The 144,179-nt window shown below is 32.4% G+C and overlaps 9 protein-coding genes across 19 annotated transcripts; 3 read left to right on the forward strand and 6 right to left on the reverse strand.

Annotated features, from left to right (window-relative positions):
* Positions 1-4,627: 4,627 nt before the first annotated feature.
* LOC109789008 (putative cyclic nucleotide-gated ion channel 20, chloroplastic) lies at positions 4,628-24,108 on the reverse strand. Of its 4 annotated transcripts, none has more exons than XM_083074562.1 (14): positions 23,956-24,101; positions 23,794-23,846; positions 23,048-23,437; positions 17,006-17,197; positions 16,566-16,664; positions 11,626-11,763; positions 11,185-11,427; positions 10,366-10,611; positions 8,667-8,824; positions 8,188-8,265; positions 6,915-7,044; positions 6,332-6,578; positions 5,439-5,601; positions 4,628-4,910 (listed from the first exon to the last, which is right to left on the reverse strand). In XM_083074562.1, exons 3-14 carry the CDS (start codon positions 23,408-23,410, stop codon positions 4,817-4,819), a joined length of 2,151 nt encoding a protein of 716 aa, XP_082930688.1. In that variant the 5' UTR covers positions 23,411-23,437; positions 23,794-23,846; positions 23,956-24,101; the 3' UTR covers positions 4,628-4,816. The 4 variants fall into 4 exon arrangements, with proteins under 4 accessions (XP_082930688.1, XP_020203454.1, XP_082930693.1 ...); XM_020347865.3 differs by having other exon boundaries at positions 8,667-8,812; positions 23,956-24,100; XM_083074567.1 differs by having other exon boundaries at positions 23,794-23,813; positions 23,956-24,081.
* Positions 24,109-26,443: 2,335 nt separating this feature from the next.
* Positions 26,444-37,144, reverse strand: LOC109789009 (putative cyclic nucleotide-gated ion channel 20, chloroplastic). The gene is made up of 13 exons (XM_020347867.3): positions 36,821-37,144; positions 36,134-36,622; positions 35,400-35,588; positions 35,197-35,295; positions 34,733-34,870; positions 31,557-31,799; positions 30,660-30,926; positions 30,227-30,372; positions 30,044-30,121; positions 29,327-29,456; positions 27,652-27,898; positions 27,367-27,529; positions 26,444-26,881 (listed from the first exon to the last, which is right to left on the reverse strand). Exons 2-13 carry the CDS (start codon positions 36,449-36,451, stop codon positions 26,779-26,781), a joined length of 2,121 nt encoding a protein of 706 aa, XP_020203456.1. The 5' UTR covers positions 36,452-36,622; positions 36,821-37,144; the 3' UTR covers positions 26,444-26,778.
* A 3,250-nt stretch (positions 37,145-40,394) lies between these two features.
* On the reverse strand, positions 40,395-50,759 carry LOC109789007 (putative cyclic nucleotide-gated ion channel 20, chloroplastic). 2 transcript variants are annotated; one of them, XM_083074588.1, is made up of 13 exons: positions 50,450-50,759; positions 49,036-49,557; positions 48,647-48,838; positions 48,435-48,533; positions 47,566-47,703; positions 45,695-45,937; positions 44,656-44,913; positions 44,342-44,487; positions 44,156-44,233; positions 42,657-42,786; positions 42,036-42,282; positions 41,738-41,900; positions 40,395-40,951 (listed from the first exon to the last, which is right to left on the reverse strand). In XM_083074588.1, exons 2-13 carry the CDS (start codon positions 49,540-49,542, stop codon positions 40,846-40,848), a joined length of 2,307 nt encoding a protein of 768 aa, XP_082930714.1. In that variant the 5' UTR covers positions 49,543-49,557; positions 50,450-50,759; the 3' UTR covers positions 40,395-40,845. The 2 variants fall into 2 exon arrangements, with proteins under 2 accessions (XP_082930714.1, XP_082930711.1); XM_083074585.1 differs by having other exon boundaries at positions 50,439-50,759.
* Positions 50,760-53,114: 2,355 nt separating this feature from the next.
* Positions 53,115-63,693, reverse strand: LOC145958107 (putative cyclic nucleotide-gated ion channel 20, chloroplastic). Of its 2 annotated transcripts, none has more exons than XM_083074581.1 (13): positions 63,567-63,693; positions 62,179-62,692; positions 61,305-61,496; positions 59,273-59,371; positions 58,839-58,976; positions 58,103-58,351; positions 57,585-57,842; positions 57,090-57,235; positions 56,849-56,926; positions 56,059-56,188; positions 55,477-55,723; positions 54,714-54,876; positions 53,115-53,357 (listed from the first exon to the last, which is right to left on the reverse strand). In XM_083074581.1, exons 2-13 carry the CDS (start codon positions 62,680-62,682, stop codon positions 53,252-53,254), a joined length of 2,310 nt encoding a protein of 769 aa, XP_082930707.1. In that variant the 5' UTR covers positions 62,683-62,692; positions 63,567-63,693; the 3' UTR covers positions 53,115-53,251. The 2 variants fall into 2 exon arrangements, with proteins under 2 accessions (XP_082930707.1, XP_082930705.1); XM_083074579.1 differs by lacking the exon at positions 53,115-53,357 and adding an exon at positions 53,372-53,930.
* A 17,331-nt stretch (positions 63,694-81,024) lies between these two features.
* Positions 81,025-84,707, reverse strand: LOC109812134 (Pentatricopeptide repeat (PPR) superfamily protein). The gene has a single exon (XM_020376023.3). The coding sequence runs from the start codon at positions 84,217-84,219 to the stop codon at positions 81,967-81,969; it is 2,253 nt and encodes a 750-aa protein (XP_020231612.2). The 5' UTR covers positions 84,220-84,707; the 3' UTR covers positions 81,025-81,966.
* Positions 84,708-95,720: 11,013 nt separating this feature from the next.
* Positions 95,721-100,401, forward strand: LOC109812109 (glutamate decarboxylase). The gene is made up of 6 exons (XM_020375985.3): positions 95,721-95,926; positions 96,053-96,257; positions 96,949-97,149; positions 97,534-98,002; positions 98,946-98,998; positions 99,683-100,401. Exons 1-6 carry the CDS (start codon positions 95,832-95,834, stop codon positions 100,157-100,159), a joined length of 1,500 nt encoding a protein of 499 aa, XP_020231574.2. The 5' UTR covers positions 95,721-95,831; the 3' UTR covers positions 100,160-100,401.
* A 21,874-nt stretch (positions 100,402-122,275) lies between these two features.
* LOC109812136 (uncharacterized) lies at positions 122,276-129,308 on the forward strand. Of its 3 annotated transcripts, XM_083074608.1 has the most exons (6): positions 124,192-124,374; positions 124,478-124,554; positions 125,999-126,589; positions 126,695-128,112; positions 128,244-128,643; positions 128,755-129,308. In XM_083074608.1, the coding sequence occupies exons 4-6, from the start codon at positions 126,695-126,697 to the stop codon at positions 129,157-129,159; spliced, it is 2,223 nt and encodes a 740-aa protein (XP_082930734.1). In that variant the 5' UTR covers positions 124,192-124,374; positions 124,478-124,554; positions 125,999-126,589; the 3' UTR covers positions 129,160-129,308. The 3 variants fall into 3 exon arrangements, 2 of the variants coding, with proteins under 2 accessions (XP_082930734.1, XP_082930731.1); XM_083074605.1 differs by having other exon boundaries at positions 125,999-128,112; XR_014433801.1 differs by lacking the exons at positions 125,999-126,589; positions 126,695-128,112; positions 128,244-128,643; positions 128,755-129,308 and adding an exon at positions 122,276-122,557 and having other exon boundaries at positions 122,681-124,374; positions 124,478-125,117.
* Positions 129,309-133,193: 3,885 nt separating this feature from the next.
* Positions 133,194-138,437, forward strand: DPB2 (DNA polymerase epsilon subunit B2). Of its 2 annotated transcripts, XM_020376008.3 has the most exons (13): positions 133,196-133,524; positions 133,600-133,759; positions 134,693-134,846; positions 134,975-135,106; positions 135,317-135,394; positions 135,633-135,737; positions 135,867-135,947; positions 136,040-136,170; positions 136,386-136,480; positions 136,565-136,664; positions 136,786-136,900; positions 136,993-137,103; positions 137,901-138,437. In XM_020376008.3, exons 1-13 carry the CDS (start codon positions 133,356-133,358, stop codon positions 138,039-138,041), a joined length of 1,572 nt encoding a protein of 523 aa, XP_020231597.2. In that variant the 5' UTR covers positions 133,196-133,355; the 3' UTR covers positions 138,042-138,437. The 2 variants fall into 2 exon arrangements, with proteins under 2 accessions (XP_082930738.1, XP_020231597.2); XM_083074612.1 differs by having other exon boundaries at positions 133,194-133,759.
* Positions 138,438-141,327: 2,890 nt separating this feature from the next.
* Positions 141,328-143,709, reverse strand: LOC109812098 (protein-S-isoprenylcysteine O-methyltransferase A). Of its 3 annotated transcripts, none has more exons than XM_020375968.3 (2): positions 143,541-143,709; positions 141,328-142,587 (listed from the first exon to the last, which is right to left on the reverse strand). In XM_020375968.3, exon 2 carries the CDS (start codon positions 142,486-142,488, stop codon positions 141,895-141,897), a length of 594 nt encoding a protein of 197 aa, XP_020231557.1. In that variant the 5' UTR covers positions 142,489-142,587; positions 143,541-143,709; the 3' UTR covers positions 141,328-141,894. The 3 variants fall into 3 exon arrangements, with proteins under 3 accessions (XP_020231557.1, XP_020231558.1, XP_029129978.1); XM_020375969.3 differs by having other exon boundaries at positions 141,328-142,599; XM_029274145.2 differs by having other exon boundaries at positions 141,328-142,666.
* Positions 143,710-144,179: the final 470 nt, after the last annotated feature.

Genomic DNA, 144,179 nt, shown 5'->3' on the forward strand with positions numbered 1-144,179 from the left:
TATGATGATAAAAAAATCTGTAATTATTTAGTGTTTTTTTATTTTAAAATGAAAAAATATATATAGTATAATTTAACAAAAAATATTAGTAACAATATTCCTTCTATATTTGAAAGCAAGGTTTTGATTCATTCATAAAATTAGTTGGTATATAAAGTGATTATTACCAAATATATATGTATATGGGGTTAAAAAAATAAGAATTTATGTTTGAAATTCCGTGATTTTAATTTTTAATATTAAATTATGTAGTTTTAGTATATAAAGAAGAACATATCCATACTGGGTGGTCGTTGGCAGGCCTGCAAAGTGATAACAATATCTTAATTCAATGCGTCATCGTCACTTCTTAATTCAATGTGTTGGGCCAGTGACGTAAAAAATAAAACTAAAAATAAAATAAAGAATAAAACTGGTCAAACACATGCTACATTACATTGGTATAAGATCATCACTTTTATGTTGTACGAATAATGGTACAATCATACTTAAACAAGGTTTTATTTTTTTTCTTCAAAAAGTTTACACAAGTTTATTCTATTTTTTGGTGCACAAGTTTATTCTATTGATTGATCGCATTCTAAAAATTTAAATAAAAAAAAAAAATTCCCCCTCACCTCAATCTTCGAGTTGATCAAATGACAGTTCGACAATTGGAAGCTGCAACCAAAAGAACATTTATAATATTTTTTTTTTGGCAATTAAAAAAGAACACGTATAATATACTTCCAGTAGCAATTAACAGAACCATTATTATTAAATTTTGTAATAGGATAAAAGAAGTGGTGGTGATGGTGTGGTTTTTCCCTTTTTGTTGTTATAATTTTGCACCATTTATGCAAAGAGGTGTAATTTTAGAAGTAGAGGCATGAACCATGATTCTAAAGAAAGTGTAGACATGTTTGGTTCATTCAGCTGCGACATGAGGGCAGTGTGTATGTACGATTGGCCTCATTCGGCTTAGTGCTAAAAAGTTTGATTAATATCTACTTTTGTACAGTTCTTTCAAATTAAAAAAACTGTTGGGGGGAGTTTTTAACATCAGCACTTCACATACAATGGTTAGTGAATAAGTCACACAAGTAAATTTGACATCATAATATATCTTTGAAGAATTTAAATGGAAAAATTCATTTATTTGAAGAATTTCAAATTTTTTAAGGTGAAATACCTTGTTTAGATGAGAAATTTATAAAGAATTTGAAATTCAAACATTTGTAAAATTCCTTGAAATAGTAGAATTTCAAATTCTTTCAAAAGAGTAAGAATTTGAAATTCCTCATACTTTTTTCTTCTTATTCCACTTATATATTTTATCTTATCTCTTATCTCTTAATATTTTTAATTATTGAATATTTAAAAATATATTTAAAATTATTAAATATTATATAATATTAATTTTTTAAATTATTAAATATTTAAAAATTAGCTAATATTTATTTTTTAAAAATTTAATTTAAAAATCTTAACATATAAATATATTTTTAAAATCAATTTTATCATGGTGGAATCAAATTATCATATCCAACCTAACAATTTAAAATTTGATAAATTTGAATTGACTTATCCAAACAAAATATTTTAAGAATGATAGAAATTGAAATCAAAGTAATTTAAGTACTAAGAATTTAAAATTCCTTGAATTTGTAAAATTTCTCATCCAAACACATTGCAATAGGTAGGTGGGTCTTTCTCACTTATATATTACTCATGTCAAACTCTAACTAATGTGGGACTTCACTTCACACTTGAACTCCAACACTCCCCCTCAAGTGTGAATCCGTTCCACATGGTCACGCACTCACGCTCCCCCTCAAGGGATGATCCTACAAGGGAGAATTTCAGTACAACTACAAGGGAGAATTTCAGTACAAGGGATGATCCTACTCTTGAATCTCAAGCCAATTCCATTTAAGATCCAATTCTCAGATTCAGCCAATACTCGTATGAGTCGATCACCAATCAATCATCGACTCTGATACCAGAGTTAGGGAGTTTTTAACATCGGAGAGTACTTCACATACAATGGGTAGTGAGTAAGTCACACAAGTAAGTTTGACACCACAACATATCCTAAAACTTTAAGGCAATAGGTTGGTGGGTCTTTCTCACTTATATATTACTCAACATGTCAAACTCTAACCAATGTGGGACTTCACTTCACACTTAAACTCTAACAAAAGGAAAAATAACGATTGGACTCATAAAACTCATTTACAATTTTCAATTTTCAATTCTTATTTTTGCTATTTTATTTACTAGTTTTATAAAATTTGTAAGTTTGGTCTACCAATTAAATATTTATTTGTGGGTATTAAAATTGGTACATTTATTATGATAATGTGACATTTAAGTAAATGATGTTATAATTAATATTTGAAAATACTTAGGCCAAATTGTATTTTTTTTTATTCTCATTTTTACTCCATAAGTTTGGTAAAATAACATGGAAATAGAATAAAAGATTAAATGGTCAAATTAGTCTCTAAAATTATATATCACTCTCAATTTAGGCCTTGATTCTAATAAACTCAAAAAAGAAAGTTTTCAAAAATATAATGTGTCACTTATTTAAATCATTCAATTAAATAAACTCTTTTCTATTTTTTTAACAAAAGTATATACATAACACTACAGTCTTATGTAACATACATGTGGTACATATGTGGAGTAACACGTTGGGACGTCACGTGATATATATATACCACATGACATAAGCCTATCCTTTTTAATTTCTAAAACTATAATCTCCAAAACATTATTAAGTAATTATGACTAGAATATTTATAAAATAAATAAAATAATTAAGTTAATATTGTAAATATAATGATAAATATATTCATCATTCAATTGTCAAAAATTTATTCTTTTTATTCATATATTTTATAATACATAAATAAAAAAATTTATAATATATAATTAAAAAATAAAAATTAAAAAAGCTATCAAAGACATAAAAAATGTAACTTTTGGACAATGGAAGTACTAGATATTTTTTACAATAAAAAAAATAATTTATGTAAGAGAATTAATTATGAAAATAAAATATAAATATAAAAAATTTAGAAAATTATTTTCATTTATGTATTTTAAAAAATAAAATAGATTAATAGAGGAGGGAAATTTGACCATTATAAAAAGAGATATAGCATATTTAAAATTAAAAAAAATCTAGTATTTTAATGTGTAATGCACATGTTAAATATTTATCATATATAACTAAATTTTAAAATAAATTATGCATATAAGTAGATATTATGTTTGAACATATAAATTATATACAAAATTTGAATAAAAAAATTATTTTTAAATATATAAACTATATTTTAGATTTATGATAAATAATTTATATTGTAGTACAAGATTATTATTATTTAATGATAATTTATTTTTAAAATATTATTATTTAATTTATAAATATTTATGATAAATAAAAACTAAATTAAATTTAAAATTAAAAGAATTCCTAAAAACTCTCTTATCGAAGAAAAGTTTCTAAAAGTATTATTGAGTAATATAGTTGATCATATACAATGTTAAATACCAAACTTTTAATATGATTTGAATATATATATATATATATATATATATATATATATATATATATATATATCATTCTATTAACAATATTAATTTAATTATCTATTTTTATTGTAAAAATATTCAAGTCACAATTACTCAATTAAAATAAATATATGATATCATTTGAGGACTAAAGTGACATCAAATTAAAATTTTAGAAACTAAAATGACATTGAAATATAATTTGCGGGACTAAAGTGACACAATGTTACAATTCATGTATTAAAATTATATTGTATTATAATCGTATATCCTGTAGAACATATACACCATGTGGCATACTCACATAGCATATGTCACTCCACATAAATACCACGTGTATATCACATGACATTAGACACTTTTATTTTAAAAAAATGAAGTTTATTTAACAGAATGACTTAAATAAGTGATAAATTACATTTTGGAAATTTTTTTGAGTTTCATTAGACTGAGAAACTAAATTGAGCGTGGTGTAGAATTTTAGGGACTAATTTGATAATTTACTTTAGAACAAAATGATAATTTGACCATTAAAATTGTAACTTTGATTATACATGATTCAGTATTAAATATATAATGTGATAATTAATATTTGATAATATTATGTTAAATTACATTTTTAATCTCTTATTTTGACTGATAAATCTTGTAAAATAAGATAAAAATGAAATAAAATGATTATAAAAATATATTTTATTCTCAATATTATTAAATATTTATTTTTGAAAGATTAGTATTATTAAATATTAATTATTTTTCTTATCTATTTAATATCAATCAATGATATAATTTTAAATATTAGATATCATAAATATGAATTTTATAAAAAGAATACTAAAATTTGAAATTTAAAAATTAAAAATTTAGAAATTAAAATTGTAGATTAGATATTATTATAGGACTACAATTTTATCTAAATTTAAAAATTAAACGATCATAGTATGTTTGGATCTGCAATTACAGCGTGAGCCCAAATCGTGAGCCCTATAGGCTATACTGAAATAAAGTTTAAAAAAAGTCACAATGCATATCTCTAGACTCTTGTCCTTTCTCTGGGCCGAAGTGACAAAGAAAAATGGGCTTTATTGTGAGAGAATAGCTTAGTTTCTGAAATTGTAATGACAATTAAACTGATTCTTAAAACTATTAATAAAATAATGAAATCTTTAAAGTTATAAATCGTCAATCGATTTAATTATATTCTAACTTTGTTGACCTTATTACACACAAAAGTATCACAGGACTTGAATGTTTAATTTGATTCTGAGGTACGACGCTTCTTCCTGTTTCTCCATGCAACTTGAATTCGTTTTGCTACAAGGGGTCTCCAATAAAGTGATCCATACCTAACATAATAGGATTATCAAATCAGCTGACATAAATATCATACATGTAATATATGTATCAATTAATAGGCCACCCCCATAAGGATAAAAGAAGGATGAATTTGAATATGCTCAACGTTGACAAGTCAAGAACATAATGGAAGTAGCAGAAAGCACCCTTCACAAAAAGATATAAGTAAAATTCATATATATTTTTTTTTATAGATATGATCTACGCATATAAAAACCGATAATTAAAGATTAATAAGTACTTATAAAATAAGACTATTACTAATTAAATATTATTTTAACAATGATAGGAATCAATCCTGAGAATACTTTATGCAATGTTTTAAAGTTAATTAATAAATATTAATTTACACTCACGGCACATGAGTATCACTGTTTAAGTATTATTTAATTTAATACTGACAGGAATTGATCCCTAGAGTATCCCATGTTCATATTCATTTCTGTATGTCATAAAAGGTTAAGATTAGATTGAAAGATAAACCCTAATACTAGAGGGATAAGGAATGGAAGATCGACCTCATTGCTCCTTGAACACGAGGGTTATGCATGGATCCTGCGAAAAGAATTGTGAGATCCTCAAGGTCTGCAAGACGCAGAGAAAAAACCTCCACATTTGTTAAGCACTTTACTGTCCGATTGCTAACCAATCTTTGTCTTGGAAGCCTTACTTTTTTACCATCTGCAAGATAAAATAAACCATGTTTCACATTTCACTATGCATATCTGTCTATAATTTTGATCAAAATTCACAAAACATATAAATAAATAATTATAATTTCTCAAATCCAAATTAAGAACATATATCTTATACAACAACAAAAAATTATAATCACCATTATCATAAATTATATTACTTTATATTATTTACAAATATAAATAATATTATCCATCTTATCCATTTTTTGAAATTGTTTCTTTTTTATATATATACATATTTATATGTCTCATTCAAGTGTATTGAATTTTCATAACATATTAAAGGTTCCACCAATACATATTAGTTTAAGAATATTGGTGAAATATCAAATAATATTAATATCAGATAAACTTTTGTTATATAGATACTTTGTTGATACATATCAATAAAATACCTAAGAATATCAATATATCAAATATATATCATATAGGTGAAGTCAATTGGAGTACTCATGTGCTTCATAACTTTGTAGTGTGTCCAAATTGCTACTATTGTAACTTTTACGACCACAGTCATATTATCATTGTTTTAAGGAAAAATACTTAAGAACATATACTTTTTAATATATTTTTTTAATTAGTTGAAATTTATTAAAAATTATAAAATTTAATAAGTCTGACATCATATCTAATGAATCTATCTTATAAATTCTAATTAATGAGAAAAACTATATTAAAAAGAGTGAAAGTGTTACTAATAATTATTGTTATACCTGTGCTTATAGAAACACGTTCAATATACCATGTCAGAAGTTCTTCACCACAAACATCGCCGTCAGATAAGGTAACTCTAGTTCCATCTGCTCCAAAGCTCTCTAATTTTCCACGCACAACAAAGACCATCTTCTCTACAAACCCACCTTGAGTCAAAATTCTACTTCCTTTCATGTACGCCTTTGGTTTTAGTCTATCACAAATAGCATCTAAGATAGGTTCATCCATCAAGGAAAACACTCGAACCTGCAGATACATTAGAATTAGATCCTTAGAAAATTAAATCACCAAAACAAAACTTTTAGGTTTAATTGATATGCTTTTTGCTTTAGATTAGTCACGATTTTTGTTTCACGATGAATGTGGGTGTATAAAGCTTATTCTCCATGGTTTTCAATTTTTCATATTCAAAGTCTAGTCAATTCTAGCAAGTGACACAGCCTTACATGTGAGTAACACCTAAAGAAAAACATAATTTTATAAGAAATGTCATGCCAAACATCTACATCACATAATGATTAATCATAACAAGCTCTTTAATTATTGTATTATTCATTTTAAGCCACAAAATTTAGGGCATACTTTCTTCACAAATTTGAAGAGATGACGTCTTATGTCTGTCTGGAGATCTTCTGGCAAATTCTCCATAAGCATTTCTTCATTCACACCCCTTGTTGCTGCCCAATTATACCTTTCAGCCATTCGTACTCTCCTACATGGCGGACACAATTTTCACAATAACGTGTGATGTGACACAATACCTAAATATCAAATATATATGCTTATAACATGCTTACATCAAACCCAATGAAGACATGTAGATGTAGAATATATATCCTTAGAATTCAGACGTATTTCTATTATATTTTATAACCAATAACTCAAAATTGACAAATTGATAAATTGAATCACAAGAGAAATTAATAAATTGACAAATAACGTAAAAAAAATTAATTAATCATATTCATAACTACTATAAGAATAAATATTAATTCAATTAGATACATTTTTACATTTTGAGAGAGAATAAAAATCACTTTAAGTTAATTCACCTTTAATGAAAATCAAATAAGATATTACACAAGACAATTAATTAAGTAGGAAATCATTGTGCTATTCCTCCATCTTGGGAACTTCTTCCTTAATTAACATTAATCTTATCTCTTAAAATTATCTTCGTAATATTTAATTGAATATTTATTTCTAAATCGATCTCAAACAAAATTCAATCTTCTTAATTTTGCTTAAATTAAATCAATTAGAGGTAATTGTGAAACCAACCCACATATATTCTGTGATTACAATCTTTGAAAATTATTACTCAGACAACAACACTACACAAAGTGGAAAAGCACATGATAAGATGAGTCCAAAAAAGACTAAAAAGAAAGAAAATTAAGCACATGATAGAATGATCTTGAAATATTATATTTATTAATTAAATAGGATGATCTTAAAATATTTATTTATTTATTAATATTAATTTTATTTTAATTTCCTAAAATACTAGATGATGGCATATTGAGTGTTGTTATTCATTAGGTTTGTTATTTAAGGCAAAGTTTGTATTGTATTGAGCATCAATAAAAAAATCTGATAATGTTATTTTATCTATCTTATGGCTTCTTTAATGGCAGTTTTCATAATTTTACAGTAATAGCTATCTAGGTTTCTAACACAGTAACTATGTCTCATTGTGACAGAAAATTGCTCCTGTACTTTTTCAGGAAAATTAAGGATTAGGAAGTGTTGGGGCAGTTAACATGCAATTACTTGAATCAATCACCAAATGATAGATACCATTTTGAAAATATGGACGTAATTTGTGAAAAGAATGAAATTAAACATTTCATACCTTCTTAGATCTTCTGGTATGCGGCGATGGCTCAACCATTGCTCAACATCACGACCTCTAAGTTCCATTTCTAGCCTCCTGTAAATGTAATGGAAGGAAATATATATGTCATGACCCATTATAGAAAAGAAGAATAAATGAATGCTATTACACGTTTATATGTATGGCTTATAAGCTTTAAATATCTTTTTTAGTTTCTTTAGTTCTAATAAAATTATTTTAGTTACTTTTATCCCTAATATATATATATATATATATATATATATATATATATATATATATCCTTTCAACAAGTTTTGTTAAATAATGAGATACCAAATAAAGTGTCATGTTACCATATTATATATCCTCAACTTAAATATACATATATTTCTCTTTTAGAAGTGTTTTTTTATATTATTTATAGAAATTTATCTAAACAAATTGTATATATGTATTCCATTCCAAACAGTAAGTAAGAGCAATAAGTTGTAGTGAACCTGTGTCTAAGAGTGTGAAGATAGCTCTGTATGTTTCCGATGAAAAGAGCAAAAAAGCATAGTCCCAAAACCATGATGGCCATTGCAAATAGGACTTCCCACACAAAATAGCTTGGGGATAGGTTATCAGCCAAAGTGATGACTTGCTGTATCAAAGGCTATATAATTATCAATCCTTTCATGTGCCTTTCATAACGTGCATTAAAATTCAATAATATTCAAAATGTTTCCAAAAAAATACGAATCAGACTATTTTATAAAAACGGTTTGGATAACTAAATCATTTTTTTAATTGTTTTGGTTCGATTTAGTTCTGTCATAAATTTCAACTATCAATGATTGCGAAAAAAAAAAAACTAAAAAAATTAAAAATGATCTTATTCAAGATGAAAAATTAGATTTATAATATAGCTAGGAGTAAATTTATTATATATTTAAAAGATAATTTATATGTTGAAAAATATTTATTTTTATAAATTTATAATTTATATATTTAGAATTATTTATTTATTATAAATTTCAATTATATAAAATAAATATTTATCATATACAAAGCAAAAACTAAATTACTAATAATTTATACTATAATATAATATTATTTTTAATAATTTATTAATTATTTAAAATATTTAAATTTAATTTAAAATTAAAATAATAGATTAAAAGAGATAAGTTGTTAAGAAAATCATGCATATAAATAAAAAAAATGTGTCTTTTATTTATAGAGAGATTATAACTACAAATATCTTAAAATGCACACAGTATAACATGCTATTATACTCCAACTATCAAGTGGGTGTACGTTTACAAATATTGAGAGGTTTGCTAGTGTACATTGCAATATATAATACGTATATTTTATAATCTTATTTGAATCTTCATATTTGTAGACAAGTGCCACTAATTGGGGAAAAAAATTAAACCATCAATTTGGTCCATCAAATTTTATTTTCTTCTTATTTAATACCTAAACTAATAGAACTATATTAGAATTTTCTCAAGTATTTAGTTAATAAGAGAGAATAATACTTGAAGGACAAAATTAGTATACTTTAAACCTTTGAATGAGTATATTTTACTAACATTTACACTTGAGAAATAAAATATATATTCTAAAAATAATAATTCTTTTTAAAAAGTATTTTTAAAGAAACATGTAGGAGTTTTTCTTACAAAAAACCATAAAACTGATTTTTTTTCTTAAAAAATAATTTAGAAACACATAAAAAATTACTTATTTTATTAAAAAAATATTATTTAGAAAAATTAAACAAAATAATTTTAATGGAGGAAAGGGGAAAAATTACAATTTTTTTTTAGTTTAAAAGAGAAGATAAGAGATAATTCTTTTCTTATTTGATTCATAAGAAGAGAGAGAATTTTTAAAATTAATTTACTTTTATATTTTTATAAATTTAAATTTAAGAACATATATACATAAAAATATTTTTGAACATTCTAAATTTTTTAAAAATCCATCTCCAACCTTCCAAATTCATCTAATATATAAGGGAGTTAAATTTGGCTAAAGACATTCTCCTTCTCTTCCTTTTTAAAAGTTAAACTAAATAAAAATATATATATAAAAGTCCATCATCTTTCCCGCCTCTCCAACTACACACTACTAAATCCTAAATAAAATTTTAATCAGAAAAAAAAAAAAAGAGAGAGAGAGAGAGAGAATGAAACATGTACGTACCTGGTAGCCCCAAAACAGTGCAAATACATATTTTCTGATCACCCCAACTTCTACAGTTAGGGGTACAGCCACTTCATAAATTCCATATGAAAAGGCACCAGAACTGGCATCCAAACAAGCAGCAGCATTTGTATTATTTTTCCACATATCTAACTTCTCACCAAATGCATGGCCACAATCAATTAATACTGAGCAGTCATTAATATCAGAATTATAGCAGGCATCTCGCAAGCATTGATTAACCCTCTGGAAAAAATGAATATTGTTAATTATTTAATACACAAAATAGTGTATGCATTACATCATGTAAATATTATTATCTGTCAAAATTCGTAATCTTTGACAGATAGTTTTTTTTTATAATTCATTTCAACTAGTATTTATATATAGTTAAATTTATAATAAATTATATAAAAAATAAATATTAAGTTTAAATATATAAATTATATTTAAAATTAGTATACATAAATATTTTTAAATATATAAATTGTATTTTAGATTTATGATAAATAATTTGTATTATATGTAAACTTAAATATAATATTTAAATATATAAATTATATTTAGATTTAATATACATAAATATTTTTAAATATATATATATTATATTTTATATTTATAATAAATAATTTGTATTGTAACAATTTTTTTATGTATTGATAATTTATTTTAAAATATATTTAATTTATAAATAATTATGATAAATAAAAATTAAATTAGATAAAAAATTATTGAAAAAAAAATTCTAAAAATACTTTTGCATTATACCGGAGTTTAATTAATAGAATCAAATTTGTTTCAGATATCATTTTGACTGACCTGTAGACCAAAGCGGTACCAGCAAGAACCAACAAAATGGCCACAGAGCATAAAAATGAGTAGATTTTTAATGTCTTTCGCTAATGCTTGCTCAAGTATGAATGCCGTTGTAGACCGTACAATTTGTAAAAACCTGAATAATCTGGGAAATTGTTGCAAAAATATCATTGCACGCACAAGATATGTAGCATAATTTGCTCCTGATGATCCCATAAACTTTGGTAGGACAAATAATATGATTATCTGCAAATATTTTGCTATACATGTCATGACCAGGAATTTGAACTTTGAAGAGTTACATAACAAACCATTAGTCTTTTTTCACGTATCTGCTGCCTAGTTGATCTCAAAATACCAAGTTATTAGAATGAGCAAACTCGGCCAAAGAAATTAAATTAAAAATTTCCATTGAGAAAGAAAGGGAGATTGGGATAAATTTACCTGAGGAAGAGGAAGTACAATAAATAAGTCAACAAGAAAATAACTCTTCAGATAATTAAGAGCAATTTTCTTGGGATGGTCAACTAAATCATCAGCACCCAATACCCTTGACCCAGGAAAAACATAAGCCAACCTAAACTGTAAAGAAACAATTTATTTAAGCTTTAAATTATGTAAAGGCAGCAAAGTAGACTTAAAAACTCTACAAACTTATTTAAGATTCAGGATATATACATGCATTTTTCTTTTCCTTTTGACATGTTTTACAATTGTTTGAGTGAATTTTTTATGGGGAAATCAACAAGATTTAGACATACTATGTAACATTGTATGAAATTTTTAGAATAAATTAATAAAGAATTTTTGAAATAGTTAATTGAGTTATTTTTTTAGTGAGAGTTATTGATAAAAAGAAATATTTTCTAATTTAATTATAATAGATAATTATTTCAATTTCAAATGAGGAGTAACTTATAGTGGATTAATGGACTTTTACCAACAAGTTATGGGCAAGCTAGGATTTATTATTCTCTCTATATGTAAATTAGTAAGACTAGGGTTGCCTCACATACACATTAACGCGTGCTCTTATAATCTGAAGAAAAGGGAGAATCGAAGGTAGCCAAAAAATATGGCCTCGAAGATTCACATATGAAGTTTGGCATTCGTTGAGGTAAGAGAAAGTGAGAACCTCACCCTTAAGTGTGGGTTATCTGTGAGTTAGCAAAATTGGTCCTCAATCTTGATTGTTTGTGTATGATGGCATGAGGGAGAAATCCCAGTCTTTTTTTAGATTATAATTTGTACTATATGTGATCTCATGTGTTCTGCTTGTGTTAATAAATCATGTTATCATTTTTTATTTGTGTAATTACCTTTTGTTTGTGAATTTATAAGTGTCTGGGTTCTCGGAAAAACCCTTAATATTAAGACAAAGTAAATTATTGGAGAGACATATGTGATTAAGAAACTTATAGAGTAGAACAAATTAATTAATTGTTATATACACCCCTTATTGCTAAAATGAATTCGTGAAAACTTGTGGGAATCATTATGTGTATAACTCGCATTTTCTACGTAAGAGATCATTTTGATACCGTGCCATGCTCTAGATGAGGCTACTGGGCTTCGCATGACCTTCCAATGATACATTGTTACTTAGGGGTGGGTAGATGGACCCGGGTCCGCGGACCGGTCCGTAAGCCCGCGGATTTCGCGGATAACGGACCCGTTTTTTTCAAATCCGTATGATTATGTCTAATTTTTGAGCCCGGCCCGTTAAGTCCGCGGACTTGGCGGATTTAATCCGCGGGCTCGCGGGCTAGTCCGCGGACTTCACATTTAATATTTTTAAATATTATGATTTTAATATTAAGTTGTGTATTTATTTTTTTAAAATTATTATGACATTAAAATTATGTTTAGTTGGTATATATTTGTCATTTGAATGATTTTTATGACATTTTGATGTTTTTATTATTGAAAATTTGCTACTATTATTTAAGTATTTGTAATTATTTTTATTTTAATATTTTAATATTTAGTATTTTAAACCATTTTAACTATTGATAAATTTTAGTATGATAAAATTTAGCTTATAAATAAAAAATATTTTTTCTTCTAATTTTATGTATTTTTATTTTTAAAAAATTTATTTTTTTGAACCATTATTTAGGCCCGCGGACCGGTCCGTTATCCGCGGATTTTGGCGGGCCGGATACGGACTTAAAAAATAAGTCCATTTATTTTACGGACCGGACTTATCCGGCCCGTATAAAACGCGGGTTTTACGGACCGGGCCTTAAACGGGCCGGACCGGTCCGTATACCCACCCCTAATGTTACTATTTGTTTGAACTACACCAGGCACAAGGTATTTAATGTCAGCTATCACCTTGTTCCCGCGCCTGATGAAATGCATACAATTGTTTGATGAATTAAAATAACTATTGGATATATGAATTGTGTAAACTAATTGATTACATTAAGTGACATACGTGTAATTAAGGATATATGTGTGGAATTTTGATGATATAAATGTGTTTTGGCTAAAGTGATTCTTGATATTATGAGTTGTGTTCTATGCAAGAAATGTGTGATGAATATGTGATAAGTCTAAGTTTAATTTAACACGATAAAAATCTAGGTGAAATAGCCTATAGCAGGGATATGATTATCATGACCTTAAGTTGTGTATGTAATAATGAATAACTTGATATGAACATGCATTGAGTCTCATGTGACACGTATCATGTGTATAATACATTTTTGTAATGCGTACATGACCTTGAGAATAACTAGGTTTGGGAGTCTCAATCTTATCCTTTATGTGCATGGGATGAAACTTGCACACACTAGTGGAAAAAGGAGCTACTACGTCTCTTCATTTACGTCGAAAACTAGCACACCCGACGTTGTAAAAATGCGGTGGCAGTTCCATAAATAAGAGGAGGAAATTTACGTCGGACATCGATGGGTCCGACGTAAATAACTCCTTAAATCAAGAGCGCGCACTACAGATTTCAAATCATGGCATTCTTCTTCATCTTCACGTTCTCCCGCGCGTTGTGGATTCTTCCTCATCCCTCCGCCTCCTCCTCAAATCGTGGTTGTCTTCCTCATCTTCACGTTTTTCTGTTTTTCTTCTTCGGAGTTGCGTTGTTTCTTCTTCGCGTGTTGATGGAAATGGCTTAACCATACATCCATCTGTTTTTCTATGAGGTAGTGACCACTCCTTAACCGATGTTTGTGTTTTCTGGGATGTATTTTTCGTAATAATGTTTGTGTTGCATTTCGTGTTTGTGAAGCTGCAGAAGGAAGTGACCACTGCCTGGGTCTATCAAGCAGAACGGACCGTTCTGCTTGGAGAACAGACCGTTCTCCAAGCAGAACGGGCGTTCTCCAAGGAGAATGGGCCGTTCTGCTTGCACTCGTTTTTTTTTAAAAAAAATTTCATGACTTTTTTACGTCGGACCTTGGCATGTCCGACGTAAATTTACGTCAGTTTTTGACCCCCGACGTAAATTTTACATCTCCCGTATTGACGTTTGATACTTTTCCGACGTAAAAGGCTTCAAATACCCGACGTAAAAGGGGTCTTTTGTACTAGTGACAACAAAGTTATATCGACGTGCCACTGGTGTGTACTGTATATCCTCCTAGTGTATAATGTTGTAATGACTATGACTCGACATGTTTTCCTAGGTTACTTAGCCTTTGGGCTGGGTTAAGTGATTTTACTTATATCACATGCATATAATTTAGAGTCTTATCAATTGCATTATCATAACATCCTCATTGACCGTGAATTATGAATTTAATGAATGATGAGATGTGTGATATAAACATTGTCGTATCTTTAGGATTAATTGTAAACATATGTATGTTGTGTAATTATATCTTGGTTAATTGCGAACAACAAATGCCAATAATGTTGAATATATGAAATTATTATTATTATTATTATTATTATTATTATTATTATTATTATGTAATTGTTGTTATTTGTGTGTGTGGTTACCTGGTCATAACTTACAACGGTAATCGGAATGAGATGTTTTCACTTTCCTTTGATGTATGGTTGCAAATGAGTTTAATTATGATAAAAATGAAGGAGAGGTTTAAATCTTATACTAAGAATGTTTTGATAGGATGTGACATCAAGACAATAGATAATAATTTGTTTTCTACTATTATTTGCATTAGGAATCTAAATTCTATTAGTTGAATTTGATTTTAACCAAGTTTGATTTTCTTGTAATTAATTTCAAATTTGGTCTTGTTTCTTGCTAAGTTTTAGTTTAATGTGACACTTCTACCTAGAGATTTTTAATTTATTTAGTAAGATTATTCATAAAATTCCTGTTGTATTTATTGATATGATACATTGGGGGTAGAGGGTGTCACACTTATAGAATAAGGTAGTGAAATTTTATTACTTGAATATATAGAATCAACTTCCTTTGTATGAAATGGAAGGCAATCAATAATTGAAGCTTAATACCCAAGCACTAAAATAAATGTATCTTTAGCAACATTAGAAAAATGTTACTAAATTATAGTAAATGTTACTAATATATGATTTTGCAACATTTTATCAAATGTAAGATAAATTTTATGTTATTAAAGACTTTTAACAACATTTTGCATATCAATAATTATTTTTAAAAATGTTATCAAAGTGATATTTTGTAACATCTATAACAATATATAAAAGGTGATACAATGTTTTTGTGTACACATTTTTAAGATATTTTTAACCTTCATTTATTTTGGTAACCGCACATCCTCTTCTTTTAGTGTAGAATAATTCAGTAATTTTATTTATCTAAAATAATTTTTTCTTTAATAAATTGCAACTTTCCTACCATTGCTAGTTTTAATAATGTTAAGTTTTTGTAAATTTTATAATTAGACTATAGCATCACTTATACTTTAAGATTCTTGTTAGCAAGTTCTTTAAGATTTAAGATATCGTAATTTTTTTTTTTTTAACAAGAGAAGATATCATAATCCTAAGTTAGTCATTCTTACATATATATATATGTCATATATCAAAATTCATTTATCTTAAGTTTTATTCTATCATTATATGTATTCTTTATATGTCATTCTTTTATTTAATGTGGACTTCAATTTAAAAAAAATAATTAAAAATAAGAGAAATATAATTTTTATATATCATTCTTTTATTTTGTGTGAGACTTAATTTTAAAAAATAATAAAAAATAATATTAAAATAAAAAATTATTTTATCTATAGTAACAAAAAATATTACAATAACTTATTAACTTAATTTATAATAATATTTTAATAAATATAAATACACAAAATGCTGGAGATAAGTAACTTACATTATGTCCGGAATTGCAGCAATATATGAATGAAATTAAGCAAAAAAGAATAGGGGACTTTCTGAAAAGGTAGTTACTGAGAAATTACCTGGAGAAGAATGTTTGACAAATATATCAAATCATTAATACTTCTAACTAAAACAAGTGGAGTTCGCATTGTCCGGTTTATTGCAATACATTTGTCATCCTGCATGTAAGAAATGGTAAAAATGTAAAATTGTAGCAGGGAGAGATATTAGCTTTTACACCTGGGTATTTAATTAAATAAAGATTAAATTACTTTTTTTTTTCCTTCCCATTTATTCAATGAAGTAATAAAAGTTAAACTTAGTCTCTTAATTTTTTAAAATATATAATATAACTTTTTTCATTCAATTGAAACTAACATTATAATCACGTGACATTATTTTAGAAAATTAAGAGATCAAATTAGATTTTTTAATAAGCAAGAGATCAAATTCAATAAATTAAATAAATTTAGAGATCAAATGAGTAATTTAACCTTAAATAAAAGACAAAGAATCACACCTTCTTCACATAGATTAAGAAAAGAAATAATGGATCAACGAAAATTGCCACCAAGCAAAAGAGGGCCAAAATCTTGTTCCATTGTTGTACAACTTTAGCATGAGGATTCATAACTCCAGGAACATATGAAGAGACGAAATAAATTAGTTTTCGTCCAAAACCCTTGTCATCCCCACAATGATTATTGTTGAACTGCAAACATTCAAAACATGAACAAAAGTGGTGTTTATGTGAAAGTGACAGCAGATAAATGTTTCAAAAAGGAAATAGAAAAGGTCACAATAACTTAAGTATAAGGATACCAAAAAGTTTGGGATAGTTACCTTTAGAATGTAAAGTTTTGTATAAATAATAAATAAATAAAAAACTGGAGGAGTACTATAATCGAATTAGTGATAGAAAGTTAAATTAGCATGTACAAATTTTAACTTCCAACTTTAATGTGATTATTGTATTTTTGATAGATAAAAAAAGGCTTAAATATGTTTTTTAGTCTCTCAATTTTAGAGTAAATTTATCTTTGGTTCCTCAAATTTAAAAATGATGTTTTTAGTCCTTATAATTTTTTTAAAAAAAAATTTTATTTTAGTTATCATATTCAAATTTTGTTAAAAAATTTATCAAATATTATTGCATAAAATTTACTTAATGGTGTTCTTGTAAAATATCATATTAAATCTAATTAATATTGCATAACCGTCTTAATTGGTTACTTTAAGATATATTATTATTAATATAAGAAATTAAACTAAGATTTTTGAAAATTAGACAGACTATAAAATGACAATTTTAAGTATTTTGTAACAATACATTCAAACACTGTAAAAGTTTTACCAAAAAAAAAAACACTGTAAAAGTGCGCAATATTAATATGCATATTCAAACGCAAAAAATTAAATTATTTTAAACACTTATACCATAAATTCTTATATAATAAAAATTTATTAAATAAGGTTTTAATCAATTAGGTATAAAAGTCTAATTCTTAATAATATTTTACATACCATATACATTTCTCATTATTCATCCTGGTAAAAGGTTTCCAAGTTATTTATTTATTTATTTATTTATTTTATGTAAAAACCTATGCATATTGCTCTATTTCCAATTAGATCGTATAACATAGTTATCTTTAAGGACAATAAGTGTAGACTTATCACTATATCTATATATATATATATATATATATATATATATATATATATAACTTTGAGTCTAGGTGAATTCTCTAATGGAACACTTATATAAGTGTTGTATGGGTGCACTATGAAAAATTACCATTAGATGCATCTAAGTGTACTAGTTATCATGCACCCTATCATACAAGATCTAAATTTCTAAATTTTTTATCAAATTAATTTTTTTTAAAAAAAAATTACCCAAAAATTCAAACTGTCACACGTCAGTGTTCACCATCAGAACGGGCCGTTCTAAAATCAGAACGGCCCGTTCCCGATGAAAAAAATAACACATACAAATACACCAGAACGACCGGTTCCAGATTCAAAAAAAAGACATGAGAAGTTGAATCAGAACGGGTCGTTCTACATTAGGAACGAGTCGTTCCAGGTGAAAAAATAACACATAACGAATAAACCAGAATGGTCCGTTCTAGTTTCAAAAATAACAAATCACTAGATAAACCAGAACAGGCCGTTCTGAATTCGGAACGGGCTGTTCCAACAACATATTTGTCATACAAACTTTTTTTTTAGCAAAATAATATTTTTTTCATTCTACTAAATTACATTTAAAATTTAAGTATAGTATTTCAATTGATAATTTCTTTTATTAGAATTAGAGGTTTATATTAATTATATGCGTAAATTTCTAATTATAATTAGAAAATAACACTAAACAAAATTTTCTACTATAAATATAATATTTTCTCATTTAAATCATTGCAAAAATTTGTTAGTTTTAGTTTTCCATCTCGACATTTTCTCTTAAAAAAATTATGTTAACAAATATTATTGGGCCTAATTTTGGGCTTCAAGGACCTTTGAGCTTTTGACAACTTCTGAGCTTAGTGAGCCCAATGGGTTTAGTAGGCCTAGGGTTCTCTTTACTTGGGCTTTACATGGATGACCACCTTTCTCATATATTTGGTAGTATATGAGTTTATATTGTTTGGTCTTGTATTGTGGGCCTTAGTATAAAACTTTTTGGGTTTAAAGCTTATTGGGCCTAGTTTTGGGCTTCATGGGCCTTTGGGCTTTTGATTGCTTTTGAGCTCAGTGAGCCCAATGGTTTTGGTGGGACTAGGGTTCTCTTTACTTGGGCTTTACATGAATGACCACCTTTCTCATATTTTTGGTAGTATAGGAGTTTATATTGTTAATTTGGTCTTGTATTATGGGTCTTAGTATAAGACTTTTTGGGTTTTAAGCTTATTAGGCCTAGTTTTGGGCTTCATGGGCCTTTGGGCTTTTGATTGCTTTTGAGCTCAGTGAGCCCAATGGGTTTGGTGGGCCTAGGGTTCTCTTTATTTGGGTTTTACATGGATGACCACCTTTCTCATATTTTTGGTAGTATAGGAGTTTATATTGTTTGGTCTCGTATTATGGGCCTTAGTATAAGACTTTTTGGATTTTAAGCTTATTGGGCCTAATTTTGGGCTTCATGGGCCTTTGGGCTTTTGACTGCTTTTGAGCTCAGTGAGCCCAATGGGTTTTGTGGACCTAGGGTTCTCTTTACTTGGATTTTACATGGATGACCACCTTTCTCATATATTTGGTAGTATAGGAGTTTATATTGTTTGGTCTTGTATTATGGGCCTTAGTATAAGACTTTTTGGGTTTTAAAGCTTATTGGGCCTAATTTTGGGCTTCTTGGGCCTTTGGGCTTTTGACTGCTTTTGAGCTCAGTGAGCCGAATGGGTTTGGTGGGCCTAGGATTCTCTTTACTTGGGCTTTACATGGATGACCACCTTTCTCATATATTTGGTAGTATAGGAGTTTATATTGTTTGGTCTTGTATTATGGGCCTTAGTATAAGACTTTTTGGGTTTTAAAGCTTATTGGGCCTAATTTTGGGCTTCTTGGGCCTTTGGGTTTTTGACTACTTCTGAGCTTAGTGAGCCCAATGGGTTTGGTGGGCCTAGGGTTCTCTTTATTTGGGCTTTACATGGATGACCACCTTTCTCATATTTTTGGTAGTATAGGAGTTTATATTGTTTGGTCTTGTATTGTGGGCCTTAGTATAAGACTGTTTGGGTTTTAAGCTTATTGGGCCTAGTTTTGGGCTTTATGGGCCTTTGGGCTTTTGACTGCTTTTGAGCTCAGTGAGCCCAATAGGTTTGGTGGGCCGAGGGTTCTCTTTACTTGAGCTTTACCTAAATGACCACCTTTCTCATATATTTGGTAGTATAGGAGTTTATATTGTTTGGTCTTGTATTATGGGCCTTAGTATAAGACTTTTGGGTTTTAAGCTTATTGGGCCTAGTTTTGGGCTTCATGGGCCTTTGGGCTTTTGATTGCTTTTGAGCTCAGTGAGCCCTATGGGTTTGGTGGGCCTAGGGTTCTCTTTACTTGAGCTTTACATGGATAACCACCTTTCTCATATTTTTGGTAGTATAGGAGTTTATATTGTTTGGTCGTGTATTATGGGCCTTAGTATAAGACTTTTTGGGTTTTAAGCTTATTGGGCCTAATTTTGGGCTTCATGGGCCTTTGGGCTTTTGATTGCTTTTGAGCTCAATAAGCCCAATGAGTTTGGTGGGCCTAGGGTTCTCTTTACTTGGGCCTTACATGGATGACCACCTTTCTCATATATTTGGTAGTATAGGATTTTATATTGTTTGGTCTTGTATTATGGGCCTTAGTATAAGATTTTTTGGGTTTTAAGCTTATTGAGCCTAGTTTTGGACTTCATGTGCCTTTGGCTTTTGACTGCTTCTGAGCTCAGTGAGCGCAATGGGTTTGGTGGGCCTAGGGTTCTCTTTACTTGGGCTTTACATGGATGACCACCTTTCTCATATTTTTGGTAGTATAGGAGTTTATATTATTTGGTCTTGTATTATGGGCCTCACTATAAGACTTTTTGGGTTTTAAGCTTATTAGGCTAAGTTTTGGGCTTCATTCATAGGATGCTTGATGTCATTGAGGAAGGGACTTCATATCTCACTCACGCTTAGCACCAAACTATCTGTACCTAATGTCACTGAGGCAAAGAGTCTCCTATTCTCTTGTGTCTAGTATGACAAAACTCACGCCCGACCCTAATTAGGCAGAGGGCCTTTGTGTAACTTATGTTTAACGCCACATACAATAGCACCCAATGCAAATCCAAACAAAAAATGAGTATCTCTCCTCACACTAGGTGACATTTAATCAACGCCTAATGTTTGTGACATTGACAACAAAACCACAAAAGTCTATGCACCTTAAAAGCAATTAAATTAATACAAATCAAATTTAAAAATATTTGGTAACATCATTTTTTTAAGAGGAAAATGTCGAGATATAAAACTAAAACTGACAAATTTTTGCAATGATTTAAATGAGAGAAAATTATATTTATAAAAGAAAATTTTGTTTGTTGTTATTTTCTAATTAGAATTAGAAATTTACGCATATAATTAATGTAAACCTCTAATTCTAATAGAAAAACATTATCAATTGAAAAACTATACTTAAATTTTAAATGTAATTTAGTAGAATGAAAAAAAAATTATTTTGCTAAAAAAATTCTTATGACAAATGTAGTTAGAACGACCATTTCCGAATTCAGAACAGGTCGTTCTGGTTTAACTAGTCATGTGTTATTTTTGAATCTGGAACGGACCGTTCTGATTTCGGAACGGGCCGTGTTGATTTTGGAACAGGTCATTCTGATCCATTCGTCATGTATTTTTTTTTATCTGGAACGGTCCGTTCTGATCCGTTATTCATGTGTTATTGTTTCATCTGGAACAGCTCGTTCTGAAATCAGAACGGCCCGTTCCGAACATGAATAGCAGTTGCGTCGATGCATCGTAACACGTGTTTTTTTTTTTGGTAATTTTAAAAAAAATAATTTCAGTAAAAAAATTCAAAAATTTTGATCTTGTATATGAAGATGTATAATATACTATTACTCATTAAATGATAATCTCAATCGTTCATTATTTTTATATTATATCTATGGTGATTATTGATGTAGCATCTGTGCACCACTTGTAAAGTGAACTATCAAATACATCACCTTGAGTCTAAGCACAAAAGCTTATCCGATCGATGTTGTATGTTATATATACAACATCAGTTACAAAATAATCAATTTAACAATTATTACATTGATGTCATTGCCTCGTATTATATCTTATTTTTCACTAATAAAGTACTTGTAAAAAAAGAAAATAATAAAAAAATGGTTTTTCCATAACCAATTAAACTCTATAAATTATTAGATTAATAAAATCATTTATGCTAAACTACTTTGCTCAGAATAAAGCTGATTGTATAGTGTAAAATCTCGTTGATGTAATATTCCCTCTTTATTACTTTTTAAAAGATCTAAATCTAAAATATTGTTTAATTCTTTTATATATATAAAACTCAATTTAAAATATCTCTTACATTAATTATTTTTTAAAATAAGTACTCTTCATTAATACATGTTTATTGATTCAGTAAATACGTGATAAAGTAAGAATCTCGTTAATGTAAGAAATAATTTTGGAATAAGTATAAATTTAATATTATCAACAAAATTAACTAATTTTTAAAAAAAAATAAAACTTAGGTATTATTCCTTATATATGTAGATGATATTGTTTTTCAATAAGTTTTACCTTAATAATATGTACTCATATTTAATATATATTCTATTAATATAAATTTATATATATTACTAAGATAAAATTCTAATTCTGATTAGAAAACAACATTAGCAATACTTATTAAAGAATTGTACCTATGTTTTATTTCTTATTAAATCATACATCATAGTAAATTAAATAATTGAGTCTCATATGTAATCAAAGTTAAATTCAAAATATAGAAATCAGTGTTTTCGTAAATCCAAGAAGAAACAGAAAGTGTATTTTAGGAAGAAAGGTACCTTGGGATGAACTTTAGTTGAAGGTTTTCGAGAAGCCTTGATATAAGTAGGGCAAGTAGAACAATAAGGATCGTTGCACATTACTAGTTTCTCAGACCTACTTAAGTATTTATGCTTTATATCAAAGTCGTTATTCCAATCATTTTCATGTGCACCATCCAAAGTATGAAATATGTTTGTGCTCTCTGCTATGTTTCCTATCGCAGTTGGACTTGCTGTTCCTTCATATGATTTCAAGGAGGCTATAGGAATAGAAATTGATGCATTTGGTGTCCTAGACACACGCCTCCGTAATTCAGAATCCTCGACTACATCAGATATTTCTGCCATCATTTTAACCTCATCTTTTTCTAGCTGTGCCATGTTTTCTTCGTGGGAATCTAATACAAACTAACAAAACAACAAAATAACCATTTATGCGCTATATATCAGCAATTTCAAAACAAAGTAATTATTACTCACAAGTTGTTGATTGTAGGAAAAATAAGTTTTCCTTAAAGATTTAATTAAAATTTTCAACAAAATTTAGTTATAATACAAAAACACAAAAGAGGAAAAGCAACTCAATTTAGCACAAAAAATTGAAAGCCAGTGCATCAGTAATTTAGCACAGAAACATGAAAGCCAGAGCTATACATTAGCCACAAAGTCAAATGAAATTTAATGCACCGTCATAAGGAAGATCCATGTTTTATGTGGCTGAGAATCAATTATAGAATGATATATCTCTTTACATTTGAAATTACCTGATACCGCAAAGTAGCAACTGCAACTTGAATTTGTAGGAATTGCAAGTGGACTTAGGAATCAGATGAAGAATTCCGGTATATTTAAATAACTAATGAGTCCAAGTTGAAAGAAAAAAGTGCAATGAACAATAATGAAGAAAATCAAGAGAGGAAACAAACCTAGAAAGAGCACGAGGTGGTTGAAGAGGAAATGAATTCGCCGACAAAACTCGACCAACTATGATGAAAGTTGAAGAATGTGCTGCTTTGAGAGGTTGGTCAAAGAGGAAAGTAGAAAGAAGTTTCTGACAAAGCTTGACTTGAGAGCTCATGATATTTTACGAAATTATTTTTAAACACTTAAAAAAATGAATTAATTATTTATATATTGTAAAAAAAATTATATTAATAATTAATTATATTTTTTAATTATATCATGTTAATGTAAATATATTTATTTTTAATAATAACATAGCATAATTAAAATATATAATTAGTTATTAATATAAAAAAAATTTACACTAATAATGTATAAGTAATTAACTTAAAAAAAATATATATCTATCTTACCCTCTTAAAAAGCCATATTTTTATTTTTTTAACTAATTAAAATATAAAAAAAAACATAGTTAATTCATTTTTTTTTCTCATGGCAGGTGTTTAAAACGTGATACCCGACATTTTACGAGGCCGTTGAAATAAAACATGAAAATTCTAACATATATAAATATAATTAAGAGTATTTATAAATTGCTTCAATTTAATAAAAGTATACAATTGGAAATCAAAAATCGAAAACAATGAAAATCAAAATTTTATTAGATTAGATTTCACAATTTGATTTTAAAAATTGATTCATTGATTTAAACCAAACTTATACATGAATATTTATTTTTTTATTTATAAATTACGATACCATTTATTTTATATATTTCTAAAGTCATATAGTAACTTATAGACTTAATTACATATTTTGTTATATAAATTTTATACAAATTTTGCCACTTGACTTTTAAATTGATATATTTTATATGATTAGAATTAAGTCACATCAATTTTGATACACATAAGAAAGAAGCAATTATTGTTATGCTTTGTTATCATAATTTTGACGACGTAGATTTATTAAAACACGTGGATCTCCGATCCACATCTAAACATTTTTTTGTCACCTAATTTTTAAGATTTTATATTTTATCATCATAATTGACATTCTAATGTGTGAGTTAATTATTATTATGTTAGATGAACTAATATTAAATTATGTCACTAATTTATGTTGATGATAAATGTGACATATTAGTGGTTAATATTTCATATAATAATTAATTAATGGATAATAAAATATGTAAAATTTTAAAATTAAATGATAAAATGTACAATTTAAAAGTTGAGTAATAAAATTAAAAAAAAATTGTGAAATTTAAATGGAAAAATACATAGTTATGAAAATATATTTAATTAAATATTATTTTTCCGGTAACTATTTGAGTAGAGGTATGAAAGTGTAATTATTAAGTTATGTAAATTTAATTTTAATGTTATATATTTGAAAAATTATACTATTCTTAATTATTTGACTTACAAATGAGATATTTGATATTTTAATATTTTTATACTTATTATATATCTTATAATATGCGTTCATATCGAATCCAATCGTGAATAAAAAATAATAAAAAAATCCAATCCAATAAAAATATAATCCAATCTAAAAATCGATGAAAATCAATTTTATTTGAATTTTTTGGACCATTATTTTGCATAACTATAGGTTATCTAAAGTTGTGTTATCTAAAACGAATTTTGCATTATCTAAAGTTGACCATTTCATATGGACTTTATTTTACTACGACTTCTAAATATAATGTTGATTGAGGTGGCGTGATACTTAGGATAAAAAAATTTACGGGTATTTACTTGATTTATATTGATTTGAATACAATTTTCTAACCTTGTAAAAAGCAACCAAGAGTCGTACGATTCTCAACTGAAGTTGAATATCGAACAATTGTTAATACCACTACAAAATTACTTTAATTATAACAGCTTCTTCAGGAGCTTGGTATAATAGTACCTCCAACAAAATTTTTAGATAACCTAGGAGTCACCTACCTATATGCCAATCCATTTTTCACTCAAGAATGAAGCATTTGACCATAAATATCATTTTGTTCGAGATTTGGTTGCTGAAAAGAAATTTCGTGTATCTCATGCGACCATTAATCATCAACTTGAAAACTTATTAATCAAGCTTCTTTATGACTCACGACATAACTTTCTCACAATGATCAAGATTAGAGTCATTGACTCTACCTCCATCTTGTGGGGGCATGTAATTAAGAGTATTATAACATCCACTTGATCTTATCAATTAGTTGTAGTGTTCCGGTTGTTATCAATTTATTAAGAAAACTGAAGTTGTTATGTTCTAACTATTATGTTAGTTTGTTAAGATAAGATCATATTATTATGTAACAATTTCACTTTGTTAGTATAAGCTCCTCACATATGTGTATATATAGTTTCTGCTTGTACATATTTTTGATGAATAAAAATTATCAATCTCACTTTTCCTATATGCCACAGATAAGGTAAAAAAAATACAAAATGTCAAGTGTTCTAATTTAAGATAAATTTAATAAAATAAATTCGATATAAAAATACAAAGTAAAATATCTATGTTATTTCAACATAAAAGAAACAACATTATAAAAAAATTAACCAGAGACTAAAAAAATTTAAAAAACCTACAAGGATAGGAACTAAAAGAATTTATCTTAAATTATATGAATCAAAAAGTTAAAAAAAGAATATAAATATAAAAACTAAAAAACTCTATTTTAAATTATAGAGATTAAAAAAATATTTTAACTTTAATTTATTATTTTTGACATATCAGATATTATTATTTGTGTCGCTTATTAAATTTTCTTCATCAACGACATTTTTTTATATTAAAATCATACATAACTGTGCAAGCAACCATCTCCATATCAATGTTTAATCCAAATAGGAATTTGCATGATTTAGTCGTTTATTCCTGTATCTCCATGCAACCTGAATACGGATTGCTGCATGGGATCTCCAATATGGTGATTCATACCTAAAATAACACAATTATCAAATGTTATGATTGTTAGCCATGGATTTCAAAAGAATCAAGACATGATGACATGCTTAACAAGAACAAAACACTGATGCCAAGTGAAAGACATAATACATATGAATGAACTAATAATTCTAAAAAATAAGTGGTGGGGAGGGGAGGGACATAAACCTCTCATCCTTAACTACGCTTCCCCTGTATCAATATTTTTGTGAGGATAAAGCTGTGCTTGTGCTTAATATCATTAGTTAACTTCCATATTCTTCGAGTCATAAATTGGTCAAGAAGATTATGCTCAATCATAAGTATAGATGTTACTATACAAAAGACTCTTTCAACTGATTTATACCCTCTAAAAAAGTTGGTTAATTTAGTTGATAATGTTAAATTTATCAATAATATATGAAGGTTCATTTTAAAAGGAACAAAGTAAAAAGGTTCTTATGTATAGAAACAGAGAAAGTAGGAGACAAGGGAATGACCTTAAGGCTCCTTGAACACGCGAACTACGCAAGAATCTGGTGAAAAGGATTGTGACTTCTTCAAGGTCTGCAGCTCGGAGTGACAGTGCTTCCACATTTGTTGAGCATCTTACTGTCCTGTTGCTAAGCAACCTCTGACCTGGAAGCCTCACTCTTCTGCCATCTGCAGGAGAAATCAAATTGATGAACAATGCTGCTATAACTTTAGTACTCCTTTTGACCTCTAAGTTTGAATGTTTAGTTACTATGCATTTTATCATTGCATTTCACCAAGTATTGATTTACCTGTGCTGACAGAAGAATGCTCAAGATACCATGTGAGGAGTTCTTCACCACAAGCATCCCCTTCAGATAAAGGAATTCTAGTTCCATCTTCTCCGATGCTCTCCAATTTACCACGCACCACGAATACCATCTTCTCTACCACAGCACCATGACTCAAAATTCTACTTCCTTTGATGTATGTCGTTTGTCTTAGCCTCTCACAAACAGCATCTAAGATCGGCTCATCCATCAGAGCGAAAATTCGAACCTGAAGATGTTTTAGATTCTCATGTTATGGGTACAAAGTGGTAAAGAAATAAAAGCAAATTAAATCATCATTACAAACATCCAGGATTGTTTAACACACAAAGGCTTTGTTTTTGTCCATAGACATATAGTCTTTCTGGTATTCCAAAGTTGACACAATCAAAAGATTAATATGTACTCATGAGACGTGTCTACTGCTTGCAAACATCATTTTAACATTGTTAGATTCAATTCTGAAAATACCAAGTCGACCTTTCATATTCAAGATCAAGACAAGCCTTATTACCACTAGACTAAGAGGCTTGGTTAATACACTAAGGCTTTAATATATATCATAATCAATTTTTAGATTCATTAATAAGATGCATAAACAACAACAACCAAGCCTTTATCCCACTAGGTGGGGTCGGCTATATGGATCAAACGACGCCATAGGGATCTATCATAAATCATTTCTCTTGATAAGGCATTGATCTCCATGTCCTTTAGCACTGTTTCCCCTATAGTTTTCCGAGGCCTTCCTCTCCTTCTAGCTCCAACAGTAGCCTCCATCTCATCGACCCTCCTCACCGGTGCGTCAGCCGGTCTTCTCCACACATGCCCAAACCATCTAAGACGGGACTCAACCAACTTCTCCACAATAGGTGCAACCCCCACACTTTCTCGGATGCATTCATTTCTAATCCGATCTTTTATCGTGTGTCCGCACATCCACCGTAACATCCTCATCTCGGCTACATGAAGTTTATTCTCTTGTTGCCCCTTTGCGGCCCAACACTCGGTCCCATATAATATAGCCGGCCTAACAGCAGTACGGTAGAACTTTCCTTTAAGCTTAAGAGGCACCTTTTTATCACATAGCACCCCGGACGCCCTCCTCCATTTCATCCAACCCGCTTGGATCCTATGATGTACATCGCCTTCCAACTCTGCATCTTGCTGAACAATAGATCCCAAGTACTTAAACCTTGGGACTTTTGCTATTGCTTGCTCTCCAATCTTCACCTCCTGAGTTGCCCTTGTGTTCCGCATGCTAAACTTACACTCCATATATTCCGTCTTACTTCGGCTTATCAGCAAGCCATGTTCTTCCAGGGCTTGTCTCCATCTTTCGATCTTCTCATTTATCTCTTCCCTAGAGTCTCCCGTAAGAACAATATCATCGGCAAAAAGCATGCATCGGGGTAATAAGATGCATAAAGCTGTCTTCAAAATTTTCTAGACATTTAAACATGCATCCAGTTATAGCATGTTACAAATAGAGACAAAAGTAAAACAAACTTTATAAAGTTAAAAGAGTGGATGAGATTTTGAAGTTCGCTTAAGATCTAATCCACATAGTTACAATCCATTCATGGTGCAAGCATGATAAATTGGGGTAATCACGACTAGTCATCTATGACAATGCCACAGATATTTTAGTGCTTACTTTTTTAACAAACTTGAAGAGATGGCGCCTTATGTCCACTTGGAGATCTTCTGGAAAATTCTCCATTAGAATTGCTTCATTCACCCCTCTTGTTGCAGTCCAACTATACCGTTCAGCCTCTCGCACTTTCCTGCATGAAAAACATATCATTTATCACTTTTTCATTCATTTGATCCATTATTTCATATGACATAATACCTAGATAAAAATGATAAATAGTAGACATACAAGTTCTGAAAATTAGGCCTATAGACATTCTATATTGTAGAATACTTGGTAGCACTTTATATGTGTATATATTGTCTGCATCACTGCCCAATAAGATGTTATCAACAACTATTTGTATTTGTTGCAGGGTTGTGTACTAAATAACGTAGAGTGATCGATCATATGTAGGTTTGGTTGGTGGTATATACATTTTGACAAGTGTTTGTTATTTGGGACTTGCTGAATTTTTAAAGGAGACTTCGGAAATTTCTATAATTTTAGTCTATTTGGAAAACGATTGTGCTTAGTGTGTTTATGATGCTTAAACATACAAGGCTAAAATGAGTTTCAGTTAGTTTAACTTGCAACAACTCAGTTTTTGAGTCATGACACATTGTCAGAAAGGGAGGGGATGGGAATTAACAACCAAAGACTTGAATCAAGAAATTGACAAAAACTCTCATTGACAACGTTGATATGATTCATGAAAAGAATGAGAAAATTCTATACTTTCGTAGGTATTCTGGTAAGTGTCGATGACTCATCCATTGCTCAACATCTCGGCGTCTAAGCTGCATTTCTAGCCTCCTATTAAAGGGAACGAAGAAAATAAATCATCTGTGTTGCAACACCAAACACGAGCACTTGATCATCAAAGTTCGCTTGAAAGTTGCAGTATTAGATTAGTTCTACCTCCGTCCAAGACCTTGAAGAAAGTTTTGTATGTTTCCAATGAGAAGTGCGAAAAGCAATAGTCCCAATCCAATGATGGCCATAGTAAAAAGGACTTCCCACACAAAATTGCTAGGTGTTTGGTTACCAGCCAGAGTACTAATTTGCTGTATAAAGATCACATTGGGAATAGTTGTTAGAGATAATATTAAATCATTCATATGAATTAATTAGAGTTTAGTTTTCAATAGTGTTGGTACTAGTTGGACCTTGACAAATAACAATTGACATTGAGCTAGTAAACCATTTTTATGCATTTAAAATCATTTCCTACATTGAGCTATTGAGTGCTATAGATACATCAAACTTTTACACTAGTGTCATTTGATCCTCACTACATATGGGCACACAATTACTACTAAAAGAACAAAACAGTTAGGAACAAAATGCATACCAGTAATCCCCAAAATAGAGCATATACATATTTGGTGACTATGTCTGTTTGTGTAGTAAGAGGTACAGCATTGGCATAAATCCCATAAACAAAAGAACCTTGGGAAGGGGAATTCCAACAAGCAATAGCATCTGTATTGTTGTTCCACTGGTTTGATGATAGGCCAAGCTGATTGTGTCTATTATGACCTTGTCCACAATCGATGAATGTCAGGCATCCAGGTATATTAGAACTGTGGCATGCATTTCGAAAACATTGATTAACCCTCTGTAAGAAGAGGAGAGAGAAGGAGAAAGTTAGAAAATTGAATGTTAGCCTTCATTTACTGAATTAAATACTTAATTCCAATTGAATCACTCGTCTTCAAAGCATCCAAGGAAACATAACAGCTTTGATAGTTGAGTTTCATTACCAATACTGCAGTAATATCTACAACGACAATTATTTCTAAGATATACTAATATCATATTGACAAAGCACTTCATACTGCTCATAAATGTGCATTCAAATGAATCAAGTATTATTTGTTATGCCTTTTCTTTCTGTTCTTAACAGGATTTAATGGCAGACGAGCAATTTGTATCTTATGCTACACAAAAAACACAAGTTTTCTATTTGTTTGAGGAGATATAATTTTTCAAAAGGAGTCCTGTATCTTACACTTCATAGTTCATACATGTCTCCACATTAGTATTCATGAGATACTTACCACTTTAGCCTTAAAGTCTCATGAATTTACTTTTAGTTATCACTTAAAAGACCTTAAACCAATGAAGACTTGTGTATTTTATAAACTCATGTTTCTCCTCCTTTCCTAATGACGTGGAACTTGTTTTGTATTCCAACAGAAAACTCGTACTACTTTTGAAATAAGCATCAAATGCCATTTTCACTAACCTGCAGAGCAAAGAGGTACCAGCAAGATCCAACAACATGGCTAGCTAACATAAAAATGAGAAGGTTTATAACGAAATTTGCCCAGGCTGACTCGAATATGAATCCTGCTGGAGACTGGCCAAACAGCATTGGCAGAAACCTGAATAATCTGGGAATATACTGCACTAGGATTGCTGCACGCAGAGCATTCTTAGCATAATTTGCTCCCCTCAAAGATTTTGGTAGGACAGACAACAACATGATCTGCATAAATTTTAGGAGAGATAAAAAATTGAGTATGCACATAATAGCTTTAAGATTTTAAACAATTTGCTCTTGCAACGGGAATCACAATAGATTTTATCATAGCACACAGCTTCTCTCATGTATGCCTTATTAAACTTATCATAAATAAATAATTGTCAATTAATAATTGATATCTCAAAATACATCAGAAAAAGAAATTGAAACCTTAACTTATCCCAGTTTTGGAGGGGAAAATGATGAGGGTATTTTTATGGTATTTGTCTGAGAGGATATTTTATGAAATAATTTTATAAGGTTATTACACAAACATACTCCACAATGATGAAATATTGTCCGCTTTGGGCCTTAGCCCTCACGGTTTTGCTTTTGGTCATCACCCAAAAGGCGTTATATAAGTTGTTATTTCTTGTGTTATTTTATCGATGTGGGACTTGTTTGTATCCTAACAATCCTCCTCTCAAACAAGGGACGCGGCTCTGATACCACTGATGAGGTTATTTTTATGGTATTTGTCTGAAAAGATATTTTATGAAATATTTTTATAAGGTTATTACACAAACATACTCCACAAAAATGAGATATTGTCCGCTTTGGGACTTAGCCTTCACGGTTTTGCTTTTGGTCATCACCCAAAAGGCCTCTCAATCATTGAAGTATGTTTATGTTATATAAGTTGTTATTTCTTGTGTTATTTTATCGATGTGGGACTTGTTTGTATCCCAACAATTCCTCCCCCCAACATCTTTGTTGTGTATATCTTTAATCACACAATTTTTATCTTCAAATAACACTTTATAGCCTTTTCCTAATAATTGAGAAACACTCAATAAATTTTGGTTAATATCAGGAACGTATAAAACATCATATATTAATTTAAAACCTGAATGACTCTTAATAGCAAGTGTTCCTTTGCCTTTTACTGCAAGGTGTGCTCCATTCCCCATTTGAACTTTAGAGATATCAGTTTTGTTGAGTTCTTTGAAGAGTTCTCGATCATAGGTCATATGATTGTACAACCACTATCAATAATCCAAGCTTTTGAGGGTTTTTTGGTCATAAAGCATGACATTGAAAGTAGTTCTTCTTCTCCCTCTTCTTGTTGATCTTCAACAATGTTGGCTTCTTCTTGTTGCTCATGAGATTTGCATACATGTTTTAGGCCTTTTGGGTGATGACCAAAAGCAAAACCGTGAGGGCTAAGGCCCAAAGCGGACAATATCTCATCATTGTGGAGTATGTTTGTATAATAACCTTATAAAAATATTTCATAAAATATCCTCTCAGACAAATACCATAAAATAATCCCATCAGTGGTATCAGAGCCACAGGTTGGATTCGGTGACAACCAATAACCCTATAACCCCTCATAACTCATAAAATATAATATGCTATATAAAGACAGATTCCGCTGCATGAAAGGTTAGGTCCCTTGTTTGAGAGGAGAATTGTTGGGATACAAACAAGTCTCACATCGATAAAATAACACAACAAATAACAATTTATATAATATAAACATACTTCAATGATTGATAGACCTTTTGGGTGATGACCAAAAGAAAAACCGTGAGGGCTAAGGCCCAAAGCGGACAATATCTCATCATTGTGGAGTATGTTTGTGTAATAACCTTATAAAAATATTTCATAAAATATCCTCTCAGACAAATACCATAATGGGGTTATTTCTTGTGTTATTTTATCGATGTGGGACTTGTTTGTATCCCAACAATCCTCCTCTCAAACAAGGGACCTAACCTTTCATGCAGCGGAATCTGTCTTTATATAGCACATTATATTTTATGAGTTATGAGGGTTATAGGGTTATTGGTTGTCACCGAATCCAACCTGCGGCTCTGATACCACTGATGAGGTTATTTTTATGGTATTTGTCTGAAAGGATATTTTATGAAATATTTTTATAAGGTTATTACACAAACATACTCCACAATGATGAGATATTGTCCGCTTTGGGCCTTAGCCCTCACGGTTTTGCTTTTGGTCATCACCCAAAAGGCCTCTCAATCATTGAAGTATGTTTATGTTATATAAGTTGTTATTTCTTATGTTATTTTATCGATGTGAGACTTGTTTGTATCCTAACAGAAAAAGACTTTATAAACTGTTGGGATACAAATAAGTCCCACATCGATAAAATAAGAGAAAAAATAATAACTTATAAAACATACTCATACTCCAATGAAAGAGAGGTCTTTTGGGTGATGACCAAAAGCAAAATTATGAAGGCTTAGGCCCAAAGCGGAAAATATCTCATCATTGTGGAGTTGTGTGTGAAAAACCTTATAAAAATAACTCTCATAAAATATCTCATCAGACAAATACCATAAAATAACTCCAACATAAACTGAATCTCAAACACAATGGCAACATCAAGGGCGTTCACTGTTAGACTTTTGCCTCAACAACAAAATCAAGATTTGAAGGTATACATGTGAAGGAGTAAAGAATAAGATAGAGCGATTAGTTAGAGACTTAGAGATATCCGGTATTAAACATTGAGAGAATAAGCAGTGTCTTTTGTTGAAGGGGAAACTCTTGGAGGACCGATTCTTTCCTATTCTTGTTAATGAAAGTGTTCTTTCATTTCATTCTTTTGCCTTGGATTCCTAACATTCATGTTTTCCTTTTATGTCAAAGATACAACACTGATGATAATTTAACTGTGACAAAAACATACATTGCACAAGATGACTAGAAAATGTATACTTTCAAAACTGACAATGTCAAGGAACTGGAGAGAAAATAGTAAAATGTAATCATCTTCAATTGTTAGGCTTGCATATTTCATAATACACATTAAGAATTAGGAGGTAAGTAAAGATACCTTAAATACTAAGTTAGAAGGAGCAAAATCAGCCAAAAGAAAGGGAAAAAATAAATCCAAAAGAAAGAAAGGTAAATGGGAAGAAATTTACCTGAGGAAGAGGAAATACAACAAATAAGTCAATAAGAAAATAACCCTTCAGGTAATGAAGAGCAATTTTCTTTGGATGGTCAACTAAATCTCCAGCACCTACCACCCTCGACTCGGGAGAAACAAAAGCCAACCTAAACTGCAACAAGGAAACTTAGCAGAGTTATATAAACCTTAAATTATGAAAACTAAAATTTCCTTGAATAGGACAAATATCCTTTGAGTTTGCTTTTATTAGCCTAAAGCCTGTTAATTTGGTGCTAGAAAACTCTTTTGACACACATTTATCAGAATATTCATCTTCTCAAAACCAAAACATGGTCTAATAGAATCAGGGAACTGCTTGAATTTCTTTTTTTCAAACTAAAAAATAGTATCATTCTATGAACATATGGATTTGCAAAAATTAAAAGCAGGGGGGTTAGGAGGGGGAGGCTTCTAAAAAGGTGGTTATTCAAAAGTTACCTGGAGAAGAATGTTAAGCAAATATATGAAGTCATTCATGCTTCTAACTATAACTAGTGCTTTTGTCAATCTCCAGTTGATAACTATACAATTATAATCCTGCACGGGAAAAATGCAAATTAATTTTCATATTGTTGCAGGGAAAGATATTATTAGAACTTGCAAATATTTTGTAACTAAATAAAAAAAAATCATATTCATACCTGCTGAACATAGAGTAAGAAGAAAAATAATGGATCCACAAAAATTGCAACCAAGCAACAAATGGCCAGAACCATGTTCCAATGTTGTATGAATTTAGAGTGAGGGTTCATAACTCCAGGAACAAAAGAACAGGAAGAAAAAAGTTTTCTAGCGAAACTCTTGGCGTCTCTATCAAGAGCATTGTGAAACTGTAAACATTGAAACAGAAGTTTAACTGGTTATGTGAAAATGATAATAAATCATAAATGTCCGCAAAAGGAAATGAAAAAGGTTAAGAGAAGATCAAGTATAATGACAAAATAAAACTAATAGGAGCCTTTGGAAAGTGAGCATTTGATAAAATAAGGAGACATCTTGAAATTGCTAATTGTCAAAACTCAATAATTCTTGTGTTGCAAGTGAACAATGTCAAAGACAACCGCAGTAGGTTTTAACAGTAAAAAGAATAAAATGCTCCAATGAATATAAGACTATATTACTAATGAAAGTCTTGAGGGTTAAGAGCGGTTTCTTGTAAGTTGTAATGTATCCAGAGAAAGGGAAAAGAAAAAGTATCGTACGGTAGTTGTTAAAACTATTATAAGTAGAGGTATGTGGTCAGCATTTGGCAATACAACATCCAATTACAGTTGTATAGCATAAAATCACATATCTAGAATAAAAATTTAACTACGTAACATGTAATTAAATGCAACTGAAACAATACTCTATTATAGGAAGAAAGACAAAACACCTTGGGATCAGATATAGTTGAAGCTTTTGGATTACTTGGTTGAGAAGCCTTGAAGTAAGTAGGACAAGTAGCACAATAAGGATCATTACAAATTCCCAGTTGCCCAGATCTTAGCAAATGTTCATTTTTTTTGTCATAGTTGTTATTCCAGTGATTTGAACCCGTGGTGCTGAAAGTAGCAAATTTATCTGTTTCGCTCTCCTCTGATTTGTTTCCTGCGATAACTATACTCTGCTGCGAAAGATTTTCAGTTCCTGGTGTAGCATATAGTGAACCACTGTGTCCCACCAGACTAATTTCTCTTTCATATGACTCCATGGGAATAGAAACTGATGCAGTTTGTGTCCTGGATAAAAGCCTTCGAAATTTAGTGCACCTTAAGGGAACTTGGTATTCTTTTCCCCTTGCACTTATAGACTATGTTAATTCTTAATCATATCTCAATTGACTTCAATTTCTTTTCCTGGTGACCAATTCGTCTTATCAAAACTGAAAAACAAAGATAAGATAATGAGGACTAGAAAAGTTAAACGTGACTATAAAACATATGGTATCAGAGCTTATAGTCCATCTTTATGGTTTGTCTATTTTGGTAGGCATGCAGATGTATGTTATAGCAACAAGGTGATGGTTAAACAAGATACAACCAAGTAAAACAAGAGGTACAGACAGAAGGAGTAGCAGTACCAGCTTGAAAGCTTTCTGAGCGGAAAGTCAAAACCATGATCCCATCAAGTTTGTATTAAAGCATGCATTTTGAAAGCTTGTTGATCATTGGGGGGGTGGAAACAATACCAATGTGGTGGAGTTGTAAGGCTTAAGAGTTTGAAAAGATTGAAAAAGTCAGCTATGACATGAGATTGTGAGGATGAGCGATAATGAAAGAGAGTTGGAATGTAACAACTTTCGGCATTTGAATGAATGGTTTGGAATTAAAAACAAGAAGCCTTTGGTTTACTTTTTCATTTTTCTGTTTGTCTTACTTTGTTTTGTTCTCTCATAGGATTTGATGAAGTAAGAAAGAAGCACCAAACATTGTTTATATATATATATATATATATATATATATATATATATTCAGCAAGAATATCTTATATATGCTTATGATTTTTGTATAAATTAATCACTGTATGTATCAGCATACTTAAGAAAGTGAGTTGGGTATAAAAGTGGTTGGTTGGGTTGAGATTGAGCAAGTGTAGGGTCAATGACACAGTTGTTGGCAGCACTAGGTATAGCTGCACTCTTCAGTAAACACTTCGCTTTGGATATGCCTATAACTAATAACTATGCTTCGTGGCGTCACGTACCCTTTCCTAAGCTTTTTATTATTATTATTATTTGCCAAAGTTTTCTGGTCAAACACTGTGTATGCCTGAACTGGATGGAAACCCAACTAGATTAATTAATATTTAACTTTAGCTAATGTTACTCTGGTGAATAATTTTTTTATGTATTAAATTTTACTAATTTATTCGATAAATTAAACCTCTATAAAAATTTTTAATTTTTAATATTTAATTAAACATTTCTTTCTCAACTTTTATTTGATAATGAAAGAAACATTTTTTCTCTATGTAATTAATAATGGACGATTAAAATTAAAAATAATTTAAAGTTATATGACTAAAAATCGATAAATATCACATGATTTTTGTATTTTAACATTAACTATTTGGGGTAAGATTTAATAATTAATATTTAGGTGTGCGTGTGGACCCATGGAGATGCATGAACAATATACAAACTAATCGTTCAGTGTCCAAAAAATGTTTGTGTGTTATAATGCTTTCTGTTTCATTTCATGTTGTTTATATATAATTATGTAAAAATCACTCAAAAATAGAAAGAAAAGGAGAAAGCATTTTTTCTACAAAAGTGAGTATCCTTTATAATGAAAACTCAAATTGGGGAAGGAAGCACAATCCTCTCACATACTCTAGACTTTTTTTAATGCATTAAATTAAGCCATTCTTTAATAGATAGTTGACTTTTTATTTTATTTTTTTGAAATGTAGAAACCATCAAAATGTTGGGGTACTCTATATAGTTAAATAGAAATGTGGGAGAGGACCTAAAGAAGGAAGGAGAATCCTTTCGTATTAGACTTTTTTAATGCATTAAAGGCATTCTTTAATTGATAGTTGAAGTTTTTCTTTTTCGAATTGGGAAAACCAACGAAGTAACTTAATTTCTTCTTATATAATCTTATTTTATATACACAATTAATAATCTACCATATATTTAGAATTTGATTTGACATTACCGTGTCACATGAAAAACTCCGTCAACTTTGAGACTTTTACTTATTTAACATTTGTAAAAAAAATAATTACATTTTTTTTCATTGTCAAATCAAAGCTCGCAGAAGAAAAAGTCATCTTTAGGAATTGGTAATTAGAGAAGAATGTTGAAAAAAAAAAAACTCAAATACTACATGTTCAATGATAAGACTAAAATATTGTGTATAAGTTGAGAATCTTAAACTCTGATTTTTTTTATAAAAAAAAGTGAAGTATAAGTCCATGTTAGACGTGAGAAGAAATGTTGAGAAAAGAATTAAATCATACATCGACTGATCATAAAGTTAAAGTAGTGTATATAAATAAGATTAAAATTTTCATTACGTATTTTGTTACAATGAAAATGAGTTTTCATATGTATTGTTGGTTGATACTCTTTTGTAGAAATTATTAACGTGAATTTTTATTATACCAATAACATTTTTTTATTTGCATGTCCAAAAAATTAAACTTCTATTAACATGTTTAAAGAAATCAACTATTTATGAGTTATGTTGAACCTTGTTAGTTACTCTTGTATCATCTAATTACATAATGAAAATATAGAAAGGAACTTATTTTTGCTATGTAATTAATTCAAAATATATAATAGAAACAAGTTTTCTTTGTATTATAATAAATTTAATTTTAAATAAAAGGATATTTTGTGGCACAATTAATTCAAATATTATTTAACATAGGATAACTTATATTGTAAATAATTCAAGATTTAAATATATTTTTAATTTTTCAAATTTAAACTTTGTTTTTTTAGTTCTTATAATTTCTAAAAATTTTCTTTTAATTCTTATACTCAAATTTTATTGAAAAATCTGTCAAATATTGTTATATAAAATTTACTTATTAATATCCACGTTAATAAAAAAAATCGCATAAAACTCAATTAATATTACATAACTATTTTGATATGTCACTTCTAGATATATAATTGGTGACCTGAGAGTAAAACGAGTTTTTAAAAAATACAAGACTAAAAACTTTTAAACTTAAGGAACCAAAAAACAAATTTGTCTTAAATTTGAGTGACTAAAAACATATTTAAGCATTAATTTAATTATTATTAACAACTTAATTTGTATCATAATTAATTTAATTACTACTTTTTTAAGACATTAATTTAATTACTATTAAAAAATATAAATTCTATCGTGATTAATTCAATTACTATTAGAAAAAAGTAATTTGTATCATTATTAATATTTCTAAGGCTTAAATATAATCTTTATTCTTATTTATTTTTTAGTTTTTGTAATTTTTTTATTATTGTTTCATATCTAACCTTTTATAATTTTTTAAAAATAATCTTTGTCATCAACTTTCAATGGTAAATATAATATATATTATATTCGTTATATTTAACTTTATCATTTTCAAGTAATAAATTAATTTTAATTTTTTTAGATATCTTCAAAATGTACTTCATTATTGTCCTCAGCCATGAAATGTCATATCCTAATTGTTGTTGATGATAAAGTTGGACCATTAGTCTCCCTTTTTCAATGAAGTGTCTTGTTCGTTGCTATGGTGATCACAATAGGTAACAACGATCTTGATTTTTTGAGCCAACTAGTGCAGTTCTTCTTGGCTTTAGAAGAGACAACTGTGTTGATAGAGTAGTGGACCTCTAGCAACACATTAGCTTCTACATGATGTGGGAGTAATTAAGCGTGAGATCAAACTCCTCCATGGTGAGGTGATGACCGATAGCGACCTCGCAAAGATAATGATCATTGAGGACGAACTTGATGTAATTGTCAAGATCGCATATTGTAAGAAATTGCTCTTAACAAGGGTATTAGAGTTGCAATTGAAAGGTTTAAGATTTGTAGCGTCGAATTTGAATCAAAGAGAGGATGTATGATGACGAGGATGAAGGTTTGAGTGCGGTGGAATGCATTTTAAAATTGTCTAAAAAAAGTTAAAATCAATTTATCTATATAATGATAACAATGATAAAGTAGAATAGGAAATTGCTGGTAAAGGATGGTAGTTTGTTAGCAAGTATAAAGTCTTGATACAATCATTTTGTAGTCGCCTATCCTTTTATCAATACAATCCTATTTTCAGTTTTATACACTTTTCCTCCCTATTCTCTCTTCTCTCAAACCAGAACCTTGAATTCTAACTATGTAAACTACCATATTTTGAAGTCTTGGTGAGCATTGTATAATACTACACCAAGTTTTCCAATTCCTTTTGTTAATTTATATATATGAGATTGTGATGTCAAGATAATGCATGCAAAGATGCCTCCTTTTAATGGTAGAATTCTTCACTTTTCTAGAATTTAAAAAGGACACCTTTGCATGTTGGTAAGAACATAGTCAATCTACTATATTGGGTTGGAGATCATAAAAACTCTACCAAATCAAATATAAAAGTTAAACCCACAGGCCACAACCTCATTGTTTAATCTGATGGTGAGGAATTGAGACGACTTAGACGTTTCTTCCTGTATCTCCATGCAACTTGAATGCGGGTCGCAGCAAGGGATCTCCAATAAGGTGACTCATACCTAAAGTAACACAATTTTCAAATGATTATCAAAGTCGGATTTGAAAACAGAAATTGAGCTTTCTACAAGTGAAAAATCACAAACTTGTTAGTTCTTACTAGCTACATGTGGCTTAATGTTGTACCATACCATATCTCAACCATTTGTTTTTGTTTTCGAATATGCAACATGATTGAAATGGATGAACATTAATGACGACAAACCATTGGGAATTAAGCTATGTGCCCAAGAAAGAAACATATCGGAACAAGACCCTTCATGGAAGACATACGACCAACCATAACAACAATAGTACCAACTAAATGCTCATCTCACAAACCCCTCAGTGACACCAAGGTGAACTCATGGAATATATAGAAAAAGTTATACCAGGAGTAACATTTTATGTGTGAGGGATTTGTCAGTATCAAATGTGTGTAAGTATTATCACTGGTTTGATTATTTTCATTTTTGTTAGTTGTTAAATGTCAAAAAGATCAAGGGTTTGTTTAAATAAGCTTCTTCAGAAGTATTTTTAGGAGAGAAAAATAAGAAAAAAATCAAAATAAGTTTCTCCACAAGCTAAACTTAACTTATGGTGAGTTAAAAATAAGATTTTAGAGAAACTAATAAAAAAGAGTTCCTACAAATTAGTTTATACATAAGCTAATTTTAGCTTATGAAGAGACTTATAGCACTTTTCCAGATATTTCTCTCTTAAAAGTATTTCTAAAGAAATTTACCCAAAGAGACGCTAAGTTGAATCATAAATCCAGATAGATAGATACAAGAAGACAAGGGAGTGACCTTAGGGCTCCTTGAACGCATGGACTCCGCAAGAATCTTGTGAAAAGGATTGTGACTTCTTCAAGGTCTGAAGCAGAGAGTGAAAATGACTCCACATTTGTTAAGCACCTTACTGTCCTGTTGCTGACCAATCTCTGCCCTGGAAGCCTTACTTTTCTACCATCTGCATGAGAGATCAAATTGTTGAACCATGCTGTTTCAAATTTTGTACAAGCCAGGTTGTTGGATTTTGCAACTCCTTCTGGTCTACTTTAAAATATTAACAGGCATCTTGCCATTGCTTCAAGTATTGATATACCTGTGCTAACTGAAGAATGTTCAAGATACCATGTCAGAAGTTCTTCACCGCAAGCATCCCCTTCAGATAGAGGAATTCTCGTTCCATCTTCTCCAATGCTCTCCAATTTACCACGCACCACAAATACCATCTTCTCGACCAGTCCACCCTGACTCAGAATTCTACTTCCTTTAATGTATGTCTTTTGTCTCAGTCTCTCACAAATGGCATCCAAGATAGGCTCATCCATCAGGGCAAAAATCCGAATCTAGAGATAATTCAGATCCTCAGATTGTAGACACACATTGGCACAAATTATAGAAGCAAATTAAATCATCATTATAGAGAAGTTTCAGGGTTGTTTGACATGCTTTGGCTTTTGGTATTTCATGGTTTTAGTTTCATGATGGAGTTGCATAAAGCTTTTCCTCTAAAATGGCTTTCAATTTAAACTTTTATCCAAACCTAGCAGCTTACAAGTAGAAGACCAAAGGAAAATCAAATTTAAATGAATCATAGTGGCTGAGATTCTGAAGCTTGTCTTCCATTTAAACCTCAAAATCATAATCCACTTAAAGAGTAAGCATGATAAATTAGTGTGTAACTATTACTCATATATGGCATAGATATTCTAGTGCGTACTTTCTTCACAAATTTGAAGAGATGACGTCTTATGTCTCTCTGCAGATCTTCTGGCAAATTCTCCATAAGCATTTCTTCATTCACACCCCTTGTTGCAGCCCAATTATACCGTTCAGCCTGTCTAACTCTCCTGCATGACAGTCATATTACCTATTAGTTGCACACCAGATATGATCCATAATTTCATGTGTCATGAGACCTAAATAAAAATGAAAGTAGTGGACATACTATTTTCTCAGCATTGAGGCCTATAGACATGTAATATTATAAGAAAATTAGTTGCTCCTCATAAATGTATATTACACTATATTAACATTCATGTGATGCACCGGGATATATTTAAAAATAAATAAATTCATGTCTAAAAACTTTGAATTATGTATTCATATATTAATGAATTATTTCCATCAAAAAGATGTTAATCAAGACTTTAAATTGTTTGTAATAATTTATAATTTTGACTTAAGTAATCAGATGTTAATGAATTCTTTGTCAATAAGATATTAATGAATTCAAGTTTTGAATTGTTCGTAATAAGAGATTAATAGAATTTCAAGTTCTAACTTCTTTGGAATAATTTATTATGTATGATACACGGCACAGGAAAATTATGACACGTCAACTAGTGTCAAAAGTTACCAGATGGTAGAATTTATAAACCATGTTCTCATTTTAAATGTTATATTTATTGATTGTCTCAATCACTACCATTATTAAAGCCAAGAACATGACTCAACATGATACCCAATAACATGTTCAGAATTATGTGTACTACTAATGCAGAGAGTGATTAATCATATTTAATAAACACATTATGGACAGATAGAAGAAATTCCAAATTATCCATTCTTCTTTTTAAAATCTAAAACAAGTCTTCAGAACCTGCTAACTTAACTTTGTCAGGTTAACAGAATTTGTATCTTGGAAAAGTAAACTACTCGCGTGCAACAGAAACTTGTACATTGTCAATAAATGGAGTTCTGGGAGAGGGTGGAGAGTTAATGACAGTGACTATATTTTATATCAGTAAAAAGGATTACAATGACGGCATGACAGTGATGATTGAACCTAAATCCTCGTATATCTACCCTAACCAATGGCGGAATTTGGATAAAAAATTTGGGGATGTCAAATTAATTTTTTTATATATAAATTAAATGTTTTACTAATTAAAAAATAATATAATTCCTCATTTTTTCTACTCAAAATAAACATACGTGACAATGAAATCTAAAAAAATACTATCATTCACTAATCATTTCATAAAATAATCATACAAATATAATATTAAATATATATATATATATATATATATATATAAATTTTAGAAAAATTTGGGGGAGCCGTGGCTCCCCCTGTCACCAAGAAGGTCCGTCCCTGACCCTAACCCTCTAATTACTAGGCCAACTCTAATAGTTCTATTAACAGTGACTTAAATCAAGAAATAAACGAAGACACCTTTTGGCAATGCTGACATAATTCATGAGAAAATTTGATACCTCCTTAGATCTTCTGGTAAGCGTCGATGGCTCATCCATTGCTCGACGTCACGACCTCTAAGTTGCATTTCCAGCTTCCTGTAAAAGGGATAAAAGAAAACACATCAAGCATATTTCAAAAATAATAAACATTTGAACTTAACTATCAAAGTATAGTTAAAAAATGCGGCATTAGGTAAGCTCTACCTCCGTCCAAGAGCCTGAAGAAAGTTCTGTATGTTTCCAATCAGAATTGCAAAAAGCAAGAGTCCCATTCCTATGATGGCCATGGTAAAAAGCACTTCCCACACAAAATAGCTAGGATCTAGATTACCAGCTAGAGTACTGATTTGCTGTATCAAAATCATCCAGGGCATAACTGTTAGAGATATGAAATCATTCATGCGGCTGCTTTAGTATTTAGGAGTGTTGGTACAAATCAGAGTTTCTATGTCCCAATGGCAAGGAGTTCAACTTTTGTATAAGCGCTACAGAATGGAGAGAAAGAGAAATGCGTATACCTGGAATCCCCAAAAAAGAGAATACACATATTTGTTGACCAAGTTAGTTTCTATAGTAAGTGGTACAGCACTCCCATAAATCCCATAAGAGAAACCATCAGAAGAGGAATCCAAACAAGCAACAGCATCGCTATTATTCATCCACTGATATGATAAGCTAGGCTGATTGTTTCCAAGGCCACGTCCACAATCAATGAATTTCATGCATCCAGTTATATTAGAACTATGGCAGGCATTCCGCAAACACTGATTAACCCTCTGGAAGACGAAGAGAAAGAAAAGGAGAAAGTAAATTGAATGTTAACTTCATTTACTGAGTTACATTTCTGATTCTAATTGAACCACTCGTCTTTTAAGCATCCAAGGAAACACAATATATTTTGTAGTTGTGTTTCATTTCCAACATTGTATAACAATCAAAACTCAAAAGGACATCTTATTGATAGAGCGCTTTACGTTGCCTATAAATCTCATTGCATATTATATCCTCTATCCTCTACATATATAAATTAGAATAACTACTTCAAAAGAGATCAATTTTAGGAACCTTTCGAGTGTATTTAAGGATTTTTCTTAACATCTTATCTCTTTCGATCTTTTTTTTTTCTAAATTGAATTTGAATATATTTCCTAAAAAAGAATTGTCAGTAGGTAAAATAATCTTGCATAACAATATAAATTTTTTTATCATAAATCTAAAATGTAATTTATATATTCAAAAGTATTTATTTATTATAAATTTTGTTATGCAAAATAAAAATTTATAGACTAAAATACTAGTTAGTTATTATTATATAATACACAACCACATGGGAGTATGCATTCTGGTGAATCGAGTCTTATTTCTTCTGCCTTTTCTATTTGTTCTTGGTATGGTTTGAGGGCAGGCATGAAAACTGCAGTTTATGCTACTCAATAACAATAAAATAACATCGGAATTTGGCTCCTCTTGAATGAAAGGTGAGAATTTACTGGACATAATAGTGAGGAAGAAATTTCATATTTGTCAAGAAACAAGTTCAAATGCTATGTCCCTCACCTGTAGACCAAAGAGGTACCAGCAAGAGCCAACAACATGACTAGCAAGCATAAAAATGAGGAGATTTATAATGAAATTTGCCCAGGCTGACTCAAATATGAATCCTGTTGGAGATTGACCAATTAGCAGCGGCAGAAACCTGAATAACTTGGGGATATATTGCACTAAGATCGCTGCACGCAGAAGATTCTTTGCATAATTTGCTCCCCCAAAAGAATTTGGTAGGACAAACAATATCATTATCTGCACATATTTGACTACACATGTCATGAAAAGGAGTTGGTGAGTACATAAGCTAATAGTCACTTTATCATATTTTACAGATTGAAAACCCTTTCCTTGCACTGCCACTTGTAATTGCTGTGAAGCACAAGCTAATGTCCACAGACAAATGATTCCTCAAAAGGATACAGAAAGGAAAAACCATTTTGGTTAACTCCAAACTTGATCATGCATGATAACATAGAACAAGAAGCAGTTTATTAACGCAAACAAGGTTCTGATAGTTAAACCAGTAATTGAGTCAGTGAAGTTTGATTCACAGGTTAATGGTTGAATAGTGTTGAACTAATGTATAATTAATATGTGTGTGTTAAATTATCATACTATTTTTTTTTGTTTATATTGGTATTGTTAATCCTTATAGAGGATTTTAATATTTTTAGTTTTTTTTATTAATTTAAAACCGTAATGAAAGTCTATTAACATAAAGAACAATGGCAAGTTATTATAGCATATAAATATAAAGCACGCAATTGAATAAATAAAATGAAAGTGAAAAATCATTTCTTCACAATATTGTTTTCAAAATAACTCATCAATTTATTATAGTAATTAAAATATATCTTGATCTTATCTTAATCTTAATATTATATATTTAAATGTTTTATACTTTAAAAAACAGAAGACATAATGTAGTATAATGTATAAGGTTAGCATCACCAATACAACCCGCATAAATCTAATAATAAGAATCATTTCTAATTCTAGCATATAACTAGAAGCTCGAGTTTTAGGTTTATTAATTAAAAGGTGTCAGAGCCTTTGAATATTTATCAGCAGTCAAGAGAAAGTTGGGATTGTGGCATGTATATTTTTCAAATAGAAAGAAATTTTGCATATACTAGTTCCTAAATATGCATGCATTATCAATTTAATCTCATATATTAATTTTATTAATTTAATTCTTTAAAGTTCAAATTCATATTTTAGTCCCCATGAAGTCTAGTCCACATATCATTCACCTTTGTTAATTGGACAGAAGGACAAAAATTTTTAGAATTTGAACTGAGGGATCAAATTGATAAAATTCATCTTTAATGAACCAAATTGCAAATAGGTGTCTTTCAAAGATTAAAATAGGGTTGTACTTAAACAGTTCAAATTCATAATAACTGGTATTTTGAGATAGAAATGAAAAGAATTTGAAGTCTCAAATTCATAGGAAAACCCAATCCTTGAATTTGGTGAATGGGGAAATTTATTTACCAAATCTATTATATGTTGAGATATAAAATCCAAATTAGTCTAAACAGATAATATCAGTAAAATGCTTTAGTATACTGAGGACTATCATCTTTTCCTTTTTTATCAAAGATACAGACAACTGAAAATTTAGATCCGGCAAAAACATATATCTCACAAGATGACTAGAAAACATTTATTTTCAGATCTGAACAACATCAGGAAAAGGAGAGAGAAAATGAATGTGTTCATATTCAAATGTTACACTAGTATCACATAATTCAAGATAGAAATTGGGTGGCATTTACAAATGGATATCTGAAATACTAAATCTAGATGAGCAAACTCAGTACAAAAAAAATGAAAACAACTTCCATAAGATTAAGGGAAAATGGGAAGTACTTTACCTGAGGAAGAGGAAATACAACAAATAAGTCAATAAGGAAATAACCCTTTAGGTAATGAAGAGCAATTTTCTTTGGATGGTCAACTAAATCTCCAGCACCAACCACCCTCGATTCACGAGAAACATAAGCTAACCTAAACTGTAAATGGGCAATTTCATAGAGTTATTTAAACTTTAAATTATAAAAACACAGCAAACTAGCTAAAAAACATAACTATTCAAGATTCAGGACAGTGCTTTGCTTTCCCTTTTGAACTTAACTAATAAACAACAATAAAGCAAGACACATGCAAGTACTTAATACTATTAATAAGGATATACTCCATTCTATTTATCATTTGTCTGTTAATCATTTCAATTTTTTATTCTCATATAGCATAATATATATAAGTTATTTGACACTTTACACTGTATAGTTTATTTGTCAGCAAATATGTAGTCTTGGATTTGTAAAATTGAGGAACAATCCTCTAAACATGATAGATTATATGGAACAATTGTTTTAAATGGTGTGTGTTTAAGTGAAATTAAGGGTGGGTAATTAAACATGATGTTAGACATACTTACAGAATGGGATAGTAACATTTTATTTGAATTGCATGAACTTCCTTTGAGTTGGCTTATATGAATCTAAATCCTGATATTATGGAGTTAGAAATCTGTTCTGAAATACATGCATCGGAATATTAACCTCCTCAAAACTAAGAACATAAGAACATGGATTAATAAAAACATGGCATCAATGACAGATAATGATTATAGTTTTCAAACAAAAAATAAGGTAGCATTCCATGAATATAAGGATTTGCACAAATTAAAAGCAGGGGAGAGGAGAAGGGGTTTAAGAAAAGGTAGTTAACGAGAAGTTACCTGTAGAAGAATGTTAAGGAAATAAAGAAAATCATTCACACATCTAAATGAAACAAGTGCTTTCGTCATAGGCCAGTTGATAACAATACATTTATTATCCTGCATATTGTGAACCGGAAAAATGAAAAATAAATTTGCAAATAGTAAAAGGGAAAGATAAGTGACTAGAACCTGCAATATTTTATAGTTGAATGATAGGAAAATAACCATACCTTCTCCACATAGAGTAAGAAGAAAAATAATGGGTCCACAAAAATAGCAATCAGGCAAAATATGGCCAAAAATTGGTTCCATCTTTGTACAACCTTGGCATGAGGGTTCTTAACTCCAAGAACATAAGAAGAGCAGAAAGAAAGAAGTTTTCTGACAAAACTCTTTGCATCCCCATAAAGAGCATTATGGAACTACATTCAAAATATGAGAAAAGTAAGCTTTGTTATGAGAAAGTGATAGTAATTGACAAATGTCTGCAAAAAAAAGAAAATTTTAAAATAAGATCAAAGATACTAATATAGTAAAGCCTTAGTAAAATGTTTGTCTATGCACTAAATAATGGAAGCCAACTGAAATTATAGTCTACTTAAGGATGAAGGGCAGAAACCTTTGGATCCCATCTAGTTGAAGGTTTTGGATTTCTTTGCTGAGAAGCATTGAAGTAAGTAGGGCAAGTAGTACAATAAGGATCATTGCACATTCCCAGTTGCCCAGACCTCAGTAAGTGTTCATTTTTTCTATCATAGTCGTTATTCCAGAAATTTGAACCTGTTTCGCGGAATGTAGCAAAATTGTCTGTTTCTGTCTCCTCTGCTTTGTTTCCTGATACAACAACACGCTTCTGCAAAAGATTTCCACTTCCAGTGGTAGCATATAGTGGACCACTCATCTGCACAACGGGTGTGTTTCTCTTGCTCTGAAGTGGACCAGTATGTCCCACAAGACTAGTTTCTTTCTCATATGACTCCAAGGAGGTCATAGGAATAGAAATTGATGCACTTTGCGTCCTGGTTATTATCCTTCGGAATTTAGAATCCGAGGATTCACGTTCATCAAATGGTTGTGCATCTGTATCTGACAGCATCGGCAGCTTATCATTTTCAAAATTAGCCATCTTTCCTTGATAATTCTGCCATTTTTGCATGAATTTAGCAAAATAGTCAATACATGTGCTTTTGTATCATATCAGCAATTTTAAATAAAAAATGCGGCAATTTAATTTGAAACATGAAAAGGGAGAATAAAAATTACTAAAATAGTAACTAGAAAGTGAGTAGTGCAGTATGGAAAACCCAAATACCATAAAGCAGTGACCAAATGCAGCACAAAGCTACCAGTATTATCTTTCCCTTGCACTTGCCCATATACCCCACATTAATCCCTAACCAAATCTCAATTGGCTGCAATTTATTTTCCAGATGAAGACTTCTAACATTTTAGGAACTAGGACAATAAAACAGCAATAAGATAATGGGGATGGGTAATTTTAGTGTTACAACTCACAAAACAAAATAGTGAAATTTAGTTTTTTTGGTGAATGCAGGATATCCCAAAAGCCAAGGACTAATCTTCCGAAAATTTGAAATCTATTTAAGTAGCTGACTTCTCCCAATAAATATTTTTCCATTTTTTTTTCACTAGTGAAATATAGTTATGAAGTTAGGATCTCCTCCAAACTCACTGGAAAAGGAACTTGTATCATTCAAGATAAAAGTGATAAATTCCCTTATCTAAAATCCTCTTGAACTTGGAAGAAACCAAGTAGACATCCATTGACCAAAACCAATAATGCAAATCATTGTGATGCATGAACCATCCAACCTCTATTTTCTATGGGAGAGTTAATATTAATAAACACAAAACATCTACATAAACCCACATGCATTCCAAAAGAATGAGCATTTATACACTACTGTATCGCATAGCATTGAGGAAAAGCAACTAGCTTTGGAATCAGTGGAAGAATTCTAGCATGATCAAACAATAACGAAGAAAAACAACAACACTCACAATTCAGAAACCTGTTGGGCAGCGGATTTCCCAGTGAAGAGTCAGAACTCAAAACCCCCCACCAGCTTTTTTGCATCAAATTAAGTGAAAGGATGCATTTTTGAGAGCTTCTTCATCATGGGGCCACTGGAGAGGATGTTCTCACAAAAGGGTGAAATCGGCTTTAGGAACAAAATGAAAAGAGAATATAGCGAAATAGCAAACTGAGAGCTGTAACAGTGAAAATGTCTGTTCTGATTTGAACTTGATGAATTGAAAGCAAGTGGAGTTGGAATTCGAATTGAGTTGTAAATTCACTGAATTGCAAGTACCATGAATATGATAGTGGATTATTATTATTCTTTTTTGGTTTTATATTTCTTTATTGGTTGTTGGAATGATTTGTCATATAGCGTTGGAATGTGCATTACGCCGTCAAAAAATGTAAAAAGCCTTCCTTTTTCCATTCTTTTCTTTTTCTTTTTCTTTTTCTATTTCAATTTAAATTATAGTATGAATATTAGTATAAATATATATTCCCTGAAGACTTAAATAAAAAAAAATTAAGAATAAAAAAATCATGAATGGTGAAATAAAAAATATATATATACCTTATTTTATAATATTATCTTTAAAAAGCCTTTATATTGAAATTTTACTTTTAATGACTTTTTCTTAATATAAAATTTTATTAAAATGAAATGTAGAAAATGAAATTTTAATTAAAATAATTGAATAATTAATATACATCTATTTAAGTTTGGAAGAGGAATCTAGTAAAACTTTAGTAAGATGAATTTTTATTAAATATTTGTGTAAAACAATTTACGCTTACGATGCGTATAAATTAAACATTTTCTATTTTTTCGTAGAAGTTGCTTCTTTGGTTCTCTTTGGGGAAAGTAAAGAAGACGACACGAACCTTAACCTGGTAATAAGTAACAAAACAAGTTAAGCAACGATTGTCATGTTGAGTAGGGTTTAAATAATAAAATTTAAATATAACTTTATCCTATTAAAATTTAATATGAAACAGTTCATTTCTTTTTTATTATATACTTTTTAGTGTATAGTAAGACTGTAAGAGTGTCTTTAAATAAATATTAACTCTTTTCATAATAAAAATATTTTCGAAATAAATACAAATTTTTCAAATTTTAATTAAAAATGTTGATTTTTTTATCTATCAGAATTTAAAAAATATATATTAATATTTAATTATTTATTAATTGTACCAAAATTTATTGTTTTTGTTTATCGTACAGTTCTCTGATGGCTTTCCCCATACACAAAAAAGAATAAAAGGTGCTGACAGTTGGCAAGAGGTTGACGACAAACCTATTTGGTCAAAAATAATGCCTACCAAATGAATTGATGTTTCTATAAAATGGAAAATGGAATACACCATAATTATAAAATTTCTTTTTAATTACTATATCAAAATTATAAGAGTGTGTGATAAGCATTTTTAGGTGGTTTCTAGTTTTTTTATTAGTTGAAAATCTTAATTGACTATGGGAACAATTTTTTTTCATATTTTTTGAAGCTTTGCTTCAAGTAGCATTTTAGGTTTTAGCTTTTCATATTCTTCCTTTTTATCTTTAAAATATTATTAAAGTACAGTTTTATTATTTCTTATACATTCCTAGCACGATGCTATTTAAATTGACCCCACCATGTCTTGCATAGCTTTTTTCTGTCTCGCAAGTAGCTTTTCTTTCACAATATTGTAAATATAAAATAAAAATAATAAGTAATTCAAATAATTTATTTTAAACTAATAAATTTTAATTATATAATATATTTTAAAAAAATATATCTAAATCCAATTATGTCCCCAAAAACATAGAATCGACAGCGTCACACTCCAATATCATTCTTTTTTGTTTTGCTTAGAATAAGAAATTAAACATGTTTTTGGTGTGCAAATTTTGAAACAAATTTTTTAATGTAACTGTGCAAAGGGTTATTTATATATAATTTTATTGTCTATTTCTTCTAATCAAAACTAATTAACAAATTTGACTATTAGACATAAATAATCGTTGATACCTTTGTACAAGTGATTTTTGAATTGATCGAATCACGTTAGCAACCAATGAAGAGTTAAAAATTAAATAAAGATAAGAAAGTGAAGTTTGGTTACATCAATTATACTTTCTCCTCCATCAGCAGATTTTATGAGTTAATTTTTTATTTTTTTTTTGTTGTTGTATGTAAGGTAGGATTCGAACCCCTAACCTTGCTTAAGCGTGGATCAACCTCTACTACTGAACCACACGCTTGGAGTTGTTTTTTTTTTTTTTTTATGTTTATAACCAATATAATGCATCAGATTATATATTATTTGGAAAATATGTAACTTGAGACCAACCTGGTTTGACATCAGAGTAGCAAAAAACCAAAACAATAATTGGGCCTAGCCCAGTAGATGTCAAGTTAGGGAATGAGTAAGGTTCAGCCCTGGTACCCAAAAAAAATGAATAAGAAAACTAATAAAAGCAAGATAAAACAAGTGGCACGTGAGTTTATATCTATATTTCACCTTTTTTTTTTAATCCATTCATATAACTATTTTTCTTTTACTTCTTTCTTCCTCATTTCATTTTCTACCCAAACATAATGCTAAGTTCTAAATATGTAGATTTTAGAAGAGCATGATTAAGTTATATTATTGGAAAGAAAATAAGTAATCTATTTTTACAATTAACTTACAACATAAGCTAGTGATCAATTTACAATATTTTGCAGCAAACTAACCTAGCTATGCATATAGGTTATTGATGGTGTCTAATATATATTAGATATTACAGTGAAATTTAAATCTATGATGTTTAATTTGAATTTGAGGTGTTGGAACGACTAAGACATTTCATTCTGTATCTCCATGCAACCTGGATGCTCGTTGCTGCAAAGCATCTCCAATAAGGTGATTCATACCTAAGATAAGATAAGATAATGGAGAAATTAACCAAAATGCTATGTTAGTTATAACATATGATTTTGCCTAGCAAAATGGATTAAGAGAACTCACACTTCACATATCAGGAGATTATCCAAATCCGGTGAAGTACACAATCATGGTCTATTTTGATAATTATTATTTTTTACGATATAGGATGTTAGTATTATTATGATTGAGTATAACTTGCTTTTTTATTTCATTTGAATAAAGTCAACTTTTTTAGTTTTATCACTTTTCACTTTTTTTCTATCATATGAACCATGAATTCTAACAATAATTAAATGCATATTTAGGGAAACATGTAATTTCCATTATTTACATTATTTTAAGGACCAATATTTGAATGTTTACTCAGCCTATAGGTCATAAAACTAATAGCATTAATAATATAAATAAATCATAATCCAAAACTTCAGGGAGTTCCTGGTCAATCAGTTCACAGTATGGAAACAAAACCAAGATGAGAAAAGGAAAATGACTTGGTTGGAAAAAAAAATAAAATAAAAATAAAGGTGCCAAATAACATACTGCAGCTTTGTCCACAGTTCCTGGTCCATGCAATAAAGGCATAATTTAAAATAAAATAAAAGGGGTCAAAGATGAAAACAAAAGTCAGCAGATAAGAACTTGAAAAACGATGCGAAGTTGGAATGAAATGAGAAAGGGACACACGTTGCATCCACATGTTGGGTGAAGTTTGACCTTGTCTTAATATGAGAAATGTTTGACATTAACACTTTTGACATTTTTTGATATATTTTGATTATTAAAAAAATTAAGTGAACTTTTTTAAATAATAAATAAACAAATTATTTTGTAAGAGTCACGCAAAGTTTACTAAATAATGATACTAAAAGTATGTAAAAAGTGTACTTATATCCTCCCACTTTATTATATTGTCTATTTGTGTGTAGCATCATAACAAGTAGTAAACACTTTATTCACGAAAAAGAAAATAGTAAGCACTTAAACTTTTGACCATGGCCATGGAAAAGGGGACCAAGAGTTTGAATATGTTGGGATTTTTTGTGAAATCAATATTCAACATAAAATCTTCTCACACATTGTGTGCTACGTACATACTCTCTCACCTTATGCACTCTATTCTCTTTAATTGGCTAACCTCATTCTCATGTTTGCAACACGTTCAAAATAGAAATGTTTTTATTTTTCTTAACTAGAGTGATATAGAATTAGTATCACTCTTATTAGAATATATTTACTCAACTCTATGTAATGATTCTGTGTAGGTATGAAATTTTCCCTATACAACTATGCATTGTCAATATTAAAAAGTTAGTTAATAACAAAATATAGGAGAAGAGGATAACCTTATGGCTCCTTGAACACGAGTACTCCTAAAGAATCTGGCAAAAAGGCTTGTAACTTCTTCAAGGTCTGCTGCTCTAAGGGAAAATGCCTCCACATTTGTTAAGCAACATACTGTCCTGTTGCCAACCAATTTTTGCCTTGGAATCCTTGCTTTCCCACAACCTACAACAAGGGTGGGAAACTAACTTCATGTTCTTGCCTTCTACCTTAAACTATGAAATATACACCTATTCTAGAAAGCATCTTACTAACGAGTTCAACATTAAACATACATTATTAAATACTTGGCTTATTTGCACCTTTAGTCGCCTATCATCTTCATTTCGCGAATTTGGTCTCCTCATTTTTTTTCATGAATTTAGTTACTCTACTATTTTAATTGTGTAATTTTGGTCCTTTTGTTGACTGGACATTCGATATTTAATAGAAATATTCACAAGGCACTATGTTGTACTGCCAAGTTAGCACATTCATGCTAATGTGACACACTACTGTCATTTCATGTCAACATTTCTCTTAAATATTGGATATCAAGTAAATGGATCAAAATTGTATGATTAAAATAATGACAGATCAAATTCAAATAAAAAAATTGGGACAACTAAATTGGTATGATGACGATGACAAAGGGACCAAAATTACAATTAAGTCTAAATACCTCAAAAGGTCTTGGTAACCAAGAAAGCACTGGTTAAAGATCTTACATGGAGCAAGCTTTTATTGAAAACTACATGTAAGTTACACGGGAGAAATGAAATGTACCTTCGCTTGCTAAAGGATGCTCGAGACACCATGTCAGAAGTTCTTCACCACAAACACTCCCTTCATAAAGAGGAGCACTGATTCCATCTTCGCCAATGCTCTCCAATTTTCCACGCACTATAAAAACCATCTTCTCTACCAGACCACCATCATACAAAATTTTGCTTCCTTTGATGTATGTTTTTTGTCTTAGCCTCTCACATATGGCATCCAAGATTGGCTCATCCAACAAGGCAAAAATTCTTACCTGTAGCATAAAAAAGACAAAACAATGCAACATAAATATGGAAGTTTGCAGAACTGGAAATTTGCAAATGTTCCGACAATAGCCCAATATTAGGTAATGACCTGAAAAGTCTAATAACATTCACTAAAATAAGATCGGTTACTATATTAGAATATGACTTTAGACTAACTCAATCATACAAAACTGATTTGTAAGATGAGAATTACTATCTATTTATATATATTATTTTAGTCTTATCATTAGTCGATGTGAAATCTCCAACATCATTGGTTCAACTACATTAGCTTTTCCTTTAAATTGTGTATTAGTTTAGTCATACATACTATTGTACTCACTTTCTTGATAAATGTAAAGAGATGGCGTCTAATGTCCCTTTGGAGGTCTTCTGGCAAATTCTCTAGGAGCATTTCTTCATTCACCCCCCTTGTTGCGGCCCAGTTATAACGTTCAGCCTGTCTCACTCTCCTACATCACAAGTTCACAACCCAATCATATAAGTGGACTAGAATCTCTCTATCACTTTATATCATCCACGCATTCATATATATGATTCCAATGCCTATGTTAAAATGACAGATTGTATACTTGTTTTAAAGCATTTGCTCCAACAAACATGCAATAGTAATAGCATCTTATTATATAGCAATAATTAGTAGCTTCTCACATGTTTTCTTTGATCACATTCCACATTTATGGAGCTAGGATATTAATTAATTAGGTTGCAAATAATTTATCATGTGAGTTGATTGAAGTATACTGGCATTGATCCCACCTAATGGTATTAGCTGCAGTTCTGTCCTACACACTAGTACTAACGGTGCTATGTTGTAGCCTTCTTTTCAGTTGTAAATAACTCTAGAGTCAAACATAACATATAAATAGAGGCTCAAGAAATTTCAAATTATCTGATAACAAAGAAAATACAAAATATCATTGGTTTCAATAAAACAGAAAGTAAGAAAATAAATTTAAACAAGAAATTGCTTAAGTAGGTAATATATACATTGCCAAGAAATAGTGTTTTGGAAGGGAGTAGAGTTCACAAGTGGGGAATTTAATCAATTTAACTATAAAAAAAAACTATAATAACTATTCAATTCTGACAAAAATGAGAAAAACGGGTACCTTCTAAGATCTGCTGCTAAGCGTCTATGGCTCATCCATTCCTCAACATCCCGTCGTCTAAGTGACATTTCTAGCCTCCTTTAAAGAGAAAGTAAGAAAATGAAATGTTATTAACAATGGAATATATAACAACAAAAGAAAAATTTATCAACCATAAATAGCCACAAACATTATATTCTGTTCTTAGACTTCTAGTTATGACCTCATGAGGTATTGCACCATATGAAGCAAGGAATTCTACCTGCGTCCAAGAGCCTGAAGAAAGTTCTGTATGTTTCCAATGAGAAGAGCAAACAGCAACAGTCCCGATCCTATAATGGCCATTGTAAAAAGAACTTCACAAACATCATAACTAGGGATTAAATTGCCAGCCAGTGTACTAATTTGCTGCCAAAAAGAAAAAAAGCATACCATTAGTAGGATTTCATTTATTTGAAAAAAAAAAACTATTGAATTAAAGCCATGTCATTTATATACAACTCTGAAGTATCTTGTTCCTAAGATAATTAAATGTGGTTTTTCCAGATTAATGAATAATCATTTTGGAATTTTAGGCTCTAAAAGACTGAAGTGTGCATGTTATTTCGCCTCATTCGTTGACTCAATTTTCACTACTAGACAAGCTTTATGACACCTAAGTTCTACTAAAAGTACACCTCAAAAATACACTTGTAGCATATTGAGCTTGAAAATAATAAATACAGTTACTATTGGAAAAAAGAAGTGAATGGTATACCTGGAATCCCCAAAATGATGAATATACATATCTATTGATCACATTATGATTTGCAGTAAGGTTGACAGCTTTAAGATAGATACCGTACTCAAAACCATCTTCAGTAAAACAAGCACTTGCAACAGAACTGTTCTTCCATTTAAGCCAATTTGTTTTATTTTGATAATCTGCTGTTTGTCCATGCCCACAATCAATGAATTTTGTACATTCACTGATATTTGTTATCTTGCAGGCTCGTCGTAGACACATATTAACCCTCTAGGACAAAAAATAGGGTGAATTACAAAATTAATAATAAATAAGAACCTTTATTTGATGCAACCACCTAAAATGAAATCTCCTAACTTTAATTGAATCAGAAAATGTTTCTCATAAAATCATAGGGACTCATTTCCTTTTCAATTTAAACTGAATTTCAAAGGTATGTCAATTTAAAATCAGATAGGAGAAAAAATGGAAGGAAAATGGTTGTCACTATAAAGAAAATACAATTATATAAAGGAATGACCTTAACCTACCTGCAAACCAAAGAGGTACCACCAGGACCCAACAAAGTGGCCAGATAGCATAAAGGTAAAAAGATTTATAAAGAAACTTGCCCATGGAGACTCAAATATGAATCCACTTGGAGAAATTAGCATAGGAAGAAACCTACACAGTCTGGGAATATACTGAACAAGGATCACATTACGCAAAAGATTCTTTGAATAGTTTGCTCCTGTTGACCCCGTTTCCAAGTGCTTTGGTAGGACAAACACTATGAATATCTGCAAATATTTCACAGAATTATTATACCATGACCAGGAGTTTGACATTTATATAATTATACACCCAAAATTGCTTCTATTTTCATAACAAATGCCATATCCTTTTCTTCGATTGATACCATCTATTTATTTTCAGGCACATGTTCATGAACACAATATTATTCCTCATGCATATAATTATATCACATTTTCATCCACCCTAATACATTAAATTTACAAATCAAAGCTATCAATCTCCTTCATATGGCTCACTTTACTGGTAAGGATCTTCATGTTTTCCTTACATGTCAGATATATATATATAAAGACAACTGAAAATTTAATGACAAAAATACACATTGCGTGTTAAATTTAGAAACCAGACAATTTCCATTACTTTGTATTATGGAATGTATACTTCAATACTTGTACACCAAAAAAAATCATATTAGATGTGTGACATGCTGTAGTTATAACAAGCAAGAAATAGAGATGAAGGGAGATTTACCTGAGGAAGTGGAAGTACAACAAATAAGTCAATAATAAAAGATGTCCGAAAGTAGTGAAAAGCTATTTTCTTAGGATGGTCAACTAACTCCCCGGCACCAACCACCCTAGACTCAGGAGCCACATAAGCCAACCTAAACTGCAGAGAATCAACTTTGAAGAATTAATTGTGTTCTGTTGCATCAGAGAAGAGTACCAACCTAGACTTGTGAACAAATAAAACTAGATTTAAGATTCAAGACCATCACTCTTCTCTACTTGGTACCGACATAATAGGCACACTACAGTCTCATCATCCACAGTTATCCGCAAATCATAATTGTGACTGTTACACAAAGCTAGTTCAAGAGGTGAGAGTTATCTCCCACTTATACACATTACTTTGGTCATATCACTAGACACGTGAACAAATAAAATCATATTTGGTGCTATTACCTGAAGAACAATGTTTAGAAAGTGTATGAAATCATTTATGCTTCTAAGTACAACAAGCATTTTTGTCATAGTCCAGTTTATAACAATACATTTATTTTCCTGCATACGAGAAACCAGAAAAATTAGAGTACGTTAGCAAATATACTGCACAGAGAATTGAACATAAGTTAATCAATTAAACGCCAAATTCTAAGGTAACTTGACAAGATGGAGTGCTACATGACTATATTAAGGTATAAGGATCTCTATGTCATTTATATAAGTAGTGATCAAAGCTTATATAAATAATAGGCTAAAAACCTATTTTGGTCTCTTATAATAATTGTTTGTTTCAATTTAGTCTCATTTTTATTTTTGGTCTCAATTTAGTCCCTAATAAATTAATTGGTTGCAATGTCGGACTTCCGTCTAAACTATTTAGACGGAGTTAACTGTTGGCCACGTTCTGAATCCGGAACGGGCCGTTCTGGTTTCAGAACGGGCTGTTCTGGTTCCAGAATACAGTTGATGATTATATCCAGAAATTTTAGACCGTGAGAACAATACTTATTCATATATTTGTAACATTAAAAATTTTATATATAATTTTTAAAAGTATAAATATATATTATAGTTATTTTTCAAAAAAAAATTATATCTATAATTATGATTAAGGATGAAAATAAACTAGGTCAGATTATGTTATATTATAATTTAACAGATTTAAACCTAATTTTTGTTAAAAAATACATGTTATAAATATTATATATTTATCTATCATAGACATTTTTTAAATTAACACACCAAGAGTGAAACCAGAACGGGCCGTTCCGGTTTTAGAACGTGTCGTTCTGGTTCCAGAATGCAACACATACAGTTGATAATTATATCCAGAAATTTTAGATCGTGAGGACAATATTTATTAATATATTTGTAATATTAAAAATTTTATATATAATTTTTAAAAGTATAAACATATATTATAGTTATTTTTTAAAAGTTTTTATATCTACAATTATGATTAAGGATGAAAATAAACTAGGTCAGATTATGTTATATTATAATTTAACATATTTAAACCTAATTTTTGTTAAAATTACATGTTATAAATATTATATATTTATCTGTCATAGACAATTTTTAAAATGTTTGATTACATAACAATCTTAAAAACCTACTTAATATTAATTTAACACTAATAAAAACATATAAATAAATATGTTAAATCTTATAAAAATTAAGTTTAATTTATTTATCATATAAAGATGTTTTTAATATGTGATATAAATTTTTACAATTTTAATTTTTTTTATCAACATAAACAATAAATAGAAAGTACAAAAGTTTGACAAATATAAGATAAATGAATAATTCCTTGAAATTTAAATTTTATACATACGATAATTTAAATATATATATATATATATATTAGAATATAATTTTTATTTTTTAAAATATATTATTTTTTAGATAAAAAATTCTGTATGTGTAAATGGTTTGTTTTCGATTTTTGAACCATACTGGTGCACTATGTAGGTTGGCGTTCTGGAACGGTCCGTTCTGAATCCAGAACGGCCCATTTTGGAAGCCAGAACGGTCTGTTCTGATGCACGCATTGGTGTTAAATAATGCATCTAGAACGGGTCGTTCCAGATGCAAAATTTACACACCATGAGTGCAACCGGAACGGCCCCTTCCGGTTTCAGAACGGGTCGTTCTGGTTCTAGATGCATGACAAAATTTGACATCCACGTGGCATCTACGTAACTTTCACGTGGCATTTACGTAGCTTCCACATGGCATCCACGTGGCTAACAGTTAACTCCGTTTAAATAATTTGGACGGAAGTCCGACATTGCAACTAATTAATTTATTAGAGACTAAATTAAGACAAAAATAAAAGTGGGACTAAATTAAAACAAATAATTATTATAAGAAAGCAAAATAGGTTTTTAGCCTAAATAATAATAATAAAACAAAAATTAGTAACTAACTAGAATACTAGATACAACATGCGACATTTTGAATCAAAATAAAGGGGGGAAAACCATACCTTTTGCACAGAGAGCAAGAAGAAAAATAATGGATCCACAAAAATTGCCCCCAAGCAACAAATTGCAAAAAATTTATTCCATTGTTGTACAAGTTTATTATGAGGATTCATAACCCTGGGAACAAGTGGAATCAAGAAAGCAAAAAGTCTTCTTGCGCAATCCCTGGCATCCCCATAAAGGGTATTGCGAAGCTGAAAATATTCAAAGTTGAAATTTGTTGAGTAACAGGAGCTAATATTGTGAAAGTGATTCATCGGATAAAACATCTACAAATGGAAAAATAGATATAAAAAATTGAAAGATTATTCCTATATAACAATATATATATATATAACAATATATATATATATATATATATATACCGTGTAACAATTTCCAATCTCATTTTTGAAGAAAGATATTATAGCCATCAATGGCATTATCATGTCTCACTATTGGTATCATATGTATATTTCTCATAGCACAAGAAGACTGTTAAACTGTATATTTCTCACTTAATTGTTTGATACTGACAAAATATTTTATGAAAATATATAACAAAAAGAAAAGACTATAAACATTGAAGTAATAACAAGTACAACATATATATATATATACCATAAATTATGTATAAACATAGAAAACATTGGATGATTGAGAAACTGTAGTGTAGTTCAAATAATGAATGACCTAAGCATCATTACAAAATCATCATATCAAATCATAAGTGGGTCTTATAATTAAATTCTATAGCAGAAACATACACATGTAGTATAAAATTCTTGAGCGTGATACATGCAAAAATTTAAGAACCTTGATGCAAAAAGTGTAATCTAAGGCAACTTCCACATAAGAAAAAATAAAAAGGATAATTTATTTTAGGAAGAAAGATACCTTGGGATTGAATATACCAGAAGTTTTTGAATAACTTTGTTGAGTAGCCTTGAAGTAAGTTGGGCAAGTTGTACAATATGGATCATTACACATTCCCAGTGGACCAGACCTAACTAAATGTTCATTCTTGCCAGCATAGTTGTTCTGCAAATCATTTTCACCCATGCCACAGCATGAAGAAATATTTTCTGTAGTACTTTCTGCTGTTTGGTACTCTGGTGCTACTCTATTCTGCTGGAAAAGGTTTCCAGATCTATGAGTAACATACAATGGACCACTCATCTGATTATATGGTGTTTTTTTCTGTCTTAGGGGACCAGTGTATCCCACAAGATTAGTTATAGTCTCTCTTTCATGTGGCTCCGTGAGTATTGCGGGAATAGAGATTGATACACTTCGTGTCCTAGGTACATGTCCCGGGAATTTATAATCAACAGGTTCATTTGATAGTTTGGTATGAATAACTGACAAACTTAGCGCCTTATCTTTCTCAAAATCCGCCATATTGACAACTCTGCATAATAACAAAACATTCAATACCTACATTTCTATGTCAAAATAGTAATATCAAAGTCAAAACTAATTCAATCTTTACACAAAACAGCGAATAAGTAAAAGGAAACAAAACATAAAAAGAGGCATGAAAAGCATCCAGAGACCAAATATAAGTGAACAGGTTAAATGAAACTTAAAAGTACTATAAGGTTAAATGGATTAAAACTTAAAATCCATCCATTATAGACTCAAATGACTGAAACTGTTGTTGGAAGAATTCAAATTTTCAGGTTCATTACATAATGGTGGAACAAAAATGATCAAGAAAACATCCAAAGATTTTATTGGTGAGTTCATCCTTCTTCAGTTGAGGTTAGTTTTCTTCTAATTAATTTTGGGAACTCCCTCATCCCTACTCTTGTACTATCTATTTTCCTCCTCTTCACAAAATCTCATCACTCCATCAAGAAAAGAAAAGGAAAAATAAAACAAACCCAACAGCTTTTGTTGCAGCATGGGTAGGTTTCCAAATTATACGGATTCAAGAGGTCCTCTATCTCATTACTTCCTAAGAAATGAAAAGTACAGACTATAACTATAGTGAAGCAGAACCCACCAAATGCTTATCCCCTCCACAAACCAAGCTTTTTGAACAAAGTCTGCATATCTTAAAGTGAGTTGCTTTTCAAGGAACGAGACTGTTCATTCAGCATTATAAATGGTGACATCATCAACAAACAAAGAAATATTGATAAATGACACTATCCCGTGAAGAATCCATGCATGATGTAGTAAGAGTTACTAAAGCATGCAAAAGGGTATGAAGAAGTAAGTGCATAAAAAGATGAGTTCCACTTCCAAGTTAAGAAAAACAAGGAAACCAAGGGTAAGACCTGTTCGAAGGTGGCAAAATACTCAAAACAGAAAACCATTAACTGTTAACAGTGTCACAATGAAACCATTTGAAAGCAAAGCGCTGCATAAAAGGAGACAAGACACTCACTGATAATATAGGCAAGGATTGAAAAGGGCGCATTAATGAGAAAAAGAGGAAAATATGAATGTCGTGACTGAGTCTGAGTCTTTGAGGCAACTTTGAAGAAAGAGCAGTGTGAACTAACGTAGCAGAAAGAAGAAAGTTAACTGAGCTGTCACAGAGCATTGTGTTCGTGTGTCTTTCCCTGACACTTTCCTGTTTGCCCCTCTAAACAAGTTCGCACTTTGCCTACGGCAAAAAATTCAATACTTTTAGTTTTATTTGCATAGTTGACTAATTGGCTTAATTTTAGTTATGTTGATGAAAATAATAATTTTAAAATGAGTTTAATTATCATTGAAAACTTTAGTAATAGAATAGAAGAATATATTTATAGATTTGAGAACCTACCAAAGATTTCACGTCAGGTCTATGAACTCTGTTGTTTTACTTTTGTGTCAAAGACTAAAATTTAAATAATTAAGGCTTTTGATTTGTTTTTTTTTAATATTTAGAAGGTATAATACATTTATATCGAGTTGGCTCTAAATTCTAATTATTAATTAAAAACACAAATTTTAAATAATTTGCACCAACAACTTTTGACTGTTGATTATGAAACATTATCACTACCCAAAATTTTAACGACGAAGGTTTTGACTTTCATGTTTACATTTGAGAAAAATAATGATCATAAGTCAAAGGGTGGCTCCCGCACAAGAAACCATCCCTTAATTTCCTTGAACATTATAAATTATCACGTGATTCATGAATCGAGTAGTTTACCATTTCCTTTCGTTATGACGTTCAAGTCAAATCCTCGTGAAATTGCTATATAAGTTACATAAGTTACGTACAATTAAGTGAGTTTTCATGCGAAGAAAATTCTTACTTTATGAGTAATATCTTAATCAGTTCTAATTTTGGCAGAAAATATTTAATTTGATCAAATACAGGAATGGGGATGAATATATATTTATTTGTCTCATATCTATATTTGTAATTGTTTTAAATTTATGAAAAATTAATTTTAAAAAAATTACTTGACATTTATATAATTTTTATTTTATTTCAAATTTATGTTAAATAAAATCTGATTAATATAATTTTATAATTATTACTCTATGTTAAAATTGTTATTTATTTTAATTTCTTTAAAAATATTTAATTAATTTTTAGACAAGTACAGGACGAGTATGAATATATTCGATATCTAATGAAGACAGAAATAGGGACACAAATCTCATACTTATCCAAAGTCATAAGATGAGTATAGAATGTAGGAAAAGGAACGAGAACAAGATAGTGAAACTCGTACTTGTTCTGCTTTGTTGTCACCTTTAATTTTATATATAAAAAAAAAAGTGAGTTTGGATTAATTAAATTTATTTCAAAATTAAATAAAGTATTGATTTAAAAAAAGAATTAAACACGTAAGTATTAAAAAAACTTCGATTAAACATACATTAACACTTTAAAGTATGAGAAACAATATTCTTTAAAGTATTTGTAAAACTTATCAAATATAAAATTATTACTTAGTTAAAAAAAATTAATTCGAATGCTAAAGGTCAAAAGTAATGCATTGCCTATGTATTTTTAAGCAAATATTTTAAAATATTCTAAATATCGGTTTATTCATTCAATATTTTAAAAGACTATATAAATAAATATATGGAGACATTTTGAGAAGGTGAGAAATTACTAGTAAAATGTAGTTTATTTTTTATCTTATTTAAAAGAAACATTTAAGTAATTAGGTTCTTGGTCTTTTATATGAAAATAGTTTACCTTAATCTAATATAATACATTATAATTTGATACAAAATTTGTTTACTAGTTCCATATCCTGCGTTATCTTAATAATTAATAATTTTTCTCTATTTTTTTATTTTTGGAAACAAGGGTTAAAAAGTCTAAGAGAAAATTAATAACCACAAGGAAACAAAGTAAGCTTACATCTGCCAAAACAACATTTCAAACAAAAGAAAATACAACATCAAATATTTTGAATTGACCATTTAAGGATAATTAACCAAAATTAGCTAGTATATATGCAACTTGATTTGTTTTCCTCAAAACATGCATACAATAAAACTTGCCTCCTTTGTTTACCATCTCATTGATATTTTGCATAATGGTGAAACAAGAATGATATGAAGGAGACCCTTTAACAAATAAATTGCAACATGAGAATCAGTTTCAACTACAAATTGTCAATATGGTCTCAATTTGAAGTTGTAGATATACCAATCAATATAGTCCAAAGTTCACTATGAATAAGAAACCAATATTTGAAGCAAAACAAAAGAGAACTTGACCACAATGATCCTAAATACCCTCTCACCGCAACTCTCTTCACTATTAAACTTGAAGAATCCAAGTTGAGGATGAATCCACCTTATATTTGTGTTTATCATTTCCCTATGCACTAAGTAATCAAGCAATGTATTGCTCACAATACGATCAAATCAATAGTTGCAACTTGACTTTGGACATGAAAAGCAATTTCCTTCAGCTGAATATTGCCTTTAAAAATACATTAAGCAACTCCATTGATATCAACAATTTAGCCAAGCTCTTTTATCTGCACAAAGAAAGTTGCATGCAGGTTAGCAGGCAGCAACATATACCACATTGCTTGAGCCACACCACAATAACGGAATGCATGATCAATATTTTCAGTTTCAACCCCAAAAATATGGCACGACTTATCCATTGTCAAATGTCTTCCAACCCTAAGTTCATGCAAGAGTAGATCGTCCACAACAATTTTGTTAGAAATTAATATTATAATTTAATATATATATATATATATATATATATATATATATATATATATTTGTTTAAGCTTTGTTTTTATTTTAATCAATTTTTTTATTCTGTCCAGGTTCATTGCATTTGACCTAGAATTTTTTTTCGCTTTTGGTTTTAGCAACTGATGTGTAAATGTGCTTATTGATTTCAAATTCTATCCATTATAGTGATTTAGTAAATATTACGACAATAACTTTACGACTCATAATTTTTTTTAACATTATTAAATTTTGGTTGCTACAAGTTAGTAATATTTGCTTTGTGGGACTGCATTCTTTTTATTTGTGTTTCGTCCAGAATAACATGGTGTGTGTTCTTACCGGAAATCTGCCGTAGAGCTGATCTGTTAGGTAAGATCGGTGAACCTCCTTCACTAGTACGTTTGTGTTTCAAGATGGGGGTGGTACCTGCAAAAGAGACTCCGATACTAAAGTTAGGGTTTGTATGAGTATGAATCTCGTATATGTAATGCATGTACCTTCGTGTGATTTAGGGTTGCTTTGGGCCTTGGGCCTGAGATAAGATATGATAAGATTAGATAGTGGATCTCGTTCGAAGCGAGATCTCTCGAGATCAGTTATGATCTGCTTAAATGCCGAGCTAACGTCGCGTAGCGCGTGCCCGACCTCATCTTGTGCTGTGATGCCGAGCTCGGAGCTCGGCTTCACGGTACGGACAGTACACTAGCCCCCCGAGCTCCGAAGACCGTAGGTCGAGGAGTTAAGACCAAGCTCGCTGGGGGAAAGTGACCTTTTGCGTATGTCTGCCTGTTGAGATGCCATGTGTCGTAACTGTTCATTTTTCGAAAACGTGCAAGTGGCGCGTTAAGGGAAATGACGGTTATGCAATGATGGTCTTGCAATTAATGTGTTGTCAGCGTGCCCTTAGGTTGACACGTGGCATGGCCGTTTTGAAATTTGGGGAAAAATTCCTTTTCTCTTTCTCTCCCGCGTCTCTCCTCATTCACTCTGCTTTCTTCCACTCTTTGGCTTCTTGAGTACGATAGTCCTCTTTGCCTTCTCGTTCCTTGCCTTCTCGTTTCCGTTCGCTTTCCGTCTCCATTTCCGGTAACCCCGTCACTACTAGGGTTATTTTCTGAGGAGGAGTACCAGGTACTTCCTTTCTACAGTTCTCTTTTTTCTTTTCCCCAGATCTTCTCTTTCTTTAATGACTGGTGGGAGTGGTGTCGGCTCTTCTGCGCCTGCTAGGGGCAAGGCGCGCGGTAAGGCGGTGGCTACCGGGAGAGCCGCCGTCGAGAAGAGGGATCCGCCGCCGCCCCGGGGACCGGAGCCAGGCATCCCTGGCTACGATTGGGTCAAGCGTGAGATGGAGGGGGTCCAGAGCATTTTTTGGTCCTTTCTTGAGGTTAACGGGATCCCACGGTCGTGCAGGGTTTGTGACCCTTCTATTTCCCGGATGATCCGGCTTGAACCTTGTCAGGCCGGTGAGGGTGTGTACATGGGGAAGTCTACCGACCCTCCCCATTTCTATATGTATCATTTTTTTTTAGAGATTTAGGTGTCTGTCTTCCCTTCACTCAGTTTGAGTGTGATTTTTTGAACTTCGTCAACTCGGCTCCTTGCCAGTTGCACCCCAATAGTTGGGGTTTTTTGAGGGCTTTTCAAGTCCTGTGTACAGTTTTGGGGATAAAGGTGTCTCTTCCCGTCTTCCTTCATTTTTATCAGTTGAAGGTAGGCGTTCCGCCATACGGCATATTATCTCTGAGTGGGAGTAAGGATGGGGGTTTGTTTACTCTCTACTCCCAGTCGTACAAAAATTTCAAACAAGAGTTTTTTCGAGTCGCTCTTGTGAACGTTGACCCCTTGGAAGATGGGGCGTTTTATTTCGGGGGGTTGCCGAGATTTCCCTTCTATTGGTGCCCCCGACCTTCTAGGTTTCATGGGGTGGGCCAAGTGAAGCTGACGGCTTCGGAGGCGACTGCCATCGAGAACCTCGCCGCGCTTCCTCGTCTGTTGGATTGCAAGCTCGTTTTGTCGCTTGCGAACTCGGCGTACAGGGAGAGGGGCTTGGAGAGTGAGTATTTCGTTTTTTGGTGGCTTGGAATTTGTGTAGCTTACTTTTGCTGATGTGTTTTGTTTCTTGTCTGTAGGTATCATGGGGAAGAACTTGTGGCGCGAGCTTAAGCATCGCTACCACGTCACCGAGCTCGAGGTCCCCGAGCCCCAAGAGGAGGATGCTTCCCCCCTGAGGGTTAACCGAAAAAGAAAGAGGGGAATGAAGGAGGTTGGGGGGACCTCCGCCCCTCCGGATGCCGAGGAGGTGACCCCCAAAGCTGCCGACGCTGGCACGGTGGACCTTACTGAGAGTCCGCCGCCCATGGGGGCTCTTCAGGTGGCTGTTGAGGGGATAGCTCAGGCTGCTGAGCAGTTTGTTCAACCTGCCGAGGTGGTGAGTGCCTGGTCTCTTCGGCTTTTTGTTGTCTTCTATTGTGCTTTTTCTGTTTTTTGACCTAGGGCTATCTTCCGTAGGCAGGAGAGGCTGCCGAGGCGACGACTCAGGCTGCTGAGCAGGCCGCCTGGGTTGCTGAGGTGGCGACCCCAACCGTCGAGCAGGCTACCCACGCTGCTGAGGTAGGTAGTGTACCCTGCTTTTTGTGATTCCCCGTATGTTGTCCTTTTCCTTTTTTGACATGGTGCTGGTTTTTACAGGCGAGGTCGGATATTCCTATCGCCGACCCTCCAGTTGCCGAGCAGGGGACGCCGGCTTCTGCCTCTGCCGAGGCTCGTGGAAAGGAGCCAAGTTTTGAGGTCCCCGCGCCCACACCTGCAGCTTCGGCATCGCCGTCTGGTTCATCGCAGGAGGCTTCCCGGAGCCGGTATATAGCTCACCGCTTCGGGAAAGGTCTCTCCAAGGTGCGATTGGATCATGTGAGCGCTTCGGCTGACATGGGGTCGTTATGGGGCACGGGGGCGACCGTTGAGAAGTTCTTCCCTCCATGCTGGCTAAGCTCTGAAGACCATGGGCTGATAGATGAGGCCGGGCCTATGGATGGCTTTGACGTTGCCCAGGTCCTTTTGCAGAGGGCTATGGCCATTATGGGCCACTAGAAGCCTCAGTGGTCCAAGCAGCAGGGGGACCTAGCCAGACTGAGGGGCCGAGTTCAACCTCTGAGGGATGAGAACAGGGTCCTGAAGGGGGAGAATAAGGTCCTTAAGGAGGAGAGCAAGGTCTTAAGCTCTGAGCTGCGAGCCGCAAGGGGGGATCTTGCAAGGGTGTAGAAGTCCCTGGAGATTGCTCTGCGCTCAAATGAAAGCTATGCTTCTCAAGTGGGCGAGCTGCAGGGTCTGGCCTCCTCATCCCGAAGTCGGGTGCGCTTCCTCGAGGATGAGGTGACGTCTTCCCGTGGTCGAGTTCGCTCTTTGGAAGATGAGGTAACCTCACTGAAGAGCAAACTGGCGACGGGGACCGAGAAGCGCCTCTGTGACGAGGTCGTGATTGGGGGCAAAGAGGAGGAGGTCGCCACCTTGAAGGCGGAGCTGGCGAGGCAGGAGGCGGAGAGGAAGGTGCTGGAGAAGAAGCTGGAGGAAACTGAAAAAGTTATCGTTGTTGAGCATAAGCGCGGTTTCCTCAAGGCAGCTCGCCAGGCAAGGCTTCTCGCCCCGGGGTTCGACTTCTCTACCATGCACGTGGAGAAGGTAGTCCGCTTTGGGAAGTTGGTGAAGGAGGACGACCTCGAGGGTAGCTCAAGTGAAAACGCCTCTACGTAGGGCGGTTAATGTTTTTGTGTTTTATTTCTCTTTTGTTTTGTTGAATTCATGTAGTGAACTCTGTAAACATGGCTTTGTATATACGTATTTTCTTTGTTTGCTTACGTTTGCTCTTGATTTTTAGTGTTTGCGCATTTTGAGGCACACGTTTGATGTATGTTGTATGTTTTTGTATGCGGTGATGCCTTCGCCTTGTGTTGACCAAGTCAAGGTTCGAACTCACCCTTGGTTTTTCGTTAAGTGAGTGTTTTCGTGAAGGTTCGAGTTCGACCTTAATTTATTAGCGCCGAGTGTTCAAAGTCGACCTCAAATTGATGTAGAGTGAATTGCGCTACGCTTCGTACTCGACCTCATAATTTTAACGAGGTTCGGACTCGACCTCGAACGGACTCGACCTCGGATGAGCGTAATAGAGTTAAGTGAATTTTCATGAGGTTCGAATTCGACCTCGGATGAAAGTGTTGAGGTTCGTACTCGACCTCATAGTTTTGGCGAGGTTCAGACTCGACCTCGGATGAGCGTAATAGAGTTAAGTGAATTTTCATGAGGTTCGAATTCGACCTCGGATGAAAGTGTTAAGGTTCGTACTCGACCTCATAGTTTTGGCGAGATTCGGACTCGACCTCGGATGAGCATAATAGAGTTAAATGGATTTTCATGAGGTTCAAATTCGACCTCGGATGAAAGTGTTAAGGTTCGTACTCGACCTCATAGTTTTGGCGAGGTTCGGACTCGACCTCAGATGAGTGTAATAGAGTTAAATGAATTTTCATGAGGTTCGAATTCGACCTCGGATGAAAGTGTTAAGGTTCGTACTCGACCTCATAGTTTTGGCGAGGTTCGGACTCGACCTCGGATGAGCGTAACAGGGTTAAGTGAATTTTCATGAGGTTCGAATTCGACCTCAATGAGAGTGAAAGAGGTTGGTTCGATTTCGTCCTTTATAAAACCCATAAATAAGAATGTGGATTGAGCAAAATGAGTGATTTTATTGATCATTTTTGTGTGCCTCGTTAAAAACCCTCTCAGTCAAGGACTGAGGCGGGAAAAGAGTGCACAACTTCGTTCATACAGAAAAGAGAAATGGAACTTAAGGAGCTACGGTGGGGGGACCCCCTTGCTTTGCTTGCCGGATGAGGAGATCTTCAGACTCTCGGCGTAACACTGCCGAGCTATCTTCTGATTTGCTTTGACGGAGATGATCTTACCGTCATTCCCTGTGAACTTTATGGTGAGGTGTGGAGTGGATACAACCGCTCTGAGATGATTCAAGGTTGGCTTCCCGATAATGATGTTATAGGAGGTGTTGGCCTCCACGAGGAGGTATCGAACCATGATTCTCCTTGTATCCGGAGGTACCCCGAAAGTTGTTAGTAGGTCTACGTACCCGCGTGTGAACTCGCTCTCCTGCGAAGCCGACTAGGGGCTCCGTGTGAGGTTGGATGAGAGAATGGGAGACGTCTAGCCTGAGGAACGTCGGCCAGTACAGGACGTTGGCCGAACTCCCTTGGTCAATGAGTGTCTTCTGTACCTCCCAGTTGGCGACTTCCACCACGATAACCATGGGATCATCTTGGTTGGGGCTGACACCCGCGTAGTCCTCGTCAGAGAAGGAGATCGGCAGTGAGCTTTCGTGTGAGGCCGAGGTGGTAGAGTGGATGCAGTTGACATTCCGTAAGTGCCTCTTTCGGGCCGAGCTGTTGGCGCCTCCCCCAGCAAAACCACCTGCGATTGTGTTAATCACTCCCCGTAAGGGGGCTGTCCCTGTTTCCTGGCTTATCTCGGCCTGCACTGCGCCGCTCGCATTTTGTTGGGAGCCAGAGGGTTGGTCCGTGCGAGCTCCCGAACCTCGGCCTCTGCCACGCCCCCGACCGCCATAGCCTCCTCGGTGGGCTTGCTGTCGCTGGATGTATTGGCCGAGGTGGCCTACCTGGACGAGCTCTTCGATACAGTCCCGGTGCGTTCGACACTCCTCCGTGGTGTGACCGTGGTTCCTGTGGTACCGACAGTGCTTGGACTTGTCGGCGCTGTTGGGAGTGTGACCTGGTGGTGGGAGGGCGAGTAGGTTGTTGTTGCTGGCTTCTTCTAGAATGTGGACTCTGGGTGCGTTCAGGGGAGTGTAGAAGTCATACATCCCCCCTCTGTTTGCCCTAGCTGACTTTTTGAACTGGGTGTCATTGTTGACTTTGACCTTATCGTTGTGCCCCTGCTCTGGCTTCGCTGGTCCTTTTTCGCGAACCTGGTCAAGGAAGGCGGAGTGCTCCTCCATCTGGATGTAACCTGCAGCACGGGCATGGAGCTCGTCCATGTCGCGGGGAGACTCACGACACAAGCTGTCGACGAATGACCCGGGCTTGAGTGCCATGAGCATGGCATGTAGGGCGACCTCGGGATTCAGGTTCCTGATCTTGATCGAGGTGGCAACGAACTGTTCCATGAATGCCCGGAGCGGTTCGTCGTCATTTTGCCTGAGACTGGCAGGGCGGCTGAAGTGACATGGTGAGGTCGGCTTGTCGCATATTGCGCGGTGAACCTCCGGACCAGGGTGCTGAAGTTGTCGATGGACTCGGCAGGCAGTTGGGTGTACCAGTTGAGCGTGGAACCCTTAAGTGAGGTCGGAAACACCCTGCATAAGATAGGATCGTTGTTGGTGTAGAGATTTACCTATGTTGTGTACAGGTCGATGTGCTCGTCCGGGTCCATCGTGCCATCGTAGCGGTCGAGGTGGATAGGCTTCCACCCATGAGGGAGTGGTGTCTCCATAATGCCATCCACAAAAGGGTGGCGGCGGAAGGTTGCCTGATTCCCCGCGGCATGAGTAGGAGCCTTGCTGACTTCATGGGTCGGCTTGTGTGTCGGTGCATAGGACCGATGTGAAGCAGGTTTGGGGGTTGGAACCCTAGTTGCAGTCCGGGATTAGGAGACTGAGTGCTCCTCCTCCTCATTGTGGTTGCTCGTATGAGGAAGATGATCGGAGTGGTGTCGAGGGAGTTGAGCGCGGATTCGCTCGTTCTCGGCGCGTAGCGCCGCCAGGTCAGCTTCATTAGCGGTACGCATTGCCGCTAGGTCAGTGTCATGCTTGGCACACATGTTTTGTAGGTCGGCGGCGTGTTGCTGCCGCATCTGTTCGACCTGGTCGATTAGTCTCCTCAACGCTGCTTCATTATCCATGGTAGTTGAGTGGTTTGCGTCGTCTGTTGTGCGTCTACTATGGCTTCTGGTGAAAACCATAAGCGTGGCCGACAAGAGATGTCATGATCAGCCCCACGATGGGCGCCGAATGTTCTTACCGGAAATCTGCCGTAGAGCTGATCCGCCAAGTAAGATCGGTGAGCCTCCTTCACTGGTACGTTTGTGTTCCAAGATGGGGGTGGTACCTGCAAAAGAGACTCTGATGCTAAAGTTAGGGTTTGTATGAGTATGAATCTCGTATATGTAATGCACGTACCTTGGTGTGATTTAGGATTGCTTTGGGCCTTGGGCCTGAGATAAGATATGATAAGATTAGATAGTGGATCTCGTCCAAAGCGAGATCCCTCGAGATCAGTTATGATCTGCTTAAATGCTGAGCTGACATCGCGTAGCGCGTGCCCGACCTCATCTTGTGCTGTGATGTCGAGCTCGGAGCTCGGCTTCACGGTACAGACAGTACAGTGTGTATCTTTAGAAATACTAGTGTTGGAAGAAAAATAAGGAGATACATTATGTTCATTCATCTTTTTACCTTAAAAATTATTTACTATTAAGATCTTTTGTTGCACTCGAATGATCTAATACGATAACATATCTTGGAAAAGGAGCGCACTATAAATTATAATTACAAGTGCAATAAGGCGTTTTCTCTCTAAGAATAGTGATTTGCGTGCCTTACCTCAGACTGTTCTAATTTTTTCTTATTCTTTCTTAATTTAATTTTCTTTTTGTGTTTAATTGGTTGTAATTGATTGCTCTATTTTTAATTTAAAATATTTATTATGTTGTTGATATTGACTTTTTGGATAAATTTAATTACTTATTTGTGCTTTATTTATATATTTTCCAACAATCTTAGAGAGAAAAATCTTTCCTTGTTCCATATTAACATGTTTGCAATGGATATTTTAAAATCTTTGAGCAGTAAGTCAAAAAATTTGAATGGAGAAAATTTTTTATATTGACAATAACAAATAAAATTTTGGCTTACAGAGTTGGGTTTATTTGTTATTTTAAATGAAAAATATGAAAAAGTTTTGGTGATGCCTTGGTTAAAATTAATTCTTCTGATGATACTTCTAGTGACAAAGATATTTTATGTCATATTCATATTTTGAGTGATTTATCTGATAATATTTATAAAATATTTTGTCATACAAAAACTACTTAGAGTTATAGGATGCTCTTAAACTAAAATATAGTTCTATTGAAAAGGGTTTAAGAGTTAAGAAGATACTCTCGTGAAAAAATGATTTATTTTCAAATGGAAGATGGAAAACCTTTTTTAGACTAAGTTCATGAATTTAAAAATATTATTTATGGCATGAAGATGAAAGAAATTACTTTACCCGACATTATGTTCATTAGTCTTTTAATTTCTAAACTACCTCTTTCTTAGTCTGAATTTGCAAGAAGCCTTAAGCATAAACCTAGTCATTTCACTTTAGTTGACTCATTGGTTTCCTTACAAATTGAAGATAAGCACCACCTTTCACAAAAAGATTCTCATAAACCTCATTTTGATGCTAAGACTCATTTAGTGGAAAATTCTAATAAGTCAAAACAAAAGTTCTTCAAAAACTCTGATTTTTCTAATAGTAAGTTTAGTAATAAGTTTGGTCAAAGCTCTCATTTCTCCAAAAATAAAAACAAGGCTTTTAATAACAACTACAAACCAAAGAGTAAAATTCAAGAAAATGAATCATTTTGCTTTGTTTGTGGGAGAAACAATTAGTTTGCTTGCTACGGATTGTTTTCATCATCATCGTCAACCAACACATATTAGATCTGACCTAAAATCATCTTCTCAACCTTAAACTAATGTTATTACCACTAATGTTAGTTTAGATTCTCCATCTAACAGGTATCATGTCACTAGTCCAAAGTTAAATTTTTTTTATACCTCAAATGATTGGTGGATTGACTTTAGAGCTAATGTTCATGTATGTGCTAATAAAAAAAATATTCTTTTCATATCAGGAATGTGACACACGTACTATGAGCATGGGGAATGAGAGCCTAGCACGCGTTATTGGTTTAGGCCAAGTAAAATTAGAATTATCTTCAGGAAATTGTCTTGTCTTAGATGAATTTTTCATGTTTTTGAAATTAGAAAAGAATTGATTAGCGTTGCTTTGTTAGTTTAGCAAGGTTTTAAAGTTGTTTTTGAACCTAATGGAGTTTAATTTTTCAACATGATTCTTTTGTTGGCAAAGGATATATTTGTGATGGTTTATTTAAAATTAATCTCGTGTCGTCTTTTATTAATAAACATTCTAGCATTTCTTCATCATCTATTTCAAATGTTGAATGTTGTGATACTATACATGGTAGACTTGAACATGTTAACTTGAAATCTATTAAAAGAATGATGACTCTTGATCTTATTCCTAAATCTTTTAGTGAATTAAAACAAAAATGTGAAGTTTGTGTTCAAGCTAAACAACCTAGAAATCTTTTCAAAATATTGTTCAAAAGGAAACTTGCTTGCTTAAACTCATTCATAATGATATATGTGATAACAATAGTGTGATTACTCGTGGTGGAAAGAAACATTTTATTAACTTTATTGATGACTTCTCAAAATATTGTTATATGTATTTGATAAGTCATAAAAGTGAGTTACTTGATAAATTCAAAGTTTATAAAGCAGTGGTTGAAAATCAATTAAAAAAGAAAATTAAAACTATTCGCTTTGATAGAGGAGGAGAATATTCTTCTAATGAAACGGGTGAATTTTTTGAATCACATAATATTATATATTCATGAAGTTACTCCACCCTATGCTCCTCAATCTAATGAAATTGTTAAAAGAAAAAATTGTACTCTGTTAGAGATGATAAATATTATGCTTATAAGCTCTAATTTTCCTAATAATTTGTGGGGAGAAACTTTGTTTACTGCATGTCATATTTTAAATAGAATTCCTTATAAAATCCCTTATGAACTTTGGAAAAATAGAAAATCAAATTTAAAATATCTCAAAGTGTGGGGGTATCTTGCAAAGGTGAATATTCCTATTAATAAGAAAAGGAAAATTGGTCCTAAGACCGTTGATTTTTTTTTATATTCTTTGCATAGTACTACTTATATCTTTTGTCATTAACTTTGAAGTTGCTGAAATTTCTAATAATATAATTATGGAATCTAGAAATGTTGTTTCCTTTGAAAATGACTTTCCTTTGAAGAATAAATTGTCTAAACATTTTTCTGATGCTTCTAATTCTGTTTTACCTTCTAGTAGTAATGTTCACTAGGATGTTGAACCTAGCTAGAATAAGTAAAAGAATTAGAAAAGCTAAAGATTTTGGTCCTGAATTTTATTCTTTCTTACTTAAAAATGATCCTAAAACTTATAGTGAAGTCATGAGATTTGTTGATGCACCTTTTTGGAAAGAAGTCATTAATGATGAAATGAATTCTCTAAAAGTCAATGAAACTTGGTTTTTGACTAGCCTTCCTCTTGGTTGCAAAAGTGTAGGGTGTAAATGGGATTTTTAGAGAAAAAAATTAAGAACACATGGATCTATAGATAAGTTTAAGGCAACACTTGTTGTTATTGGTTATAAACAAGTAGAAGGTGTATATTTTTTTGATACATATTCTCCTATTTTTAAAGTTACTACTATTATATTTTTAATTATTTTTGCGTATGTCTTTAATTTGGAAATTCATTAAATAGATGTAAAAACTAGTTTCTTAAATGGTGATTTGGAAGAAGAAATTTACATGAATCAACTTGAAGGTTTTATAGAACATGGAATGGAAAATAAAGTTTGTAAGCCCGTTAAATCTTTGTATGGTTTAAATCAGACACCTAAACAATAGCATGATAAATTTGATTAAGTTGTTTTATCATATTATTTTCAGTTTAATAATAGTGATAAATGTGTTTAGGTGAAACAATTTGGTGATAATTCATATGTTATTTTATGTCTCTATGAGGATGATATTTTAATCTTTGATAGTAATTTGCATGCTATACATGATATGAAGTCTTTCCTGTCTAGTAATTTTGAAATGACGGATCTTGGTCCCATTCATGTTATTTTAGGCATTAAGTTAATAAAGAATTATTGTGGTATTGTTTTGACGCAATCACATTATATTGAAAAATTGTTTAAAAAGTTTAATTATTTTGATGTGAAACATGTTTCTACCCCATTTGATTCTAATATAAAATTGGAAAAAAAATATTGGTGAAGGTGTTTCTCCTCTTAAATACTCTCAAACTATTGGTTTCTTGTTGCATTTGTCTAATTATTCTAGACTTGACATTGCATATGTTGTTAGTAGATTAGGAAGACATACTTTTAATCCTGATCATTCACATTGGGTTGCTCTAAAAAGGGTATTTAAATATCTTTAAGGAACTATTAATTATGGCATTCACTATGCATGTTATCATTTTATAATTAAAGGTTTTGGTGATGCAAATTGGATTTCTGATTTTGATGAAACTAAATCTACTAGTGATTATGTCTTTACTTTAGCTAGATGTGCAATAGCTTGAAAATTTGTAAAGTAAACTATTATTTCTTGTTCTACTATGGAAAGTGAAATAATTGCCTTAGATACTACTAGTAGTGAGGTTGAATATCTTAGAAATTTATTATGTGATTTGCCTTTGTTAAATAAACATATACCTCCAATCTCAACACATTGTGATAGTAAAGTTTCTATTGCTAAAATTACTAACAAAAACTTTAATGAGAAAAGAAGGCACTTGAAAATAAAACACAAGTCTATTAGAAATTTGATATCTCACGATATTATTTCAGTTGATTTTATCAGGTTTGAAAATAATCTTGTGGATTCGCTCTCACAAAAGGATTGACACATCAACAAGTACTTGAATCGTCGAGGGGAATGAGACTAAAGTCCATCAACTAGATTATTTGTTAACTAACGTGCATTTTTTTTCTCACGATATTACTTCAAAGTTGTCTCACTTTCCTTCATTTTCAGCATTTCAAACTCTCTTTTAAGAATCAATAGTTTGATGGATCTCACCCGTTCATCACCGGCATACCTTTTGTTCAACTCGTCCCATATTTGTTTTGTTGTTTCCAGGTGCATAATGCTTGTAAAAACATCATCTGTCAAAGCTGAATGTAAACATGAGATAGCTTTTTCCTTCTTCAAAGTCTCTACCTCATGTTGTTTCATTTGAGCTAGGATTAGCCCTTAATGGTGGAACTTGTTTGTCTTGATCTACATACTCCCATAAGCCAAAAGACTTCAAACATGATCTCATTTTGACAATCCATATGTCATAGTTTTCCCCAAAAAATTGAGGAACAGCAAATAAACCATTGTTCCCCGAAGCCATTTTATCACTCGCTCACAAGTGTTTAATCTCTCCTCTCAATTTTTTTTCAAACCCACAACCTATAAGAACAATGCTCTCGATACCATTGTTAAGATATGCAATAGGTAACAGAAGCATAAAACATAAAAACCATACAAAACCATAAAACAGAGAAGAGGAAAAATTAGGGAACAGAGCAATTTCGTATTTGATGGACAACCATACCATGCATGTTTTTCATTCATATATAAGGAAAATACATGAAAAATGATAGCCATACATAGAGCCCATAAATGTTGTTAGTAAAATACATGTCTCGACCATCATTAAGTGTGTAGATTTGCCTAAAATCATATACCTAACAAGATATTATCTATTGGACTAAGTAAACATAATTATAGCAGAACTTTACCCACTAATACAAGCAACCATAATTAATTATAATAATAAAAAAGAAAAGAAAAGTTTTACTGCCTTAACACTTTTTGCCCCGAGCTTCTATAGAACAAATTCATAATATGTTGGATAACCTCAACTTCATCCTTAGAAAGCTTCAACAAAGATAAGAAGATCATCAATGAAAGCTAAATGAGAAAGTTTTGGTGCAGTACATGCTATCTAAATGGTCTTCAAATAACCGGTATCTACAACAACTTGAATGAGATGAAAGAGTCTTTACATACATACATAGTACAAACAAATATGAGGAAATTGGATCTACTTGTTGAATCCCACACATAGGAAAAAAACTCATCTAATGCTTCCCTATTCCATAGCTTACGCATCCTAGGAGAAGAAAGGCAATGCCAAATCATATTAATAAAATTACCTCGGCAACCAATATCAACTAAGATCCCCACGATAAAGTTACAATTCAACCTATCATAAGCCTTATTAAAGTCAATCTTAATTTGCCATCCAACCTTTAACACCCTTTTTATTCCGCATGGAATGAAAAACCTCCTGAGCTATGTTATCACTAATTTGACAGTTGGAAATGAAGCTACACTGACAGGGACTCACTAGTGACTCTATCAGATGTCTCAATCTATAAGCCAAGCTCATTGTAATGACTTGACATGAAACATTGGGCCTAAAATCTTTCAACTTCGTCACATTATTCATCTTGGGAATAAGGATAATAAGAGTATCATTTACCTCACTAACCTTTTGAGGATCCTGAAAATTTTCCTTTACCAGCCTACAAAGAGCCTCACCCACAACAGGCCACTGACTCCGATTACAATTAATCTACCTTTTTTCAACTAAGTTACAATGGCCAATTTGGCATGCAAAACAGGATGAATTCTGATATAAAAATAATAATAATTAAACCATGTAATGTTTGATAAGCCACTATACAAATTATTATATTATATCAAGTAATATCTTCATATATGATATATATATTTTGTGACAGAATATACAAATAATTTGGTTAAGTAATAATATTGTTTTTTACAAAATATCTGTTTAAGTTTATTACATGTTCATCTTAATTTGGAATTTTATATTACTTTGTTAGCTTTTTTTCATTACTAACTAATTAACTTTCTAAGTAAAGCTGTAAAAAATTAAGATCGTCGTATTAAGTTATATGAATATTTCAAATTTGATTCAATACCGGATGATCTTAAGTTTGATATAGGGACAAAAAAAAATCCATGTTTCCTTTTAGATTGTGTTTGTTTCAAAGTTCCTAATTTTATTTTTACAAAAGTGATTTGTTTTTTGGTACATTTTTTTTAATAAGTGGAGAGAACTTCTACAATTTCGGAGTCAATGCAACATGAGTAAATCCCCTTTCCAAGAGGATTTTTTCGGCAGAAATCAAGCCAAGGACATCCTTTTAGAATATCCTCATATTCACTCATATCTTGAAAACCTAGCATGCTTCCACTAGACCAAACCCCTTTGGATTTTAGGAAAGTAAATAAGTGATATTAAGAACGTAATGTTTTCATAGTTTGTACAAGTTAAAAAAATATTCTTGGTCGTTTACTTTTAGCTCCATCTCATGTTATAGGGGCTTCTGAAATTTTAATGAGAAAGACATAAATCAGAACTAAGTATCGATCTAAGAAAGGCTCATTTTCCTTGGTTCAAAATAAAACATGAGGCAAACTGCTGAGAAGCTGGTATTCTTCTTGAATGCATGATTCTCTCCGAGGAATCTAGTAAAAGTTGAGCGTAGTGTGTTACTAATGAACCTCTTAATGACGATAATTGCAGACAATCAATTGAAAAGATTCGGCAACAAATGAAAAACATCTCTAGAAATTGCTAATTGATGCTTCTCCAATTGGAGAATCCCTATATTCACAATGTCACGCAGCAGAACCAAAGAATCACGTCTCTTAAATTCATGAGACATCCTTAAACGGTGCCTTCATACATACCCACATAAACGTCACAGTTAAAGAAGCAACATTTATTATGATAAAAAAAAGTTAGTCCAATATGATAAATGAAATGTAATCAGAAGAAATACATGCTCTGCTCCAGAGAAAAAACTTCTGGAAGGTTTGGAGGCTCTGATGAGAAGTATCACAAATGAACTTGGCTTTGAATCTACTAACTGATGTGAAATCAGGTATCTACCACTAACATGGACATGGTGACCCTTGTAAAGGAAAATCTACATAATCTGGCCATGAGTGTTCAGGAAACATTATAGATGATCTGTTAGCCACAAAATGGTTGATGGAAAGAGCCAGAAAGTAGGTAGTTTGGCAGTTCAATGTATAGTTTTCTCGGAATTCTTCGTCGTCACCCGGTTCCTCAATCATGCTGATTACAGCCTATCAGATCTTGAAAAGGACAGTGTCAAAGGAAGAGAACCATCTACTCTAACATGTCAACTGCTTCACAGATACTCAAGTTTATTCTCAAGTCTCAACCATTAAAAGGCTTCAGATAATAGAAAATAATATAATTAGGCAAAGTTTTCTTCTCGCATAGTCGCATAGACCTGAAAGTTGTCTCCCTTCTTCCATCAGGCAGGCAGCTATAAATCTTGATTACAAGAACAAATGGAAGTGAAGAGAAAAGTTTACCAAACTGAAAACGACTGGAGCCACCAAGAATTATTAAGCTGTCTGTCACCAAAAGATGAAGCACACATATCTTCATTCTCGAGATTTTAAACTCCATGGCACCAAATTCTTGTCAAAGCAAATAATCTTGATTATTATCCGTTTTCTGATCTATTGAAGGACCATGGCAGAGAATTCCTCTTGAAGATAAGTCCCCAGAAAACCGTGAGCAATTTACCAAAAATCTCCACAAGAACAAACACCATCTTTGAAATGGTGAAAACGATTCGTGTCCCTTACATGAATTTCTCTTCCTTCCAATCTGCTTATTACTTTTATCACAGCATGGCAGTCATCACAGATTCTCAGATTCTTAATCACTTGAAGAGGTTGTCCTGGACTTGTGTTGAGTAGTCCTAATACTACTGCCAATTTTTCACTGTGCCCACACAATATCTGCTCCTTATCCTGTTCCTCCACATCTTGCAGCACAAAGTTAGTCTTAGGGAGGTAACCAGACTTCTTCATCTCCATATTCAATTTATCCAACTTCTCCAAAATCTCTTTCATTTGTGGATGTGATTGGTCACCAGCAAGAAGCGTGTGTACTTTGTGTCCAACTTCAATCCAACTATAGCCAGGGTTTTTCCTCAATCCCTTACTTTTCATCACTTCACGCATTCTATTTTCTTCACCCCACATGCCCTTTGAAGCATAGATATTGGACAGAAGAATGTAGTTCCCAGGGTTGGCTGGTTCCAAAAGGAAAAGCTTCTCCGCAGCAATCTCACCTAAACCCAAATTATTGTGAACTCTACAAGAACTCAGCAAGGCCCCCCATACACAAGCATCAGGCTCAACCGGCATTTCCTTAATGATAGAGTAAGCTTCTTCAAGTTTTCCAACACGGCTGAGAAGTGTCACCATGCAAGCATAATGTTCCATTCTAGGCTCAACACCATATTCTTCAGACATACTATTATAATAACGCCACCCTTCCTCAGTCAGGCCATTTTGCGCACACGCAGACAACACACACGTAAATGTAATAGAGTCAGGCTTCTGGCCACTCTGCTGCATCAAATGAAACATCTCCATTGTCTCCTTAGCCTTCCCGTGCATCGCATACCCACTCATAACAGCATTCCACGAAACCAAATTTGGGGCCGACATCCTATCGAAACAATGCCGTGACAATTGAATCCTCCCACACTTCGCATACATATCAATCAAAGCACTACCTACATACACATCATCAAAAATACCCTTTCTGAGAGAAAAGCAATGAATCTCCTTCCCCTGCATCAACGCCGAAACATTCCCACAAGCAGGAATCAAGCTGGGGATGGTCACAGCATTAGGCTCCACCCCATCAGCCTGCATATCTCTAAAAAGCTCCAACGCCTCCAAATCCCTCCCGTTCTGCGAACAGCTAGCAATCACCGACGTCCACGTGACAACATTCATCTCCATCCCACTCTCCTTGAACCTCCTAAACACCTCCAACGCCTCCTCAACCAAGCCATTCCGCGACAAGCCAGTGAGAAAAGCGTTCAAAGAACCAACTTCAATTTCCTCGACCTCATCAAACACCTGCCCCATCGCCTCCACACAGCCACATTTCCCATACATGTCAAGCATTGCACTAACCACAAACCTATCACACCCAAAACCTTGCTTGATGACATAGCCATGAACCTGCTTACCCATTACCGTATCCTCCAAGCACCCCACAGAGGGAAGCACGCAGGAGACAGTGCTGCCGTCAGGGAAAAATCCTTCCACCAGCATCACGCGGAACATGGCCACGGCCTCACCGTGCAAGCCGCTGTTACCGAACCCAGCAAGCATGCCGTTCCACGTCACCAAATTGGGGTCCACCCCATGATCCCTCATGGCGCAAAAGAGGTTCTTGGCCTCGTCTAGGAGGCCAAGGCGGGAGTAGCCGGCGATGATGGCGCTCCAGACGACGACGTCTCGGTGGGGCATTGTGTCGAACAGTTGGCGGGCGTGAGAGAGTTGGTGGCACTTGAGGTACATGTGGATGAGGGAGGAGGCGACGACGGAGTCGGACGCGAGGGCGGAGGCGGCGGCGAAGGCGTGGAGCTGCTGGCCGGGGCGGAGGGCGCGGAGGGTGGCGGAGGCCTTGATGGCGGAGGGGAGGAGGAAGGCGTCGGGGGCGAGGCGGCGGGAGGGGAGGTGGGAGAAAGCGGCGAGGACGAGGGGGGAGTGGGAGGAGCGGGCGAGGGCGTGGATGAGAGAGGAGAAGGAGAAGAGGGTGGGGTTGGGGAGGGTGGCGAGGATGAGGTGGAGTTGGGGGCTGGAGAGAGAGAAAGTGTTGGCGTAGAGAGAGATGAGGGCTGTGGTGAGGTGGGTGTCGGAGAATAGGTTGAGGCGGAGGAGGACGGCGTGGGCTTGCTTCGCGTGGCGCAGGGACGCCGTGGGGGAGGTTAGGCATTGGGACAGGGCCTGGAACATCCCACACATGCTCAGGTTGATGTCACTGTCTGGGGATTGGTAACTGAAACAATGCTGCTGTGTGTGCCATCATCAATTCAAGAGAGGTAAGTTCACTCTGGTTTTTAGTTTTTTTTTTTTCTGGGGACAAAATTTATCAAGTGTGATAGGTCATTTTTAGGGTTCTTTTAATTATAAGATGGGAATAATCGAATGAAATCAACCTTTGAAATTCTAACATAGTTTAGGTGATTTTCAGTTCTAGATTATTGATGAAAATTATTAGAGTTATGGTGGATCTTTTCACTAGTATGGATGCAATAAGCTTTCGAAAGTCACAAGATGGTGGTAGAAGACAAGGAATAATGTGTTACACTTAAGGATGAAAGTTTGAGGGGAGAATCTTCGCACAAGAAAAAGCTCTTTGATAAAAGATTAAAGGATAGATTTCTTTATGGAGGAAACTAAGATTTTAGGAAATAAAAATTGAAAGGTGTTTATTTCATATATCTCAAAGTAAATTTGCATATTACATGTAGAAAATAATGCATTTGGTTGACTTGCAATAAAAACTATATTAATTATGAGTAAGTATAATTATGAATAGTTATTTTATGTTTAAGTTAACTAATTTTAATTAATTAATTGTTTAGAAGTTTATAAAATAAATTAATCTAATTCTAGTTTAAGAATAATCTAGGTTAGTTTAAATTAATTTTAACTATCTAAATTAATCATTACAATTACTAAAATAATAATTACTTTTAACAAGTTATTGAGTGACTTAATTAACAATTTGAATGACAAAATTAACTTGGTTTAGATATCTAAACCATTTGCATAAATAAGTGGACATTCAAACTCATGGACCATAAAAAGATTTATGTCATCCAAAATCAATAAGTCTATCATGATTTTAGATGGTTATGCCTCTTAAAAACCACTAAATACACCATTAAGGAAAAATAATATAAGGACAAAAAAATTTATACTACTTAACCAAATTATAAGGTTAAAAAAAACTATATAAGAAAAATCGACAAATAGAAGATAAAATAATCTACTAAAATTATCCAAAGCTCAATAAGGATTAGGAATTTCTTCTTTTAAGTTTGGTCTACTTCTCTTTATTCCTTTTGGATTTAGCCATTAGATATGATATCATCAATTATATAATAAAAATTTTAAATATTATAATCAAATTTTAGTTCTTTAGTTTTTTTATTAGACATTTTCTATTATGTTAAACTTAATTTAAGGAAATATTTTTGCGAAATCATGGTTGGTTGGTTGGTGGTAATGCTAATATTCCTTTTGTAATTTTTAGGTTGTGATTCTTGGCTTTTTGTCCTAACTAAGGTTATTATGAAAATATATTATAGGAATGAAATTATTTTCAAACTTATTATCACTTTGGGGCAGTTAATTATGGATATCATTGATCAATCCAACGATACCCATGTCAAGTAATATTTTTTTATTATTAAAAACTAGGTTATAAAGTGATACATAATATCATATTGTTGATGTTAAAACTGCCTACCAGATTAATATTAGTGCATCCAACTCCAATATTACTTACTTTTTCTGGATTTTGTATAAGTGATGTTGTCCTCAAGTGGAGAACCTATTTTTTTTTTATAAATTATTTTTGAGTGAGAGAGAAAGAAGAAGTCAAATTATTTCAAAAATAACTTTATACTCTTTGATCTTATCCTTCATTTTCTTTTAATCTAATAATTCTAACAAATAGATTATCTTTGAATTAAGATAAAAAAAAATAGAATTATTCTTGAAATAATTAAGAGTAACTTAATCCATTTTCTTATTCTCTCTATGTAAATGGTATACATATAGTTATAGTTATCTATCTTACCAGTTGAGTGAAGCAGGCAGGGTTGGAGCAAGTGAACGAGTGGGCTAGATAGGCCTCTCTACTCCAATCGTAGCTCTTCTTCGTTGTGCAACTTATTCTTCCATAGTGAAGAACGAGAACATCTCGTTTAGGGTGCAGGAAGCAATTATCCAAGACAAGTTGTTGTGCACTAACTAGCCCAATGGTCTTCTAAATTAAAAAACCATAGCCCAATGGTCTCGTGCAATTCTGTTATTAACTTTTGTTTTCTACACATGTACTTGCATTTTTGATAGAAAATATAAAAAATATAGTGAAATTTATAGTTGATTGATAGAGTGTAATTAAATAAAATATAAATAAAAATTAGTATTTTAAAATTATATTTTATTAATTTAAATTTTTATAAAAAAAAATAATATATAAAATTACCATTTTGTTGTTATTTTTTTTAATGTTTATAATATATTACAATTATATCAGGTTGGAATATGATAAGGATGATTGAATATGAAGAAGAAAATTATAAAATAATCAAATATCTAGGATAATTGAATATCAAGTAACAAAAAGTAAAGATAATCAGTCATGATTCATTTAACTTGAAATTATATATATTATGATGTAGATATTTGATTATGCTAATTGATATAATTAAGTATCTACATCATAATCATAATCAATTATATTTAAAGTCAAATAAATTATACATTCAGCTATTATTACGGATAACAAAAAGACAAAGAGTAGAATTACTAATCAATCAAATTTCATAATAATCCTCCATATAAGATGATACTTCTTTAAAGTATGAGATCCACAAATATTTTCTCACAATTACACTCAAATCCAGTCTCTTAAACATACATTTTTTTTTAAATACCCTACAATCCACTCTCCTCTCAAATGCTGGCTAATTAAACTCACTAAGCACAGTGTAAAAGATAAGCAGTGAGATATTTTTCTCTCGTCTTTGAAGAGATATTTTAAGTGTATAAAAAGAAGAAAATAGTAAAGATGGGCTTCGAAATATAGGTTGATCGCTTTCATCGGTGGAACACGATCTCGTGATGACGATATCTATATTAACAAGGATGTTGTTTTTTATGCGATGAGATCCATGCTCCAATGCAATCATCATTTTGATGTGGTTTGTTTGAAAAAAGAGGGAAAGAAACAAAAAAAAAAACATACTAAATAAAGGAAATGAAAAATCGTACATAACATTTTCACTTAAATTTTTTTTAACAAAAATCTTTACTAATAAAAATTTAAAATTTCATATTTTTTGTTATTTATATTTTTTTTTAATTTAATATTATGATTTTACTGAATAAAAATATTACGTGAGAAAATCAAGATCCGTGAAAAATGGATGGCTAAAAAATGAATAAGAGGGATGGTGATAAGGTTGGTGGAAATTCAATTAAAGTGTCGGCATTTTAAGTTTGAGCCAAGTGTGCTGTGATCATGACTCATTAACTAGACACCACTACGCAATAAATTAAGAAATTTAAGTGATGTGAAATTCAATAAGATTCGTTTTAATTAAAATCATGTAAAGGATACATTTATTTTTTACTTATACAAGTTTTATATACAGAATGTTTTTGATATGAGAAACTTCTACGTATAAAAAAATAGTTATTGATATCAATTATAAGATTAAAATAAATTATTTAAATTAAAAGAGTATAAATAAGATCATCAAGTACTAAAATTATTATTTGTTTTATTAAAATTATTATTATAATAATTATTATTATTATTATAAATTGTCATTGATAATAATGATAATAGACTAATATTAATAATAATAATAATAATAATAATAGAGATAAATATAATAATAATGATACGTGATGATTCTATTTATAACCTTTTTAATTTGAGTTGTTTATTTTGATCTAATTATTATTATTAATAATTGTTATTTTTTATATTAAAATATTTCTATTTAAAACATTTTTTATACATATTTTGTTTAACTTGTAATCAACTATTTTTAAGATTAATTTTTAAAGTGAATTATAATAACATTTTAAATGTTTATAATAATCTTGTAATATAATATTCTCAAATAATTAAGTTTGTGTAATATCTTTTAAATAATTGACAACAAAAATAGTAAGAGTAGGAAAAGAAATCTAATGAAACCTTGAAACTTGACTAGTAGTAAAAGGTTTTAATAATATATGCAGAATTTTATGTTTGAATTATGTGGTCAGCTTTATAATTCCTCTAAATAAATAAAAATGTTTCAACGTAATTTACACTATTTTTTTAGGATGATAAGTGCAAATATTTTTCTTTAAGACTTTTGATTTACAATAAGTATTAATTTAGGAATAATTATATATTAAAACAGCCCGCCTATAATTAAAGGGGGAATAAAATATTTCCTAGTACAAATTGTTGGAGGCATAGTTTGTAACGATCTGTCATGGCAGCCACACTGCACAACATACAATTAATTATGCATATACATATACTAAAACAGTAATGTACAAAAATATAAACATATATACCACACAGATGGCCCAACATGCTATAAATATATATATTGAAAACTAACTACAAGATATTCTACCCCTAAGGATAGTCTACAAAATATAAGTATCTCCAACTCCCGCCACTAGGTGGCCTCTATCTTCAACATGCCAGCCTATCCCTATCATGCTCTCATACAATGTATGATCATCGCAGTCCAAACCACATGGAAACATGCAAGGGTAAGCTAGGTAAAATAAACAACACATAGTATATATATATACAACACAACAACTTATGGTTCATCATCATCACATTCAACGCAAACAACAAACAACTATTATATTACTCATATTTTCTACAACTTACAACACATCATCACATAACCACACATTAACACATCATCACATAACCACACGTTATCATCACATCAACACATCATCACATAACAACATTTTATCTTCACATCAACCCATGTTCAACTCATCAACACATATGCGTTGTCACGCATTTCAACTCGCAGATCTCCTACAACACAGGTGAGCAGTGTAAGTGGCTAGGTCCTACCGAACCAACAACACAAAACCCTTTTGGGCTTGCTAGGTAATCAAAAAATTTGGATAACAATCCACAACACGGTAACAGTTTCTCAGACTTTGTCACTTAAACAAGGAAGTATAGTACTATATCAGGATAAGACAACTAGGTTTAGGCCTACCACGACATTAGCTAGCTCAACTAAGCCACCTATGGGATTAGCCTACTGACTATCCTCTAAATACTACAACCCTCTGATACTCGGTTAGGAACTAAGTTCCTGACTTCGTACTTTACTCGAAGTGACTGCCTGTAATCTGTATAGCTCGACCTAACCCCTATACCGTGGTCACTTTGTACACGTCTGCCTCGACCTTACCCACACATGGGACCAACTAAGTCCTAGGGAAGGACAACATATCATCCACTCTAAGATACAACTTCCCGAGGAGGGTTTTCAACAAATTAGGCTCTTAAAGCACCACAACTATCTCAATCTGCACAATGGGATGAGTAACTTTGAAAACATCTCCCCTAATCCTAGTAATCAACAACTCATCATCACAACTCAATCAACACACAGCTCAACAGTACAGTTCAACTCAACAACTCGAAATAACAACACAACAGCTCAATTCAACTCAACAACTCGGAATAACAATACAACAACTCAATATAACAACACAATAGCTCATTTCAGCTTAACAACTTGGAATAACAACACAACCGCTCATTATATTTTTCAGCACACAACTCATACAACACATAACTTTTCAACTCATATATCACCTCTACATAGCTACTTAACTTCACAACTCGTTTACAACACTATGTTCAACATGCATCTCAACATCTCACAACTCAATCATCACTATTCATATTCAAATTTAAACAACGTAGTAAAACTTTATAACAACCTACACTCTCATCTAACAACTTAGCAACATTATCATCATGCACTTCACAACTCTCAACTAAATCATCTCGTCATATTTCACAATATTTATACATAGTCAACGCGCAACATATAACAACTTAAATTTTAGCATGCCTCAATAATACATCTTTTCAACATATAATTTAATCAACACACAACACTTAAACAACTTCAACAACATACAACATATAAACAACTCCAACCACACGCAACATGTTCAACACATAATTTTCTTATAATATCCCAACACACTATACAACTTATCAACATTCAACACCTAAAGTTCCTTATCATACAACATCTCTACAACTTATTCATCATCATTTAACAATAATACAACTCAAACAACAAGTTTTAAACATATAAGTCATTCATCAAGCAAACAACAAACTTATTTGGAAAAGAAATTTATTAAGCTAAGTTTCCACGCTCAGTGCAGAAACTCGTGCTTAGCTTCAGTCTTCCAAAGGCACAACTCAGCTCCCACGCTATGCCTAGAATCCCACGCTCAGCGTTAACCTTCCAGAGACACAATTCACTCACTACTACAAAAGAGACATTTTACGTCTGTTATTTTAGACTTTTTACATCAAAAAATAGTCCAATGTTAATGCGAGAGACGTAAATTTACGTCAGTTATAATATGTCTGACGTAAATTTACGTCGATTGTGATATGTCCGACGTAAAATTATTGCTAGACATCCACAAGAAAGACGCAAGAAAGACACACAAATTGACCCAATAAATTATTAAACCTAAAAAATGTTTAGTACTGCAGTTCAATACCCATCAAGTAACAACCATAAATATATTTTCTAGTGTTAATGAGGAATGCATGAATCCAAAATAAATAAAGAGGAAAAAGAAAGGCAACGAGAAAAGAAGGAAGGAACGACGAACGAAGAAAGGAAGGAAGAAACCTAACCTCAAATCCAATCAGTGAGAAAGAATCCAAAATAAATAAAGAGGAAAAAGAAAGGCAACGAGAAAGGAAGGAAGGAACGACGAACGAAGAAAGGAAGGAAGAAACCCTGACCTCAAATCCAATCAGTGAGAAAGATCTAGAACCACCCACGGTAGTCGAGAAGCCGTTCACCGGAAAGCACAATGACCGAAAATGCCCATACTAAGTCGACGAAGCCTCGCCGGAAATCGCCCCACCAATAGAAACCCTCCTCTATTATGTAAATATGGCACGCGCGAAGAAGACGAAGTGGCTGGAGGGAAAATAAAAAGCTCTTTTACGTCGGAATACACTGGGGCCAACATAAAATTGATAATCTACGTCGGACATCAGTCACATCCGACGTAGATTTTGAAATTTACGTCGGCCCCAATGTAGTCCGACGTAAAAAAGTTTGTTTTATTTTCAAAATTTCCGCCGTGTCTTTTTTATGTCGGATATTTTTATGTTCGACGAGAAAACACTGACATAGATTCTATATTTTGCACTAGTGACTCTCACGCTAAGCCCTGAATCCCACGCTTAGCCTCAGAGTTCCAGCAGCATTTACAAATTGTCATGCTAAGCATGAAAACTCATGCTTAGAGTCCCAAATGCAGAAAATTCATACTAGTACATGAACAACTCAAATCTCCCAACCCTCTCAATCTATGAATTGATCAAGACATGTAACCCAAAATACTTCAAAAATTGACACCATACAACTCAGAAAATTCAAGAAGAACAACATGCATTCACAAAAGCTTAAGAAGATCATCAAATTTCAATCTTGCCTCAAGAATAACAAAATCCCCAATTTCCACACAAAATCCCTTTGAATCCTTCCCACATTTGCAGATTTCCCAAATCTATCAACAATAATCTTCAATTCATTTAATAGCACCATGTTTTAAACCCAAAACCCCAAAATCCAAGCTTCCCTTACCTCAAAAAGAAGTGAACGACAAACTCCGCACGACTTTGAGTTTGAAGAAGATGAAGAATGGTTGATGAACAGCTCTAGTGCTTACCACCTCAGCCTTGGGGAAAATAAATCAGAAATCAAGGTTTAGAGACTTGAGAGAAAATGAAAGTGAAGGAGATTTAGGGTTCTTACATAGTTTTAAAAATTGAACCGGTCATTAAATCGATTAAGATATTGGGTTAGTGGGTGAACGATTGAATTAGTGAGTCACTAATTGAACCGTATAGCCCGATTTTCATTATTATTTTTTTAAAAAAATATTTATGTTAAACCTATCTTATACTTATAAATTTTAATAAATTCATATCCTATTTTAAATTTTAATTTCCATCTTATTTAAAATTATCTTTATTTTTATTTTGTATAAAGAAATATATAAAAAAAATTATATGTTAAACTGTATATTAATACAAATTAAAAATATAAATAATATGTACATATATAATATACTTGCAATTGATATCACAAAATAATATATGTAATATCTACACGGATATTATATTATTAAATATATAATTTAAAATTAATAATATATTATAAAAGTTATTTAAGTTGCATATATTACAAACAAATACATGAACAACTCTTTGCTCTTCCATTAACAAGATTCAATTTTCATTGTTATTTTTGTGGTTTGCGGTCCCTTAAAAAAAATTGTGGTTGAACCGATTTAACTCATCGGTTTACTGGTCAAATCGAAAAATTGAATGGTTCACTTCGATTTAAAACGAGTTAAATACATAATCGATCTAACTTAAGACTTGGACTAACTAGACCACAAATTTCCAGTCGGACCGACCGATCTGATCCAATTTTTAAACTAGTGACTGGAGGCTAGCTAGACAGACTCCAAAACATTGGGAAGATTTGCAATATTTATTAACTTATTAAGGATTATATTAAAATATGATTGACCCCTTAATTATAACTTTCTTAATACTTTGGATAATGTTGTGTTAGATATTATATTTTCCTTAGATAATTTTTTCTCTCAGTTTTGGAAAATTAAGTTAGTGGCCTTTTTTGTTTCGTCCCTAGAGTATCTACCACCGATAGCAGTGATTAATCTCCTCGCTACGTTGGAGGCACTTCAAAGGGTAGGATAGCTGGTCTCAAGATTTAACGCGGCTGCATACACAAGGCAGGATTCGAACCCCTGACCTTGCTTAAGTGTGGATCAACCCCTATCATTGAACTACACGCTTAGGGTTAGTTAGTGGCCTTCTAACTTTCCTTTCTTTTGAAACCAAATATATATATATATATATATATATATATATATATATATATATATATATATATATATATATATGAAGAGCATGACACCTTATAATATGGTAGTTTGTGTTTAGTGTAATTATTAATAATATAAATTTAAATATATTTTTAATTCTTTATCTTCTATTTTTTAAAAAATTGGTTTTCTATGTCTTAAAGATTTATTTTAAGTTTTTAACTCTCAAAATTAAATTAATGTTGCAATTTTGAAAACAATTATTATTTAAGTTTAGAATACAATTATTATTTAAGTTTAGAATACAATTTTGAACTCTTTTTATTTATACTTATCTATAATTATTATAAAGGAGATAATTATAAAGGAGATAATATAATATTTTACTATTTTTTGTCTTTACTTATAAATGAATTATTATATTTCTTGAGTGTTAAAAAAATATAATTTCTTATATTTTCTTTAAATAATTTCTCATAATTATTTAATATCTTATTATTGAAATTATGAAGTGTCTCGACCTCTTTAATTATTATATAAAAGAAATATTTTTTATGATAACTATTGACTTTCATTTTTATATGGACTATTTTCTCTCTTATTTTTTTTTATTAATTTTTAAAACTACTTTTTCTTACAAGTAAATTCTCATTTTTTTAATTTTATTTTAAAATTACAATAATTACTCATAAAACTAATTTTATTATTTTTTGTACATAAAAGATATATATATATATATATATATATATATATATATATATATATATTTTGCAGTAGTGTAAATTTCGAGTTTTACCAATAACTAAAAAACATATGATATTAGATTTTTTTTTTCAATCTTTTATTGATTATGAGAGTTACCTGTTCATGTAATTTTCATTATGTTTATAATATTTTTTAATTATAATATAAGTTAGGGGTTTTACAATTTTCATGAAATAAATTTTGTATTTAAATTAATTAAAAAAAATTAAAATAAATCTTTCAAGGGTTTAATGACCAAAAAGAAATTTATAAAAAGAAAATAAGGGCTCAAAATATATTTTAGTCATAAATAAACGTTTGAATGTAAATTATAATTAAAAATAATTATATTAATTATAAAAATTTATTTAAAATGAATTTTATTTAACTTTAAAATAGATGATATCATGTGATTTTTTTTGTCACCATTCCTTTAGTATGAAATATTCACTGACGTTGATAAACATTAATTTCTATAAAAAAAAATATAATTAATCTTTTTTAGTGAGTCTTTCTTCTTAATTCTACAATTTTTTCATTTATAAGTTTCATAATTGAGATATTGCTTAAAGGATTTTAATCCAATTTTATTCATACATATAAGTAATTAATTCAAATATTTTAAATCTAAATAATAATTTTACTCATATCAAGTTTAAATGACTTTTCACAAAATACATATATTAAAAAAATAAAAAATAAACAAAATTCAATTTTTATTTCTTAAATTTTGAATTTAATAATCTGAGAGCTAAATTAATTTTTCATTGAATAAATAAATTCTAAAATTTAAAATAATAAATACTTCATTAAATAAATTTTATTTAACTTATAATATAGCTCTTAACATGTAAATAAATGTCAAATAAAAAATTATTTAATTTAACGAGTAAATGATGTATATAATGATAATGTAAAAATGTTTTATATTACCATTTCGTGACAAAAAAAATTTATGAATAGAATAATGATAATAAAATTTAAATCTAAAATTTTGTACATCTATTTAACAAGGGGTGTCATATATATCAAATTTGTTCATTCTTACAATAATTTTATTTTTGATTGATTGACAACTTTATTGACTTTACAACTAATTTTTCCCCATTTTTTTTTCTTTATTCCTCACTTTCCCCTCTCTCTCTCTCTCACTCTTCGGCCCCATGTTATGTGTATGCGTTACCAACTTACCAAAATAGTTGCACCGCACGATTGAATATTGACCGTTGGATCAAAATGGGGTATAGATTGACTTCACACACAGAAACTTCACTTTTCTAGGCGCTCATTTCTCACCAGGTGGCTCTTTCGCTCTTTCCTTCACTACGTGTTTGTGACTTGTGACATTTCTTAATACCAAATACCTCATCTTATGCATAGTTATGTGTGATATATTTTAATTTAATTGTCTCAATAAAATCCAAATATTCTCGTGCATTAAACGCTTACTCACTGCTTTTTAACCACGTCAAGTTAATGGTATTGTTATCTTTATTATAATTTAAGAAAAGGAAAAAAATTAAGATAATTATAATAAATGATGAACTTAATAAAGCATGCTTCCTTTGGAAATAAACTCATTCAGTAGTTAAGTTTTCTAACTAAAGAAAAAAAAAAACTTAGTTGAGATTGAGAATGAAAATTCTACTTTAATAATATTAATTATTATAAAATACTTTATATCAATATCATAATTAAATAATTATGTTTTACATAACTTGGATAGAATGAGGGTGAAAATAAGTAAAAGTTAGATGAAAATACAATATCATATTAGAAAAGTGACAAACATTGTAGTCCCAGACAAAGTTAAAAGAGAAAATTGCCACCTCTCCTAATATAAGTGGTCACCCTCTCTCCCGAAAGTTCAGTGTTTCACAGTTCTGCATCACTTGCTCAGAAGAAAGCATCCAAACATGGTGATCACATCTACTGTCACACACCCAGATGAACAAAGAGAGAGTTTGTGCTCTACTTTTGCTTCCAGATATGTGCGTGAACCAATTCCCAGGTATGTCTCTTTTTTCTTAGTTGGTGTTTTGTTGGCATGGCCATTCTTTTGAAGAAAGCATAGAGAACATGCTGAAAAATAAGGTTTGGTTTCTGAATGGGATTAGTTTGGAAATGTTTAATGCAGGTTCAAGATACCAGAGAATTCCACACCAAAGGATGCTGCTTATCAGATAATAAACGATGAGTTGATGTTGGATGGCACACCAAGGCTCAACTTGGCCTCATTTGTGACCACTTGGATGGAGCCTGAGTGTGACAAACTCATAATGGCTTCACTTAACAAGAACTATGTTGACATGGATGAGTATCCTGTCACCACTGAGCTTCAGGTCTGTGTATGAGTAATTTGGTGTCTTTATATGATCATAACATTTAGGTCCTTGAAGCTCAGTCTGTTAAATTCAACGTTTTGAAAGATGGTCTTCAATCGTGATTTTGGCCGCATCTATGTGTAATTTCCCACAAGATCAAGGATCTGGAAAAGACTGCAACCACGATTTAAAACCTTGGATAAAATAAACAAACAAATTAAATAGAATTGTTTGAATTTTGAAATGTTTTGTTTTCTGAAGTTGTGTGAAAGGCTTTAATTATTCATTTGTTAATTATTTATGTTTGATTCTTGTGTGCCAAATATTTCTTTCTTCACTTCCTTTACTCCCAAAACTATCATTCTATGCTTAAGTTGCCTTTTGGATGAAATGGAATTTTTCAAAGAAAGGGTAGGGGTATTAAGAAAAACGAAGTACTCTAAAAAGCATACTGCTGATTTTTTTGACACTTTCTTCTGAAATTTTGGTGTATATGATGATAACATTTTAGATCTTATGTGTTTCGTGGTCAGATGAAGATTCATAGTGGATTGCTTTATTAAGAAAAATCGTTGCATGCCTATATTCTGTATCTGAAGTGCGCTAGTAAACTTGAAGATACTGATTTATATGTTGATCATTTTATGATAATTTTCAGATGAAGTTTGAGAATGAAACATGATTATTTTCATTTTGTTAAATTCTGCAGAACCGGTGTGTTAATATTATAGCAAATCTATTCCATGCTCCTATAAATGAAGATGAGACTGCAGTAGGTGTGGGAACTGTGGGATCATCAGAGGCAATAATGTTAGCAGGTCTAGCTTTCAAAAGGAAATGGCAGACAAAGAGAAAAGCAGAAGGAAAACCATATGATAAGCCCAACATAGTTACCGGGGCTAATGTGCAGGTGGGTCTCAAAATGTGTTTGATGCTATGAAGTTTCAAACAACTTTTAATGTGTTAGGTGCATGATCATATCATGGAAAATAGGTACCTGTAATCCTGTATATCATTTTGAAATATAGTAGAAACAAAGTGCTTTATTGATTAATGTGCAAGAATATAGTTACATAATCCTCTCAATAACCATATGTACCATGTATGAAATTCGCCGTACCACATATTGCATACGAGCTCTCTTTAAAGGAAGTCCTATAGTAATAGTGTAAAAAGTGATGAATTTGCGGGTACTGCTTACTAGTACCCATACCACATACCTGGTAACCATGTGCCAGATTTTGGGGCCTTTATATCTCCTCAAAGTTTAATGTTGTTTAAATTTTCTTCACAGGTTTGTTGGGAAAAATTTGCAAGGTACTTTGAGGTGGAGCTCAAGGAAGTGAAACTCACTGAGGGATACTATGTGATGGACCCTGTGAAAGCAGTTGAAATGGTAGATGAGAACACCATCTGTGTTGCAGCCATTTTGGGGTCAACTATGACTGGAGAGTTTGAGGATGTGAAGCTTCTCAATGAACTTCTCACTAAGAAGAACAGTGAGACAGGGTGGGACACCCCAATTCATGTTGATGCTGCCAGTGGCGGGTTTATTGCCCCATTTCTCTATCCTGATCTGGAGTGGGATTTTCGTTTGCCATTGGTGAAAAGCATCAATGTTAGTGGTCACAAGTATGGTCTTGTCTACCCTGGTGTTGGTTGGGTTGTCTGGAGGAGTAAAGATGACTTGCCAGATGAACTTGTTTTTCACATAAATTATCTTGGATCTGATCAGCCTACTTTCACATTGAATTTCTCCAAAGGTAAACAACTAATAAATATGAGTTGATACTTGTATTTGATTTTTTTTATGCAATTACTCAATTAGTATCTTTGTATTGTATCTATATGTTGTTTAGGTGTTGTTCATATATGTCTCACAGCCAAAGTATTCGGTTCAAAATGCATTTAAAAGTTATTTTCAAGAATTTATCTATCACTGCCTCTGTCTACATAGAATCTATCAAAACCCTTTTTTAAGTGAGCAGCAATTCTCTTATTTCTGCTTAGAGTGTTATGTTATGTTTCATTCAATAATACCTTGCTGTCTGAAAAAAAAAATGATGTTTTATTGATATTAATACTACCTTTGATCAAAATGTAGATTTTATGAGACCTATGCATGTTATTGCTAGATTTCAACAGATTTGTTTGGGTGTAGTTGCTTCCAAGCTATTTTTGTGAGGAAAATTATGTTTCAAAGAATCTTTGTATATTGAATTCATTTGTCACCTAGATAACTATATTTCTGAATGATTGTTGCCAATTGCAATGAAGAACACATCATGATCATAGTACAGACTTAGAATTCACCAAGTTGTTGTATAGACCAATACTCCACCCATGGGAATTGGTAAAACTTTTGAGATGTCCTGTTATTTATTGCTAGATTTCCAACATACTTGGGCGCAGTTGGTTTCAACTTTCAAACTATTTCTGTGAGGAAAACTGTTCCAAAAACTTGTGTTATTGCAAACAAAATTGTGTTCAACCCATTGAATTTGTTTGGATTATACATGTGATAAAGGATTTAGGATTGTGTTTGTGTTTATTGATCTAATTCTTAAATATGTTGATTAGATACCAGAAGTAATAAGCACGGGAAATCAATTAGTTTTATTTGGTTTCTATTGCAATCATATGAATGTTTTAGCATTATATTCTTTTTTTTTTGTCCTTCCCATTTCATTGTATTTCTTTTGACAGGATCTAGTCAAATTATTGCTCAATATTATCAATTTATCCGGCTTGGCTTTGAGGTAATCATGCTATCATCTTGGTGCTGAATCTTTCTTATCTCTGTTTTAATTTAGGTTACTAAATGTAGAAAACAATAACTTCCCAGGGAAAAAATTAGAGATTATTTTTTTTACACATATTTCCTTTTTTTCACATGCTTTGTCATATGGAATTCACTGTATAATAGAGTTAAATCTTTCAATTATGATAAGAGGCTTCCCTGTGGACTCTACTGTTGTGTAATTGTTGTCCGGTCCATTAGTTAGGAAAATGATTTGATTAACTTGTTTCCAAATTAATAACATGGATTTCATGACAAGAATGGCATTCACCAAAGTCACAGCCACTAACATGAATGGAAGCATTAGTTCAAAAGACCAGAACTTTAAGATAAACCAACATCATTGTTCTTTTAAAATATCATAGAAGTGGGTACTTTATGTCTTGATTAGTTTCAAAATTCATCATAGTTTCAATAATTTAACTGTTAAACCAAAATTTAGAAATAATAAAATAACAACTGCATGGTACATGATATTAGCAATGTCCTAGGCAGAGATGCATACCAATTTGCTTCATTTTATAAATAGTACAAATGATGATCATACACTTGATGTTAAATTGGTACTTTAGTACACCATTTTGTGCGATATCTGTTTCTCATATATACATTTGGTTGTTCTTCTTGCACATGTAAACACAAGGGCTACAAAAACATCATGGAAAACTGCTTGGAGAATGCAAGAATTCTGAAGGAAGGACTTGAGAGAACAGGCAGGTTTAACATCATCTCCAAGGATATTGGCGTGCCGCTTGTGGCCTTCTCTTTGAAAGACAGCAGCCAGCACACAGTGTTTGAGATATCAGACCACCTCAGAAAATTCGGCTGGATAGTTCCGGCCTACACAATGCCGCCAGACGCGCAACACATTGCAGTTCTCCGGGTGGTGATCAGGGAGGATTTCAGCCGCAGCTTGGCCGAGAGACTTGCTCATGACATAGAGAAAGTTGTGAAGCTCTTGGACGCGCTTCCAAGCCCCCTCTCTACCAGGGCTGCCCATGTCACAGCCATCACTAGTGAGACTAGTGAGAAAGTTAATAAGAGTGCATTAGAGACTCAAAAAGAGATTGCTTTGTATTGGAAGAGACTTGTGGATGGCAAGAAACTTGGAGCATGTTAGACTTACCAAATCTTGGCCATTTTTTTGGCAACTTTGTTGTGACTTGTGAGTTCAGGTGGTTGTTTCTTATCTATGTGCGAATATGTATTATTTGCATATATGTCTGTGTAATGGCTATGTAGCAATAAGCAATGGCATGCATGACCTTGCCTAAGAGGAATTTTTTTCTGTTTTATGTTTTTGAGGTGGTAATTTAATCTTTATATGTGGACAGTGAGATATCAAAATTGGTTGACATTTGATATACTGAGTAAATTAATGATGGAAGAAAATATTTAAAATGTTAAGAGTCACGAGTTAGGGTGTAGAAAATTGGTTGATATTTGATATACTGAGTAAATTAATGGCATGAAAATGGACTATAATCATGTAATGCTCAAGTTAATTTTTATTAGAGATGAAGAAATAGAGAATTGGAGAAAAAAACTTGCCTCTCTGAACAGTGTCTAAGTAGATGAATTCCTTCTCTTTCTTTATGTGACATTAGCGAGGAAATTTCCTTGGATGGAAACAGAACTTATCAAGATACATAACAATATATTATATTTTATACTAATGACAACATGACACACACACAAGTGCATGTATAATCATGTTAAATTTTATGTTTAACGTGTTAGTTCTAATTTAAGGTCAACATCTTCAATAATAAATGATTATAAAATTTAAAAGACTATATTTTTTTAATATTGATATGTTACATTTCTCAATACAAAATAATTTAAGAATCACATACAATTCATGTTAAAGTTTAAAGAAAAGTAAAAATTTATCAAATTTGAAAAATTGCATATATAATTCATGTTAAAAATGACAATAACGACGCGCACATGCACAAATATGTTAAAAATTTAACTTGCGCACTAATTTTAATTTAAGATTAACATCTTACTAATTGATAATTATAAAACTTAAGGTTTATTTTATTTTTAATTTTGATATGTTCCATTTCAATGCAAAAATTGTTTCAAATACACCTACAATTTATGTTAAAAATTTAAAGAAGAACAAAAATTTATCTTATTTGAAGTAGAAGAATATGACAATATCTATGCATGTTGTCCCAAACAATCTAATTTAATAGAAGAAACTAGAATATGTCTCTTCCATAACTTTGTTGTAATCCCTTTGAATGACAACACCATTAACTAGCAACAAAAATAATCACCATCATCTTAATCTTATATTCAAAAATAAAATAAACTGTTACTATGGATATTAACCCATCCATCAAAGTTGTTGGTATTTTTTTATTTTTTATTTTTATAGAAAACATCAACTATTATAAAGAATTGTGAGCCTTGTTCTCTAGGGTATTTGGCTTAAGTACATTATATAATTTAGTCAAATCATTAGTTGAATGTAAACATATTGCACCACCTAAAACCTGAAAAGGCAACAAGTAACATAAACATGATATTTTTCTCCTTTGTTCCATATATCATCGTTGATGATGCAGTTTCTATCAACGTTACAAATATCACATCTCCATATATCTTGACCCCTTTAGAAATTACCATGTTACTTTCTCAATCCTCTTGATTTTGTTGTGACTCTACATTTTGAACATCTAATATTTTTAAAAAAAATCTATATATTAAAATAATTTATCTAATATCTCTTCATTTTTTATCCCTTCATTTTGATTAATTAAAGTTTCATAATTTATTAATAGACATCATAACTTTTTTTAAAAATTAATTTATACTATGAATCATTTTTTCTTGTTAATATTGAAATATTCTAAAAAAAACTAATGAGTTGCACACTAAACATTACAATATTATTGAGATATCGAATGATTAATGTCATATTTTAGTTAATTCAATCTTATAAAACTTATAATTTGGGAAAATAAAAATTGAATAATTTTTATTTTTTTTAATATAGGAAATTAATAATAAAGAAAAATATGTTATTCTTTATTTAAAAATATCCAAACTTTGATTCCTAAAACTCCATAAATAGTTCAACTATATAGTAATATTAATCAATTTTAGCTTGAATGGTTAGTAATAATAGAATTCAAGAATTAAAATAAAAAAAATAATTTAATATCAATTTTAATTAATATAAATGTATATATCATTAATTTATTTTTTTTACAAGCATTGCATGTATAATTTATACATAATTTTCTAAAATCCTTAAAATAATTGTTAAATAAAATGTAATATTCAATTTAATTTACAAAATTTAATAAAATTTTTACCTAATCTTCTACATAAATTGTTCAACAAAAACTATTTAAAAAATAATTAACATAATTGTTGATCGTTATCTACCGAATTCATTTTTTTTTTATCATGTGCAACTTCTCCAATAATAATTGGTAATTTGCAATATTTTAAATTGCGGACCGCATCATATGTTGCGACCGCAGTATTGCGGTTACGGTCTTGTCCGCAATGGCATTGGACCTCAATTATGGTAAGACTGAAAATCACACATTTTTTTGCAACATAACCGTGTTGTGTCCGCAATACGATAAATTGATACTATAATTTTAAAATAAATTAAATTATTCATTAAAATAATAAATATTTTTAAAAAATGAATTAAAATGTATAAATCCTTAAAAATAAAATATATATCAATAATTATAAATTTTTTATATTTAGTGCAAATAATTAATAATTTCATACCGCAACGGTCGCAATTCGCATCACAATACCCGCAATCGCAATAACCGCAACCACGACCACAATCGCAATTTAAAACCATGATAATTTATTATTATGAATATTTAACGGTGGTTGTCAATTATTGTCATTTATATTTCACCTTAATATTGTTACCTTATTTGTAACCATTTATGTCTATATATAGATTATCTCATTGTTGAAAATAATATAAGAAACTCTATATTATCTGCTTTATATTGTTTTCGCTATATTGTTTCTATATGAAAGTTCATAACTTTATGTTGATTTTCATAACATGTTATTAGCACAATATTCTTTCCTCCATTAGTGTTACAATCTACAAGATAAAGTTGTGAAAGTCTTTCTTGAAAAAAATCATATTTTTCAAATCATGTGTCAAGGTTAGTTATTTTAACTCAAATCATACTCTACCTCTAATCATATTCTTCACATTATGTATTTGATAGAATATTTTTTATTATTCATATAATTATGAAATTTATTTAAATACAAATGATCTTGAAGACAAAATCAAGAAAATAAATTATAAGAATATTTTTTTGTGATGATTTAGAAGACATTGTCAAATAAAAAAATTTTAAGAATATTTTTTCTCGCTAAAAAGTGAGAATATTGTGCAAAAATGAAAGTGAAAGAAAAAATTTTCTCATTATAAGTGATAAAATAATACAGAAAGTGAACAAGAAAATAATTTTCATTGGAAGTGTAAAAAGTGTTTGAAAAGTCAAAAAGAAAATGATAGATAAAGTTAACAAATATGATAAAAATATACTATATTATTTTGTATTCTTTAATATAAATAAGAGCACTACTGGAAGTGGAAACGTTTTGTCAAATTCATAGTTATATGTTAAATGATTTTTGGGACCTTCATAAGAATTGTGGGTAATGAAGTGATTTGTAAGTCTATTTAGGTTTTCATGTGATATTTTGAAAGGGTTATGAGTACCCTCATGTTTATAATTTGGCATCATTCATCATTGAATTAATTGAAATAATTGGTTTGTTATGTAACCAAACCTTTGTGTTGTGTTATTGAACCTTAAAAGACTTGGTTTCCAAATCCTATTTGTAACGCCATGGAAATATCGAGCTATTTGGTAGATATACTTTATGTATATATATATATATATATATATATATATGTGTGTGTGTGTGTGTGTGTGTGTGTGTGTGTGTGTGTGTGTGTGTGTGTGTGTGTGTGACACCCTCAACCCCAACACTTATACACAATAAATGTAAACAACTTTTTTTTTGAGTAAATAAAATATTTCATAATTGACAAATATCTCAAATATCACAAGGTAGAAGATTCACATTCATAACTCATAAATTATAACTCCAATGTAAAAATTACAAAAGAAAAGAAGTTAAGATTTTCAATACAATTTAGTGAAAACAAGAAATCACATATATATATATATATATAAATAATAATACAGGAAATATAAATTAACTCCAGTAAAGGTGGCAGTGCCTCCTGGTTAGGAATTAATTTATATTTTTCAAATCATGTAATAAAAATATAACAAAAATGTATATTTTGGTCTTTTATCAAGAACGTTCAAATTACAATTCTTAACATACATTTTACTTGAATTATAAACTTTATCTACGTTATCTCTTCGTTAGAAATTACAAAAGAAGAGAAACTAAAGTTATTAAAACAATAACATATTAAACTAAGCTAGCTATGCCCCGATGTCACATCCTATCAGAGCATGCCCAACTGAAGCCTTAAGCCTCATCAACCGCATCCTTATGATGTTGATCGCCTACAACATAATTTAAAACACATACAAAAGCAACAAGGGAGTGAGAAACATCTCACTCAGTTTTAGGTAAAGGAATAAAGGTTAGATAGCACACACACGCACAACATATATAAGTCACAATACACATAAATAATCAATATCACATATATACTCATTTATCATGCTATGCTGTCATGAACTCGACTCAAATGCATGCATGTGGCGCCATAAGGAATTTTCACAATTCATCACTGGTGACCCTAAGGCACATCTGGTTACAACTGTCGGTGACCCTAAGGTACACCTTGTTAGCATATCACAACTGTCGGTGACCCTAAGGTACACCTGGTTAGCATATCATCAATTGTCGGTGACCCTAAGGTACACCTTATTAGCATGTTACATCGTGGGTATGCGGCCTCAGCGGCACACCTGGAGTAATATATGCATATGATGCATGTCATACAATCATTATTTCATTAACTCAACATTTAACTTATTACAGAATTTTATTTAGTACATCATGTCCTCATTTGTCATAGTCTCATAATCACAGTTTGTCTCAATAGTCCATTCTTAGGTCTCATGTCATTTGTCCATATTTCACATGGTCGTGTCATAAATACTCCTCATACGGTTCGCATAGGAATTCACAGAGAACATTCTTTTTCATATTAAAACTTATTCATTTTTAACGTTAATGAAATAATCATTTATTATTTCCAACAAGAAATAAAGTAGAGCAGATAGAAAATCAGACAGAACAACGGCAAGGGATTGGGATTACATAATCATTTATTATTTCCAACAAGAAATAAAGTAGAGCAAACAGAAAATAAGACAGAACAAAGGCAAGGGATTGGGGGCCAATCCGACAAACAAACTATCAAACAATTATCCTTACACCCCCGAGCGAGGTTTCTCACTCCCCCTTACCTGGATAAGCGGAGCTAGAACTTGGGCAGGACCTCCTCCTCTGGATTCCCTCTTTCCTTCCCTCTCTTTCTTTCTTTCTTTCTTTCTTTCTTTCTCTCTCTCTCTCTCTCCTCTTTCTCTCTCTAAGATTTCACCTTCTCACTTAGTATAAAATTTTTCACCCCTCAGCCTCCTATTTATAGGCAAACTGGTGTACCCGGAACGACCCGTATTGAATTCGGAACGACTCGTTCCGGATCTTTCGAATCTGTGCAAAATTTTCAACTCGAACGACCTGTTCCAAAATCGGAACGACCCGTTTCAAAAAGCAGAATGGCCCGTTCTGAAGTTCACGTTAACACTGATTGACCATAGTTGGAACGGCTCGTTCCCAACTAAGGTCTTTAGGCAATTTTAGAATTTCGGAACGGCCCGTTTCCCTTTGGGAACGGTCCGTTCTGGAAAAATCCACAGAGGCATTTTTTCTTCTTTGGAACGGCCCGTTCTGCTGCTACAAAAATAACTTATTTTCTTCGTTTGGAACGGCCCGTTCCACTTTTTGGAACAGCCCGTTCCAGGGTAAAAAAATAGAATTTTTATAAAAATTTTCGTAAATAATTTTAAATTAATACAAACCTCTATAAAACCCCTTTAATTAACAAAAATAACTATATATAAAAATAATTAATAATCAAGTAGCAAATTCGGGGTGTTACAATTCTCCCCTCCTTTTAGAAATTTCGTCCCTGAAATTTACCTGAAAACAGAAATGGATAAGCTTCTCGCATCTTGCTTTCTAACTCCCATGTAGCACTTTCTTCAATATTTCCTCCCCAAACGACCTTAACCAAAGGGATTTCCTTTCCTCTTAGTTGTTTCATCCTCTTGTCATCAATCCTTAAAGGAATCGTTTCATAGGTGAGATTATCCTTCAACTGAATGTTGTCAGACTCAATGATATGAGAAGGATCATGGACATACTTTCTGAGTTGGGAAACATGAAAGACACTATGGAGATTTGAAAGAGATGGAGGCAAAGCAATTTGATAGGCTACTTCACCGATCCTTTTAAGAATTTGATAAGGACCGATGAAACGTGGAGTAAGCTTACGGGATTTCAGTGCTCTGCCTACTCCTGTCCAAGTTGTGACTTTAAGGAATACATGATCACCTTCTTTAAACTCAAGGTCATTTCTTCTCTTGTCATTATAACTCTTTTGCCTACTCTGGGTTGCTCTCATTTTCTCTTGGATCATCTTAACCTGTTCAGTAGTTTGTTGAACTATCTTAGGTCCTAATATGACATTCTCTCCAGGTTCTACCCAACATAAAGGTGTTCTACATCTCCTACCATACAAAGCCTCATAGGGTGCCATCCCAATACTAGAATGGTAGCTATTATTGTAGGTAAACTCTATCAAAGGTAGGAAACTGTCCCAACTACCCCCATGTTCTAAGATGCAAGCCCTCAACAAGTCTTCCAAAGACTATATGGTCCTCTCAGTTTGACCATCTGTTTGGGGATGGTAGGCTGAACTCAATCTAAGCTTAGTACCTAAAGCCTTATGCAAACTCTCCCAAAATCTAGAGGTGAGCCTAGGATCTCTATCAGACACTATACTAGTAGGAATTCCATGCAACCTCACAATCTCACTAATGTACAACTTGGTTAACCTCTCCAAAGGGTATCTAATATTAATGGGAATAAAATGGGCAGACTTAGTCAATCTATCCACAATGACCCATATAGTATCCAAGTTCTTCACAGTTCTAGGTAACCCAACTACAAAATCCATAGAGATGCTATCCCATTTCCACACAGGCACATCTAAAGGTTGCATCAGACCTGAAGGTTTTTGGTGTTCTACCTTGGTTTTCTGACATACTAAGCAAGCATACACAAATTCCTCCACTTCTCTCTTCATCTTAGGCCACCAAAACATCTTCTTAAGGTTTTGGTACATCTTAGTGGCTCCTGGATGGATACTAAGGATACTCTTATGACCTTCTTCTAGGATTACTCTCTTAAGCTCTAGCACACTAGGAATGCACAACCTATCCTTAAATCTCAAAACTCCATCCACTCCAATTCTAAACTCACTTTTCACACATTGATTCAACTTCTCTATTTGACTCAATAAGAAAGGATCTATCTTCTGACCTTCTCTAATCTCATCTATCAAGCTATTAGTCACTTTCAAAGCTCCCAACTTAATACTCTTAGAAGTCAATTCACACCCTAAGCTCATATCCCTAAACTCCTCAATCATTTGCAATTCCCTAATCATTAAAGAAGACACTTTCAAAGATTTTCTACTCAAAGCATCAGCTACAACATTAGCCTTGCCGGGGTGATAGTTCAATTGAAAGTCATAATCTTTAAGGAACTCTAACCATCTCCTCTGTCTCATATTCAATTCCTTTTGGTCAAACAAGTACTTAAGGCTTTTATGGTCACTAAAAACCTCAAATCTAGACCCAAACAAGTAATGTCTCCATAACTTAAGTACAAATATTATTGCAGCTAACTCAAGGTCATGGGTAGGATAGTTTTGCTCATGAATTTTAAGTTGTCTAGAAGCATAGGCTACTACCTTACCCTCCTGCATAAGCACTCCTCCTAAACCCAATTTAGAAGCATCACAAAATACCTCAAAAGTCTTACTAGGGTCAGGTAACACTAACACAGGAACACTAGTTAATCTCCTCTTAAGCTCTTGAAAACTTTCCTTGCACCTAGAATCCCACACAAAAGGTTGGTCCTTCTTCGTCAGCTTAGTCAAAGGAAGAGCTAGCCTAGAGAAATTCTCTATGAACCTTCTGTAATAACCGGCTAGTCTTAGGAAACTCCTAATCTCAAATACTGATTTAGGTGTTCTCCACTCTAACACAGCTTCTACCTTAGCAGGATCTACATCTATCCCACCCTTGGATATCACATGTCCTAGAAAGTTCACACCATCCAACCAAAATTCGCATTTTGACAATTTAGCATACAATTGTTTCTCCTTAAGGGTTTGAAGAACGATCCTAAGGTGCTCAACATGTTCCTCCCTAGTCTTGGAATACACTAGGATATCATCTATGAAGACCACTACAAATCTATCCAAGTAAGGGTGAAAGATCCTATTCATGTAATCCATAAAAATACCAGGTGCATTAGTCACACCAAAAGGCATAACTAAATACTCATAGTGCCCATAGCGGGTCCTAAAGGCAGTCTTAGGAACATCCTCAGCTTTCACTCTAATATGATGATATCCTGACCTTAAATCTATCTTACTGAATACACAAGCTCCAACTAGTTGATCCATAAGGTCATCTATCCTAGGCAAGGGATACTTATTCTTAATGGTCACTTTATTCAGTTGCCTATAGTCTACACACAACCTCATGCTCCCATCTTTCTTCTTGACCAACAAAACAGGCGCTCCCCAAGGCGAGACACTAGGCCTAATGAATTGTTTTCCTTGCAGTTCTTCTATTTGTTTCTTAAGCTCAACTAACTCTTTAGGGGACATCCTATAGGGTGCTATAGATATAGGTGAAGTACCTGACACTAAGTCTATGCTAAACTCAATCTCTCTCTCAGGTGGTAAACTAGACACATCCTTAGGAAATACTTCTGGAAATTCTCTCACTAAAGGAATCTCATCTAGCTTACTATCAGTCTCAAGTGTTAAAGAAGCTAAGATCATGTACACTCTTTCATTGTCTTTTAAACAAGTTTTAATGTCGGCAACACTAAGAAATTTCGTACTCTTACTTCCGTACTCTTACTTTCACCAAAGGAAATAGATTTATCAAAGCAGTTTAAAAGGACATGGTGAGAAGATAACCAATCCATACCAAGAATTACATCTAATTGACTAAGAGGCAAACAAATTAAGTCAACTAGAAACTGCTTATCAGAAACTGTCAAAGGACATTTCAAACACACTAGGGATGTAGTCACAGGACCATTAGTAGGGGTTTCAACAACTAAATCAAAAGCTAACAAAGACACAGGCAAATTCAATTTTTGGACACAAGAGACAGAAATAAAGGAATGAGTTGCACCAGAATCAAATAGTACAACAAAAGGAGTCTCAGCTATGAAACAAGTACCTTGTATCAAATTTTCTGACCGAGAAGCTTCAGCACCACTAAGAGCAAATACTCTTCCCACAGTCTTTGGACGCTCAATTTGTGAATTCAATCCAATAACACGTTTTCTTGGTGGTTCAGGACAGTGGGTGTTGATGTGACCCTTGCCCCTGCAATTGAAGCAAGTAACCTCCTTGTCACTACACTCAGACTGATTATGACCAATACGTCCACACTTTCCACATCTTCCTGAAGGAGTGGACACAGATCCTCCAACACTTCTAGTAGCACTAACAGTGGATCCTCTAGTAAATGACTTGCTTTTATTAGCAATAGCTTTACTCCCTTGAAATCTATTAGGAGCGGAGTAAGGCTTACTCCTACCCGAAGTACTAGAACTCACAGTACGGATAGGACCTCCAACTCCTTTATAGAAAGCAGCACGAGCATGGTTGTCACGATCATAAATGCTGCACTTATTGACCAGAGTGGGAAAATAATATATCTCCTGATAGTTAATTGCAGTTTTCACTTCAGGACGCAGACCATTTACAAATTTTATGCATTTATCCCTTTCACCACCCTCACCATGGTAGTGTGTACAATAACGAACCAAAGCATCAAATTTGGCAGCATACTCTGCCACAGTGTCGTTCCCTTGATTCAGCTCAAGGAATTCCATTTCTTTCCGACTCCTCACATCATCCGGAAAATATTTTTCAAGAAAAGCCTTCTTAAAGTTGTCCCAGTTCAAGTGCACCCCTCCATCAATCATCCTCCGAAGTGCTCCTTCCCACCAAAAGTGAGCATCAGCAGTCAACATGAAGGTGGCCAACTTCACCTTCTGAGTGAGGGGACAATCCATGACATTAAAGATCTTCTCGATCTCAGTTAGCCAATTCATAGCAGCATCTGGGTCATATCCTCCTTTAAAGGTAGGTGGGTGATTTCGTTGAAATTGCTCTAACCAGTTAGGAGCGACCTCAGCCCTATTGTTATTATTCATAGCTTGTGCTAATGCTTGAAGAACATCAGCAATCGCACGATCATTTCTACCAGCCATAGTATAAGAAAATAATACAATCAATCATCATACTAGCATATCAACAAGTTCCACAATCAATTCAATCCATCATTCATTTATCAAATAAGCATAGTAAACTCATAACTCATGGTCGATTAGATCGACCTGCTCTGATACCACTAAATGTGACACCCTCTACCCCAACACTTATACACAATAAATGTAAACAATTTTTTTTTATTAAATAAAATCTTTCATAATTGACAAATATCTCAAATATCACAAGGTAGAAGATTCACATTCATAACTCATAAATCATAACTCCAATGTAAAAATTACAAAAGAAAAGAAGTTAAGATTTTCAATACAATTTAGTGAAAACAAGAAATAACATATATATATATATATATATATAAATAATAATACAGGAAATATAAATTAACTCCAGTAAAGGTGGCAGTGCCTCCAGGTTAGGAATTAATTTATATTTTCCAAATCATGTAATAAAAATATAACAAAAATGTACATTTTGGTCTTTTATCAAGAACGTTCAAATTACAATTCTTAACATACATTTTCCTTGAATTATAAACTTTATCTACGTTATCTCTTCGTTAGAAATTACAAAAGAAGAGAAACTAAAGTTATTAAAACAATAACATATTAAACTAAGCTAGCTATGCCCCGATGTCACATCCTATCAAAGCATGCCCAACTGAAGCCTTAAGCCTCATCAACCACATCCTTATGATGTTGATCGCCTGCAACATAATTTAAACACATACAAAAGCAACAAGGGAGTGAGAAACATCTCACTCAGTTTTAGGTGAAGGAATAAAGGTTAGATAGCACACACACGAACAACATATATAAGTCACAACACACATAAATAATCAATATCACATATATACTCATTTATCATGCTATGCTGTCATGAACTCGACTCAAATGCATGCATGTGGCGCCATAAGGAATTTTCACAATTCATCACTGGTGACCCTAAGGCACACCTGGTTACAACTGTCGGTGACCCTAAGGTACACCTTGTTAGCATATCACAACTGTCGGTGACCCTAAGGTACACCTGGTTAGCATATCACAACTGTCGGTGACCCTAAGGTACTCCTGGTTAGCATATCACAACTGTTGGTGACCCTAAGGTATACCTGGTTAGCATATCATCAATTGTCGGTGACCCTAAGGTACACCTTATTAGCATGTTACATCGTGGGTATGCGGCCTCAGCGGCACACCTGGAGTAATATATGCATATGATGCATGTCATACAATCATTATTTCATTAACTCAACATTTAACTTATTACAGAATTTTATTTAGTACATCATGTCCTCATTTGTCATAGTCTCGTAATCACAGTTTGTCTCAATAGTCCATTCTTAGGTCTCATGTCATTTGTCCATATTTCACATGGTCGTGTCATAAATACTCCTCATACGGTTCGCATAGGAATTCACAGAGAACATTCTTTTTCATATTAAAACTTATTCATTTTTAACGTTAATGAAATAATCATTTATTATTTCCAACAAGGAATAAATTAGAGCAGATAGAAAATCAGACCGAACAACGGCAAGGGATTGGGATTACATAATCATTTATTATTTCCAACAAGAAATAAAGTAGAACAAACAGAAAATAAGACAGAACAACGGCAAGGGATTGGGGGCCAATCCGACAAACAAACTATCCAACAATTATCCCTACACCCCCGAGCGAGGTTTCTCACCCCCCCTTACCTGGATAAGTGGAGCTGGAACTTGGGCAGGGCCTCCTCCTCTGGATTCCCTCTTTCCTTCCCTCTCTTTCTTTCTTTCTTTCTCTCTCTCTCTCTCTCTCTCTCTCTCTCTCTTCTTTCTCTCTCTAAGAGTTCACCTTCTCACTTAGTATAAAATTTTTCACCCCTCAGCCTCCTATTTATAGGCAAACTGGTGTACCCGGAATGGCCCGTATTGAATTCGGAACGACCCGTTCCGGATCCTTCGAATCTGTACAAAATTTTTAACTCGAACGGCCCGTTCCAAAATCGGAAAGGCCCGTTTCAAAAAGCAGAACGGCCCGTTTCAAAAAGCAGAACGGCCTGTTTCCCTTTGGGAACGATCCGTTCTGGAAAAACCCACAGAGGCATTTTTTCTTCTTTGGAACGGCCCGTTCCACTTTTGGAACGGTGTTAAGTCTCAATTTTACCTCTTTTTGGATGAGACTTATACAAGATTTAATGATCAAATTCTTCCATTCTTTGTATCATTGCATATAATTGTTCTCATTTTGGTTTCTTTTGTTTATGCAGGTATTCAAGTAGAGAATTGAGGAAAAAAAGGGTTAAAGGAGTGGAAAACAAAAGAATTAAGGAGCAGAGCAGGCAACCGCGCCAGGCGCCGTATTAATCTCGTCGGGCGGGCATAAAATAGAGTACTCTCAGCCTTTGGGAACCTCGCGCCGGGCGCAATTTATAATTGCGCCGGGCGCAATTCAAGGCCGAGAGCACATAGAGCATCAGGGGAAGCCCGCGCCGGGCGCGAAGTGTAACGCGCCGGGCGCAATAACCCTAATCTGTCTCCTCGGGCTGCATAAAAGGAAAATTTCGAGGGTTTTCTCAAGATTCGCCCAGGGGCGCCTCCAGGAGCTCTGCAGGAGGGATTCTCAGGCTTCGGAAGCCTCCCACGGTGGATCATTCCTTCGGTTCTTCCTTTCCTCTTCCATCTCTATTTTAGTTTTCCCCTCTTTGTTTTGAGAGGTTCTATCCTTTGTATTGGGGTTTTGATGTAACCAACAAACTCTATTGTAATCCCTTTGTGTTTAATGATATATATGTTTTGTTTCATTCCTTGTTGTGTATGATTCTATGCTTAATGCTTGCTTTGGCTTGATCACCCTTTGCATGATTTAAGGTTTCATTGAGTATTGGGAAATATCCTTGAAACTAGTTATGAACATGTGCCTAGTGGGAATTGTACCTAGGGATAGGGCTTGACCCATTAGTAGTCTTAAAACCCTAACCGGTAATGCGGGTGGAGGTATTGAGTACTCAAGGGATTGATATTCAATATTTTGCACCTAGGCTCTTTCTCTAAGGAATTAGGTCTGAGTAAATTTATGGTTGACTGAACAATGAATGTAACAAGAGACATAGGATTCACTAGTGTTTGTCTGGTGAAATCAAACCCCCACAACTTCAAGTGTCCATTTTGCCATTTCTCACCCCATTTCATTTCTAATCCATTTAATTGTGTTTTAACAATTCCAGTAGTTTTGTTCTTAAATTCACATTCATATTTATTGGGATTGTTCTCAAGTCACAAGTAGCCAATGAATGCTTAGTTTACCTTCTAATCCCTGTGGATACGATATTTTTACTACTTGTACGGCCGGTACACTTGCCGTGTTTGAGTCCGTTGAGGGAAGTAACCTAATCTATAATTATAAATAAAAGTACTTCAACGGAAATCTCAACAAGTTTTTGGCGCCGTTGCCGGGGATTAGAATGGCAAATTGAGTATTTATAGCTATTTGTGACTTGTTTGTTTATATGTAAATATGTTTTGTGTTATATGTTGTTTGTGTTATGTATTATTTATGTTATTTGTTAAGTGTGTGAATCATGTTTGAAATGAGTAAATATAGGCTATACTTTGTTTGGAGTGTGAGATATGAGGTTATTCTGGTTCTGGTTGGTTACAAGGCTCCCTTCAAAGCAAATTTAGGCAAAATGTAACCATTTCAGAGTACCACGCCCGGCGCGAGTTTGTGCTGCGCCCGGCGCGGTATCAGAATTTGAACCTCGTTGGCCTTTTACTGATATGGCGCCCGACGCGAGTTTGTGCTGCGCCCGGCGCGAGCACTCTCCTGAACCTATATTTCTCTGTTTTCAAGCATGTTTCTTTGTGGTTAATTTTGGTCTAAGGTTGTTCTTCATTTTTGATATAATTGTATGGTCATCATTGTATACTATGCTCACCATGTTCTTCATGATTATACTCTTTCACAACTTCTGGTTACTAGGACTTGCAGGCATATACTGGTTGGCCTGGGGACCAGGCTTCTAAATGTGGGGGAGTGGAGCTGCTGATGCAGATGCGGTTGAGCACTTACTGAGGAAGATGACCAAATTTGATGGAAATAGATGAAGCTCACTTTAGTTCACCTCTGTTTGCAATTTATTTTTCTGTTGTTATTTTCAGTATTTTAATTGTTTTTGGATTACTCTGGTTGGTACATTTTTTGAATATCCTGCTAGAGCATGGTTTTTAATCTTGTTGAATACTTGTTTTGTATGTGATCAATTTTGGATTGAGGTTTGCTTAATGTTTATGGTGTGTGTACTTTAGACATTTTCAAGTCATATTAGAGCTTTAGTTCATGATTAGTTGCATACGGGTTTCAATGTTGATCATAGACTGAGCTGAGTGTGATAATCTGTGGATGCCAACCGAGTGAGGTCTGAGCCTAAATACTGATGAGAGAAACTACACTTATGTTGCATGATAGACTTTGCTTGAGTTTCCCGGGTGGTTTGCTAGTGTAGTGTATTTACATGATCAAGGCATTTCTATATTTTGATAACCATCTAAGCCAAAAAGCCATATTTATTTTTCTTTTGACCCATATCTTCCTAAGCTTAAACACTCAACCTTCCACTTATCCCAACTTTGAAAAATTAACCTTAAATCCTTGTTTTGGTTAAGAGAGTATATTGATGACATCAAATAAGTTTGGGGGAGTTGAAGAATGAAGAAATTTGAGAAAGAAGAAGTATGTGGTCAGTAAAAAAAAAAAAATAAATAAAAAAAAAAATAAAAAAAAAATAAAAAATAAAAAAATAAAAATAAAAAAATATTTGAAATAAGATGCAAAAGTGTACAGATGCATCATATAAAGGCTAATGGCTGGAATTGGTTGAGGGCCTGTGCTAAAATGATACATTGGGGTATGGAGAAAGAAATTATTGAAGAAATTTCAAGTACTCTCTTAAGCTATAGCACCCTTATTCCTTGAAAAACCATGAAACCGCTATGCTTGACCCTAATTACCTTAAATTGCCCTAATAAAGCCCTTGTGATAAGTGCCTGCATGTGTATTACCATTGGTTTCATTTGGAAACGAAGAGCAAAGTTGAATCCTGTGGCGTGAGTAGTAGATATGAGAGAAACACTCACCCCTATACACTAGTGTGCATATGAGAGAAACACTTTCCTAGTGAGGATGCATTCATAGATAGTCATTAGCTTTTCTCAGTTCTTTGATCTCTTTTGAAACTTTTGTTTGCACATTGTCATGTTCCATTGCAATAATTGTGGCTGAAAATTCGTTTAAGGTTCATGCTTGTGAAATGAAATTGTAAGTGAACCAAGAATAAGGAATTTGACACACATGCATTGCTTGTTATCTGCTTGATTAATTACCTTTTGCTTGAGGACAAGCAAGGTTCTAAGTTTGGGGGAGTTGTTAAGTCTCAATTTTACCTCTTTTTGGATGAGACTTATACAAGATTTAATGATCAAATTCTTCCATTCTTTGTATCATTGCATATAATTGTTCTCATTTTGGTTTCTTTTGTTTATGCAGGTATTCAAGTAGAGAATTGAGGAAAAAAAGGGTTAAAGGAGTGGAAAACAAAAGAATTAAGGAGCAGAGCAGGCAACCGCGCCAGGCGCCGTATTAATCTCGCCGGGCGGGCATAAAATAGAGTACTCTCAGCCTTTGGGAACCTCGCGCCGGGCGCAATTTATAATTGCGCCGGGCGCAATTCAAGGCCGAGAGCACATAGAGCATCAGGGGAAGCCCGCGCCGGGCGCGAAGTGTAACGCGCCGGGCGCAATAACCCTAATCTGTCTCCTCGGGCTGCATAAAAGGAAAATTTCGAGGGTTTTCTCAAGATTCGCCCAGGGGCGCCTCCAGGAGCTCTGCAGGAGGGATTCTCAGGCTTCGGAAGCCTCCCACGGTGGATCATTCCTTCGGTTCTTCCTTTCCTCTTCCATCTCTATTTTAGTTTTCCCCTCTTTGTTTTGAGAGGTTCTATCCTTTGTATTGGGGTTTTGATGTAACCAACAAACTCTATTGTAATCCCTTTGTGTTTAATGATATATATGTTTTGTTTCATTCCTTGTTGTGTATGATTCTATGCTTAATGCTTGCTTTGGCTTGATCACCCTTTGCATGATTTAAGGTTTCATTGAGTATTGGGAAATATCCTTGAAACTAGTTATGAACATGTGCCTAGTGGGAATTGTACCTAGGGATAGGGCTTGACCCATTAGTAGTCTTAAAACCCTAACCGGTAATGCGGGTGGAGGTATTGAGTACTCAAGGGATTGATATTCAATATTTTGCACCTAGGCTCTTTCTCTAAGGAATTAGGTCTGAGTAAATTTATGGTTGACTGAACAATGAATGTAACAAGAGACATAGGATTCACTAGTGTTTGTCTGGTGAAATCAAACCCCCACAACTTCAAGTGTCCATTTTGCCATTTCTCACCCCATTTCATTTCTAATCCATTTAATTGTGTTTTAACAATTCCAGTAGTTTTGTTCTTAAATTCACATTCATATTTATTGGGATTGTTCTCAAGTCACAAGTAGCCAATGAATGCTTAGTTTACCTTCTAATCCCTGTGGATACGATATTTTTACTACTTGTACGGCCGGTACACTTGCCGTGTTTGAGTCCGTTGAGGGAAGTAACCTAATCTATAATTATAAATAAAAGTACTTCAACGGAAATCTCAACAAACGGCCCGTTCTGCTGCTACAAAAATAACTTATTTTCTTCGTTTTGAACGGCCCGTTCCACTTTTTGGAACAGCCCGTTCCAGGGTAAAAAAATAGAATTTTTATAAAAATTTTTGTAAATAATTTTAAATTAATACAAACCTCTATAAAACCCCTTTAATTAACAAAAATAACTATATATAAAAATAATTAATAATCAAGTAGCAAATTCGGGGTGTTACAATATATATATATGTATATATGTATGTATGTATATATATGTTGTTTATATGGATTTGGGTTCGATTCTAGATGTGTTGATTTGAAGTGTACTTATCTTTGTGCATGTTGTATATTTATGTGGTTTTGATTAGTTGTTTGGGCATAGAAGTGATCTTGCAGTATGAGATGTGATATTGTTATTTTGAGATGTTTATATAAGCATGCGTATCATGAGTGTGGTGAATGATGCATTGTACAACATTATATTGAACCGGTACTAAGAGGAAAGAAGACTGATCACCTTCCTTCTCATCTTAGTTAAGTGAAGTATTATGGCATGTAACTCATTATTCCAAGCATATGTATCTGAAGGTGATGTTTGTTTGTATGTTGATACATGTTGCATTTCATATGGTGGTGAGTTGTGAGTATTGCATAGAAAGGAATAGGAATGGTAGGAGATTGGAAGATAAGAACATAAGATAAATTTGGCCTTTTTGAGTGAATTTGAGGTTGTTTTAGAGCTTAGGGAGTTGAAATACTTCAAGGAGTAAGACATTTGAGGTGAATAGATGCTAAGGGTGAAATTTGGAAATTTTAGAAAATGGTTATATATAGGGGCCTAGGACTAGAGGATTTCATTTGTCAGACAGAAATAGTTTCTAGAGAGAGGAAGTAGAGAGAGAAGCTCTAGTCCAGAGAGAAGCTGAGGATACATTTGGGAAATTTATCAAGCCGGGATCAATCTTCACAACTGGAATTTCAAGAAATTTAGCTTCTAAAAGCTTGGAAAGTGAGATTGAAGTTTGAATTGGGATTTGAGGATTTTGTTCAAATCTTGCATTTCTGAGGTTTCTGAGGTAAGGGTAGTACTTATAAGACTTAATCTAGTATGTATAGGTTCGAAATATCATATTGATTCCATGTTTTACGCATGATTGAGGTTGGATTGAGCTGGAGAGGGTTTGGTTAGGGTTCTTCATGATTTCCTATGATTTTCATGGATTAATGGTTAATATTTGATTTTTATCGCTTAATATGTTGTTTTTAAATGGTGTTTATACTCTATAATGGTTCGAAATCATGTAATTTGGTTTGGGATTCATTTTGAGATGGATTTTGGGGGTGAAAATCAGAGTTTTCGAACTTCTGATGCGCTGTCTAATGCATGCACGCTGAGCGCACGCGACGACGCGCTGAGCGCACTGAAGAACAAAACTTTCTGTCAGGATACGCACTGAGCGCACGCGACAACGCACTGAGCACATTGAAGAACATAACTTTCTGTCTAGAGCGCGCTGAGCGCATTTAGCCATGGGGTGAGCGCATTTCAAAATGGGTTGAGCGCACGGGTCTACGCACTGAGCGGGTTGCTTCTAGTGGCTCTCTATGCCAAGTGCGTTGAGCGCACGAGTCTATGCGCTGAGCGCATGTGGTGGCGTGCTGAGCGGGCAAAGCCTGATAGGCTCCCAATTTTGGCTGTGCTGGGCGCGTGGTTTCTTTGAGAAAAACCTTTTATAATTGAGTTGTTATGAAACTTTTAAATGTTGAATTATATCATCTTTTGATGTTATATATTTGGTATGGAATGTGGCATGATTATGGAAAAGATTGCATGTAATTATGAAATATGCTTATGTGTGTTTGGTTTGGAAAGAATAGGACTTAGAGGAGTAAGGTTATGGTATGGATTGGGAGATCTCTTGGTGAGATCAGGATATAGTCTTTGGAAAAATATGGAATTTGGGAGTCCCATGGTGAGGATTCCAATATGGAGTTTTTTCAAAAGATTTTTATAATAAACCACTTTAGATGTTAGGTGGATTCTGAAGTACTCCTCTAAGCATTCTATTTGCTACTGGTATGGGGGTAAGGTCGAGTCATACCGATGGATGAAGTGGCCAGGATCACTAGGGTTACGTGATGACGTAATCCAATTGTGTATTTTCCATGAGAGGTTAGGTGTGTGGCATGGGCAGGTTACATGTTCACAAACTCAACACTTGGGTTGGATGTGTTGAGGCCAACATTTGGTTTGGATATGTTGGCTACTTCATGGGATTATACAATGGTGTGACTTTGGTTTGGATATGGAATATGTATGCATTTGGTACGGATTGTATACATTGGTTATGGATTCTTTATTATTATAGAATATGTATGCATTGGTATGGATGTGTATACATTGGATGTTGGATTTGTTTATATTAGCATGGAGATGGACATGTAATAATGTTGTCATTCCCTTGGTATGGATAAATGTTGATGATGAATATTTGGTTTGATGATATTTCATTTATATTGTACTATGGTTGGTTTTATACGTGTTAACCCTTATATTTCCATGATGTGGACTGTGATGATCTCACTATGTGAGGGAGCAGATCAGATGTGAAGCTTTGGGATGACAAGGAATCTTTTGGTAGCTGCTTTGAGAAGTGGCTAGACTTAGAGCTTGACCAGCACCTAGGGTGTCTTATTTTGATGTTTTCATGATGTTGTATATATATTATCTTTTTAAATGACTGTATAACCTTACTGTTGATAACTCTTTTATAAAATCACGTTTTATATGATGAAAACAATTTATACGTTTTAAACTATTTTCACTCTAAGGTAGCTGGAATTTGCTTTCTTTTCTTTTCATTTTATTATTTATTTTGAGTTGTTTGGTTGCTTGTTGATGTGAAGACCTAGGGCGGGTCGTTACACTATTAATAAAATTGGTAGTTATGTGTTTTCATAAGTTATACATCCATTATTTAAATTATTGAAGATCAACACATATTAATCAGAATAATCTGATTATGATTTAATTGAATGAAATAGTGCTAGTTGAAATGGTCACATGTATAAAAAGTCTCATTATTTTGTTTAGTTTTCAAGAGAAAATAAAATAACTTAGGATATTTTTTAATCTTTTTTTTTCCAAGATGGTCAAATCAATATATTGAAAGCCTAAAAGACTTTCCTGACAAAATAAATGAGTTATAGAAGAATTCAGGTACTTGAAATTTGTGTAAACAAAGATGTCAAATTATGTCATAAATGGAATATAATGGAACTAAAATGAAGTTAATGTTGATAATGTATTTGTATATAATGTAGTGTTAAAGATGATAACAATAACGATGATCAAGAAATAAAGTCTATCAAAGATTGTAACAAAAGAATTGATTGGGAAAAAATATATAAAAACTTAATTGAGGTAAAATTAAACTCGTTTGTCAAATCAAACAGTTTTTGGACACGTAGTTTGTACACATGAAGATGTAAAGCTAGTTGGATTTCTTGTAGTCCATACACTTGAAGATGTAAAATCAATTGGATATATAATGTTGTATGCAAAAATAAAATGAGAATGATGAAATTGTGAGATACAAAACATATCTTGAAAATTAATGATTTTCACAAAGATCTAACATTGATTTTTAATAGACATTCACCTATAATGGATGCAAGTATTTTTTGGATACTTGATTACTCAAGTTGTATATGAAAGACTCAGTTAATGAATGTTACGATCCATTTTTATGAGTCACTTGATAGTGAGATTCATGCGAAATTCTTCAAATTAAGGAATTTAATATGTCCAAAACATTGGTGTGAGTTCTTGAGAATATTACTGAATCAAATTAAGTAAGTCACACTATGAATTAAAATAATATGGATGATGTGGTATAATTGTTTCAATAAGTATATGTTGAGAAAATGATATAAACATGATATGATCATTTTTCATATATTTTTATGAGAAGATATGAAATTGAGTTTATCATTATTTCTATTTGTATAGATGACATAAACATTTTGGAACTCTTGAAGTGATTCAAAAGACTATAAATTTTATAAAGATGAGATTGAGATGAAGGATGTAGAATAAACAAAGTTCTGCTTACCATTACAATTTGAATATTTAAATTATGGAGTTTCTTGTGCATCAATAAATTTACTTGACAAAGATGTTTAAAAAGATACATACAACATTTTATACAAGATAACATCATTTGTGCACTAAAAAAATAAACAATTAATACAAGTATAATAATTAAATGATATTTGATTTCTTACTCAATTTTAATCTTCAAATTATATCTTAAATATCATGCATATTGTGGTTTAACACACACACACACACACATATATATATATATATATATATATATATATATATATTAACTTAAAGGAACAATTTTAAAAAATGGTATGAAAAATTATTATTTTCAAAATTAAAGAATAATAAAAATATTTATAAAAAAAACATTATATATAATTTAGAAATAACTGATGAACACGTATATGATTGATAAGATATATATAAAATTTTATTTTTTTATATTTTTTTCACTTTAATTAATAATGTGTATGTCATTTAAATAAACATAAAAAAATGTATATGTTTAAAAAATTAGAAGAAAAATATGTGTCATTTAAATATACGAGGGAGTGTTTTTTTATATTTTATTTTAAATATCACATGGAAAAAAATTTGAACAATAAAAAACAAAGAGTACCTTTTGCACGGTAAAATATATTTTTATCAACAATTTTTTAATGATTTTTTTATAAATTAAATCAAATAAAAAGTTAAAAAAAATTCTAAAATTCTCACGTTAAAAAACACTATTAAAAACAATCTCACCCAATATAGAAGATTAATATTTAATATATAAGCTAAAAGAAAAACTAAACTAAAATAAAAATGTTATACAATACAAAACCGCATATATCTCTTTCCCTATGTTCCAAATCACTTCCCAGAAAATCCACACAAACCCAGATGTCAAAATCGCATTTTTTTCTCCTGCTCCTTCTTTCTATCCCCTTCTAGCTCCTGTCTTATTTGCTTCAACCCCAAAATCTAAAATAACGATGATGGGTATGTTTCGCAGGTACATAAATTCTCTGAAAATCCCTTCCTTCTCATCCCGCACCCACCATTCTTCTCACATATTCAGAAACAAAGTTTTGCCACAAACTGAAACCACTCTTCAATCTACAAGGTTTTCACCCTTTCATTACCTTGCCTATTGCCAAAGGCCATTGTTTTATGATAATACTCATTGTTTGCATTTCATTCAGTATTCGTTGCCCTTGAACTATTATATTGCTTGTCATATTTCTAGGCGACATTATTGTTCAGAAACTGTTTCCATGAACCAAGGTCATGGTTGTAGCGAGAGTGGTGTTGTGGAGGTTAATGGTTTAGAAAGTGATGTTGATAAGGTGTATAGTACTATAGTGGATAATTTAAATGGATTTAGCAATTTGGAGAAAGCACTTGGCGAATTGGGGATCCCATTGTCCACTCCTTTGGTTACTGGGGTGCTGCATAGGCTTAGATATGATGAAAAAATTGCATTTAGGTTCTTCACTTGGGCTGGTCATCAAGAGGATTATTCACATGAGCCTTGTGCTTATAATGATATGATGGACATCCTATCTAGTACAAGGTACAAGGTAAAACAGTTTCGAATAGTTTGTGATATGCTGGAATATATGAAGAGGAATAACAAGACATCGGTTCCGCGTGAAGTTCTCTTGACGATTTTGAGAAAGTATACTGAGAAGTATCTTACTCGTGTGCAAAAGTTTGCGAAAAAGAAGAGGATAAAGGTGAAGACGCCACCGGAAATAAATGCATTTAACTTGCTGCTGGATGCTCTGTGCAAGTGTTGCTTGGTTGAGGATGCTGAAACTCTATATAAGAAAATGAGGAAAACGGTCAAGCCTAATGAGGACACGTATAACATATTGGTTTTTGGGTGGTGTAGGGTTAGAAACCCAACAAGAGGGATGAAACTAATGGAAGAAATGGTTCAACTGGGTCATAGGCCAGACAATTTTGCGTACAACACTGCTATCGATACCTACTGCAAAGCTGGTATGATAACAGAGGCAGTAGATCTTTTTGAGTTCATGAGGACGAAAGGTTCAACTTTGTCTTCTCCAACTGCCAAGACTTATGCAATTATAATTGTGGCTCTTGCCCAAAATGATAGAATGGAGGAGTGTTTTAAACTTATAGGGCATATGATTAGCAGTGGCTGCCTTCCTGATGTCACAACATACAAGGAAATAGTTGATGGAATGTGTGTGAGTGGAAAGATAGATGAAGCTTACAAGTTCTTGGAAGAGATGGGAAACAAAGGTTACCCACCAGATGTTGTTACTTATAATTGTTTTCTCAAGGTGCTTTGTGACAATGAGAAGTCTGAGGAAGCCCTTAAACTATATGGAAGGATGATTGAATTGAGTTGCATTCCTAGTGTCCAGACATATAATATGCTGATGTCAATGTTTTTTGAGAAGGATGATCCTGATGGGGCGTTTGATACATGGCAGGAAATGGAAAATAAAGGTTGCAAACCGGACAACGACACGTACTGTGTGATGATTGAGGGGCTATTTAAATGTAATAAAATAGAAGATGCTTGTTTTCTTTTGGAAGAAGTGATAAACAAGGAAATAAAATTGCCATATAAAAAGTTTGACTCCTTTTTGATGCAACTGTCAGTGATTGGTGATCTCCAGGCCATTCATAGGCTCTCAGAACATATGAGGAAATTCTATAATCATGGAATGGCAAGGCGTTATGCACTAAGTCAGAAGCGAAAGAGCATGAGTTTAAGAGGGAAATAATAGTTAGAAATTTCTTTGTTGAGTTTGTGCTACTTGTCTGGAATTCACTATTCAAAATACTGTCCTCAAGCTTGCCCTGCATCACATATTGGACTACTTTGTGATGATAACTGGTTGCATCTCTGAACATGTTCTATCAATCATGCCATCTGCTGCTGATAATTTTTGTACAAAAACTGTAAGTCTCAAAATCTTTTCTATTCTATTTTTTACTTTGTCTGGAGAAACAATGTAAACTGTCATGACTTATTTTGATTCTGCAATGTTGGGTGTTGGTGCAGTCAAAAGGTGGGGAAAATCCGTATTTTTAATGATATCATCGCATGTGGGGGTGGAGGATGTGCACTTTTGCATGATGGTAAACTTTGTTATCTAGTCAAGAATCTTCTAATTACTTCAGCACGAAGCCATTTATGAGATTTACCTTGCATTTTGGGGGGCATAGTTTGTTTTGACTTTTTCAACTATCTAACTGTATCATTGTTGTAACCAATTAAAGGGTTAGAAAGAGACCAAGAAGGATATTGAAGGAAAATATTAAAAGAAATTTCTTGATGAATATTTTTTTTAGAATTTGATTTTTAATGGAGTACAATGACATCGTGTGATCCTTGCAACTGATTTTACCTAATAAAATGAGGATATTGTTGTTGTAAATGGACTTTTGGGACATATATGTCAAAATTTCTAACAGGCTCCTTAGTGCTGGAAAACATATTTTGTACAAGCATGTACACTTGGTTGATGGACATGTATTCTTTGCTGGAAAACATATAATAGCAGTTTCTCGTATATGCAGCATACAGTTATTTTATGTGTATCATGTTGTATTCAAATCCATATATGGATTGCAAGTTCAAGAAGAATAAGCACTAGTGGAATGAGTTATGAATTATGATTATGTCTATTATGTTCTTCTCTTGTTTAATTGTTTCGTATCTATAATCTGATGGTTCCTAGAAAAATGTTAATTTTTTAATCAGAGTAATATGATTAACTAAATGGAAAGTATGCAATTTGAGTCATGGAAATGGTTTCATGATCTGGATTGCATATGTATAGACATAACTACATAACACACTGCAGATTAATGAGTCACGTGAAATGATAGATGAAGATGAAAACTGTTAGCTGGAGTTATATATATTTTCCAAATTTTTAATATCTAGGAAGAAACAGTAAATGTAGGATGTTATTAATGATGTTTTGGGGGCATGTATTTGACTATATTCTTTTGATCAAGTCTTCTGAAATTATTTGTTTGGTTGAGATCATATGTAAAGCAATCTGCAAAAGAGATTGTGGAATCGGATGACCTTTAGTCAATACCAACCATATGTAAAGCAATACTATGTTATTAAGTCTCCTCCTCCCTCGCTAATTCTCCTTGCTCTTGCTCACTAAAGTTTGCTAGTTTCGCTCCTTGGGCTCATTCTTTCTCTGGTTTGTCTCTCTCACTCTGATCTCTGCATATTTTACTTGGGCTTGTTGATTTAGGTTTGGTCCTAGGATTTGTTGATTTGTTTGTTTGATTTTGCTTTTTTGGTAAGCTGGATTTTTATTTGTGTTCTTCTACCATAACTATTTTAGTGTTTTTAAACTCTCAAGCATATGAATTGATAAGGCTCCTTAGGATGCTTGCTTGCAATTATGACTTAATATTGCTATGCCTTTGAACTGTGTGGCATTGAATGGTAGCTTGTAAAGCTTTGTGCCACTTATGGTGTTCTGGGGCTCCATCTTGATGACCTGATTGCAAGTGCGAGTTATCATGAGCTTATTATTAACTTTTTTTTTAACAGAATGAATCAGATTCTCCCTGAGTAAGGCTAATTCATGTTGGGTGACATTTTTAAATTACAATGTACTGGTGATCATGGTTGTCAAACTCGCGAGTCAACTCGTAAACTCGTACGAGTCTACGAGTCCAGGGTAGCAAAACGAGTTGACTCGCGAATAGACTCGTTTTTGGGTAGACTCGGGTAGACTCGGGTAGACTCGGTCAGAATCGCGAGTCTGAGCCCGAGTCCACGAGTCTGGTTACGTTTTTTTTTGGACCCCTAAATGGCCCAAAACGACGTCGTTTTTGCCTAGGGTTAGTTAGTGAGAAAACCATTTTCCCTGCGCGCGAGCTTCCTCCACCATTCTCACGTTTTTGAGTCTCCCTCCGCACCATTGGAACACCCATCGCCGCAGCAACAAACGCGCAGCTCCGCCTCAACGAACGCGCATCTCCGCCGCTGCGAACGCACGTCTCCGCCGCTACGAACGGTGCCGCAATCGAACGCCACCGCATACGAACGTGCGTCTGGGAAGGACGCGAGTCTGTTTTCTCTCCCTCCGCCGCATCTTCTGCCACATACGAACGCCTCATTGCAGCTTCCAGTGTCATCGTGAGTGTTAGTTCTCAGTTCTGACTCTTAACATTTTTTGATTTTTTGGTTTGTTGGTGTTATTCACAATTTACATACTTAGTCTCTTACTCCTATAATTGCAAGATGTCTGAAACCGGTGGTGGCTCAAAGTCTTCAAGCAATGCAGTTTCTTCTTCCAGAGCAAGGAAAAATGTCCCTGGAAATTGGACTGACATGGGTTGGAAGCATGGGACAGATGTTCTAGGCAATGGAAAAAAGGTGAAGTGCAACTATTGCACAAAAACTGTCAGTGGGGGAATTTTTAGATTTAAGCGTCACCTTGCTGGTACTAGAGAAGATTCTGAACCATGTGCAATGGTACCGGAAGAAGTTAAAATTCTAATGATGAAAATTGTTGCGGAGGCTAAAGAGACATCAATGAGGAAAAAGAGATTGGTTGATATTGATGAGGAAGATGACATAGAGAAAGAGATGGAGATGAGGGCTTTGACAAAAGGAAAAGGAGTTGGTGGTTCTGGAGTTCTTATAACATTAAACCAAATGATGAAAAAAGACTACAAGGACCAAGTTGATCAACAAGTTGCAAGGTATTTTTACACAAGTGCCATTCCCTTCAATTCCATTAAAAATGTAGAGTTTATAAAGATGTGTGAGATGATTGGGAGGTATGGAATTGGTTATAAACCCCCTTCTTATCATGTGAGGGAGAAGCTTTTGAAACAAGCTGTGATTGAAACTGATTCAATGCTTGAAGAGTTTAAGAAGGAATGGAAGAGGACTGGTTGTTCAATCATGTCTGATGGATGGACAGATAAGAAGAGGCGATCAATTTGTAACTTTTTGATCAATAGTCCTAAGGGGACAGTCTTCCTATATTCATTACACACATCTGACATCTCTAAAACAGCTGATAAAGTTTTTAAAATGTTGGATGATGTTGTCAATTATGTAGGAGAAGAGAATGTAGTCCAAGTTGTCACAGACAATGCTGCAAATTACAAGGTAGCAGGTGAAATGTTAATGCAGACACAGAAGAATTTGTATTGGACTCCATGTGCTGCTCACTGTATTGATTTGATTTTTGAGGATTTTGAGAAGAAGCTAAAGGTTCATGAAGTGACTATTAAGAAAGGAAGAAAGATTACCACCTACATATACTCTAGAACAATGCTCATTAGCATGTTGAAGAAGTTCACTAAGGGGAGGGACTTGGTTAGGCCTGGTATAACTAGATTTGCTACTGCTTATTTAACTCTATCTTGTCTCAATGATAATAAAGCATCATTGATGTGTATATTTAGCTCAAATGAGTGGAAATCAAGTAAGTTTTCCTCTACACCGGAGGGAAGAAAGGTGGAAGGCATGGCTTTAGATAGTCGTCTATGGAAGAACATAATCATATGTCTCAAAGCCGTTGTTCCTCTTATGACTGTCCTTCGCTTGGTGGATTCCGATGAAAAACCTGCCATGGGTTTCATATATGATGGGATGGATTGTGCCAAGGAAAAGATAAAAATCAACTTCGGCAATGTTAAGAAAAGGTAAACTTTTCTTAGTTCTAAACTATATCTCTATTGAAATTTAATGATCTTATTTTGTATAGTTATGTACTCATGTTTCTAGTATATGATAATGGCAATATTCCTAACTTGTATTTATTTCATATTTATAGTTATGAACCTGTATGGAATATTATTGATGAAAGGTGGGATAAACAACTCCATAGACCCTTACATGCAGCTGCATATTACCTCAATCCCCATTTTCATTATGACCCTAATTTTAGAGATGATGATGTTGAGGTTAAACAAGGGTTATACAATTGTATGACAAGGTTGGTGAGTGACTTGAATGAGAGGAGCAAGATCGGTATGCAACTTGCTGAATTTCATTATGCTAGAGGGTTGTTTGGTCTTGATACTGCAGTGGCTAGTAGGAAGATTATGCTTCCTGCAGAATGGTGGGACTTCTATGGGGATGGATGTCCAGAGTTAAAGAAGTTTGCAATCCGTGTACTAAGCTTAACTTGTAGCTCTTCTGGATGTGAGCGTAACTGGAGTTCATTTGAAATGGTAATTGAATTAATGTCTTTGTTTTTAGTTGTTAATTTTTTATGTTTAGAAATTAGAGTTTTAGCCTTATAGGTAATCTTGAAATTTTGGTTTTTGTGTTCTATTTTCTAGGTTCATACAAAGAGAAGAAATCGCTTGCATCAAAGGAAGATGAATGATTTGGTTTATGTGATGTATAACTTGAAGCTAAAGAGTAAACAAGTGAAAAAAAATCTTGTTATTCCTTTTAATGAACTTCATTCTGATGATGAGTGGATAACTGAGGAAGGAGATGCTATTTTTAATGGAGAGAATGTCCAACCACCACTTAGGGATGAAAATGAAAATGTGGATGATGGTGGAAATGTTGAACTAGTTGGAGATTCAACCAATCCAACTTTAAATGACCTTGAGGATTTGGTCTTTGATGATGTGAATATTGAAGAACCCTTATCATCAAATGAAGAGGATGAGCTTGAAGAAAATGAAGATGATGATGATGCACATGAAATTGTTGGAGGATTGGACTTTGATTGATAAATTTAGATCTTGTTTTATGTTTTTGATTTGTGGACTTATGTGTTTTCGACTTTTGGTTGTTCATGTATGGTTAAAATTTGTATTATGACATTTTATTGTTGTTATTTGACTTATTTCAGACTTAGAATGTTAAAATAGTGATATCATATTGTGTGTGTTTATGTTTTTTAATATCTTTTACTATTAGGTAGACTCTTACGAGTCTACGAGTCGAGTCTACAAGAGCTCTACAAGTTTGTGTAGACTCTCGAGTTTGACAACCTTGCTGGTGATGCTTGCCAAAGGTCTGGCTGGTGGTGGTAGTGGATGATTATGGTTCCCTTCAAATGTTGTGATGAGAGCACTTTCATCCTTGAAACACCTTTGCACCTGTTACAAATGTTAATACCACCATAAATGAATTATGCAAGAAACTTTTTCAAACCATATGCTAAAAGAGAGTTTAAATATGGAGAGGTTTATGTGGATCACAATTGTCTGTCTCTGTCAGGAAAATTGGAATGAAGTGAACGATGGGTGGTGACAACCAGGCTTGTCACAGTTGCTACCTATAGATATGATAACTTGTGGATACACCTGAACAACATGTTAATCATTGAACAAGATATCAAGTGTCATGTAACAAATATCTTAGAACATGAATATGCAGAGCTTTTGTCAGCAAGTGGCTGAATACCAAATAGTTCATTTTCCCTAGTTTTGTATAATGTTTTCTTTCACTGGAGCGAGAAAAGCTACAAGTTAATTTATCCCCCAACTCGAATACATTCTTTGACCCCTCAAGTTGTCGCAGGCTCTCGTTTTAGTTCTTGAATTCAACGAAATTTTTCAAGAAAAATAAAAAAATTATAACTTGTTACTCACTTAATTAGTAATAAAAAAACAACAAAATTAATTTGAAAATTTTGCTAAGATCCAATATTCCTTCTCAAACTAATTACATAAAGAAGAATGATTTTTTTTTTATCATTAAAATGTTCATACGTTTAGATCTACCGTTGAGATACTATACGATATTAATTAAGATAATCAAATATATTTTATAATATTTTAAAAAATAATACAACATATATTCATATTAAATTATAATTATATTTTCTTACATTAAAAATAAAATATTCATACAAAACAATTACAATTATATTTTCTTATATTAAAAACAAAATATTCATATGAAATGATTACAATTATATTTTCTTATATTTGAAACAAAATATTCCTCATATCCTAAAATTAAGTTTAAATTTTATTTGAGGGCTATATTATATTTTCTTATAATAAATAATTACACTAATATAATTTAAGAATTTAATAAAATTGATATAACTACTTTCCACTTTTTTACACCATTAAGTAGTGTTTAGTTAGAGCTTAGAGGGAAATGTGGGGGAGAGGAGAGAGTTTTTTAATGTCTTATTTGGTTTAAATTTTAGGAGGGGAAGGAGTCAAAATTATTCTTTAACCCAATTTTTAGCTCCTTTGCAATATTGAAGAAATTAGTGGGGAGAGGATGAATATTAAAATATTTTAATATAATATCTAAATCATTCTTACTTATATTTTTAAATTTAAAATTATAAAGTTACAAAGATAAATTAAGAATTTCAATGATCTAATCATTAAATTAAAAGTTCTTAATGTATAGATAAATTTTGTAATTTTTTTTAAATTTAAAAAATATTTGATATTTTGTTTCATTGATTTAAATTAATGTATAAAATATTTTTATGATTAACTGTTAATTTGAATTAATAAAATAAAGTACCATTTAGTTTTCAAATTTTAAAAAAAATTTGCAGTCTTAATCTATATATTATGAAGTTTTAATTCAATGGTCAGATCATTGAAACTTGATATAAAACATAAGTAATTGAATATAGTAAGTGTGAGTAAACTTACTCTTGGAATAAGTGGATTCTTTCTTATATATATAGATACATACACACACACACACACACACACACACACACACACACACACATATATATATATATATATGAGGAAGGATCAAATAATTCCAAGAGTAATTCTCCACTTAATAACTCATAGTATATTCTAAATTTCAATATTTAACTGTTAAAATAAAAGTTGTTAATGCACAGATTAAATCTATAAAATTTTAAAAAATTTAAAAATCATATGATACTTTGTTATATAGATTCAAATCAATGTATAAAATACTTTTAAGATTATTCGTCAATTTTAATTAATTAAACGAAATAATAAATAATTTTAAATTTTTTTAGAATAATTATAGTCTTTACCTAGAATTAGAATTATCCTTGTAGAGTGTTTGGATGGAGAATTTAAATGGAGTAATTCATTTATTTGAAGAATTTTAATTTTTTGAAGTGAAATACCTTGTTTAGATAGAGAATTTATAAAGAATTTGAAATTCAAATATTTATGAAATTCCTTGAATAGTAGAATTTCAAATTATCCGAAAAAAGTAAGAATTTGAAATTTCTTATATTTTTTTTCTTATTTCACTTATATATTTTATCTCTTTATGTTTTTAATTATTATATATTTTTAAATTTATTAAATATTATCTAATATTAATTTTTAAAATTACTAAATATTTTAAAAATTAATTAGTATTTATTTTTATAAAATTCATTTAAAAATCTCGAGATATAAATATGTTTTTAAAACAAATTTTATCATGGTGGAATTAAATTATTATATTTAACTTAATAACTTAAAATTTTAGAATCATTTGATTACTCTTCTCTCTATAAATATATTCACTACTCCACTTAATAACATATATTTAACATCAAATTTTAATAATCTAATCATCAAATAAAAAAATTTCAATGCATAAATTAAATTTGTAAATTCTAAAAAAGTTTAAAACTATTTAATACTTCATCTTATTATTTCAAATTAATGAATAATCAAATAGTTTTCAAATTTTTTAAAACTTTATAAAATTGATTTAAACATTAAAAATGTTTAATTCAAAGATTAAATCATTAAAATTCATTATCAAACGAAATGATTTTAAAAAGTGAAACCAAAATTGAAAACAGTAACGTGGTAAAAGTTGTGCATTTGTGCTCTTAATTATTGGTTTCAGGTTTTGTTTCATCTCCTGACAAATATCCTTCCAGTTACTTTGAGAGACCAATATAAGCATAAAAACTAACAAACTACCATTGATAAAAAAAAAACCACCATTGATAAAAAAACCTCCTAACATATATAGGAATAGTTCATAAATATAACAATTGGAAAACACAATTAAGTAAGAAAAACTACCACTAAAAATATATATATGAAAATTATAAAAAATTTGGTCAAGATCTACGATCCTGTAAAATCTCGAGCAAAACCCATTAAATTTAAGATCAAATGAGGCATATGAAGCGAAAAATACAAAAATAAAAAAATCACACACACAAACACAACAAAAAATGTCGACAATACTTCAAATCCTAGTTTATAGTATTGAAATAAATAATAAAAATGTAATCACTTATGTCAAGAAAAGAAGAAAAAACTTAAAATAATAACAAAAGATTGAGGGATGAAAGAAAAGTAACTTTCACAGGACCAAAAAATCTTAATTTGGTTCTTCTGCGTATGTAACTTCTTAATCTAATAATCTCCTTCTACAGGCTAGTCTTGAACTTCTATTCGTTATCATTTGTTCCATTGTGTTTTGGTGGGTACACGAAGAAAAAAGTAAAAGAGACTGTGCAGTTAAAATGTGCGTTACATTTTTTAAAATGTGAGAGAAGTGATTTCAACAAAAGAGATATTCTAATAAGAAGGGTGTGATTTTTGAACGTAGCATTTTTATTAAAAATAGTGAAAACCAAATCGATCTATTCCCTTTATCTATTATATATAATATATATATATATATATCCAGTAATATATTAAACTGAGTCTACTGTCTCAATTTTTTTTTTACATTTTGTCTCTCAATTAATTTTTTTTTTACATTTTGCTTCATATTTGAATAAAATACGATCCAACTAGTAATTATAAAGATCTTAAAAAATATATATATAAATGGAATGGGCTTGCTTGGCCTTAACAGATAGTCCTCAACAAGTTTTGGTTTCCTGTACTTTACCGCTGTCTCTTCTAAACAGAGAATTTTCCCGCCCTAAACCTAAACTCATTGTGCGCTATTTTTACACGGAAACTCAGCAGGAGAGGATAGCGATTAGCGAGCGAAGATGAACACTGCTACTGCCACCAGAAGAAAGATTCAGAAAAAATGTAGGATACGAGGCCACACCCTCACAGCCGACGCTCTCGACCAGATCCTCAACTTTGCCGCTAACTTTCCAGGCTCCGATGAAGACGAAGCCATCGATCTCCTCCTCGACCAGATTGAATATTCCTGTAATCTCTCTCTTTCCTTCTCTCGCCTAATTCTTCGTTTTCGATTCACTTTCTCAAGCATTCAACACATCACAGTGAAATCCACCATAATCGAGAAGGAGATGGTGGTCCGTGTGGCGACTCTGTTATTGGAAGAAGACGCAACGCCGGAGGAAGCTGCTTCTGTCATTCGCTTCATTGACGCGTTTGTTATTCCCAAGTATAAATACCATGTCGTCAGAAAACAATTCTACCAGTAAGGGTTTTCATTTCGGCTATATTTTCCGTTGCTTAATTTGTTCTTTGGAAATTGGAGTGGCGGAAGTTTCTTCATCTAGTCTGTGAATGTTGTTGAATTTGAAGCCAACTTGATTTTGTACGCATTGTCAGGTTGGACTGAAATATTGCGTGGTTTGATAGAAAAGAAGTAGAATTCTAAGGACTACTCAACGCAGAGTAGTAAGTGATGTAAATGGCAAAACTTAGATACAATTTCTTAGTGACTGACTTATTGTTCTTTAATTTGAATTGAATTTTATCTTGGTAATCTGCATAAAAAAAAGTATGCATTAAAAATTAATTTGGCTTATTGAACTGAAACTTTATTTTTTATAGGAGAACAATACCAATAGTAATTAAATTATTGTATGTATGATGGAGGTCAACTTTTTAACCTGGTTATATATAAAAGAAAAAAAGAACTGTATGTAAGTTTTGTATGAAATAAATAATGCTTAATAGTAGTTTTTTTTTTTTTTTTGAAATTGAAAAAAACATCAAAATAGGATTGCTGCTAAAATATATATACCATGCAAAAGGTTGCATTTTATTTTTCGTTGTTCATATTTTTCTCCATAGCGATATTGTTGTAATTTCCCCAATTTTTACCCATGGCTTGAATTAGAAAGTACCAAGCTTTCGTGGTTTGAATGTAGCCAAGCTAGGGAGATCAATGTCATGTTGAGTTTTGTTGTGTATTCTGTGACTCTTTTTTTGATGGTTGTATTGTAATGTTATTTTTATAAGCAAAAAGTTCATGAGCACAAAAGTTTAATTTGATTTTTTATATTTTCAGGAGATACTCTGGCTAAGAAGTTTATTAGAATTTTTGTGTTGTTGTCTTGCACTAAGACTTGATTATCCTATGATGCAAATATTGGCTCATGCTGGTTTTGTGTTTTCCTTCCAGGTATACAGGCAGCTTACCTATTCATGGAGAAGCATCAGCAAAAGCGGCTCTGTACAGGGATAGGTTTCTGTTGTTGTCCCAGAGGCTCTCTCGTGACCAGCATTTTTCAAAGCCTGCTTTTGAATCTGAATTTTCACATTTTGGGAGCTGTGAGGTACTGTGGATGATCTAGTTGGTTATAAACTTTAATCATTTAGTCTGTTGGATATTAGCAATGATTGAGCATTGTTCATCCAAACACATAGGAGAATTAATATCTAATTTTATCCAATGATGTGTCAGATATCTCCTATTCAATCTCTGGTTGGACAACCAGGTAGAAGATGGGTAATGGGAGTTATATCTCAGCTGGAGGATGGTCATTACTATCTGGAAGACCTTACGGCTGCTGTTAAAATCAGCTTGTCCAACGCAATATCCTTTAGTGTTTTGACAATTATTTATTTTTTAGAAGCTACGTAATTGCATGAAATGTTTTAGAGTAAATTACATTTCCTTCCTGAAAAGGTGCTTAAAATACATTTGTCTTATCCTTATAATTTATGTTTCTTATTTTGTATGCTATAGCTCAAATTATTTTGTAAGCATAGATCTATTATCATCTGTTTCTTTGACTAGCCATACAAGATAACTACAGGACTCTTTACAGAGAACACTATTGTTGTGGTCGAAGGGGAGATGCTTGTGGAGGGTATTTTTCAGGTTGTCATTAGCATGTCCTTCTCAATATCTGCATCATATGATCTTTATTTTATAAAACCAATATATCAGTTATTTGATTTGTATGACTATAAGCTTTTTTCCAGAAAGTTTTGATAAATTTTGCTTAAATTCTTGGTCTTGTTGGAGTTGATTTAATCTTGTCAACTTAGGCCTAATTGTTCAGACTTTTGTCATCACTTTGATATCTGCATAATTGGTGCATCCTTTTTCTCTGCAGGTGTTAACATGTGGATTTCCTCCATTGGAGGATAGAGATAAGTCACTTAAACTATTTGCAGGCCATGACTATTTTGGTTGTGGTACTTTTACCAAAGAGGAAACTGTATCCTTACGGCATTACCATTCCCTTCTTCATATTCAGCTGGCACAAGTTTATTATTATAACAATTACAAAACCTGATGTTTGTTTGGTATCATACTTGGATGTATTTTTCCTATACCTTTGTAATAGATCAGATTGGCAGAGATGGAGAAAAGGGCAATCAATGACAGGTTGGTTGTACTCTCTGATATTTGGCTAGACAATGAACAGGTAATTTGCAATGTTGATTTGTTTCTGTTCTTTCCTTCCTGTTATTATTATGTGGCTTGATTTAATCTTGGTGCTGTTTTTTCGTAGAGAAGGCTTTGAGAAAGCTAGAGACTGTTTTGGATGGTTTTGAAAGTGTGGAAGTGGTCCCTTCCTTATTTGTTTTCATGGGAAACTTCTCTTCTCGACCATGTAACCTCGCATTTCATTCTTATTCGAGCCTCAGGTGAATTCCACTTGCTATGATTATATTTCGTTCATTAACAATGATAACTAGAAGTCTGGAACTAGGCGCTGGGATCAGATCACATTATTTTACATGTCATTATAATTATTAGTATAATTAGTTCTAACAAACAACATTGTCACTATTTGTTGCTTAAAAGAGGATATTTTATTGTTGTGTAAGGTTAAAAAAATATTATAAACCTTTATATGTAGAATGCAGTTTGGTAAGCTGGGGGAAATGATTGCCGCCCATCCACGGCTAACAGCGCACAGTAAATTCCTGTTTATTCCAGGTCCTGATGATGCAGGTATTGACATCGTTGATAATTACCCACGCTTCCTCATTACTTCCTCAAGATTTATATCATCACTTTCAGCAATTTTTTTTTCAGTTCCGTCAACAGTTCTTCCTATGTGTGCTCTACCGAAATATTTAACTGAGGAGCTCCGAAAGCACGTTCCCAATGCCATATTTTATAGTAACCCCTGCAGGTTAACATTGCATTTAGATAGAATAGCACGGGACATCATCAGTTGTACATTTTGTGTTTTATAGTTATGGAAGCCGATTGATTCTAATTGTTCTTTTGGTATTGTATCTGTTTGGCTGCAGGATCAAATTCTATACCCAAGAAATTGTATTTTTTCGCCAGGATTTGCTGTATAGAATGCGTCGCTCTTGTTTGATGCCTCCTTCTACAGAAGAAACTGATGATCATTTTCAGCATGTAATTTGTCCCTCTTGTTTGTTTTCTACTTTATTAAGTTGATACTTGATTTTAGAATCAGAAAACTAATGGATTTTGGGTTTGAATTGCAGCTTGTTGCTACCATAACACATCAGAGTCATCTGTGTCCACTCCCTCTAACTGTACAACCCATCATCTGGAATTATGATCATTGTCTTCATCTTTATCCAACACCACACACGGTACTGCTTCTATTTGAATTTTTCTTCTTCTTTTTGTGGTAAAGATGTTTGAATCATATTGGGAATATAAAAGCTATTATGCATTCTGACTATGAGTCTCTTTAGAATCTTGGATAAACGAAATTATAATCATTTTAGGAAAAAGAAAAAAGATGAAAAGAAATGAAATAGAAGCTGTTTCATAAGTTAAATTAGTTTATAAAAACATAATTTGGAAAAACTAATATAAAAGAGCTTTTATAAATTAACTTATGCATAGGTAGTGTATTTCATTTTTTCTTTTTATTTTCTTCTCTTGGAAATACATGTGGATAAATTTATCCAGATATACCTTATATATTCTAATTTTTAGGAAAAGTGTCACACAAGAAGGGTGGCTGATTAAATTTGTATGCAATTCTTGAATGGTTGAATCTCTAATACTAAATTTGTATTTTTCATCTTTATGGGAGTTAATAGATTGGTGGTTTCATTAGAATGCAGTAGGTAAATTCAGTTTATCTTTGAGTCACTATATATATATATTTTAAGTAATGTTATAACCTAAACAGTTTAACTTTGAACCAAAATTTACAACCAAAACTGGAAAGAAATAAGAATCTTATATCCACTTTCTGTTGTATTTGGCATTTTGCAAGACCGTGAACTAATTTGTAAAAAAAAACACGCTAGAAAGGGGTGACAGTAATCTGACATGTACAAATGACTAATTTAATTTATTATATTTGATGTCTCAAAAGTGTGGAGAGAATGTTGTGATGCTGAGATATTTATTTGTGTGTGATATTTTGGTGCAGATAGTGTTGGGTGACAAAAGTCAGCAGAAGGCATTCAAGTACACCGGAATCACTTGTTTTAATACAGGTTCCTTCGCAATTGACAGCACATTTGTGGCATACCGTCCTTCCTCTCAAGAAGTTGAATTGTCAGCCTTGTAGTTTCTGTTGATCTGTCATTTTTTTAATTAATTAATTTATTTATCAAAATTAATGAAAAATTCTGAGCATTCTACTTGAATCTTTCACTACTAGACATGCTCTAGTGGTTCATCTTCTAATCGTGAACATCTCAGACTTAGCTATTACATCATCGGATATATGCCCATAAATGAAGTTGGAATTGATGCTTTTTCCTCTGGAGAAGATTGAAACTACTGGCATAATTGTATTGTATCATAGATTCCCTTGTTAACCAGGGAAAATTGTTGTATAGCAGGTATTTGCCAATCTGGTTGAAGTTTACTTTTTATTTAAATAGACAATATCTGTTAATGGATACTACAGAATGTGTTTATCAAATAGAGACTAAATATCAACAGAGGATTTCATGATTTATTCATAGGGATATCATACCAAGAATGGCTACGTTGATAGCATACTCTCAATTTCTGTCAACTATGAAATGAAAATTCTCAAACATTCTAACACGGGTCATGTTTTTTACTAATATATCTATTTTAATGGTATATATTTTAAACGTTACAGTATTATTTATTATTTGAACTGTAAATGAGATATTTAATATTTTAACTGTCTTTATTATATTTATTATATATCTTACTATTTATTTAATACTCTAAAGAAAATTAAAAAGTAAGACAAATTGAAAATTGATATAATCTGATTGTTTTGTATTGTATGATATTGGATTTATATTTTATTCTTAATCAATTCAATGAATTAAGAAAATCAAGGTGATTGAATTAAATGATTTTTTTCTTCCAAAATTGATCCAATCTATTCTACATGCACAATTACATATTATTTTAAGATGAAAAATTAACAATGATAACATAATTAACATATGAAGTATAAGGTATTCTTTTAGTAAATGCATTAAGTTATACTTCTGTTTATCTTATCTTAATGCTTATTCTCGCCTTAAAATTATTTAGATACAATATGGTAGCCAATAAGTTCTTATAAAAATGAACAATCTTAAAGTACTATATAAGAAAAAATGAAAAATAACTATGAAACTCACTGCAACATGAAAAATTGAAAATAAGAGTCTAAAACCATTAAGTTTTGTAAACTTGCGTCCCAAAGCATTCTCATTAAGAAGTTAAGAAGACAATTATATAAATGAATTAATTAATTGATTTTTTTTTCTACTCCCAAGTATATATTACATTGTTGCCTAAACTTTTTCTGACAGGTCTGACAGGTCCCTTAAGACAAGGTAATAATACATTAAGAGCATCTTCAGTGGGAGTTACTTATACCACATCATGCCACATCAGATTTATGTGTAAAATTAAAGCAATTCATAAATCTGATGTGGCACTAAACAATCTATAAATTTGATGTGGTATGATGTGACATTGGGGGTTGCTTATAAGCAACCTCCCACACCGGAGATGCTCTGATAAGATAAAAGAGAATTTTTTTTGGTGACAGATAAAGAGACAACATAGATACAGTATCTATTTAGGTGCTGTTCAGGGATGAAGTTTCACTTCCCTTTCCAATTTTCTTTCTCATTTTCTTCTTTCATTAAACTCCACTCATTTTTAATTCAACCGCATGCTCAAACTGCGGTTCCACCCCTCCCATCTTTCAATTTAATAAGATTTTAGCATCCCTTGTGAAGATGAAAGCTTTATCCCACTGCTATTTCCCTCTCTAATCATTTGGAATTCAGGGGAGTTCCCCCTGACATTGCTACCTTTATAAAAGCACTGCACTTTCACGACCACGAGGTAGCACAAGGGTTTCAGTTGGACCTAGTTATGGGACACTCATCAATGGGTTGTGTAAAATTCGAGAGACAAGAGCTGTCGTGCGGTTGATGAGAAAGATTTTGAGGGGCAATTTGTTACTTGTAATGAGGTAATATACACCATTATTCATGATCTATGTAGAGAAAAACTTGTAACCCATGCTCTTCATTTATATTTGGAAATGCTTGTTAGAGGAATTTCTCCTAACATTGTTACTTACAACACTTTAATATACGGCTTTACTCATAGTGGGTCAATTGAAGGAAGCCACAAATTTGTTTGATGAAATAGTATTGAAAAACATCAACCCAAATGTTTATACTTTTTAGTATATTGGTTGATGTTTCGTGTAAGGAAGGAAATATGAAAAAAGCTAAAAGTGTATTAGATTTAATGGTAAAAGCAGGTGTGAAACCTAACCTTGTTACTTATAATATTATGATGCATGATGCATGGGTATTGCCAAGTTGATGAAGTGAAAATTGCAAAATATGTATTCGACTCCATGGCCGAGAAGATAATATTTGTTGGTGTATGCAACAAAAAATGTGTTTTTCAAATAGATATAATACGTAATTATGGATTATCAACCAAGGATTTTATGATTTACTCAATATGGATGCCGCATACCAAGGATGGGCTACCTGTGAAGAATTTTCAAAATTAATGAAAGGCTCCTTTCAAGATGTTATTTGTCTATTTACAAAGAGTCATGAAATGCGACACTTCACCATGAATCAAAATATGTAATAATTCACTTGAAGTCATGAAATGTATCTTTTTAAAAGATTATATCAGGCATGAGACAGCCTATGAATAAATTCAATCTGTATTCAGAAAATAAATAACAAATAAATCGTATTCAAATCAATTCCTTCTTTTCTTGTGCATAGAGTATTAAGGAAATTATTATTCTATAATGTGTCATTGATGATACAGTTGATGTAGGTGCAGAAAATATCAAGGAACTCAATCGTATCTCGAAGGAGACACGTTAGAACATTGTATTGCATCCAATTTCTATAGAGATTGGTGAGTTGGTGTTTTAAGCACACTTTGGAGAATTGCGCCTCTCGTTTCTTCTTTATTGTATAGCTACACCGGTTGTACCAACATTACCGTGATGTCAGCTTCATTGATTTTCATCAATTTCGTTAACTAAGAAATAAAACAAGTTAATGAAAACTATAAATTTATCACGAATTTCATCAAATCTTAGATTGGGGAAACTATATTTTGAACTTAATCAAAAGAATTTGGCGAAATATTAAATTGATAGTTTAACAATTCTCCTTCAAAATATGTCAAATTGACGATAACAGAAAGTAGCAAATAGTTTATTAGGTGAGACAAATTTAATAAATTATTTTTATTATTTATTCTCTATCTCAAGACTGATTTCATCGCATTAATTATTTTTTCAAGACAATTGAAGTACAAAATATGATGTTTCAATGAAAATTTAAAACATCACTTAATGTTTTTTTGTGTTAAGTTGTCACTTGTTCTGAAATGGGATATTATTTCCAATAACATTTATATGCAATCTGTTGTTCATTGTGGTGACACTTTATTTCTCGAATTTCAGTATTTTTGTTCCGGCAAGTTGATGAAAGGTTACAAGAGTGCAAATGTTGAAGCAAGATACATCGCCAAAAGCAGAACAGAATCCTAGTTAAATAGTAGCTGAGCTAAATTTTACTTGTTTGAGCATGCCTGTTCAGAGCATCCCAGAAACATTGGCGGTGAAACCATTAGACTTGCTAGAAGCCCCATGAATAAAATGTAACAATCTGGTCCAGACAATGAAACCTAATACTGATCACCGTCTAATTCAACCCTGCATTTTTTTTTTCCTTTTTTTTCAGATGGCTCCACACAAGCACCGCTGCATAATAATGAAATGATGTGTTGGTATAGCCACAGGCTGAAAGCAAGCACGCACTTTATACCTCCAGCAATGAGAAGCACAGATCAAAACTGTTCAAGAGAAAAATAGTTCGAACTTCCTTGATTACTTTGGAATAGATGTAGCAGGACATGGCTTAGCTCAGTGAATTGATCGGTCTTCATTTCACAAATGGCACCCCTGACCCAACTCGTTGGGCATACTCCTCATACTGTGCTCCAAAAAACTGCCTCAAAAAGTATTCCTCATAAGGTATGCGCTGAGCAAAAAAGCGCCAAACAACAGCTGCAAATGCAAAGGTTGATATAGGATTGCAAAGCATTATTTGAGTGCCAATAGACCAAATGAGGAAACCGCAGTACCCCGGATGTCGAATATATCTATATATACCATGAGTGATCAGCTGGTGATGATCCTCGTGATAAATCTTTATAAGATGTGTAAAGGCTTTCCCTGCTGTTAAAATTCCCATCTTCCTTATAATTTCCCCAATCACAACCAGTGCCAGACCCAAATTACTGATCACCCACTGTTCCTTTAGCTCGGGTACTAAAACAATCTCAATGATGTATTCCAGCAACGAAAAGATCATTGCCACAACATAGTGTTTGCTAATCAAAAGAGACTTCAGAGTTACATTTGATTTCCCATGAATGACAGCTGCTAGAAAAAATTCAGAACTGTGAAAGAAGAAAATTGCAAGGAACATTTGAGATAACTGTCTTGAACCAGTGTAGCTAAGGATTTCTGTCATTTTTGCCAAATAGAGTCAATAAGTATGACTTGTTTTGCAGTCTAGTTAGTTCTAATGTAATTTGATATGCCACCGAAAGACTTGGTTGATGAATCAGACCTGAAAAAGATGCTTTGTAATGTAAAATTAGTACTGGAAATTGTATTCCATCACCAAGAAAATGCTCCAAGAAGGACATCTGTGAAAAATTGGATGCGGATAAATAAATAAAAAAAAAAAATTAAGTTTAATTTTCATGCAAACAGTAACTTCCCGGCTTGTTTCAGATAAGATAATCACATTCTAACATGCCATGCACTACTTTAATGCAAAAATAAAGATACAGGTTCCAGGTTCAGAATACTGATATGGTGTTTGATTAGTGGAGGGCATTTACTGCAACCATCCACAGATGACAAGCTAAATAAACTGTAACAAAGGTATCCAAACCTTATTCCACAAGGAGGAGTTGACAGCAAAGATCAACAGAAACCCCTGGTTTGTATCAAAATCCAAATTTTCAACATATCTCATGCATTGCTACAAATCTTTACATAGCCAATAGGAAATTTGCACCACGCAATGGGACACCATAACCAACTTTGAACATTGGTCATTGACAAATATTTACGACAAGCTAAGTAAATCATCTTTCAACTTTTTCTTAGCCCTAACATTCAACTTTTGCCTCATTCTTTCAACAGTTAAAACTTCTTTGCCTTGACAACAAGCCTAGGGCTATCTAAAACAGCTTTTAATTTACTTTTTTTTTTACCCAAAATAGTTGCAAAATAACCACGATGATACATATGAATAATTAACAAAAAAAAAATGCACACACGAATTATAAACACCATAACAGAATTTCCAATTAGGCGAAATGAATTCGAGAAATAATGAACAAGATGATTCCTGTATAGCAAATACCGTAGACCCTTCCTAGTTCCCAGAATTATAGTTGATTGGAATAAAAAATAAAAATGGAAAAAAAAGGTAACAGATTTAATAAACCATTCCTGAAACAGCAACATGAAAAAAGAGTTTATAGAGCTATAGGAACCGAATGATCGTACCATATGGCGATTCTCCGAATGGAAGTGTTTTGTAGAGAGGATTGACGGTGGCAAGTGCCGAGAATTGGACCCAAATGCAACTCTGAGAATAAAAAAAAAACCTAATTGAGGAACAAAATGTGATCGCCCGAGCAAAATGGTCAACCCGGTTTATTTGAAACGCACAGTTTCGACTTGTACGTTCGTTATGTACTTATTACCTTTCCTTTCTGCCACTTTCTCGTTTATTAAAAAAAAATTTCTACTCTAGAGTGGTTTTTTTTTATTATTAAATTTATTTATTTATAAATATTTTATCTCCAGGATTAAATGTTCATTCTCGGCTATATAAGCATGAGAATTATAAATTTTGTTTCATAATTTTTATATTTATTACACGTTTTGAAAAGTTATTTTCGGATTTATTTATTATTTATTTATATACAAGTTATCATGTCATGTTTCTTACACTTTTATTTTTATGATGAGTCGGTATAAAAAAGACACTCCTTTGGAAATGAAATTGTGTGCTTTTTTAAGATTAAATTGAATTTGTCTCATTTTTTTAACTTGTAATTTTAATCATTCTACTTTAAAATAGAGAGTTTCAGTATCTTTAATTATAAAAAAATAAAATTTTAATCTTTCTATTTATTAATT

The sequence above is a fragment of the Cajanus cajan genome, chromosome 1 (genome assembly GCF_000230855.2).
Source record: "Cajanus cajan strain Asha chromosome 1, NIPB_CcT2T_4, whole genome shotgun sequence".
NCBI lineage: Eukaryota > Viridiplantae > Streptophyta > Magnoliopsida > Fabales > Fabaceae > Cajanus > Cajanus cajan.

Bases quoted from the DNA above. Each gene is read 5' to 3' on its own strand.
- LOC109789008 (XM_083074563.1), bottom strand. From the start codon at position 23,410: ATGGCACAGCTAGAAAAAGATGAGGTTAAAATGATGGCAGAAATATCT. The intron at 11,428-11,625 runs GTAAATTTATCC...AAATATTTGCAG, and splicing joins TTGTACTTCCTCTTCCTCAG to ATAATCATATTATTTGTCCT. The intron at 4,911-5,438 runs GTCGATCTTCCA...CTATTATGTTAG, and splicing joins CGTGTTCAAGGAGCAATGAG to GTATGGATCACTTTATTGGA.
- LOC109789009 (XM_020347867.3), bottom strand. From the start codon at position 36,451: ATGGAGTCATATGAAAGAGAAATTAGTCTGGTGGGACACAGTGGTTCA. The intron at 34,871-35,196 runs GTAACTTTTGAA...TCCTTGTTGCAG, and splicing joins TGCTTAACATTCTTCTCCAG to TTTAGGTTGGCTTTTGTTTC. The intron at 30,122-30,226 runs GTAGAACTAATC...TCCCTTTAATAG, and splicing joins CTTCAAGGTCTTGGACGGAG to GAGGCTAGAAATGCAGCTTA.
- LOC109789007 (XM_083074588.1), bottom strand. From the start codon at position 49,542: ATGGCTAATTTTGAAAATGATAAGCTGCCGATGCTGTCAGATACAGAT. The intron at 44,488-44,655 runs GTATACGCATTT...ATTTTGATACAG, and splicing joins CTCTTTTTTGGGGATTCCAG to CAAATCAGTACTCTAGCTGG. The intron at 42,787-44,155 runs GTATCAAATTTT...ACTGTCATGCAG, and splicing joins TTACCAGAAGATCTAAGGAG to GAGAGTTAGACAGGCTGAAC.
- LOC145958107 (XM_083074579.1), bottom strand. From the start codon at position 62,682: ATGGCGGATTTTGAGAAAGATAAGGCGCTAAGTTTGTCAGTTATTCAT. The intron at 56,189-56,848 runs GTACCCGTTTTT...CTTGTGATGTAG, and splicing joins TTAGCAGCAGATCTTAGAAG to GAGAGTGAGACAGGCTGAAC. The intron at 55,724-56,058 runs GTGAGTACAATA...TTTATGCTACAG, and splicing joins TCTTTACATTTATCAAGAAA to GTAAGAATTTTTGCCTTGTT.
- LOC109812134 (XM_020376023.3), bottom strand. From the start codon at position 84,219: ATGTGTGGGATGTTCCAGGCCCTGTCCCAATGCCTAACCTCCCCCACG.
- LOC109812109 (XM_020375985.3), top strand. From the start codon at position 95,832: ATGGTGATCACATCTACTGTCACACACCCAGATGAACAAAGAGAGAGT. The intron at 96,258-96,948 runs GTCTGTGTATGA...TAAATTCTGCAG, and splicing joins CTGTCACCACTGAGCTTCAG to AACCGGTGTGTTAATATTAT. The intron at 97,150-97,533 runs GTGGGTCTCAAA...TTTTCTTCACAG, and splicing joins TTACCGGGGCTAATGTGCAG to GTTTGTTGGGAAAAATTTGC.
- LOC109812136 (XM_083074605.1), top strand. From the start codon at position 126,695: ATGTCTGAAACCGGTGGTGGCTCAAAGTCTTCAAGCAATGCAGTTTCT. The intron at 128,113-128,243 runs GTAAACTTTTCT...TCATATTTATAG, and splicing joins TTCGGCAATGTTAAGAAAAG to TTATGAACCTGTATGGAATA. The intron at 128,644-128,754 runs GTAATTGAATTA...TCTATTTTCTAG, and splicing joins ACTGGAGTTCATTTGAAATG to GTTCATACAAAGAGAAGAAA.
- DPB2 (XM_083074612.1), top strand. From the start codon at position 133,356: ATGAACACTGCTACTGCCACCAGAAGAAAGATTCAGAAAAAATGTAGG. The intron at 136,171-136,385 runs GTGAATTCCACT...CTTTATATGTAG, and splicing joins CATTCTTATTCGAGCCTCAG to AATGCAGTTTGGTAAGCTGG. The intron at 136,901-136,992 runs GTAATTTGTCCC...TTTGAATTGCAG, and splicing joins CTGATGATCATTTTCAGCAT to CTTGTTGCTACCATAACACA.
- LOC109812098 (XM_020375968.3), bottom strand. From the start codon at position 142,488: ATGACAGAAATCCTTAGCTACACTGGTTCAAGACAGTTATCTCAAATG.